This window comes from Lampetra planeri, chromosome 72 (assembly GCF_965212315.1).
Source record: "Lampetra planeri chromosome 72, kcLamPlan1.2.h2, whole genome shotgun sequence".
Taxonomy (NCBI): domain Eukaryota; kingdom Metazoa; phylum Chordata; class Hyperoartia; order Petromyzontiformes; family Petromyzontidae; genus Lampetra; species Lampetra planeri.
In genome coordinates, this window is record NC_136177.1 from 224,367 (window position 1) to 364,282 (window position 139,916).

The 139,916-nt window shown below is 51.2% G+C and overlaps 11 protein-coding genes across 18 annotated transcripts; 3 read left to right on the plus strand and 8 right to left on the minus strand.

The window, feature by feature from the left end:
* Positions 1–7,296: 7,296 nt before the first annotated feature.
* C72H15orf40 (chromosome 72 C15orf40 homolog) lies at positions 7,297–12,391 on the minus strand. The gene is made up of 4 exons (XM_078620412.1): positions 11,713–12,391; positions 10,275–10,401; positions 9,263–9,399; positions 7,297–8,220 (listed from the first exon to the last, which is right to left on the minus strand). Exons 1-4 carry the CDS (start codon positions 11,812–11,814, stop codon positions 8,122–8,124), a joined length of 465 nt encoding a protein of 154 aa, XP_078476538.1. The 5' UTR covers positions 11,815–12,391; the 3' UTR covers positions 7,297–8,121.
* A 4,312-nt stretch (positions 12,392–16,703) lies between these two features.
* On the minus strand, positions 16,704–18,989 carry LOC144737609 (beta-1,3-galactosyl-O-glycosyl-glycoprotein beta-1,6-N-acetylglucosaminyltransferase-like). Its single transcript, XM_078620373.1, has 2 exons — positions 18,888–18,989; positions 16,704–18,047 (listed from the first exon to the last, which is right to left on the minus strand). The coding sequence occupies exon 2, from the start codon at positions 18,042–18,044 to the stop codon at positions 16,713–16,715; it is 1,332 nt and encodes a 443-aa protein (XP_078476499.1). The 5' UTR covers positions 18,045–18,047; positions 18,888–18,989; the 3' UTR covers positions 16,704–16,712.
* A 27,804-nt stretch (positions 18,990–46,793) lies between these two features.
* Positions 46,794–48,479, minus strand: LOC144737610 (beta-1,3-galactosyl-O-glycosyl-glycoprotein beta-1,6-N-acetylglucosaminyltransferase-like). The gene has a single exon (XM_078620374.1). The coding sequence runs from the start codon at positions 48,148–48,150 to the stop codon at positions 46,837–46,839; it is 1,314 nt and encodes a 437-aa protein (XP_078476500.1). The 5' UTR covers positions 48,151–48,479; the 3' UTR covers positions 46,794–46,836.
* Positions 48,480–54,724: 6,245 nt separating this feature from the next.
* Positions 54,725–58,095, minus strand: LOC144737642 (beta-1,3-galactosyl-O-glycosyl-glycoprotein beta-1,6-N-acetylglucosaminyltransferase-like). Its single transcript, XM_078620405.1, has one exon. The coding sequence runs from the start codon at positions 57,552–57,554 to the stop codon at positions 56,175–56,177; it is 1,380 nt and encodes a 459-aa protein (XP_078476531.1). The 5' UTR covers positions 57,555–58,095; the 3' UTR covers positions 54,725–56,174.
* Positions 58,096–65,367: 7,272 nt separating this feature from the next.
* LOC144737662 (uncharacterized) lies at positions 65,368–72,223 on the minus strand. Of its 3 annotated transcripts, none has more exons than XM_078620469.1 (4): positions 72,060–72,223; positions 71,853–71,959; positions 69,710–69,899; positions 65,368–67,274 (listed from the first exon to the last, which is right to left on the minus strand). In XM_078620469.1, exons 3-4 carry the CDS (start codon positions 69,807–69,809, stop codon positions 65,992–65,994), a joined length of 1,383 nt encoding a protein of 460 aa, XP_078476595.1. In that variant the 5' UTR covers positions 69,810–69,899; positions 71,853–71,959; positions 72,060–72,223; the 3' UTR covers positions 65,368–65,991. The 3 variants fall into 3 exon arrangements, with proteins under 3 accessions (XP_078476595.1, XP_078476593.1, XP_078476594.1); XM_078620467.1 differs by having other exon boundaries at positions 69,710–69,902; XM_078620468.1 differs by having other exon boundaries at positions 71,853–72,223.
* Positions 71,623–84,951, plus strand: LOC144737629 (uncharacterized). Its single transcript, XM_078620397.1, has 6 exons — positions 71,623–72,577; positions 72,915–73,015; positions 75,159–76,532; positions 82,235–82,330; positions 82,529–82,654; positions 83,193–84,951. The coding sequence occupies exons 2-6, from the start codon at positions 72,979–72,981 to the stop codon at positions 84,323–84,325; spliced, it is 2,766 nt and encodes a 921-aa protein (XP_078476523.1). The 5' UTR covers positions 71,623–72,577; positions 72,915–72,978; the 3' UTR covers positions 84,326–84,951.
* A 1,694-nt stretch (positions 84,952–86,645) lies between these two features.
* On the plus strand, positions 86,646–93,432 carry LOC144737669 (uncharacterized). 2 transcript variants are annotated; one of them, XM_078620481.1, is made up of 7 exons: positions 86,646–86,713; positions 88,742–88,854; positions 89,155–89,541; positions 90,004–90,090; positions 90,772–90,973; positions 92,040–92,218; positions 92,976–93,432. In XM_078620481.1, the coding sequence occupies exons 2-7, from the start codon at positions 88,794–88,796 to the stop codon at positions 93,365–93,367; spliced, it is 1,308 nt and encodes a 435-aa protein (XP_078476607.1). In that variant the 5' UTR covers positions 86,646–86,713; positions 88,742–88,793; the 3' UTR covers positions 93,368–93,432. The 2 variants fall into 2 exon arrangements, with proteins under 2 accessions (XP_078476607.1, XP_078476606.1); XM_078620480.1 differs by lacking the exon at positions 86,646–86,713 and adding an exon at positions 87,134–87,660.
* Positions 93,433–95,219: 1,787 nt separating this feature from the next.
* On the minus strand, positions 95,220–99,418 carry LOC144737654 (uncharacterized). The gene is made up of 3 exons (XM_078620443.1): positions 99,011–99,418; positions 98,382–98,645; positions 95,220–98,073 (listed from the first exon to the last, which is right to left on the minus strand). The coding sequence occupies exons 2-3, from the start codon at positions 98,572–98,574 to the stop codon at positions 96,551–96,553; spliced, it is 1,716 nt and encodes a 571-aa protein (XP_078476569.1). The 5' UTR covers positions 98,575–98,645; positions 99,011–99,418; the 3' UTR covers positions 95,220–96,550.
* Positions 99,419–101,388: 1,970 nt separating this feature from the next.
* LOC144737653 (uncharacterized) lies at positions 101,389–107,517 on the minus strand. 4 transcript variants are annotated; one of them, XM_078620439.1, is made up of 4 exons: positions 107,427–107,517; positions 105,512–105,690; positions 104,412–104,525; positions 101,389–104,167 (listed from the first exon to the last, which is right to left on the minus strand). In XM_078620439.1, the coding sequence occupies exons 2-4, from the start codon at positions 105,636–105,638 to the stop codon at positions 102,933–102,935; spliced, it is 1,476 nt and encodes a 491-aa protein (XP_078476565.1). In that variant the 5' UTR covers positions 105,639–105,690; positions 107,427–107,517; the 3' UTR covers positions 101,389–102,932. The 4 variants fall into 4 exon arrangements, with proteins under 4 accessions (XP_078476565.1, XP_078476564.1, XP_078476566.1 ...); XM_078620438.1 differs by lacking the exon at positions 107,427–107,517 and adding an exon at positions 107,103–107,293; XM_078620440.1 differs by lacking the exon at positions 107,427–107,517 and adding an exon at positions 106,810–107,096.
* Positions 107,518–115,040: 7,523 nt separating this feature from the next.
* On the minus strand, positions 115,041–132,745 carry LOC144737630 (uncharacterized). The gene is made up of 9 exons (XM_078620398.1): positions 132,669–132,745; positions 128,326–128,498; positions 127,439–127,552; positions 125,559–127,209; positions 120,852–120,866; positions 120,520–120,723; positions 119,647–119,825; positions 118,741–118,854; positions 115,041–118,498 (listed from the first exon to the last, which is right to left on the minus strand). Exons 2-9 carry the CDS (start codon positions 128,450–128,452, stop codon positions 117,258–117,260), a joined length of 3,645 nt encoding a protein of 1,214 aa, XP_078476524.1. The 5' UTR covers positions 128,453–128,498; positions 132,669–132,745; the 3' UTR covers positions 115,041–117,257.
* A 1,193-nt stretch (positions 132,746–133,938) lies between these two features.
* LOC144737655 (uncharacterized) lies at positions 133,939–138,731 on the plus strand. Of its 2 annotated transcripts, XM_078620444.1 has the most exons (4): positions 133,939–134,124; positions 135,684–135,983; positions 136,174–136,314; positions 136,856–138,731. In XM_078620444.1, the coding sequence occupies exons 2-4, from the start codon at positions 135,926–135,928 to the stop codon at positions 138,325–138,327; spliced, it is 1,671 nt and encodes a 556-aa protein (XP_078476570.1). In that variant the 5' UTR covers positions 133,939–134,124; positions 135,684–135,925; the 3' UTR covers positions 138,328–138,731. The 2 variants fall into 2 exon arrangements, with proteins under 2 accessions (XP_078476570.1, XP_078476571.1); XM_078620445.1 differs by having other exon boundaries at positions 133,939–135,983.
* Positions 138,732–139,916: the final 1,185 nt, after the last annotated feature.

A 139,916-nucleotide genomic window follows, 5' to 3' on the forward strand; every position in this document is an offset into this window, starting at 1 on the left:
TCTCACTACCCAGTGTCTCACTACCCAGTGTCTCACCACCCAGTGTCTCACTACCCAGTGTCTCACTACCCAGTGTCTCACTAGCAGTGTCTCCCCACCCAGTGTCTCACTACCCAGTGTCTCACTAGCAGTGTCTCACTACCCAGTGTCTCACTACCCAGTGTTTCACTATCTAGTGTCTCACTACCCAAGGTCTCACTAGCAGTGTCTCACTACCCAGTGTCTCACTACCCAGTGTCTCACTAGCAGTATCTCACTACCCAGTGTCTCACTACCCAGTGTCTCACCACCCAGTGTCTCACTACCCAGTGTCTCACTACCCAGTGTCTCACTAGCAGTGTCTCACCACCCAGTGTCTCACTACCCAGTGTCTCACTACCCAGTGTCTCACTAGCAGTGTCTCACCACCCAGTGTCTCACTACCCAGTGTCTCACCACCCAGTGTCTCACTAGCAGTGTCTCACTACCCAGTGTCTCACTACCCAGTGTCTCACTAGCAGTGTCTCACTACCCAGTGTCTCACTACCCAGTGTCTCACTACCCAGTGTCTCACCACCCAGTGTCTCACTACCCAGTGTCTCACTACCCAGTGTCTCACTTGCAGTGTCTCACCACCCAGTGTCTCACTACCCAGTGTCTCACCACCCAGTGTCTCACTAGCAGTGTCTCACTACCCAGTGTCTCACTACCCAGTGTCTCACTAGCAGTGTCTCACTACCCAGTGTCTCACTACCCAGTGTCTCACTACCCAGTGTTTCACTATCTAGTGTCTCACTACCCAATGTCTCACTAGCAGTGTCTCACTACCCAGTGTCTCACTACCCAGTGTTTCACTACCCAGTGTCTCACTACCCAGTATCTCACTAGCAGTGTCTCACTACCCAGTGTCTCACTACCCAGTGTCTCACTAGCAGTGTCTCACTACCCAGTGTCTCACTACCCAGTGTCTCACTACCCAGTGTTTCACTATCTAGTGTCTCACTACCCAGTGTTTCACTACCCAGTGTCTCACTACCCAGTATCTCACTAGCAGTGTCTCACTACCCAGTGTCTCACTACCCAGTGTCTCACTAGCAGTGTCTCACTACCCAGTGTCTCACTACCCAGTGTCTCACTACCCAGTGTTTCACTACCCAGTGTTTCACTATCTAGTGTCTCACTACCCAAGGTCTCACTAGCAGTGTCTCACTACCCAGTGTCTCACTACCCAGTGTTTCACTACCCAGTGTCTCACTACCCAATATCTCACTAGCAGTGTCTCACTACCCAGTGTCTCACTACCCAGTGTCTCACTACCCAGTGTTTCACTATCTAGTGTCTCACTACCCAATGTCTCACTAGCAGTGTCTCACTACCCAGTGTCTCACTACCCAGTGTTTCACTACCCAGTGTCTCACTACCCAGTATCTCACTAGCAGTGTCTCACTACCCAGTGTCTCACTACCCAGTGTCTCACTAGCAGTGTCTCACTACCCAGTGTCTCACTACCCAGTGTCTCACTACCCAGTGTTTCACTATCTAGTGTCTCACTACCCAAGGTCTCACTAGCAGTGTCTCACTACCCAGTGTTTCACTACCCAGTGTCTCACTACCCAGTATCTCACTAGCAGTGTCTCACTACCCAGTGTCTCACTAGCAGTGTCTCACTAGCAGTGTCTCACTACCTATTGTCTCACTACCCAGTGTCTCACTAGCAGTATCTCTCTACGCAGTGTCTCACTACCCCAGTGTCTCACTACGCAGTGTCTCTCTACCCAGTGTCTCACTACCCATGGCACCTGCAGGGTCTGTTCCTTGACCTCCTCCTCATGTACCTAGCCTGGCACAGCAGCACAACCCATAGCACGTGCTGGGTCTGTCACGTGACCTTCTCCTCATGCACCTAGCCTGGCACAGCAGTACAACTCATGGCACCTGCTGGGTCTGTCCCGTAACCTCCTCATGCACCTAGCCTGGCACAGCAGCACAACCCATGGCACCTGCAGGGTCTGTCACGTGACCTCCTCTTCATGCACCTAGCCTGGCACAGCAGCACAACCCATGGCACCTGCAGGGTCTGTCACGTGACCATCTCCTCATGCACCGAACCTGGCACAGCAGCGAATGGCGGTTGTTGATGTTGTTGGTGTTGTTGTTGGTGTTGTTGGTGTTGTTGGTGTTGTTGTTATGGACGGACAGCAAATGTCGCTGTGCTGCCCTCTACCGACCACAGCGAGTAACGAGCACGAAGGTGGAGGTGGTGGCAGGGTGGGCACTGTATCCATGGCGACGCGAGCTACAGACCCCTTACCCACCTCGCCCAGCTCGCCCCCTCCCCCACCTCCCCACTGTGACGTCACCTCGCGTCAGCTGGGGGTGGGTGGTGCTGGATCAGCGTCGTCATCGATTGACTTACCCAAGGTTAATAACAACAATCATCTGTGGGGTTGATTATCAATTATCCAGCTGTTTCCAACATTGTGTAGTGCAGTGTATAGTGTAGTGTATACTAGTGTATAGTGTAGTGTATAGTGTAGTGTATAGTGAGTGTATAGTGTAGTGTATAGTGTAGTTTATAGTGTAGTGTATAGTAGTGTAAAGTATAGTATGTCTGTGCGTGTGGTGCGTTTGTTACGCACCACACGCACAGACACAACAACAACAACAACCGCCATTCCCCACTAAGTGGCGGTGACGTCACCACGGCGCTTGTGCCAGGCTATGTGCACCTTGAGGCCACGTTAAGTGTTGAACGCCCGCTCGCAGCAGGTCAGAGGACAGACCCAGCAGGTGCCATGGGTCGACTGACTGAGATGAGTGGCGATGCACCACCTGTGCCCCCTACTGTGCCAACTGGCTGTGCTTTAGCCACCCGGCGCTCGATGTTGTGAGCGTCGCTCTTACGCCCTCCGTTGTTGCTGGAGGGCGACTGCCTCCAACTGCCCAGTAGCGTCCTTCACGAGCCTCCTCCACAGAGGCCGATCTTGACACCGTTGGTACCAGTCATCGGCAAGTCCACTCAGCTCCACATCCTCCTGTACCACATCACTCCATCTCTTCTCTAGCCCATGCCGCGCCCGTTTAGCCCCCTCGATTCGGCCGAACAAAAGCTGTTTAGGCATGCGGTGGCTGGAAATGCGGGCTACATGGCCAAGCCAACGCAACCTTGCCTGCCGGAGGAGCTCACTGATGGGACTTTGTCCAGATCTTTCAACGATTTGTGAGCTCCTCACACAATCGAGCCTGCAGGTTAAACCCAGTTCGGATCGTAGGCAGGCCAGCCTAAATGTTTATAACCGGTGAAGATGTTCCATTAGAGGGGTCCACGTTTCGCAAACGCAGAGAAGGGAGGGCATAACCGTGGTCGAGAAGACCTAAAGCTTCGTGTGGAGCAACAGGCCAGGTAGCTTCCACACAGCGTTACGTAGCCGATGAAAAGATATTGCCGCTCGACTGATTCGGAGTGAGACCTCTGCTGTTAAACCGGAGCCGGTCATGAGCACACTGCCCAGGTATGGGAAATTCTCCACTCTCTCCACAACTGCCCCATCACCCCTACACACATACACACACAGACATAAGTGCACACACACACATCTACACACACACCTCCACATACACACCTACACACACACAATTACACAAACATATACACGCAGACACGTGTACACACACACCTACGCACACCTACACACACGCCTACACACACACACCTACACATACACACACCTACACGCACCTACACACATACCGACACACACACACCTACACACACAAACCTACACCTACACACCTACACACACCTACACACACCTACGTACATACACACACACACCTACACACACAGACACGTGTACACACACACCTACACACACCTACACACACACCTACACACACCTACACACACACACACACCTACACACACATACCGACACACACACCTATACACACACCTACAAACACACACATACACACACCTACACACAGACACCTACACACACACCTACACACAGACACGTGTACACACACACACACATACACACACCTACACACACACCTACACACACATGCCAGACACACACCTACACACACAGACACGTGTGCACACACACCTACACACACACCTACACACACACCTACACACACACACCTACACACACACACACCTACACACACCTAACCACAAACCTACACACACACACCTACACACACACCTACACTGGGGAGGCTTATTTATAACTTCACGTAGCCCCAAGAGCTGAGCCATTCGACTCAAATGTCAGGTTTCCGTGACTCAGCCAAACAGAGTTGAAGAATCTCCTGACCGAGCATATTTGTGCTGGTGGCAAATGTGTAGAAGTTTATTTAATTTGTTCTCTCTTCGTGCCGTCTTGGAATGCATCCCAGAGGAGCGATATGTAGTTGTTAGCGCTACGCTGCACTACGAACCCAGCGACCGGGTTCGATTCTCGCTCACAGCCACCACCAGTGACAATTATCTGAACCGGTCCTGGGCCTCCCCTGGGTCGACTCAGCCTCAAATGAGCACCTGGTGCGATGTGTAAACATCGCCACTGGGGAGACAAAGGCGGTCCGGCATGGCGCTGGCCACCCACCCGTCTCGTGTACCGTTCCGGCCTTCATAGGTGCTCGCTAACAGCACTTGACCCTACAGTCTGTCAAGGCTATATGGGGGATCTTTGTTTTTGTGTGTTTGTGTGTCTGGCACAGTAGGGGGCACAGGTGGTCCATCGGCCAGTCATCTCAGTCGGTCGACCCGTGCCACCTGCTGGGTCTGCCCCGTGACCTCCTGCACCTAGCCTGGCACAGTAGGGGGCACAGGTGGTGCATCGGCCAGTCATCTCAGTCAGTCGACCCGCAGCACCTGCTGGGTCTGCCCCGTGACCTCCTGCCAGCGGGCGTTCAACACTTCACGTGACCTCAAAGTGCACCTAGCCTGGTACAGGGGCCGTGGTGACGTCACCGCCACTTAGTGGCAAATAGCGGTTGTTGTTGTCTGTGTCTGTGATGTGTCAGTTGTGGAGACAGTGGAGAGTTTCCCTTACCTGGGCAGTGTGCTTATGACCGGCTCCCGTTTGACAGCAGAGGTCTCACTCCGAATCAGTCGAGCGGCAATATATTTTCATCAGTTGCGTAACGCTGTGTGGCAGCTACCTGGTCTATCGCTCCGCACGAAGCTTCAGGTCTTCTCGGCCACGGTCATTCCCTCCCTTCTCTACGCTTGCAAAACGTGGACCACCCTAATGGGGCATCTTCATCGGTTAGAAACATTTAGGCTGGCCTGCCTATGATCCATCCTGGGTTTAACCTGCAGGCTGGATTGTGTGAGGAGCTCACAAATCCTTGAAAGATCTGGACAAAGTCCCATCGGTGAGCTCCTCCGGATGGCAAGGCTGCGTTGGCTGGGCCATGTAGCCCGCATGCCCAGCCACCGCAAGCCTAAACAGCTTCTGTTTGGTCGGATAGAGGGGGCTGAATGGGCGCGGCACGGGCTAGAGAAGAGATGGAGTGATGGGTGGGTGAGTGGGTGGGTGGGTGGAAGAGCGGGCAGGTAGGTGAGTGGGTGGGTGGGTGAGTGGCATGGGCTAGAAAAGAGATGGAGTGATGTGTGAGTGGGTGGGTGGGTGGAAGAGTGGGTGGGTGGGTGGGTGAGTGGGTGGGTGGAAAGCGGGTGGGTGGGTGAGTGGGTCGGTGGGTGGGTGAGTGGGTGGGTGAGTGGGTGAGTGGGTGGGTGAGTGTGTGGGTGAGTGTGTGGGTGAGTGGGTCGGTGGGTGAGTGGGTGGGTGGTTTGGTGGGTGTGTGAGTGAGTGTAAGAGTGGATGAGTGTGTGAGTGGGTGTGTGAGTGTGTGAGTGGGTGAGTGAGTGGGTGTGTGAGTGAGTGGGTGTGTGAGTGGGTGAGTGGGTGTGTGAGTGTGTGAGTGGGTGAGTGAGTGGGTGTGTGAGTGTGTGTGTGGGTGAGTCGACCCGTGGCACCTGGGTCTGCCCCGTGACCTCCTGCCAGCGGGCGTTCGACACTTCACGTGGCCTCAGGGTGCACATGGCCTGGCACAAGCGTCGTGGTGACGTCACCGCCACTTAGTGGCGAATGGCGGTTGTTGTTGTGGGTGAGTGGGTGTGTGAGTGGGTGAATGGGTGTGTGAGTGGGTGAGTGGGTGAGTGTGAGTGAGTGGGTGAGTGTGTGAGTGTAAGAGTGGGTGAGTGTGTGAGTGGGTGTGTGTGTGAGTGGGTGGTTGGGTGGGTGAGTGGCATGGGCTAGAAAAGAGATGGAGTGATGTGTGAGTGGGTGGGTGGGTGGGTAGAAGAGTGGGTGGGTGGGTGGGTGAGTGGGTGGGTGGAAAGCGGGTGGGTGGGTGAGTGGGTCGGTGGGTGGGTGAGTGGGTGGGTGAGTGGGTGAGTGTGTGGGTGAGTGTGTGGGTGAGTGGGTCGGTGGGTGAGTGGGTGGGTGGTTTGGTGGGTGAGTGAGTGTAAGAGTGGATGAGTGTGTGAGTGGGTGTGTGAGTGTGTGAGTGGGTGAGTGAGTGGGTGTGTGAGTGAGTGGGTGTGTGAGTGGGTGAGTGGGTGTGTGAGTGTGTGAGTGGGTGAGTGAGTGGGTGTGTGTGTGTGTGGGTGAGTGGGTGTGTGAGTGGGTGAGTGGGTGTGTGAGTGGGTGAGTGGGTGAGTGTGAGTGAGTGGGTGAGTGTGTGAGTGTAAGAGTGGGTGAGTGTGTGAGTGGGTGTGTGTGTGAGTGGGTGGTTGGGTGGGTGAGTGTGTGAGTGGGTGAGTGTGTGTGTGTGCGAGTGAGTGGATGTGTGAGTGGGTGGGTGAGTGGTACAGTCTAGAGAAGAGACGGAGTGATGTGGTACAGGAGGACGTGGAGGCACCGAGAAGGAACGCGCTTCCCCACACCGCCCTCAGACGACGGATTTGGTGCGGCGGGAATCAGCGAGATGCAAACCCATGGGCGACCTCCACATCCCGGTGTTCGTGGCAGCGCTGTAGGCTGCGGCCTCCGCATGCCGAAACACGCGTTTTTGTTGGGGTTAGAGAGCGCAAGTGTCAACGTGTCGCTAAACCCGCCACCGCCCGACACGGCCCATTGGTAAGGTTTGTGTCACATAGACAAAGCGTGCCAATGTTCTGTTTACGTAACAAACCTCACGTGACAAACCCGACGTTACAAACCCTTACAAAACGGCTGTGTCGGGTGGTGGTGGGTTTCACGACACGTTCACATAGAGGGTGCTTCAAAAAAATGTCAACACTTATACGGGACGGTCGTTAGTAATGGAAAGAGTAATGCATAATCTCACACTGTGAACGTGATAACGGATGTAATGTTGATAGCTTCAAGAAGTCAAAGAGTCTCTCCCACTTGTTCGCCATCGTTGTCAACGCGCGTCTCGAATCTTCTGCAGGTGGTCTCTAGAGCCCGGAGGAGGCACATTTCTTGCAGTCGCAGCAGCCCCAGCATCCGCAGCAGCAGCAGCAACGCAAGTAGCCCCAGCCACAGCAGCAACAGCCACAGCAGCAGCAGTCAGCAGCAGCAGTCAGCAGCAGCGAAAATAGCCCCAGCAGCAGCCGCAGTAGCAGCAGCCACAGCCACAGCAGAAGCAGCAGCAGTGGAAGCATCCACAGCCACAGCCCCAGAAGAAGAAGCCGCAGCAGCAGCCCCAGCAACAGTCAGCAGCAGCAGCCGTGGTGTAGTACTCTAGTAATAGTGCAAATGCGGAATCACTGAACCGGAATTGATAGCTTGAAAGCATTTAGCGCGGGGCCCTTGAAAGCGCGGGGCCCGTAGCATTTGTAGATACTTTAGCTACTGGTATCATCCGGCACTGCCTGGGCCTACACACAGCGGCCGTGTCGGCGTCACGACACATCTGTACCGCTGACTGCTACACCACCACTCTCCTCTCTGGCCCCCTCTACTTGGGATTCCGTCTGTGACACGAAGAGCTTTCTGTGGTTGTCACACCTGATGAAGATTGCTTGTGTTGCAATCGAAACGTCGTGATTTTTTTCTTTTATTTAATTTCTACCTACGTGACTTTACCGAAACAACCAAAGAGTATGGATTCCTGCAGTCACGAAAGCTTCAAATCTAGCTATCCGGCTCTTCTCCTGCCCCAGACCTCACTCCGTCACGTTTTCCCGAGGGCGCTTTGCAGACGCTGGTGCACCGCCTCTGGCGCGAGACGCCCAGCGGCCAGGCGCACCACCTTCTCCCTGGAGTGGGCACCCTGCGGGGAGATACGCGGAGAGAGACACAGACAGACAGAGACAGACAGAGAGAGATAGACAGAGACAGAACGAGACACAGACAGAGGCAAGGCCAATTAGCAGAGGAATCATCAAGTTTCTGCATTAACCACACAGACACGCGCACACACACACAAAGACCCCCGTATAGCCTTCACAGACTGTAGGGGCAAGTGCTGTTTGTGAGCACCTATGAAGGCCGGAATGGTACACGAGGGGATTGGTGGCCAGCACCACGCCCGACCGCCTTTGTCTCCCCAGTGCTTGCGATGTTTACTACACTACGCCACTACACCAGGTACTCATTTGAGGCTGAGTCGACCTAGGGGAGGCCCAGGACCGGTTCAGATAATAGTCACCGGTGTTGGCTGTGAGCGGGAATGCAACCCGGGTGGCCGGGTTCATAGCGCAGCGTAGCGCTATGAACCACTACACCACTGCTCCCCACACACAACAACAACCGCTATTCGCCACTAAGTGGCGCTTGTGCCAGGCCATGTGCACCTTGAGGCCACGTGAAGTGTCGAACGCCCGCTGGCAGGTCACGGGGCAGACCCAGGTGCCACGGGTCGACTGCCTGAGATGACCGAGATGACTGGCTGATGCACCACCTGTGCCCCCTACTGTGCCAACTTGCTGTGCTTTAGCCACCCGGCGCTCCGCTCATTGTTGCGAGCGTCGCTCCTCCGCCCTCCATTGTTGTTGGAGGGCGACTGCATCCAACTGCCCTGTAGCGTCCTTCACGAGCCTCCTCCACTGAGGCCGATCTTGACACCGCTGGTACCAGTCATCGGCAAGTCCACTCAGACTTGATTTAGAGCTTTCGTGACTGCAGGAATTACTCTTTGGTTCTTTTGGTAAAGTCACGTAGAAAGATAAAATAATAAATTAAATAATAGCATACGACATTTCGATTGCAACACAACGTCGCCCCGACGTCGTCCCGACGTCGCATCCCCAACGTCGCGTCCCAACATCGCATCCCCAACGTCGCGTCCCCGACGTGGCCGCGACGTCGCCCACCTTGTCGAGGGCGAGGTCGCCCTTGCGCACGCCGAGGGCGGCGGCGAGGAAGCGGAGGAGCTCCACGTTGGCGGCGCCGTCCACGGGGGGCGCCGAGACAGAGACGGAGACGGAGCCCCCCGGCTCCTCCTCCACGCCTTCACGCGGCGGGCAACCACACACAGTGGGTGACACACAGTGGGTGACACACACACAGTGGGTGACACACACACACAGTGGGTGACACACACACAGTGGGCGACACACACACACAGTGGGCGACACACACACACACACACAGTGGGCGCCACACACACACAGTGGGCGACACACACACACAGTGGGTGATAGTGTAGCGGTTAGTGTGCTGCGCTATGAACCCGGCGACACGAGTTCGATTCCCGCTCATGGCCAACACCAGTGACGATTATCTGAACCGGTCCCGGGCCTCCCCTAGGTCGACTCAGCCTCAAATGAGTACCTGGTGAGGTGTGTAAACATTGTCACTAGGGAGACAAAGGCGGTCGGGCGTGGTGCTGGCCACCCACCCCCCTCGTGTACCGTTCTGGCCTTCATAGGTGCTCGCTAACAGCACTTGCCCCTACAGTCTGTTCAGACTATATGGGGGAATCTTTGTGTGACGTCACCGCCATTTAGTGGCGAATGGCGGTTGTTGTTGTGTGAGTGAGTGAATGTCTAGTTGGGTGGGTGGGTGAGTGTGTGAGTGAATGGGTAGTTGGGTGGGTGGATGAGTGTGTGTATGAGTGTGTGTGTGAGTGAGTGAATGGGTAGTTTGGTGGGTGAGTGTGTGTATGAGTGAGTGCATGAGTGTGTGTATGATTGAGTATGTGTGTGTGTGAGTGAGTGAATGGGTAGTTGGGTGGGTGGGTGAGTGTGTGTATGAGTGAGTGCATGAGTGTGTGTATGATTGAGTATGTGTGTGAGTGAGTGAATGGGTAGTTGGGTGGGTGGGTGAGTGTGTGTATGAGTGTGTGAGTGTGTGTGGATGAGTGTGTGTGGGAGTGAGCCTCACCCGTCACGGCGCTCTGCTTCGCCCCGGGCTTCGCGTGGACCCTGATGCTGACGCTGCCGTCCGCGTTCAGAGACACGGGGCCTGAGGGGCCCTGGGAGGCCGCAGCGGCCGCAGCCTCAGCCGGGGGCTGTGACACCGATCAACACCCAACAGCAATACCCACCCAGCTGTGAGTGGGTGGGTGAGTGGGTAGGTGGGTGAGTGGGTGGGTAGGTGGGTGGGTCGGTGAGTAGGTAGGTGGGTGAGTGGGTGGATAGGTGGGTGGGTGAGTGGGTGGGAGAGTGGGTTGATGGGTGAGTGGGTGGATGGGTGAGTGGGTGGGTGGGTGAGTGGGTTGATGGGTGAGTGGGTGGGTGAGTGGGTGGTTGGGTAGGTGGGTGAGTGGGTGATTGAGTGGGTGGGTGAGTGGGTAGGTGGGTGAGTGGGTGGGTGCGTGGGTGGGTGAGTGGGTGAATGAGTGGGTGGGTGGGTAGGTGGGTGTTTGGGTGGGTAGGTGGATGTTTGGGTGGGTAGGTGGGTGTTTGGGTGGGTAGGTGGGTGTTTGGGTAGGTAGGTGGGTGTTTGGGTGGGTAGGTGGGTGTTTGGGTGGGTAGGTGGGTGTTTGGGTGGGTAGGTGGGTGTTTGGGTGGGTAGGTGGGTATTTGGGTGGGTAGGTGGGTGTTTGGGTGAGTAGGTGGGTGGGTGGGTAGGTAGGTGGGTAGGTAGGTAGGTGGGTGGGTAGGTAGGTGGGTGGGTAAGTGGGTCGGTGGGTAAGTGGGTCGGTGGGTAAGTGGGTAAGTGGGTCGGTGGGTAAGTGGGTCGGTGGGTAAGTGAGTGGGTGGGTGGGTGAGTGAGTGGGTGGGTGAGTGGGTGGATGCGTGCGTGAGTGAGTGGGTGGATGCGTGAGTGGGTGGGTGAGTGAGTGCGTGGGTGAGTGGGTGGGTGAGTGAGTAGGTGGGTGAGGAAATTGACCATTATCCCTCCAGTTAAACTGAAACTATGTTTATGTTACACTACACTACTATAGACTACACTATACACTACTATAGACTACACTACATTACTCTACACTATACACTACTATACACTACACTATACACTACTATACACTACACTACTATAGACACTATACACTACAGAATACACTACTATACACTGCTATACAATACTAAACACTACACTATACACTACACTACTATAAAAACTACACTGCTACACTATACACTACTATACACTACACTATACACTATTATACACTCCACTATACACTACTACATACACTACACTGCTACACTATACACTACTATACACTACACTATACACTACTATACACTACACTATACACTAGACTATACACTACTACACACTACACTACTATACACTACACTATACACTACTATATACTAGACTATACACTACTACACACTACACTACTATACACTACACGAAGGGAGTTTACCATCGCTCCGTGGGGGTTCGTGCGCTTGGCTCTGGGCATCTCGAGCAGGAATGTCGAGGGCCTCGCCAGCGAGGAGGTCGTCAGCGAGCGCAGCAGCAGCATCACTCACCACATGGAAGGAGCGCTCAGCACCATCGCTCACCAGTTGGTGAGCGAGTGAGTGGTTGACTGGGTGAGCGAGTGAGTCGGTGAGTGAGCGGGTGAGTGGGTGATTGGGTGGGTGAGTGGGTGGGTGGGTGATTGGGTGGGTGAACCAGAACTCGACTCTCCCCTAGGTCTACTCGGCCTCAAATCGCCGCTTAGGGAGACAAAGGCGGCCGGGCGCTGCGTGTGCCACAGTGCCTGCCGCCTTAGTAGGCGCTGCTGCTCGCCACTAACACTGCACTTGCCCCTACAGCCCTGCTAGAGGCTACCTGGGGGAGCTTTGTCTGTGTGTGTTATAGGCGCTGCTGCTCGCTACTCACACTGCACTTGCCCCTCCAGCTTTCTAGAGGCTACCTGGGGGAGCTTTGTCTGTGTGTGTTATAGGCGATGCAGCTGCTCGCTACTCACACTACACTTGCCCCTACAGCCTCCCAGAGGCTACCTGGGGGAGCTTTTTGTCTGCGTCTCTGTGCGCGAGAGAGAGCGAGGGCTCGGAAGTGAAACGGAAGTGACGCTCGAGTGAAACGGAAGTGACGCTAGGGGTGAAACGAAAGTGACGCTGGGTGAAACGGAAGTGACGTTAGGGTGAAACGGAAGTGACGTTTGGGTCAAACGGAAGTGACGCTATTGAGTGAAACTAATTACTGCAGAGTGAAATAAAAATGGCGCTGAGTGAAACAGAAGTGTGAAATTCGCGTTTTGAAGGTCTGGTCGACTCGCCTCTCCGTCGCCCTCTTCGTGGCGAGCTCCATAGAAGCTGGCGAGGCTATAGGCGGCTCAACGAGAATCAACGCAGAATCGCGATCAGAACGTTTATTTAGACCGCAGCAGGAGGAAACCCGATGAGCCATGAAGCTCTTTTATTCGCAGATGTCCAGTTAGGAGCACGGGGGTCAGAACGGTGCAGCAACGTTTCGATTTAAAGCTTTCGTGACTGCAGGGATTCATCTTGTTGGTTCTTTCGGTAAAGTCACGAAGGGAAATAATAAAATAACAAAAATAAAACAATAAAATACAATTTTCACGACGTTTCGGCCACAACGCAAGCAGCCGTCCTCAGGTGAAGAACATTCATTCATTCAGACGCTGTTTTTCCGACAGACCTGTTCTTCACCTGAGGACGGCTGCTTGCGTTGTGGCCGAAACGTCGTGAGAATTATTTTATTGTTTTATATTTATTATTTCCCTTCTACGTGACTTTACCGAAAGAACCAAGAATGTGCAGCAACAGTTTTACGCAAACACCAACGCCTTGTTTTCTGCCCTTTCATTAACGTCCCCGTGCCCTTTCTCGAATGTTCCCTCGCTATTTTCTGACTTTAACATCCTGCTAATTCTCTCACATTAACACAGCTTATTCAATGCTAAATTATTCTGTTGATATGTAAACTCCTTTGTCAAGGCGCTCGTCTCCTCCCACCCAGCTTAAAATACGCTGCCAAGCTTAGCAATGTTAATTGGAGCGCTGTCTTTCCGACAGCTCTGTTTCTTCACCTGAGGACGGCTGCTTGCGTTGTGGCGGAAACATCGTGAGAATTTTATTTTATTGTTTTATTTTTATTATTTTATTACTTCCCTTCTACGTGACTTTACCGAAAGAACCAAGAAGATGAATCCCTGCAGTCACGAAAGCTTTAAATCGAAAAGTACTGGATATATTAAGTCAATTTTTGATGGAAAATCCTTCAAGCAAAATGTATTTTATGCTGGGGAAGAAACAAGACTGTCTTTAATCCTTTACGTTGACGACTTTGAGGTGTGTAACCCACTAGGAACTTCGAGAAAAAAACACAAAATAACAGCTGTTTATTGGGTTTTGGCAAATGTTCCAACAAAGTTGCAATCTGCATTAACGTCAATACACCTAGCTTTACTTTGCAAAGCTGTTGATGTCAAACAGTTTGAATACAGAGCAGTTTTGGAACCACTCTTGAAGGATCTTGTCATTCTAGAACAGGAAGGGATTTTCATTTCCAGTGTTGGAAAAAACATTAAAGGGACAGTACATTGTGTTGTAGCTGACAATCTCGGTGCACATTCTATCAGTGGACTAGTTGAAAGTTTCACGGGGCCGTACATCTGTAGATTTTGTCTTGGACATGCTTCAGAGTACCAGACACACGAAGTGTGGACCGGAGTGTTTCCACCTCGGACAAAGAAGGAACATAGTTTGCATGTGCAAACTGAGAGAAAATCCAAATGTTACTCATTGCTTTGGCGTAAAGCGGTCGTGTCAATTGACTGATAAATTAAATCACTTTCATTTTGAGTCTGGGTACTACATGACCTTTTGGAAGGCATAGTTTACTTGTTAGGAAGCCATGCTTGTAATTGTGCATGTTAAAAAAGATAGGTCCACCCGGATTGTGGATTATGGCTACTAGTATAAGTACAGGGAATGCAAGTCAATTCACGTGATGTTTAATCTCTTTTAGCTGTTTGAAAAACATATTGGCCCTTAGGATTTCAATTTGCGCATATAAAAAAGAAATAATATGAAAGTATTTTTACAGATTTTTTTTTAAAACATTGTCGTAATTTAAATGTGCTATCAAGACTAAACCTTGAATCACATCCAAAAAAGTAATCTGTGCCTGTAATGCCCACAAATTATAAATACCTCCAGTATTATATCCCTATTGTACACATACATGATTTCTGTCTTTGTTTTGTACTTGTAATATGTTGGATAAACATGTTGAGACAAAATTGCACGAATAAATGTTAACCTGCTGTTCCTTTTCATGGTTCTTATCTTTTTCATGGTGATCGGTTGACTTAACGTAAGTGAATTGTGGCACCACGAAGGCATGATATTGGGTGGATTAGAAATAGAAAAGTTATGGCAACAGACATTCAATATAAGTATTTTATTTAGTAAATCCAAATCATTTTGATCCAGACATTTAGTAAGCTTATATCAATTTCACCCAGACAATTAGTAAATGTAAATAAATTTCACCCAGATCATTAGTAAATATTAATCAGATTCCACCAGATATTTAGTAAATCTAAATTACCATTGCTCAGATCATAAGTAAATATAAATCACTTTTCCTTGTAAAATCTATTTGGATTTACACTATTTTTTTAGGCTATATAACTCATCATTTGGAATCCTATTACTAAATCCAACACATTTTAACTGTTGCTTTTATTACCATGTACTTATTTTTTATTATTATTTTTTAGTTAATTTATTCAATACTTTTTATTCAAAGTTGTAGTGCTTAAAATCTACTCAATTATATCACGTGTCACTTTGTTGCCATAATTTGTTTTAAGTAACAATGTGTCACATTTTTTACAGTGTATACACTACTACACTATACACTACACTACTATACACTTCAATATACACTACACTACACACTACACTATACACTACACTATATACTACACTATACACTACTACACTATACACTACACTATACACTACATTATACACTACACTATACACTATACTTTACACTACACTATACACTACACACATGCTCTGGTAGTACATGATTCATTGTCTTTGAAACTGATTGGTCCACACCAGAGGCAGCTTTCTTTAGAGCCTCGTCTCAAACAGCATTAGACCAGAGGACGACGCCAAATAGGGCGACCAGCACAAAAACAATGCCACTATCAGGACATTGAGACCTCGTGGTTAGCAGCTACAACATTGGACCTCCCTTGCCGTTATCAAAATAAAAGAATTGGTTTTACCCTCTCTTAAGATGTTAAAACACCAAACAGAAACCTGTTGCAAGGAATCATGTCACTGCATTAGCCACATATACTTGTGGTGAACATGCAAATAAAAAATATGCTCTCGTAATAACATTTGTTATCACGTTCACAGTGTATTATTATCATCCGTTCTTTTTCCATTAAAAACGATAGTCCCGTATAAGTGTTACGCATTGTTTTTTTAAGAACCCTGTATACATATTCTGTCAATGTATCCAGCGTTGTCGACTGTGGGAAGTCGCGTGCAATAGCATTCGCTTGAATAAATTAGGGCTCCGTCGCTCGACCCACGGTTAGAGGCAACGGTGCGAGGGTTGCGGTCGGAGCAATAAGTCGGCCAACCTAGGCCTCGGCAAGGTAACGTAATTTACCCTTTTTACCGGGTAAAAGGGTAAAGGGTAAAGGTGTCGACATGCCAAGGGGTAAGGTAAAGGTTAGGGTAAAGGTAGCGTGGAAGAATTACCCGGTAAACACCTTGTTTACCGCTCGCTAAAAGCTCCGTGGCGCAGTCCGTGGCCTCCATTTAAAATTGGAATCATCAAGAGTATTCTATACGAATAAAGTGCTCTACCTAGCATTTACCTGTTATAAACTTTGTTCATGTGTAGTAGTACCCCAGTAATAACCCTTTAATCGGGTAATTTGTATGGGGTAAGGGTAAACGGCAGGGTAAATGTAGGCTCGTTGCTTTTGACCTTTTACCTTGCCAAGGCCTAGGCCAACCCGCGAGTTGCGGGCACAGCTGGCGGTGGGCTTTGTAAATTTGCGGCCGCGGGCTGGCTAAAAGTAGGTCGGGGGCTTTGCGTCGGGAGATGCTGCCAGCTCACCACGTGTCCACCCCTGCCCCACGACCACAGGTATTGAAACGTGGTGGTACAGCGTGAACCCTTCCCCACTCACCTCCCTTCCTCAATCCTTACCACAAAATCCCCCCCCCCCAACCACGTGGTGGTACAGCCTGAACCCTTCCCCACTCACATCCCTTCCCCATCCCTTACCACACAACCCTCCCCCTACCACGTAGTGGTACAGACTGAACCCTTCCCCACTCACCTCCCGTCCCCACCCAATTCCTCTCTCGCACAAACCCCATCCCCCCTCCCCACCCCGCGGCACCATCAGAGCACTTCGCTTGCCTCCCCGAGCGCCCTGCGCCTCAGGTGTTCCTCGAGGCAACGGACGGCCACGGGGTCGACGGCCGAGTCGACCTTGTTGACGAATAGGTGACGCTGCTGCAACACCCAGGCCAGGTCGCCCGCGGTGTTGACGCAGACGGCGCGGACGTGGGGGCCCCTGCATTGCGGGTAGACGCCGCCCGCGAGGTTCTCGCCCTCGCGGTCGCCCCAACGCACGAGGCGCGCGATCGACACGACGGCGTCCACGTCGTGCTTGCGGTGAATGGGGCGCGAGCCGGGTACCCCGGGCATCCGCTGGAGCGTCGCCCACATGTGCTCGTCGGGGCTGTAGGTGTCCTTCTCCCACTCGGCGAGGGCCCGGGCCGTGGGGTCGCTCAGCACGTGCTCGACGAAGGCGCGCGTCACCAGGATGTACGTGTTGCCGGCGAACATCGGCGACGGGATGGGCGGCGGGGACTTCAAGACCTTCGTGATTTCCACGTTGCCGTTCACGACCTCGAAGTGGTTCTGCCAGCGCCACGTCTGGTACGCGATGGCCCTCGACTCCAAGCAGTTGCGGCCGTGCAGCCCATGCAGCGCCCGCACAATCTCCAGGTTGGTCTTGATGGGGAAGTCGAGGCCGCAGAGGTTGATGAAGTACCTCCAGGGGTACTCATCGGCCCGCTCCACCAGCTCGCGCATGCAGTTGAGGTCGGCCTGCACGCGCGACCACGAGGCGTAGACCACCGTCTCCAGCCGGCGGGCCACGAACACGTTTGGGAAGCAGGCGGCGAGGGCGCGCGCCGCCTCCAGGTAGGCCCGGGGGGACTTGGCGTCCACGTGGAGGCAGTAGAGGTTCTGCGGCGCGTAGATGGCACGCAGCAGCCTCTCCAGCATGTCCACGCGGTGGTGGACAACGATGGCATAGGCGATGGGGAAGGCCGCCTCCTCGCGGCTCAGCGGCGAGGTAAAGTAGCGCCGCTCGCGCTTGAAGGCGACACAGTCTTGCGTCGCGTTCAGCAGGCCACGCTCGTCCAGGGGCTTCTGCCGCGCCTTGTACGCCACAGTTATGTGCAGGAGCTCGGCGCGGTTCACCTCTTCCTCGTCGCCGCGCACCACTGCCTTGCAGTCGACGGGGAACAGGGGGTCGCCCTCGTGGAGCAGCAGGCGGCTCCGGTTGTCCCCCGCCGATCCCCGGACGCGCGTCGTCGGCAGGGAGCGCGGCCCCACGCCCTTCAGGACGCGCGGGGCGACCGTGATGAAGGAGACGGTGAGCCCGGTGCCGAGAAGGCACAGCAGCGCGCACCGCGCCAAGGTCCCCTTCCTCATCTTCATGGTCTGGGGGGGTGGGCACGGGGGGGGGGGCGGGTGAGGGAAGTGGGAAGTCGAGACGTGTGCGGTGAACGGGGTATGACGGCCGGTCACTAAACGCGCCGAGGTGTTCACTACCGAGCGGATGTTCTTCCATGCGGGGGAACACTTTTCGCACGACACAAAACGCGCGCCGTTATAAGGCGGTCCTCAATGTACAGATGCCCTCAATTACGAACACCCAGCAGACATCGTCAGGATCGGGATCGAACCCACGACCTCCTGCACACCAGGCGAAGTAGTCAACATCCCACCATGAGAAGAGAGAGACGCAGACTCCAAATATACAGCCGCGGGTATCGTCAAGATCGGGATCGAACCCACGACCTCCTATGTACTAGGCGAGGTAGTCAACATCTCACCACGGTGAGAGAGAGACGCAGACTACAATTGTACAGCAGCAGGCATCGTCAGGATCCTGGATCGAACCCACGATCTCCTGTGTACCAAGCGAGGTAGTTAACATCTCACCACGGGAAGAGATAGGGAGACGCAGACTCCAAATATACAGCAGCAGGCATCGTCAGGGTCTGAGATCGAACCCACGACCTCCTGTGTACCAGGCGAGGTAGTCAACATCTCACCACGGGGAGAGAGAGACGCAGACTTCAATTGTACAGCAGCAGGCATCGTCAGGGTCTATGGATCGAACCCACAGACTCTTGTGTACCAGGCGAGGTAGTCAACACCTCACTAGCTACAGTGGCTACAGGCATCGTCAGGGTCCGGATCGAACCCACGACCTCCTGTACACCAGGCGAGGGAGTCAACATCTTTCCAGCCACCGGCGTCTTGACTCGCTCCTACCTTGGGGCTCACCCGGCGCGTTCCCTCCGCTACTCTCCCGCGCCTCCCAGATGTTGAATGATGAGGAGGACCCCTCTCACGATGGGTGGTGGTGGTGGGTGGTGGGGGTGGTGGTGGCGGTAGTGGGAGTGGTGGTGGTGAGGGTGGTGGGGGTGGTGGTGGTGACAGGAGATGAGAGGTGGATGGAGGAGTGTGAGGGATGGAGGGAGGGGAGGGAGGGAGGCGGAGGAGGAGGAGGGAGAGGAGGAGGAGGGGGAGGAGGGGGAGAAGGAGGAGGAGGGGGAGACTTTTGACTTTTAAAGAACTTTTATTGCCGCCAGCAGCAAAAGCACTGGAGGCGATTTCGATATGAAATACACAAAGTCACCAGCAAACAAATGAAAATAACGCTATAAATCGACGCGCTGTGGCGCTAAAAGCACCGCACACAACACAAAATAAAAGTCACGTGGTTGTGGTGGTCATCGCGCACGCCACGGTGACGAGTGAGCGCTTCAGAAGTTGAACATGAGTGTGCCGTCCACGCTGGTACGGGAGGAGGAGGAGGATAGGTAGGAGGAGGGGGAGGAGGAGGCGGATGAGGAGGAGGGGGGGAGGGATGATTTTCTCAAAGTGACATTTTGCATGCCGAGTTTGACAACTCATGTTTCACAATAAGTAACGCCACATAATTCTACAAACCGCTTCCTACTTGGAATAGCTAGAAATGTTCAGAGAAATTTTTTTATATCTTTTGTCATTTTCATTTTTACGTGGTATTTTTTTTTTCAAATAGGCTAACATCTTGTTTTTTTACGTCTGTCAAGTGTATTTTAACATCATTAACTGAAAGAAAAATATTTCGACAAAGACTCTGTAGATTACCAACCAATTAATTAGTTATTTATCACATTCAAACAAACCAAAAAGTGCTGACCTCATCTACGAAGTCAAAATTGTGTTTTGCATAATATGCAAATGTGTGCATATTCAATGAGCTAACACATAATATGAACATTCATGAGGGGGTAAGGTCACATTACAATTTTTATTTTTGTGCATAGTCATCTGGTAATTTTTCATTCTCATAAAAGGACAGGAATTTGTTTTGCCTATTCACCTGTAGTACTCCCCTTAATGTAGGTAACATTAGTTCAGATACATTATACCCTTCATCAATGTTAGTTTTGATTTCAGCAGAGAGTTCTCTGCTGACGTCAATGCGTAACCATAGAACTGACTGATTCGTAGGTATTTACACTATGAGATCTCTTTTACCAGTGGCAAAATATAGTAATATAAAACTGACACCTTTATTCAAGGCATCATGTTTGCAATAACCACAACACAAGTAGTCACAAAAGCAAACAAAAAGAAGCAACTCTGATAATGATAATAATATGCATATTATTATCATTATCAGAGTTGCTTCTTTTTGTTTGCTTTTAAACTGGTACAAAACTGACACGTTTATTCAAGGCATCATGTTTGCAATAACCACAACACAAAAAAAAGAAGCAACTCTGATAATGATAATAATATGCATATTATTATCATTATCAGAGTTGCTTCTTTTTGTTTGCTTTTTTGACTACTTGTATTGTGGTTATTGCAAACATGATGCCTTGAATAAAGGTGTCAGTTTTGTACCAGTTTAAAAGGGTAAAAACCTACTACTATGATTCGTAGGTATAAAATATCGTTCTTTCAGTTAATTATGTTAAAATACACTTGACACGTGTTAAAAAAAAAGATTATCGCCTATTTTTTGGAATATAATACCACGTAAAATGAAAATAAAAAAAGTTATAAAAAATACTTATGTTATTTTATACCTACGTGACTTTACCGAAAGAACCAAAGAGTATGGATCCCTGCAGTCACGGAAACTTCAAATCTAGATTACTGACAGATTAATTCAGGTTTTGCATTAAAGTAATGGTGTTTCTGATTGTACTGTGTGGTTTAGGTGAAAACTGACTGCATATGGCCACCGTTGAACAAGCAAAAGTAACAACCCACTACCAAAGCTACCATGATTGGATTGCATCATCCACTGTTCTGATGATACGGATAAGCCAGTGTCACCACAGAGTGTTGACTCCTCGAGAACTTTGCTCAGGGCAGCTCAGATACGAAATCATGCACCAGTTTTGGAACTGGCGGATTCCATAAATCGACTACCACAGAAAGTGTCGCAGTATCTTCACGATGGAGAAAGTTCTTGATGTATGTGCATCCTTGCTAATTGAAAAGCAAAGTGCCAGTGGCTCTGCTGAAGAGAAAGAATCTAAGAGAACAACTCGACATGCCCCGAAGTACGTCGAGGACTTATGACGCAGAGTGAATATTGTGTCAGAAAACCAACAAACATGCCAAGAGAGAGAATACGAGAGAACTGCTGGTACAGTGTCGAGAACTGCGAGCTGACGCAAAGATCACGAGTGCAGCCACGAATCAAATGGACAGCAGAATCCTTGCCATCGTGAGTAGATAGGGGGCCGTCCATAAATGACGTCTCGCACCTAGGGGGGGGGGCGGTCAGACATTTGTGACGATGTGTGACGAGGGGGGTTTGACAAATGTGACATCACCTCAAAAAGCGCAGCTTTAAATAAATATAGACAACAACGTTCTACTTAATTGAATAGACTTTTCAATAAATGTTTTCTCCTACAACATCAGAGTGCAGCGCCACATTAAATACGCACTACAATGACAATAGTTTAAAGCGATTTGAAGCATTTTTATTTGGGGGGGGGGGCAGAGCTTTGTGACGTCATATTTGAGGGGGGGGTTTGACTTTTTGTGACGCCGTGTGACGAGGGGGGGGGGTCAAAAATCGTCAAAAATCGCGTGACATCATTCATGGATGGCCCCATACCCTGTAGCAGATGAAGGGCATTACCACAGGTCATGCTATAGACTGTACACCAAAGATGAGGTTTGCAAAGAAGAGGTTGCCAGCAATGAAGATTATCATGCTGCAGCCCAGTACGAAGCTGTTGTGAACAGTCGTACAATGAGCTGTTTCCTCTTCACCAGGATGGAGCTTTTTGGCAATCCTCATGAACAATGACTGATCTCACTTCTAGACTGGTTGTTTCAATGAACTCCATAGGCATTGTCCAAGTCAAGGAATCAACCAAGAAGCGCACAAGGCGAAAACTTGGAGAGTGCATTTGCTGGAGCCTTGCAAATCTTCCCTGATGGGAAAGGAAAACTCCTCCTCTATCCAGATAACCTTTCCGTGAGGGAACTTGCCAAAGAAAATCAGTCTCTCAAAAGGGAGCTGCAGACCCTGAAAAGTGTCGGTGCACAAGATGTTATAGCCAAACCCTTGTTAACACCATTTAAGTACACACAGAGCTTGATAACAATAATGTAACCTTCTTCACATATACCCATCACTAACGATATATATGGGATATTACATGTATGATGGACTAAGTGTAAGCGAATGTCAATGTTTATAATATTCAAGTAGTTCCTTACCTCGCCATGGTATTCCTTATCCTGTGTTTTCATTGTGTATTTAAACCAACAAAGACCAATTTGTGACCCAACTGGCTTTGGTCTCGGGAGTTTTTCAGTAACAATGCCCATTTCATCGTTCCGGACGCCTGTCACACGGTACGGGTATCAAAGTCATGGTAACCACAACTAAGCTGACACCTCAGGTGGTCCCAATAAGTGATGTTTTTGATCTGGGCCCATGGACTACGTGTGCCGTGCTGGCCTTCATAGGTGCTCGCTAACAGCACTTGCCCCTACAGTCTGTTAAGGCTATACGGGGGATCTTTGTTTTTTTGTATATGTGTGTTATGTGTGTGTATGTATGTGTATGTATGTGTGTATGTGTGTGTATGTATGTGTGTATGTGTCCGGCAAAACAACCCCCTACCTCCTCGCGGTCTCGGACGGGCAACTTTGTCGTGGACAGTGCTGTGGGGGGAGGGCCAATGCTGATTGGCCTCTTCCCTCATGGCGTCTGTGACCACCACAGTGGCTAAACGGGGGCTCTGGACAGGTGCGAGGGGCTGGTAACCCCTCCACCTTCAATTCATTACCACTAAACTACGATGTAAATATGTAACTAATAAGCTTGTGCCGGAGGCCCCGGGGGGACAGGCGTCTATGACGTCTCCTGGCGAAACCCCAATTAACGGAGCCAGGAGATTGAATCTTTACCCTCGGGGTTCCTCCAGAAACAACGACAAGCCACTTCGTGTGGCCACGAAGAATGTTCGAACCCTCACTGCGGAGGCGAGGAGTGGTGGTCGTGATTACTTATGCCCCCATCGAAGACGGACATCCGTGGAGGGATGCAGGCAAAGCCGGTGAGTCAGATGCCTTCTATGACCTCCTGTCACAGGTGCTGGCTAAAGTGGCCACTCGGGATAGAGTCATCTTGTTGGGTGACTTCAATGCCCGAGTTGGTCATGATGCTGGCACCTGGTCTGAAGTGATTGGAGGGCATGGGCCAGATCAGCTCAATAACAACGGTAGGAGGCTGCTAGATTTGTGTGCAGCCCATGGGCTTGTAATTACCAACACGTTCTTCCAGCATCGGTGCATCCACACAACATCATGGATGTGTAATAAATCCCCTCCGGACGAGATCGTGTCTTTTGTCTTTTCTTTATTCGTTCTTCATTACACAGCTCCCTCACACGCTGGGTTCCTTTTCCCCGTTACTCCCGTTCCTTGAGCGTGGCGTTTGCTCGCTTCCTCGCTCCTTCACACCGCTGGCTGACGGCGTGTGGGAGACAGCCTCCAGCCTGCCACGTGGCCGCTGGCGTGCCGGAGGCACAGACATGGTCTCTCTTCAACCCCTCTCCACACTGACCTCGAGCTGTCTTTCTCCACCCCTTATAACACCTGGCCCACGTGATACCACGCATCCAATCATCAGCCTCACCCCTGGAACCTTCCAGATGTTGCTATGCAGCCACAGGGCTACGCCCCTGGCTAGACGTCCCATTGGCTGCGGGCTGAGGCCGGCATTACATCACCCCCCCCCCCCCCCCGGTGTAAAAAGTCAGCCGTCTCGGCTGGGAAAAGGGCGATGCACCGTAACAACCCACCGAGATGTGTAAACCCACATATGAACATTTAGGGCGCCGAACAACGCGCGACTTAAGATAAAGAACACCATTGCAGCATCGGAAAGGAAGGCGCAACACAACAATCAACATTAACAGAACGGAAGTGATTTAAAGCACGTGCGCGACGCCGGTCCGTCTCCCCCGGCAGAACGTGGTCGTCTTGCTGACTGCCCAGCAGGAGGGGGCAGTGGTGCTGGGGCAGGACCAGAGTCTTTCGTGGAAAAAACAGGTCCGGCTGGAGGCCGCTCATCAGGGGGCGCGGTGTCCTTCAATGCCTGTGTGTCTGTGGGGAGCAGAACAGGTCCCCCCTGGGGATCAACTGGCAAGCCAGGTAGCACGTCGGACACATCAGACCCCGGCAGGTCAGCAAGTGGGGATAAAGTGCCAGTGCGTGGTGCGAAATAAGGTTTCAACTGCGACGAGTGTACATACCAGCGACGCAACCGCAACTGGATGCGAACACACTGGGGATTGCGAACTTCTATCAATTTAACGGGCCCTTGCCAAGGCCTGTGCAGTTTAGGGGATGTACCCACAGGCACCTGCGGACAATGGAGCCAAGCCGCGTCACCCACAGCCCATGGCATGTCGCGTCTCGACCGACGAGCATATCGCTCGTTCCGGGCCTGTGTCCGGGCCAAAGTGAGCCTGGCGGCCTCCCGTGCCTCCGTGACAGGGCGAAGCGACTCGCGGACGTGTTCAGGCAAGGACAGGGGAGGTTCCTTCACGGCCATAGCCAGGTGCACTTCAATGGGAGGCACGTTCTCCCGCCCGTACATAAGGAAAAATGGCGAGTATCCCGTAGAAGCGTGCGGGACCATGCGGTAGGCAGACAGAACGCCAGGTATGTGCAAGTCCCAGTCGGTCTGCTTTTCACTCACCATGTGACAAAGCATGGCCGACAGGGTATGGTTAAACCGTTCCACCATACCATTCATCTGCGGGTGGTAAGGGGAAGTGCGAATTTTCTTTGTGCCCAAAGCTGCGCACACATCCCGGAGCAATTTAGAGGAGAAGTTACGGCCCTGGTCCGTGAGTAACCTTTCCGGAGCACCTTTGTCCATCACGTAGTCATTCAGGAATGCTTCGGTGATGGACGAAGCCGATTGGTCGGGCAGGGGCCAGGCCATCGGCTAGCGAGAAAAATATTCAACTCCAACCAAGAGAAATTTGTTACCCCTAGCTGAAGGGGGGAACGGCCCAAGGATATCCAGAGCAACCAGCTCATTAATCTGCGACACTTCGATCAATTTCAAGGGCAGAATATATTTCCCACGCGGCGGTTTCCGCCTCGCAATTCCTGGCATACCTGGACAGCCTTGATGACATCCGCCGTCATACCGTGCCAAAAGAAATCCCTCTGCATCGTGAGCAAGGTTTTCTGCAAGGGTGGGTTAGCAGTCCTTCACTCACCCACCCACTTACCCACACTCACCCACCCACTCACCCACCCACTCACTCACCCACCCACTCACTCACCCACCCACTCACTCACCCACCCACCCACTCACTCACTCACCCACTCACTGACTCACCCGCTCACCCACTCACTCACCCACTCACTCACTCACCCACTCACTCACCACTCACCCACTCACTCATTCACCCACTCACCGACTCACTCACCCATTCACCCACTCACCAACTCACCTACCCACCCACTCACCCACTCACCTACCCACCCACTCACTTATTCACCCATTCCCTAACTCACCCACTCACTCAACAGCTGTGAAATCTCCCCTGTATAAGATTACGGGCTTAACACCGTATGGGTTGACAGCATCGATGATGTAAAGGAAACGAATTGCGCAATCGTGTGCTGCCGTTGCGCGAACAGCAGCATGTTGACGCAGATTCCCCACGCACGCCACGGTTTTCACAGACGATAAGGAGATGTGCACACGAATTAAATGCGAAACATTCTTTGAGGATTAGACACGGATCATGAGAGCGAGCTTTTGTTCCGAGGTTAAATTTATCGCCGTGAAGGGTTTGATCCCTGCCCCGCGTGCGTGCGTTTAGCCGGATAGACAGCGGCGGAGGGGAGGTTTGGGGCTGAACGAGCATGGAGAGAGCTAGAAAAGAGATGGGCTTATGGGTGGGTGAGTGAGTGGGTGAGTGAGTGGTTGGGTGAGAGAGTTTGTGAGAGGGTGGGTGAATGGGTGAGTGAGTGGTTGGGTGAGTAAGTTGGTGAGTGAGTGGGTGGGTGAGTGAGTTGGTGAGTGAGTTTCTGAGGTAGTGTGTGCGTGAGTGTGTAAGTGTGTGAGTGAGTGAGTGTGTGAGTGAGTGGGCGAGTGGGGGGGTGAGTGGGTGAGTGAGTGTGTGGGTGAGTAAGTGGTTGGGTGAGTGAGTGGGTGAGTGAGTGAGTGGGTGAGTGAGTGGGTGAGTGAGTGGGTAGGTGAGTGAGTGGGTAGGTGAGTGAGTGTGTGAGTGAGTGTGTGAGTGAGTGGATGAGTAAGTGGTTGGGTGAGTGAGTTGGTGAGTGAGTGGGTGAGTGAGTGAGTGGGTGTGTGAATATATTTGGCCAGGCGAGTTAGTTGACATCTAGCCACCGTGACCGGATTTTACCCAGTTTAACACGTCGTAGCAGTAAGCTTTCGCGACCAATATTACCCATTATAAAGGGGTTTTTTTGGGGCGGTTATAACGCGTAAATATAAATGCTGGGTCGTTAAACCCTCCACCACCCGACACGGCTACTTAGCGTAAGAGGGTTGTGTCACCTAAACAAAACGTGCCAATTCGTTACTCGTACAGGCACAGACACACACACTGACACACATACACAGACACGCAGACACACACACAGGCTGACAGACACACATACACGCTGACACACACTCTGATACAAAGATAAAGACAAAGATCCCCCATATAGCCTTAACAGACTGTAGGGGCAAGTGCTGTTAGCGAGCACCTACACACTCTGATACACACACTGACACACACACACTGACACACACACCCAGCATCAATGCTCTCGCTCCCTGCCCTATGACGCCTCCAACGATGCCAAGGCGTACGAGGGCATTGCAGTGGGGGGCACACGAACAGGGCTGGGGGGGGAGACCAGAGGGTCTGCAACAAACCCGTCGCCACGTGCGCAGCGGTCACTGTCAAAGAAAGTGAATGTATTACTTACGCGCACAGATTCCATGTACATCTGTCATACATTCGTTAAAGATTAGGAAAATTTGACTTGGAGTGTTCCAACTGTTCAGTATCCCCCTAAGTTTGACGCTCCGTTGGTTGAGCCCGGAACGTCACTTCCGGTCTGGCAGTGAACCGGACGCCACGAGGACAATAAAATGGAGCATGTGGACCGAGTCTTTTGACCACGCGTGATAACGCATAATGTAAAAACGAGATGCAACTTTGAAAACCGTTCGTTTTGTTCCTCTGCAAAATAAAGAAACGGGTGTTTTTTTACACGCTTTTATTTAACTCACTCTGTCTGTTATATCCTCAAATCTTGTAACTCAATTTTAACCCACTTTTCAATGGGGTATCGACTGCAAACTTGGTATACTTATGTCATACTGATAACAATACTATATTCTATCATAAAAAATTTAAAAAACATTTTAAAACATTATTTTTTTATGTTATTTTTCGGATTGGGTCTAATTGTCCACGGTAAACTGGCGTTGGCTGTAATTGACCACGGTCCCTCAGGTTATAGCAAGCTTCGGGGTCACTTCCTGGAGTAGTAGAGTTCTTCCATTACTAATAAGGTAATTTCATTAAAGCGTGTTTTAAAAAAAGTAATTTTTGGTTCAGGAATCGCTGCGTCTGCGGTCACCTGACCGAGTGGCGTCATCGTTTGTGGTGGCGGTGGCTTCGCTCGGAAATCGGACAGCTCAGTCGCCGCCAATCCGGCTCGCGGCGAAATTTCAAATACGTATCGATTATGCCGATGATCGATTCGGTGTGTGTGCATGCACGTGTGTCTGCCCCAGAGCCGTGCCGAATTACCCCAACCCCTCCCCTGCCTTTCCCCCTCGACAAATGACGAATTGTCAAATGCTGATAGAACGAGGGTTTTATAACTAGTAGTAGGTTTTTACCTTTTAAACTGGTACAAAACTGAGACCTTTATACAAGGCATCATGTTTGCAATAACCACAACACAAGCAGTCAAAATTCAAACAAAAAGAAACAACTCGGATAATGATATGCACTGTCCTTGAAGTTGATTGGTCCACACCCGAGACAGCTTTTCTTAGAGCCTAGTCTCCATTGGTGTTGGACCAGAAGACGCCAAAAGGCGTACAAATCAAAGACAGCGCACTATCAGAGTATTGAGAGCTCGGGTTAAGCATTTACACTATAAGACCTCCTTTACCAGTGGGGTAAAAACCTACTACTATATTTTGCCACTGGTAAAGGAGGTCTCATAGTGGATTTATAACTGTTAAATCTTTAGAGACACCAGAACCGTTGGCTACGGCTGTAAACCCGGCCCATTAGCGTGGTTTTATTCTCTTTTTGAGAGCGTTTCATCCACCCCACCCCACCCACCAAAGACAAAGACACAGACCCCCCTGTATAGCGTTAACAGACTGTAGGGGCAAGTGCTGTTAGCGAGCACCTATAAAGGCCGGCACAGCACACAAGGGGGTGCGTGGCCAACACCACGCCCGGACGCCTTTGTCTCCCTAGCGGCGATATTTACACATCGCACCAGGTACTCTTTTGAGGCTGAGTCGACCTAGGGGAGGCCCAGGACCGGTTCAGATAATCGTCACCGGTGTTGGCTGTGAGCAGGAATCGCGCCCGGGTCGCCAGGTTCGTAGCGCTAACCGCTACACCACCGCACCAGCACCACCAGCAACAACCCCGTGAGTCGCAAAGTCAAAGGTGTGGGGGGTGCACGCGGGTTCTATAGCCGGACACGGTGACGGGACACAGGATTAGAGAGAGGAGTGGATGGGTGGGATGGATGGGGGGGTGGTGGTTGGTGGTTGTGGTCTAAATTTAGAGTTGGTATTTGTTTTGCATCGGTCACAGGTCAAGAGTCTTGCGGGGGCCGGGAGGGTTCGGGAGGGAGGTAGGGAGGGGAAACAGAGGCTACAGCCGAGCTGTGAACCCCATGGCCCAGGCAGGTGAGTTCATCATCGTGGTGGTGGTGGTGGTGACGCTTATATTGAGAAACAGCGAGAGAGAGAGGAGCCACACGGAATAGAGAACACACGCAGGGAATAGACATCACCACCACCACCTCGATCTCCATCCATCTGTGGATAGACCATTGATGGTGACGATTACATTAGAGAACAAACGCACCGTAAAAAGAGCATCATCATGGTGGTGGTGATGGTTGTTTGAATGTTCAGTACACGTGGGTGGGATTAATGCGGTAACTTGATTCCTTGCCAAAGGTTTCTGTTTGGTGTTGTAACATCTTAACACCTCCTGTTTTATTGCCAGAAAGGGTAAACCCTATTCTCATAAATCCTACGTCCTAACTTCTGAGCCACCCTGTATAACAACAACAACCACCACCATTCACAAAAACAACAACCACCATTCAAAACAACAACCAACACCATTCACAACAACAACAACAACCATTCACAACAACAACAACCACCACCATCATCCAGGCCACGTTGTACAACAACAACCCATATGTGTCCTGACTTCTGGGCCACCCTGTATAATGAGGTCAGCGAGAGGAAGCTGATGAGGGTTCGAGACAGAACAGCTTTGAGGCGGCTATTAATTGTCAAGTTCTCAGGATGACAATCTCATTTGCCAGAGCGACCTGGGTGAGTGAATGGGCGAATAGGTGAGTGAGCGGGTAAGGGGCCATCCATAAATGACGTCACGCACCTAGGGGGGGGGGGGGGTCAGACATTTGTGACGATGGAGGGGGGGGATGAGAAATGTGACGTCACATCAAAATGCGCAACTTTAAATAAATATAGACAATACGTTCTACTTAATTAAATATACTTTTTAATAAATGTTTTCTCCTACAACATCAGAGTGCAGCGCCACATTAAATACGCACTACAATGACAATAGTTTAAAGCGATTTGAAGCATGTTTTATATTTGGGGGGGGGGGCAGAGCTTTGTGACGTCATATTTGAGGGGGGGTCTGACTTTTTGTGACGCCATGTGACGAAGGGGGGGGGGGGGGTCCAAAATCGTCCAAAATCGCGTGACGTCATTTATGGACAGCCCCTAAGTGAGCAAGTGAGTTGGTGGGTTGGTGAGTGAGCGGGTGGGTGAGTGGCTGAGGGGGTGAGTGAGTGGGTGAGTGAGTGAGTGGATAAGTTAATGAGTGGGTGAGTGAATGTGTGGGTGAGTGAGTGAGAGGGTGAGTGTGTGCGCAGGTGAGTAGGTGCGTGAGTGGGTGGGTGAGTGAGTGGGTAGATGAGTGAGTGGGTGGGTGAGTAAGTGAGTCAGTGGGTGAGTGAGTGAGTGGGTAAGTGAATGAGTGGGTGAGTGAGTGTGTTGGTGAGTGAATGGGTGGGTGAGTGAGTAAGTGAGTGGGTGAGTGGGTGGCTCGGTAAGTGGGTGATTGAGCGGGTGAGTAGGTGAGTGAGTGGCTGAGTGAATGGGTGAGTGAGTGAGTAGGTGAGTGAGTGGGATGAACGAGTGAGTGGGCGAGTGAGTGAGTGGGTGAGTGAGTGAGTTAGTGGGTGGGTGAGTGAGTGAGTTAGTGGGTGGGTGAGTGAGTGGGTGGGTGAGTGAGTGGGTGAGTAAGTGAGTTATTGGGTGGGTGGTTGAGTTAATCTTTGAAGTTCATTTCCTAATTTTGGAGCTTTCGTGACTGCAGGAATTATTCTTTGGTTCTTTCGGTAAAGTCACGTATAAAGATAAAATAATAAATTAAATAATAGCATACGACGTTTCGATCGCAACACAAGCAATCATCATCAGGTATAATGAAATAGCGACATAAAATCTAACCAGAAAACTATAGACAGACATATAAGCAGACAGATATCACCAAGATACATAGAGCGAGCAACACAGGTACAGAGAGGGGTGATCGTCTCTGTGGGGTGGCCTTAAATAGACAGAGGGGGGCGGAGGCAGCGAGAGGGAGGGGTTAGATACAAAATTTACATGTCAATGAGTACGAGGAGACGCGTAGAGAAGTACGCAGGCTTAGAGGGAGAAAGAAACACACTAAAATTAAATAACCTAGCAATACATAATACATAATATTTCGATACATAATATTTCGATACTTTGCTAGGTTATTTAATTTTAGTGTGTTTCTTTCTCCCTCTAAGCCTGCGTACTTCTCTACGCGTCTGCTCGTACTCATTGACATGTAAATTTTGTCTCTAACCCCTCCCTCTCGCTGCCTCCGCCCCCCTCTGTCTATTTAAGGCCACCCCACAGAGACGATCACCCCTCTCTGTACCTGTGTTGCTCGCTCTATGTATCTTGGTGATATCTGTCTGCTTATATGTCTGTCTATAGTTTTCTGGTTAGATTTTATGTCGCTATTTCATTATACCTGATGATGATTGCTTGTGTTGCGATCGAAACGTCGTATGCTATTATTTAATTTATTATTTTATCTTTATACGTGACTTTACCGAAAGAACCAAAGAATAAGTTCATTTCCTTTAACCGGCTGCCATAACTCAAGCGAGCCGAGGATAAGAATCTCATTTACAAGAATGACCTGGACGAACACGCGTGTGTGTGCGCGTGTGTGCACGCGCGTGTGCGTATGTGTGCACGCGCGTGTGTGTGTGCGCGTGTGTGTGTGTGTGCGTGCAAGCCTGTGTGTGTAGGCGCGCGTGTGTCTGTGCACGCGTGTGTGTGTGTGTGTGCATGTGTGTGTGCGCTTGTGTGTGCGCGCGTGTGTGTGTGCGTGTGTGCGCGTGTGTGTGTACACGCGCGTGTGTGTGTGCGCGCGTATGTGTGCGCGCATGTGTGTGCGCGCGTGTGTGTGTGTTCGCGTGTGTGTGTGCACGCGTGTGTGTGTGCGCGTGTGTGTGTGCGCGTGTGTGTGTGTGCACGCGCGTGTGTGTGTGTGCGCGCACGCGTGTGTGTGTGCGCGTGTGTGTGCGTGCGCGCGTGTGTGTGCGCGCGTGTGTGTGTGCGCACGTGTGTGTGTGTGGGTATTTTGTACCATCGGGCACTCCGCCCCCACAACTCCCAATCGGTGATGGGGCAGTTGTGGAGAGAGTAGAGAGTTTCCCATACCTGGGCAGTGTGCTCATGACCGGCTCCAGTTTATCAGCAGAGGTCTCACTCCGAATCAGTCGAGCGGCAATATCTTTTCATCGGTTGCGTAACGCTGTGTGGAAGCTACCTGGTCTGTCGCTCCGCACGAAGCTTCAGGTCTTCTCGGCCACGGTCATTCCCTCCCTTCTCTACGCTTGCGAAACGTGGACCCCCCTAGTGGAGCATCTTCGCCGGTTGGAAACATTTAGGCTGGCCTGCCTACGATCCATCCTGGGTTTAACCAGGCTGGATTGTGTGAGGAGCTCACAAGTCCTTGAAAGATCTGGGCAAAGTCCCATCAGTGAGCTCCTCCGGCAGGCAAGGCTGCGTTGGCTGGGTCATGTAGCCCGCATGCCCAGCCACCGCATGCCTAAACAGCTTTTGTTCGGCCGGATCGAGGGGGCTAAACGGGCGCGGCACGGGCTAGAGAAGAGATGGAGTGATGTGGTACAGGAGGACGTGGAGCTGAGTGGACTTGCCGATGACTGGTACCAGCGGTGTCAAGATCGGCCTCAGTGGAGGAGGCTCGTGAAGGACGCTACTGGGCAGTTGGAGGCAGTCGCCCTCCAACAACAACGGAGGGCGGAGGAGCGACGCTCACAACAACGAGCGGAGCGCCGGGTGGCTAAAGCACAGCAAGTTGGCACAGTAGGGGGCACAGGTGGTGCATCAGCCAGTCATCTCGGTCATCTCGGTCAGTCGACCCGTGGCACCTGGGTTTGCCCCGTGACCTCCTGCCAGCGGGCGTTCGACACTTCACGTGGCCTCAGGGTGCACATGGCCTGGCACAAGCGTCGTGGTGACGTCACCGCCACTTAGTGGCGAATGGCGGTTGTTGTTGTTGTGTGTGTTCGCGTGTGTGTGCGCGCACGCGTTTGTGTGTACGCGTGTGTGTGCTTGCGCGTGTGTGTGTGTGTGCGCGTGTGTGTGCGCGCGTGTGTGTGTGTGTGCTTGCGCGTGTGTGTGTGCGCGCGTGTGTGTGTGTGTGCGCGCGTGTGTGTGTGCACGCGCGCGCGTGTGCGCGTGTGTGCACGCGCGCGTGTGTGTGTGCGCGCGTGTGTGTGTGCACGCGCGCGCGTGTGTGCACGCGCGCGTGTGTGTGTGTGCGCGTGTGTGGGCGCGTGTGTGTGTGTATGCGCGCGCGTGTGTGTGTGCCTACCTACGATCCATCCTGGGTTTAACCAGGCTGGATTGTGTGAGGAGCTCAAAAATCCTTGAAAGGTCTGGGCAAAGTCCCATCGGTGAGCTCCTCCGGCAGGCAAGGCTGTGTTGGCTGGGTCATGTAGCCCGCATGCCCAGCCACCACATGCCTAAACAGCTTTTGTTCGGCTGGATCGAGGGGGCTAAACGGGCGCGGCACGGACTAGAGAAGAGATGGAGTGATGTGGTACAGGAGGACGTGGAGCTGAGTGGACTTGCCAATGACTGGTACCAGCGGTGTCGAGATCGGCCTCTGTGGAGGAGGCTCGTGAAGGACGCTACTGGGCAGTTGGAGGCAGTCGCCCTCCAACAACAACGAAGGGCGGAGGAGCGATGCTCACAGCAACGAGCAGAGCGCCGGGTAGCTAAAGCACAGCAAGTTGGCACAGTAGGGGGCACAGGTGGTGCATCAGCCAGTCATCTCAGTAATCTCAGTCAGTCGACCTGTGGCACCTGGGTTTGCCCCGTGACCTCCTGCCAGCGGGCGTTCGACACTTCACGTGACCTCAAGGTGCACATGGCCTGGCACAAGCGTCGTGGTGACGTCACCGCCACTTAGTGGCGAATGGCGGTTGTTGTTGTGTGTGTGCGCGCGTGAGATTATCTGAACAGATTCCCGGGCCACCCCTAGGTCGATTCAGCCTCCAATGAGTACCTGGTGCGGTCGTGTGTAGTAAACATCGCCACTGGGGAGAGACAAAGGCGGCCGGGCATGATGGTGCCACCCACATACCCCCTCGTGTGCCACAGTGCCGGTAGCCTTCATATGCGCTACTGCTCGCTAACAGAATTTGCCCCGACAGCCTGTTACAGGCTACACGGGGGATCTTTGTCTTTGTGTCTGTATGTAAGCTGCTCACTAACAGAACTTGCCCCTACAGCTTGTCGCAGGCTACATGGGGGATCTTTGTCTGTGTGTGTGTATGTAAGCTGCTCGCTAACAGCACTTGCACCGACAGCCTGTTACAGGCTACACGGGGGAAATTTGTCTCTGTGTGTGTATGTAAAGTGCTGGCTACTAACAGCACTTGCCCATACAGCCTGTCGCAGGCTACACGGGGAAAATTTGTCTCTGTGTGTGTATGTAAGCTGATCGCTAACAGCACTTTCCCCGACTGCCTGTTGCAGGCTACACGGGGGATCTTTGTCTTTGCTGCTCGCTAACAGCACTTGCCCCAACATCCTGTTACAGGCTCCACGGGCGATCTTTGTCTTTGTGTGTGTGTGTAAGCTGATCGCTAACAGCACTTGCCCCTACAGCCTGTTGCAGGCTACACGGGGGATCTTTGTCTTTGCTACTCGCTAACAGCACTTGCCCCTACAGCTTGTCGCAGGCTACACGGGGGATCTTTGTTTTTGCTACTCGCTAACAGCACTTGCCCCTACATCTTGTCGCAGGCTACACGGGGGGTCTTTGTCTTTGCTACTCGCTAACAGCACTTGCCCCTACATCTTGTCGCAGGCTACACGGGGGATCTTTGTCTATGCTACTCGCTAACAGCACTTGCCCCTACAGCCTGTTGCAGGCGGGGGGGGGGGGTTCGGGGGAGTTCGTGGGCGTGGTGACGTCACGAGCTGAGTGGACTTTTCAGATGACCGCTACTAGCGGTGCCAAGATCGCCCCCTATCGAGGAGTCTCGCGAAGGACGCTGCCGCTACTGGGCAGTGCCAAGCCCGGAGCACCTTGGGGGCCGTCCATAAATGACGTCACGCGATTTTGGACGGTTTTTGACCTCCCCCCCTCGTTACACGGCGTCACAAAAAGTCTGACCCCCCCCCCCCCCTCAAATACGATGTCACGAAGCTCTGCCCCCCCCCTAAAACCATAAAACACGCTTCAAATCGCTTTAAACTATTATCATTGTAGTGCGTTTTTAATGTGGCGCTGCACTCTGATGTCGTAGGAGAAAAAATTTATTAAAAAGTCTACTTAATTAAGTAGAACGTGTTGTCTATATTTATTAAAAGTTGCGCATTTTGATGCGACGTCACATTTCTCACCCCCCCCCCACCCTCGTCACACATCGTCACAAATGTCTGACCCCCCCCCCTAGGTGCGTGACGTCATTTATGGACGGCCCCTTGAGGCTATTTGTGCAGTTGGAGGCAGTCGCCCTCCAGCGTCAACGGAGGGCATGGGGAGCGACGCTCACAACAACGAGCCGAGCGCCGGGTAGCTAAAATACAGCGAGTTGACAGTAGGGGGTACAGCTGGTGGTGCATCTACGGGTCATCTCAGTCAGCCAACCCATGGCACCTGCTGGGTTTGTCCCGTCACCTTCCTGCACCTAGCCTGGCACAGTAGAGGGTACAGCTGGTGGTGCATCTACCGGTCATCTCAGTCAGCCAACCCATGGCACCTGCTGGGTTTGTCCTGAGACCTTCCTGCACCTAGCCTGGCACAGTAGGGGGTACAGCTGGTGGTGCATCTACCGGCCATCTCAGTCAGCCAACCCATGGCACCTGCTGGGTTTGTCCTGAGACCTTCCTGTACCTAGCCTGGCACAGTAGGGGGTACAGCTGGTGGTGCATCTACCGGTCATCTCAGTCAGCCAACCCATGGCACTTGCTGGGTCTGATGCCGTGACCTTCCTGCACCTAGCCTGGCACAGTAGGGGGGTACAGTTGGTGGTGCACCTACCGGTTATCTCAGTCAGCACAACCCATGGCACCTGCTGGGTTTTGTCCCGGGACCCCCGTCAGCAGCAAACCTTCCCATGACTGCCTCTAAGTGCACCTGGCCTGGCACGGGCGCCGTGGTGACTTCATTGGTATTGGGTATTGGGTCACGTCAGGGCACGAGTGTGCGACTCGAGCCCGTGGCCGCCACACATCCCCCCAGCCCATGGCCTCCGAGTAATTCAAAATACAAATAATCACCGAGCGGATCTTTCCATCCCCCTTTAAGTCAAATATTTAAGTTCAATGAGTGCACGGCAAGCCACTCCCTTGCCGTCTGCTGGTTCACAACGGGGCGTTAACATATTTTGCGAGGAGAGTTCTTTGTGAAAACGCGGTAGTGGTGGTGGGGAGTGGTAGTGTAGCGGTTAGCGCTACGAACCCGGCGACCCGGGTTCGATCCCCGCTCACGGCCATCACCGGTGACGATTATATGAACTGGTCCTGGGCCTCCCCTAGGTCGACTCAGCCTCAAATGAGTACCTGGTGCGGTGTGTAAACATCGCCACTGGGGAGACAAAGGCGGCCGAGCGTGGTGTTGGCCACCCACCCTCTCGTGTGCCATGCCGGCCTTTATAGGTGCTCGCTAACAGCACTTGCCCCAACAGTCTGTTAAGTCTATACGGGGGATCTTTGTCTTATTTTTTGGTAGTGGTGGTGATAGTCGTGGTAGTAGTAGTAGTGGTGGTCGTGGTAGTAGTAGTAGCAGTAGTAGTAGTGGCAGTAGTAGTGGTAGGGGTAGTGGTAGCAGCAGTGGTAGTCGTAGTGGTAGCAGTAGTGGTAGCTTTAGTGGTGGTAGTAGTGGTAGTGGCAGTGGTGGAAATAGTAGTAGTGGTATTAGTATTGGTAGTCGTAGTAGTAGTAGTAAGAGTAGTCGTAGTGGTAACAGTAGTGGTAGCAGTAGTGGTAGCGGTAGGGGTAGCGGTAGTGGTGGCCGTAGTGGTGGTAGTAGTAGTGGTGGTAATAGTAGCAGCAGTAGTGGTAGTAAAAGTAGTGGTAGCAGCAGTGGTAGTAGTAGTGGTAGCAGTAGTGGTAGTGGTAGCTTTAGCGGTGGTAGTAATAGTGGTAGTGGCAGTGGTGGCAATAGTAGTAGTGTAGTAGTAGTCGTGGTCGTAGTAGTAACAGTAGCAGTAGCGGTAGCAGTAGTGGTAGCGGTAGTTGTGGCCGTAGTAGTGGTAGTAGTGGTGGTAGTAGTAGCAGCAGTAGTGGTAGTGGTAGCAATAGTGGTATCAGTAGTGGCAGCAGGTTCGATGCATTCCTGAAAAGTCATGCGTTAAATGAAAAACGCATGACGACGAAAACGATGCCCCCGTTGATAATGTAACATAACGGTGATGTCATTCATAGAGTTTTTTTATGGTTATATCGTGTAAAATATATAAATGTGTCGTTAAACCCGCCACCACCCGACACAGCCAATTAGCAAGGTTTGTCACGCAACCAAAACATGCCAACTCGTTACTAGTACAGCACTAGTGTATAGTGTAGTGTATACTAGTGAATCGTGTCGTGTATAGTGGAGTGTATAATGTATAGCAGTATAGTGTCGTGTATAGTGTAGTGTAGTGCATAGTAGTGTAGTGTATAGTGTAGTGTATAGTGTAGTGTACAGTTTAGTATACTAGTACAGCACATCGGTGTATTGGAGAGCAAATCCACAAAATTTACAATCTCAGTTACCGTAAAGCTTCGCCAGTAATTACAATCAGCATCATCAGGCGGACAGCCAGAATTTGTGGAGAAATCCTCCTCCGGTTTTCTACCTTTAAGTAGAGCGGGTAGATGTAGTGACGTCACCTGTGAGCCCTTCTTGAGCGAAGTAGGCGGCGGGGGTGCGGTGGATTAATGAATGCGTTTCAAGATCTGGTACAAGAGACGGTCGACTCTGCGGCAGGATATCGCGGCTCCAGCCAGTGGGCGACAGCCCGCACACGGAGCTGGCAAATACCACAGCAGCGACTGCCATGGCTTCCGGCCCTCGCGAACGTCGCTCCTCTGCCCGCGATGCTGCCGCCGCCACCACCGCCGCCGTGTGCGTGCGTTCGTGCGATGGAGCGCCCCGCAAGGCCATCAGAAATTCGAGCCCTCCGATAGACAAGGACATCTCCATGCCTTTCCGGCAGGTATACGAAGAACCTCCATGACGACGACAAGAAGACCACATATCTTGAACAACCGGCCAATAGTATGGTAGTGTATAGTCGTGTAGTGTATAGTGTAGTGTAAAGTAGCGTAGTGTATAGTGTAGTGTAAAGTAGCATAGTTTATCGTTGAGTGTAAAGTAGCGTAGTGTATAGTGTAGTGCATAGTAGTGTATAGTGTAGTGTAAAGTAGTGTAGTATATAGTGTAGTGTATAATGTCGTATGAAAAATAAGAATCGGTTTTACCATTTCTGGTAGTAATAAAGCAGGAGTTGTGTTAAAATGTGCAAACACCAATTATATTGTAGCTTTTGCAAAGAATCATCAAGTACCGCATTAACCACACACAGTAGGACCTGTATCTGACCTACCGAGGAAAAGCTTGGTCCTCCTTAAATCAGATCCGGACGATGCTTGGAAGATGTGGACACTTTTCTGCATGAGTGAAAAATTTACGAGATTCCCAGTTTGTGGCTGTGGTGGTGGCGCCACATCTCAGACCCGTGCAAAACGTATCGTGAACGACCTCCCAATCGGATCATGCGAATGGATATCAAATCTCAACATCAATTTGTAATCTGTTGCAATCCCCAACAATGCCATGCGAAAGAAGAAGAAGACCATATCACTCCGTGTGCCCTATCACTGCCCCGTGCTCAGCTGCGCGGCTCGAGAAAGTAGTTCGTCGTCGACGCACCGTTATCAAAACGCGTTTCCGCGTTATAGTAACGGTGCGTGTTCTGAGTTGTGCTAAAAGTGTCGCCTCATGGTAGAACCACGGAGTTGTAGCGTAGCATCACGCCCCGCCCCCCCCTGTTCTAGATAACAGAGCTCATCATGTCAACTGTGTGTAGTGATGGTAGCATCACTATGTATACATGCACACGTGTGACGTCACTATGCCGGGAGCGTCACTACCACGTGGGTCTACACACACACATGACGTCATCCCGACTGGAGGCAGGAATAACGTCAGGGGCGGTTCTGGACTCGGGAGGCCACGGGGGTGGTGAGAGGTCGTGGCACTCTCTGTGATCCCGGCTGGACACGTGACCGGATCCCAGTGGGGGCCGGGGGACCCAGGGGGCACCTCGGGGGGGCGCGTGGACAGCAAGGAGGCTTTCAGAGGGTTCTCGAAGGGAGGCGTGGCCGGGGTGGGGCCCGGGCATGCCGAGGCCCATATAAGCAGCCTCCTCACGAGGTTCGGGGCTGCCCGTGCCAAGGATGAAGATGCATCTTGAAGACGCCAAGAAGAGTCAAGCCTCCAGTCAGCGAACCTGCCAGTAGCCCACCTGACTGGGTCACGCTAGAGTAGCTGAGAGTTAGAGAAGTGTGTGTTAGCTAGAGTAGGTCGGTGGTCACCACCCTATGTGTAATGTAAAGTGTTATAATACTTACTGTTCTAATAAAAATGAGTGTTGCCTCCCAAGAAGTTGTGTGCACCTAAATTGAACCCACTACATGTGTATAGCCAAAACAGCACCCGCTGTGTTCTGGAAAACAGAGCTCATCAGGTGACCCGTGTATAGCCAAAACAGCACCCCCATGTTCAAGATAACAGACCTCATTAGGTAAACCGTGTATAGTCAAAGCATCACCCCCCTGTGTTCTGGAAAACAGAGCTCATCAGGTAAACGTCGCAGAGCTGGAACACGCAATCGACAAAGCCGCGATGGTAATAGGTTTTTACCCTTTTAACTGGTACAAAATCTGACACCTTTATACAAGGCATCATGTTTGCAATAACCTCAACACAAGAAGTCAAAATGCAAAAAAAAACAACTCTGATAATGATAATGATATGCATTTTGACTTCTTGTGTTGAGGTTATTGCAAACATGATGCCTTGTTATAAAGGTGTCAGATTTTGTACCAGTTAAAAGGGTAAAAACCTATTACTATATTTTGCCACTGGTAAAGGAGATTTCATAGTGTAAATGCTTACCCCGAGCTCTCAATACTCTGATAGTGCACTGTCTTTGAGTTGTACGCCTTTTGGCGTCATCTGGTCCAACACCAATGGAGACTAGGCTCTAAAGAAAACTGTCTCGGGTGTGGACCAATCAACTTCAAGGACAGTGCATATCATTATCAGAGTTGTTTCTTTTTGTTTGCATTTTCACTTCTTGTGTTGAGGTTATTGCAAACATGATGCCTTGTATAAAGGTGTCAGATTTTGTACCAGTTAAAAGGGTAAAAACCTATTACTATATTTTGCCACTGGTAAAGGAGATCTCATAACGCCGCGATGGGCGAGGTTTTCCTGTAATCGTAACCTTTATTTATTGAGCACCTTCCATGCCACAAGCTCCAATGCCACTTGCACAATGGGTTAAAGGTGAAGCGAAACATTCACAAGGGTTGGACAAGTGTTGTACAAAAAAAATAAACCACGCACCAAAAACAATCGCCAACCACATACAGAGCAGGCAAACGTTAATAGAACGGTGAAATAATCACGAGATCCCGCGGGAAATCCAGGAGGCTATAAATTGCATAAAGGGGCCGTCCATGAATGACGTCACACGATTTTGGACAATTTTTAACCCCCCCCCCCCGTCACACGGCGTCACAAAAAGTCAGACCCCCCCCCCCTCAAATATGACGTCACAAAGCTCTGCCCCCCCCCCAAATGTGTTTAAACATGCTTCAAATCGCTTGAAACTATTGTCATGGTAGTGCGTATTTAATGTGAATCTGCACTCTGATGTTGTAGGAGAAAACATTTATTAAAAAGTCTATTTAACAAAGTAGAACGTGTTGTCTATATTTATTTAAAGTTGCGCATTTTTACGTGACGTCACATTTCTCACCCCCCCCCCCCCCGTTACACATCGTCACAAATGTCTGACCCCCCCCCGCCTCCTAGGTTCGTGACGTCATTTATGGACGGCCCCTTACCATTTGTGCATCATTATAAATCAAACCCCAGGGGATCTTCTGCGTTGGGCCCTTTCACAACAACGCTGTGTTTGCGAGGTTATTTTGAACTCCAAATCTGTTCTCCAAGCTTCATGGCTATTACGAACCGTGAACCAGAACCCCCCCCCCCCCCCCCGTTTTCTTATTGTCGCTTAAGAGTTTGCCATCTCCGGCAAGACCTTCAAAGGGCGCCGCCAAACCAATCCGTCAGCTTGCAGCCAAACCCTGTTGAATGGCTGAACGAACGCGGCCGTCGATTAACAACTTTCTTTGCCGATCTAAAAAGTATAAAGACCCTTGTCGCCACAAAATCCCAAACGAAGGGCGAAGAAGATTGCTTTTTTTTACCTCGTGAACAATTTGTTAACGAACAAAAATAAGTCAATGGAATACCCCGGGACCAGTCTGGGACATGCTGGAGGGACGATGTCTTTCGGCTGGCCTGGGAACGCCTGGGAATTTCCCAGGAAGTGCTGGAGTCTGTATAGTAGTGTATAGTGTAGTGTATAGTAGTGTATACTATAGTAGTGTATAGTATAGTGATGTAGAGTAGTGTATAGTATAGTGATGTAGTGTAGTAGTGTATAGTAGTGTAGTCGTGTATAATGTAGTAGGCATAGTCCTGTATAGTGTAGTGAATAGTAATGTCAAGTATAGTAATGTATAGTGTATAGTGTAGTGTATAGTGTAGTGTATAGTAGTGTAGTGTGTAGTAGTGTATAGTGGAGTGTATAGTAGTGTAGTGTATAGTAGTGTAGTGTGTAGTAGTGTAGTGTATAGTAGTGTAGTGTATAATGTAGTAGTGTATAGTGTTGTGTGTAGTAGTGTAGTGTGTAGTAGTGTAGTGTATAGTAGTGTAGTGTGTAATAGTGTAGTGTATAGTAGTGTGTAGTAGTGTAGTGTATAGTAGTGTAGTGTATAGTAGTGTAGTGTGTAGTAGTGTAGTGTATAGTAGTGTAGTGTGTAGTAGTGTAGTGTGTAGTAGTGTAGTGTATAGTAGTGTAGTGTGTAGTAGTGTAGTGTATAGTAGTGTAGTATGTAATAGTGTAGTGTATAGTAGTGTAGTATATAGTGTAGTGTATAGTAGTGTATAGTAATGTATAGTGTAGTAGTGTATAGTGTAGTAGTGTATAGTGTAGTGTATAGTAGTGTAGTGTGTAATAGTGTAGTGTATATTGCAGTGATGCAAGAGTTTATCGCTGGGACAATCGGATTGAGAAATGAACGATTGTGACACCAATTACAACCCAAAACCGGACTGAACAATGCGATAACGCAGTAGTATCCCGAAATCTTAAACGTAAGTGCAGGACTAGACCGGGTTGTCCCGCACATTCACGACGCAGTGTCACGGGTGCGACAAATCTGCGTCGCTTTGCATAGGGGGCCGTCCATAAATGACGTCACGCACCTAGGGGGGGGGAGGGGGTCAGACATATGTGACGATGGGGGGGGGTTGAGAAATATGACGTTGCATCATAATGTACACCTTTAAATAAATATATAATTGTTACAGCAACAATAATTGTTATAACAACACTCCTACAACATCAGAGTACAGCGCCACATTAAATACGCACTACAATGACAATAATTTAAAGCGATTTGAAGCATGTTTTATATTCAAAATGGAAATATAGGTTTGGGGGGGGGCAGAGCTTTGTGACGTCATATTCGAGGGGGGGTCTGACTTTTTGTGACGCCGTGTGACGAGGAGGGGGGGGGTAAAAAATCGTCCAAAATCGCGTGACGTCATTTATGGACGGCCCCGAGCCACATTCATTGACCTTCGTGTGCGTAAATTATCTCCCTCCCCCATCACGTCGATTCGTAGGTATCCCCGCCAAAGTTTAATTATTTTGTTTAAAAGGTTTTTTTTAAAACCTTTATTACTTCGTAAAGGTTTGATTTTAAAACTTGTATTACTTCGTGACGGGTTCTTTTTTTTACCTTAACAAGGTCATAACACTTTGAAGGCAGCATAAAAACGCAACCGAATTCGTTTCTTTGTTCATTTGTCAAGCCAACTGGCAGTGAGGAATGCGGAAACCCTTGCCCACAATTCACCAGGATGCAAAGGAGAGAACAGCGTTGCACACTGCAACCGCCCCCCCACCCCCCTTGTGGATCTTTGGCTGTCCCCTTGTGACTCTTTGGCTGCCCCCCCCCCCCCCACGTGACTCTTTGGCTGCCCCGCCTCGTGACTCTTTGGCTGCCCCCCCTCGTGACTCTTTGGCTGCCCCCCCCCCCCACGTGACTCTTTCGCTGCCCCCCCCCCCCCACGTGACTCTTTCGCTGCCCCCCCCCCACGTGACTCTTTGGCTGCCCCCCCCTCGTGACTCTTTGTCTGCCCCTCCCCCGTGACTCTTTGCCTGCCCCCCCCCCTCGTGACTTTTGGCTGTCCCCGCTTGTGGGCAGCCGGTTTTTTTTTGTTACATAATTAAATCTTAAACTAATTTAACACAAATATAATTATCTTTTTTACATATATACGACAGGTCGCTTTGGAACCATATGATGATGACAAAAGTGTGCAGTATTGTTGAAGAATAACCGTGGAGGACAATTTTTTTTAAATACACGGAAGTTTATTTCATCGCCCACTTTGTTGATTTAAGTCAGAATGTGCGCGTGTTTGTCATCTCGATGCATGCTCGCTCAATCAAAGTAATCAAACTTTGAAGGTAACAACAACACACAACCGCAGCGATCGCATTCCTTTATTTGTTGATTTGTCACGCAAGCTGACAGGGCAAAATGCGGAAAACCATGCCCACTATTCACCTGGACACAATGAGAGAGCAGCAGAGACTGAACTAAGAAGTATTCTTCTTTGGTTCTTTCGATAAAGTCACGTATAAAGATAAAATAATAAATGTAATAATAGCATACGACGTTTCGATTGCAACACGAGCAATCATCGTCAGGTATAATGAAATAGCAACATAAAATCTAACCAGAAAACTATAGACAGACATATAAGCATTTTATGTTGCTATTTCATTATACCTGATGATGATTGCTTGTGTTGCAATCGAAACGTCGTATGCTATTATTAAATTTATTATTTTATCTTTATACGTGACTTTACCGAAAGAACCAAAGAATAATTCCTGCAGTCACGAAAGCTCCAAAATTAAGATTAAGTGGTATTCATCATTAGACCTCCTTTGCCAGTACCAAAATATAATAATAAGGCTTTTCCCCTTTTCTTTTCTGGCAACAAAACTGAAACATTTTTACGAGGATTCACGTGTGCATCAACCACAATACTTGTGGTCAAAATGCAAACAAAAACACACACTCTGATCATATAGGCATTGTCCTTGAAACTGATTGGTCCACACCAGAGATGGATTTTTTTTAGCCTCGTCTCAATCGGTGCTTGACCAAAGGACGCCAAAAGGCGCACATAGCTCAAAGACAATGGACTATCAAAGTAGTGATGGCTCGGGGTAAGCATCTACATCATTAGACCTCCTTTACTCGCCTGACAATTAAATCTCAGAGAAACATATGCTTAATAAACACAATGAAGAGACGAAGCAAAGTTGCACAGTGCAAACCAACCCCCCCCCCCCCTTGTGAATCTTTGGCTATCCCGCTAGTGGGCAGCCGGGTGGTTTTTGTTATATAATTTTATCTTAAACGTAATTTAAAGCAAATATAATTATCTTTTATATATATACGACAGTGAATGGGTCACTATAGAACGCTATGATGACGACAAAAATGTTCAGTATTGTTGAAGAATAACCGTGGAGGACAACATTAGTTTTTAAATAGACAGAAGTTCATTCCATCGCCCACTTTGTTAATTTAAATCAGAGTGTGCGTGTTTGTTATCTCGCTGCATGCTCGCTGCGTTTGTGTTCCTGTACAGGTATGTGATGCGGATCTCTTTTTAGTCAATCAGATGTCTCCATTTTGAAACATTTGCCAAGCCACTGCCCAACATCAACCCAAACATTCAACAGGAAGGGCGTATCAACGTAAAACACGATCCTTACTTTTCTAGTGTTAACTATAACGTGTACGGGAGATGCAGAGAATTAAAGGAAGATTCAGCCCAGAGGTCGCAAACGGGTTTTGATTCCTTACCCGTACCCGGCCGCACCAGGGTCGCAAATGGGTACCCGTTCCCTACCCGTACCCTACCCTACCCGAAATGAGTGACAAACGGTGACTCACCAGTGACTCACGGCCTACCCATACCCGGCCGCACCAGGGTCGCAAACGGCTACCCGTACCGGGTATCGGGTAGGGTACGGGTATCGGGTACCCGGTTGCGACCTCTGATTCAGCCGCAACGCGATTTTCCAGGAAAGCAAATCGCGGTGAGGCTGAACCTCATGGCCTCCTCGTTGGAGGCTGGGAACACCGCATGACCTGGGAGCCCCGATCGGGAGACGAGACAGAGACGAGGCGGAGACAAGACGGAGGGAGACAAGGCGGAGGGAGACAAGGTGGAGACAAGATGGAGGGAGACAAGGTGGAGACAAGATGGAGGGAGACAAGGTGGAGACAAGATGGAGGGAGACAAGGTGGAGACAAGATGGAGGGAGACAAGGTGGAGACAAGATGGAAGGAGACAAGGTGGAGACAAGATGGAGGAAAACGAGGCGGAGACATGACAGAGGGAGACAAGTTGGAGACATGACAGAGGTAGACAAGACAGAGGGAGACAAGGTGGAGACAAGATGTAGGAAGACAATGTGGAGACATGACAGAGGGAGACAAGGCAGAGACAAGATGGAAGGAGACAAGGCAGAGACAAGATGGAGGAAGACAATGTGGAGACAAGATGGAGGAAGACAATGTGGAGACAAGATGGAGGAAGACAATGTGGAGACATGACAGAGGGAGACAAGGCAGAGACAAGATGGAAGGAGACAAGGCAGAGACAAGATGGAGAGAGACAATGTGGAGATAAGATGGAGGAAGACAATGTGGAGACAAGATGGAGGAAGACAAGGCGGAGACAAGATGGAGGAAGACAATGTGGAGACAAGATGGAGGGAGACAAGGTGGAGACAAGATGGAGGGAGACAAGGTGGAGACAAGATGGAGGAAGACAAGGCAGAGACAAGATGGAGGGAGACAAGGTGGAGACAAGATGGAGGGAGACAAGGTGGAGACAAGATGGAGGGAGACAAGGTGGAGACAAGATGGAGGGAGACAAGATGGAGGGAGACAAGGTGGAGACAAGACAGAGGGAGACAAGACGGAGGGAGACAAGGCGGACACAAGACGACGCTGCATGGGTTCTTCCACAGCAGTGTCATCTCGAGTAGTGCAGTTGCGACACTGCACAGCTGGAATTTCGCAGTCAACCACGAATGGTCGAGCCAGTGTGGCGCCATCGGTGATATAAATTCTCCGTGAAACCACAAAACCGCGAGAGGGATTGGTTTGCTGCATTAGTATAACATACCAATTAAAAACAGATTACACTTTTTATACTCTTTGGTTCTTTCAGTAAAATAAAATAAATCACAACGTTTCAGGGGCAACACAAGCGTGACTTTACCGAAAGAACCAAAGAGTATGGATTCCTGCAGTCACGAAAGCTTCAAATCAAGAATTTCTTTTTTTTACTTAAAATCTCATTGATGGTCCTCAAACTATCCCGGAATGGCATTGTACCGATGTCCTCAACCTAGGCTGCGTAAAAAAAAAACACCACGGACACAATTCCGTCAAGCGAGGAACCACTCAATCCCAAGACAAACATTCAATTTGCATCCTGTCCGCCCACGTCACTGCCCTGTTGCGGAGGTACCACTCCAGGCAGTGCACAGCCACAGGGTCGACCGCTGTGTCTACTTTGTTGGCGAAGAGCTGGCGCTGCCGCACGAGCCACGGCAGGTCGCCCGCCCCGTAGACGCAGATCTCCCTCACGTAGGCGCCGCGGCAGGGCTGGTAGGCCGCCCCCGTGGCCACGTCTCCCTGGAACGCGGACCACTTGACGGCGCGCACAATCGCCGACACGTCCGTCGCGTCGTACGCGTCGTGCCAGGGCGTGGAGCCGGGGACGCCGGGCATCCGCTGCAGCGTCGCCCACAGGTGCTCGTCGGGGCTGTAGGTGTCCCTCGACCACTCAGCGAAGGCCTGGGCCGTGGGGTCGCTCAGCACGTGCTCGACGAAGGCACGCGTCACCACCATGTAGGCGCTGCCCGCGAACATCGGCGACGGGATGGGCGGGGGGGACTTCTTGACGTCCGTGATTTTCACTAGGTCGCCCACGACCTCGTAGTGATACTCCCAACGACGCCTCTTGTAGCCCGGGGTCTTCGTCGACTCCAAGCTGTTGGAGCCGTGCAGCCCGCGCAGCGCCCGCACCATCTCCAGGTTGGTCTTGATGGGGAAGTCGAGGCCGCAGAGGTTGATGAAGTACCTCCAGGGGTGCTCGCCGGCGCGCTCCACCAGCTCGCGCATGCAGTTGAGGTCAGCCTCCACGCGCGACCACGAGGCGTAGACCACCGCCTCCAGCCGTCGGGCCACGAACACGTTGGGGAAGCAGGCGGCGAGGGCGCGCGCCGCCTCCAGGTAGGCGCGGGGGGACTTGGCGTCCACGTGGAGGCAGTAGAGGTTCTGTGGCGCGTAGATGGCACGCAGCAGCCTCTCCAGCATGTCCACGCGGTGGTGGGCGACGATGGCGTAGGCGATGGGGAAGGTCGCCTCCTCGCGGCTCAGCGGCGAGGTCAAGTAGCGCCGCTCGCGCTTGAAGGCCACGCAGTCGCGCGTCGCGTTTAGCAGGCCGCCCTCGTCGAGATTCGCCCCCTTCCGGAATTCCACCATCAGTGCCAGCAGCGCCGCGTTCGAGGTCGCGTCGTTGTTGGCGTCGTCGCCCCGCACGACGACGGCCTCGCAATCGATGAGGAATCGGGATCCCCCGATGTCGGGCATCTGGAGGTGCCGCATCGCCTGCGGTCCCGTGGACACCTTCACGTGAATGAAGCTGATGCTGACCGTCAAGCCGACCAAGAAGCACACACCCGCCGCAGCTATTTTCTTGAACCAGGCCATCTCATCGAACGCTCGGCAGCAGCTGTAATCGGCTCCCCGGGTCGGGCTCAGCAGACACAACTGGCTGCTTCTGCTGCCACTACCACCGCCGCCGCGGTCGATAAGCTGGGGCAGCAGGATCCTCGAAGAGTCCCCGACTGAAGGCGCCTTGCGGCTGCCGCTTCGTATTTATCGACGTGGACACCCCCGCACACCCCCCACCGAGGTGCTCGAGTGAGCAAGTGAGCAAATTTGGTTTCCTTGCTGCCTCGTTTGTTACAGAATATGAGGAGAGGTGCAAGCGTTTGAGAGTATTTGGCTGCCCGCTACAAACTTCCACGTGAATATTATATTGGCCACTTTGCTGAGCTACTATCCTTTGTGATGGCCAGGTTGCTTCTGACAAAAGAAGCTACGCAGGTCAGTGTGGTTTTACACCTGGAAATATTTTTTTAAAATGGCTCGGTTTGGTTTTAGAAATTATGCGATGAGTAAATATCTCAAAATAGTTTCCACTTTCGTCCCAACCCCCCATCTACCACCCCCCACTCCACCCCCCACTTTTTCTGTCGCCCACATCTGCTCCAGACTGCATTGACACGCACGGTCAAACATTGCCAAATAGCCCGCATGAGCAGCGTCTTGTGGAGTGGCTTTCATTGAGCAGTGAATATGACAGCATTCTTCAGATCTTTCATGGCTCTACAGAATGCCCACGGCCGTCTTTGTGGGTTTTATTACTGGTGGGAGTGCGACTTCTCCATTTCGGGAGATTTATGAGAGAAACAAATGTGTTGTTTGGTTGATGCAACTAACCGGGGCGCGGATGATTTGGGGTCGAGGCATTATAGGGTTTTTATTTTATTTTGGGGTGATTCGAGGTGAGTTGTTTGGTTTCAAGGTGACTGAATGTGTATCCACTAGGCACTGCTCTCATGTGACCCCGTCCCCTACCCCTCCCTACCCCCTACTCACCCCTCTACCGTGACGCCCGACCCCTCCCCTATCCCCTACTCACCCCTCTATTACCCCCATAGGCCGAGTTTGACTTCTATATTTGGAGTGGGGTGGTGGAGGGGGCAGGGCTTTGCTTTGTCCCTCACACTAAGAATCGAGGGGGGCATATCATTCATTTATTTGCAATTTTTATTGTAAACTACTGAAAATAAATGTAATGAAGGTATGCACCGCTCTATCTTGACCGCCGGTTTAACTAATTCTCCATGGTCCCCGCTCTTGTTATTGTACCAAATGATGCTGGGTTGCTCTCCACTTAGCACGCGCGTGTGTGCGTCGATATATTCCATATATTTCCTAATTTGCCGCCTTACTATCTTATACCGTGTCAACCTATACGGTTTACCCAATGTTCTTGTACAGGGAAATTGAGTTTTCAAGTCCACACGGTGGACAGCCGGTTCAAAACTGGCAAAACAATATTTTATGTCTATTTGTTTGTGTTTCTCCCTTGTGATGGGTCTTTGTAGGATGAACGTTGAAACTTATAAGGGGCATGGGGTGACCACTTGGGTCTGAATTGGTCTGCGATAAGGTAGGGCACTGATAAGGGTTGACAGGTATATAGGAGTGTAGTGGTATAGTAGTGTATAGTAATGTAGAAAGTGTAGTGTATAGTAGCGTCGTGTATAGTAGCATACTTGTCACAACCCATACGGTTTACCCCGTAATCATATACAGGGGAAATTGAATTTTTAGGTCCATATAGCGTAGATCCGTTTAAATACGGGCAAAGAGTATACATATTTTTTATCTATTTGTGTTTCTCCTTGTGATGGGACTTTGTAGGATAAACGTTGAGATTGATAAGGGGCACGGGGTAAGGGGCCATCCATTTCGTACGTACACATGGAGGGGGGAGGGGGGTTAACCCAAATTATTACGCTTACATATGGGGGGTCTACTAACAATGTACGCATAGGAAACGGGGGGGGGGGGGTTGAAGCCTCGATAATAATTTGTCTACATTGGCCTTCAAATGAGTTAGATAGTCCGGCGGTGGACTATCTGTTTGCTTAAACACGTTAATATTATTCATCCTTGATCGTCTCTGCGTGGATTAAAAATCGGGCATTCTATAGGATTCGGGGGGGGGGGGGGTGCGTCAAACGTGTATACCCCCCTCCCTGTACGCGTGCGTACAGGGAGGCCCGAGGGGTCAAGTTTTGACAGATTTTTGCGTACGTACCAAATGAATGGCCCCTTACCAATAAGGTCTGAATTGGTCTGTGATAAAGTAGGGCACTGATAAGGGGTTGACGGGGATGATTACACTGGTCTACTGCCAAAATTCTTCCGAAATAAATGTCGTCCAACTTTACTAATTATGGATCACCGAGAATGAAAATTGTTATGCTTAAAATTGTTGATTGGCTCTAGTTTTCAAGATATGTGACTGGGTCAGTATATACGACCATTGTCGTGGGAATGGCGGAGGATAAGTGAGTTATAAAGGGAAGGGATCTCAATTTACACCAGAAATGACTAACATACATCTTTGACTGGATCTATGAATAAATCTATGACTGGATTTGGACAGTATTTGTTTTTTTAGCAAAACAATGAATGATGAAATCTGAACCTGGTATTGCGTCATACATGATTTTAATGGCATCATGTTATTCCTGAAAGTCATGGATAATGCAATCATAACTAAGCTTACATCCCTCTGCTGAACAACATATTTCCCTATATCAGCTCTAGAAATGATACCACCCTTACACATCAAGCTGGGTCTGATGAAGAACGTTGTCAAAGCCATGGACAAAACACAAGCAGCTTTAAAGTACCTCGGTGGAATATTTCCAAGGTTAAGTGAAGCTAAGATAAAGGAATGTGTCTTTGTTGTCCTCAGATTCGTGAACTTCTTTGAGGTGATGCATTTGACAGTGCACTGCATGGCAAGGAAAAGACGGCATGGAAAGCCTTTCACGGTTAGTGGCAACACATTTTCTCGAAAACCACAAGGCAGACAACTACAGGGAGTTAGTGCAAAACTTCCTCAAGGCATACAAAAGCCTTGGTTGCAACACGTTACTAAAGATACATTTTTGCACTCTCATCGAGATTTTTTACCACCGAACTGCAGAGCAGTGAGCGACGAGCATGGCGAGCGATGTCACCAGGACATTGCAACAATGGAGAAACGCGATCAGGGAAAATGGAGCCCATCAATGCTTGCAGACTATTGCTGGACAGTATCAAGGGATGCTCCATTTAATTAATACAAGAGACAAGCCAAGAAGCGCCAAGTAGACACTGAATAAGGACTAAACGATGTACTTATATATACTTCGTAGTTTTTTTGGCTTTTGCTTCAAAATACATTTGATTTATTTAACCCTTCTGCTGATATTTTTTTAAGTGTTACATGAACAGAACAGGTGACATGTTATCATGTAAAGCGACCATAAACACAATGAAAGAACTAGGTTTACAATTTATGATCTAAAACTACACAATATAGATGTAAAATGTAAATACTTAAATATCTTGGGAACAGTAGCCAATCATTTCTTTTCATTGTCATATTTGAATTCAGCCCATCAAAATCCATAATAAACAGCACATTTCATCTCTGAAGCAGACGGCGTCTAAAAAATTATAGACCAGTGTTATAGTCAAAGATCACCATACTCTGGATGGTTTCCTAACAATAAAACTCGTTATTGATAACAACAGCGACAAAGGGCGGGCGGCCACGAAGCCCCCACGGTATCGCTCCAACTCACGACGTGGCTCACTGTCCCAAAACGGCAGGAAGAGAATGGCTCCGCCCCTTCTTAACATGACGACAAAAGTGTCGGTTCCATAACAAAGGTGTTTTTTTTGGTGAGATCGCGTAAATATTTTTTTACGCGTCTAACCCAAAACACCTGGGTAATATCGGTCGTGAAAGCCTACGGGTTAAAATGTACCTTGTCTCCACACGGCCTCTTTTTGACGCTTAAATCGCCCCCCCCTGCTTTGCAATTAAAACTGGGACATTGATATTAACAACAAAAACAAACTTCGATACTATGTACCAACAACATAAACCATGTTATGGTGCATAAGCACTTCTACTTTTAGGCGCACGCCAAGTCCTCAAGTCTTGCCGGTGGGTGGCGTTGACGTTTGCGGACGTGTCCAATGGTGCGGAGGCTGATGTCTCCTAAGTAATGTCGGTAGGCATCTCCGTTTCACCGGCACCGCTGGTGTCAGTCTGATGCTGTTGCGATGGTGTCTCAGGTGACACCTCCTCCTCCTCCTCACTAGAGCTGTCGTCTGCTTGTCGCTGGTGCCGCAACTTAAATCGAGACACGTGGAATCTTGTGACGTGTCGTCGGTTGTGATACTAACAGATACCGCAAATGCAACGTTTAACATGGTAATGGGCAGCCAGCAGGGATGTTGCCCAAGTTGGTTGCCATTATATCATCGGCACCACTCTAATGTATTGTTGCTGGTGGACCCCCGTTGTTGCTGTAGCGTGTCGTGTTTCCGGTGACGGATGGTGTTGCTTGCCCCTTCATTTGGGTCTCATTTTTTCATCCTTGGGACCGTGTCTGTTCTTGATTCCAGTTTCCCAGTTCACGTTTGAAGATACGATCGGCAAGCCCTCTGCAGGCCTCTTCGACCTCTTGGAGATCATCGTGCAGGTAATTATCGGCGTTGCAGTGGGCGCGCACAATCCGGTGCAAGCTCAGCTCACAGGACCGCAGACCAATCACCAGTAGCTTTTTTTTTATCTGAGAACTCCAAATGAAGTTCCTGGCATAGTCTGACCTATTTCATAGAAGTAGGCCATCGTGCTTTCCTGCCTTCCCAACACTCGGGCCTTCATCCGCTCCAAATCCTCGGGAAGGATCCACGGCCAATGAAAGTTCATTTGAAGCACTGCACGAAAATCCGACCGTGACTCAACAGCTGTACGCACGCGCCAAATGCCAATCCAGTGTTTGTTTCCTTTGGGTGCAATCGAGCCGACTGCAACATGATTTACGGCCTTCGGTGAAGGTTCGCCGTTGTTTCGACAGGTGCGCAGCAACTCACGTACGATCGCTCTGATCCCTTCACCCGTGAAGTCTGGGATGACTTGACTCAAGTCTAGCATCACTGGGTAGTTTGTTCGCCCTGACATGACACGAAAATGGGCTTTACCCTTTCTGGCCATAATGAAACAGGAGATGTTAAAACAACAAACTGAAACCTTCAGCGAGGAATCAAGTTACTGCATTAACCACACACACAGGGCACTTGTGGCGAACATGCAAACAAAAAAGATGCTCTGGCAGTGGATGATGAAGGCATTGTCTTTGAAACTGATTGGTCCACACCATAGACAGCTTTCTTTAGAGCCCAGTCTCAAACAGTGTTAGGCAGTGTTGCCTTTTGGTGTCCTCTGGTCTAACACTGTTTGAGACTAGGCTCTAAAGAAAGCTGACAGCGACACGTGGATTAGAGAGTGCACGCGTGGGTAGAGACATCATCATTATGATCACCACCACCGCATTTATCTCCGTCCAGCAGTGAATAGACCATGGTGGTGATGATTACATTAGAGAACACATACAGAGTGGAGACATCATCATCTAGTATTAGAAAGATCCTGGTGACGATTGCACTCCATCCAGCAGTGGATAGACCCCTTCCCCTCTGCACCCATCAGGGACCCAACAATAAACAGGGGTCGGTTTAACGGAGCGCATGGGGGTGACCCCAATAGCCCCCCCCCTACCCCCCTCATCGTTATATGTGGGGCCCACGGGGCGCAGAATGTCGTCAACCCCACTATCTCGGCGATCTCATTGAACGCTGCGGTCATAAACAAACAGCCGCGTGCGATCCTTTGATTCGAGGGCAGTGAAATATGTGAAAAGTCGTGGGGGGAGGTGGGGGGGGGTCATTCACAGATACGATATCTTAGTTGGGGCCATGAATTGGCCAGGGTAATGGCTGGGCTAATGCCGCCCATCGGGGAGCGGTAGTGCAGCGGTTAGTGAGTGGGCAGGTGAGTGGGTGAGTGGGTGGGTGAGTGGTGGGTGAGTGGATGAGTGGGTGGGTGAGTGAGTGGGAAAGTGAGTGGGTGAGTGAGTGGGTGAGTGAGTGGGTGAGTGGGTGAGTGAGTGAGTGGGTGGTAGGTGAGTGAGTGAGTGAGTGGGTGAGTGGGTGGGTTAGTTGGTGAGTGAGTGGGTGAGTGAGTGGGTGAGTGAGTGGGTGAGTGGGTGAGTGAGTGAGTGAGTGAGTGGGTGAGTGAGTGGGTGAGTGAGTGGGTGAGTGAGTGAGTGGGTGGTAGGTGAGTGAGTGAGTGAGTGGGTGAGTGGGTGGGTTAGTTGGTGAGTGAGTGGGTGAGTGAGTGGGTGAGTGAGTGGGTGAGTGGGTGAGTGAGTGAGTGAGTGAGTGGGTCAGTGAGTGGGTGAGTGAGTGGGTGAGTGAGTGAGTGGGTGAGTGAGCGAGTCGGTGAGTGAGTGGGTGAACGGACAGGTGGGTGAGCGAGTGGGTGAGTGGGTGGGTCAGGGAGTGTAGTGGGTGGGTGGGTGAGTGGGGGGTGGGTGAGTGGGTGGTGGGTGAGTGGGTGAGTGGGTGGTGGGTGAGTGGGTGAGTGGGTGAGTGAGTGAGTGAGTGGGTCAGTGAGTGGGTGAATGCGTGGGTGAGTGAGCGAGTCGGTGAGTGAGTGGGTGAGCGGGTGGGTCGGTGAGCGAGTGGGTGAGTGAGTGGGTCAGGGAGTGGATGAGTGAGTGGGTGAGTGAGCAAAAGAATGATTGGGTGAGTGGGTAGGTTGGTGAGTGAGTGGGTGAGTGCGCGAGTCGGGCAATGAGTGAGTGAGCAGGTGGGTGGGTGAGCGAGTGGGTGAGTGGATGGGTCAGTAAGTGGATGAGTGAGTGCGTTCGTGAGCAAATGGGTGAGTGGGTAGGTGGTTAATTGAGGGTGTGAGTGTGTGGGTATTTGAGTGAGTGAACGAGCGGGTGAGTAGGTGAGAGGATCGGTGAGTAAAATAACGAACCGCTGCACTACCGCTCCCCATTAACCCAGGACTCTCCATGGATTTGTGGGGAGCAGTCGTGCCAAGTTTCGACCTTGACGAAAATGGACACGGGATCTTGGTGGTGGATTAATCTTGGCAGCAGAATAACCCACAGGGACAGTTGCCCACTCAGTCGCTCACCCACTCACTCGATTGTTCACTCACCCACTCACCCACCCACTCACAGCAGACTGATGCACAGGGACATTTGCCACTGGGGGGTGCCGCTAGGCTACACCACACAGCAATCATCGCCCCAACTTCTGGCAGCAGACTAAGACACAAAGACAGCTGCTCACTCACTCGCTCACCCACTCAATCACCAACTCACTCACCCTCTCACCCACCCACTCAACCACTCAATCACTCACCCAATCAATCACACTCCCACACACCCACTCACATACTCACTCACCGACCCACCCAGAGCAGACTAATGCACAGGGACAGCTGCTCACTCACTCTCTCACCCACTCAATCAGCTACTCAACCACTCACTCACCCACTCGCTCACGAAACCACTCGCTCACCCACCCACCCATCACCCACTCACCCTCTCACCCACTCAATCACCTACTCACCCACTTGCTCACTCACCCACTCACTGACCCATTCATTTACTCACCCACTCACTAACCTACTCACTCACCCACTCACTCACGTATTCACCCATTCCCTCACCCACTCACCGACCCACCCACTTAACCACCTACTCACTTACCTACTCACACGGTCCCTCACTTACCCACTCACTGACCCTTTAATTCATTCACCCACCCACCCACTCACACACCCACCCACCCACTCACTGACCTATTCACTCACTCACCCAACCACTCACCCACCCACCCACTCACTGACCTATTCATTCACTCACCCAACCACTCACCCACTCACTCACCCACCCACTCACCGCAAATAAATGCACACGGACTGCTGCCCCTGGTCGACCACCACCTCCGGCCCACCCACCAGTTTAGTTCCGGGGGTGGGGAGAGGGGGCGGATGTGCGGCCTGGGCATCAGCCACCTCTGCGTCTCAGGTGTCGCTCCAGGCAGTGGACGGCCACGGGGTCGACGGCCGAGTCAACCTTGTTGACGAACAGGTGACGCTGCCGCAGCACCCAGGCCAGGTCGCCCACGGTGTTGACGCAAACGGCGCGGACGTGGGGGCCCCTGCAGCGAGGGTAAGCCGCCTCCTCCCCCCCGCCACCGCCGCCGTCCCCCTCCAAGTAGGACCACCTGACCAGGCGCGCCAGGGCCTGCACGTCCTCCACGTGGTACTTGGTGTGCGCGGGCGTGGAGCCGGGCACCCCGGGCATCCGCTGGAGCGTCGCCCACAGGTGCTCATCAGGGCTGTAGGTGTCCCTCGACCACTCGGCGAAGGCCCGGGCCGCCGGGTCGCTCAGCACGTGCTCCACGAAGGCACGCGTCACCACCATGTAGGCGCTGCCCACGAACATTGGCGAGGGGATGGGCGGGGGGGACTTCTTGACGTCCGTGATTTTCACTAGGCCGTCCACGACCTCGTAGTGATACTCCCAACGACGCCTCTTGTAGCCCGAGGTCTTCATCGACTCCAAGCTGTTGGCGCCGTGCAGCCCGCGCAGCGCCCGCACGATCTCCAGGTTGGTCTTGATGGGGAAGTCGAGGCCGCAGAGGTTGATGAAGTACCTCCAGGGGTACTCGCCGGCACGCTCCACCAGCTCGCGCATGCAGTTGAGGTCGGCCTGCACGCGTGACCACGAGGCGTAGACCACTTTCTCCAGCCGGCGGGCCACGAACACGTTGGGGAAGCAGGCGGCGAGGGCGCGCGCCGCCTCCAGGTAGGCGCTGAGGGACTTGGCGTCCACGTGGAGGCAGTAGAGGTTCTGCGGCGCGTAGATGGCACGCAGCAGCCTCTCCAGCATGTCCACGCGGTGGTGGGCGGCGATGGCGTAGGCGACGGGGAAGGCCGCCTCCTCGCAGCTCAGAGGGGCGGCCGCGTAGCGCCGCGTGCGCCTGAAGGCAGCACAGTTGCGCGTCGCGTTCAGCAGGCTGCCCTCGTCGAGGGGCCTCAGCCGTCTCTTGAACTCCACCGTCCGAACGAGGAGGGCGGCGCTTTCCACCGCCGAGGCGTCGCCTGCGACGATCGCAGGGCAATCGACGCGAAATCGCCCGCGGCCGGCTCGGCCTCCCTCGGGTCGACCTTCCTCCTCCCCCGTCCCCAGGAGGCCATCTTCCTCCTCCCCGAGGGCCTCCAGACGTTCCGTCTCCGCGCCCTCCGGCAGCGACGGACACCCGGGGCGAGTGGCGAGGCGCGCGATCAGCGTCACGGAGACGACGACCGCCGCCGCACACGCAAGCTGCGTGGACCAGCGCCGCCACCACCGTCGCTGTCGCCGCTGTGTCCTGGGGGCCATCGTCGAGGCCGTCCGGGTCTCGGGGACCTCCTTCGCGTTCGCCGCGTTGGGGGTGGGGGTCGTCTTCGGATTTCGGGTCAACGTCTGCCTCCGACACTCGACGGTGAAAATCGCAGTGGTCACGCTGAGCAGTGGCGGTGGTGGTAGTGGTGATAGTGGTGGCGGTGGTGGTGGCAGTGGTAGTGGAGGTGGTGGCGGTGGTAGTGGTGGCGGTGGTGGCAGTGAGCGGGAGTCGAACTTGGATCTCTAGCCTCACCAACTGCTCCCCACACGTAACAAAGATAAAGATCTCCCGTATAGCCACGACAGGCTGTTGGGGGCAAGTGCCGTTAGCGGCTAACAGCGCCTATGAAGGCCGACACGGCACATGTATGCGCGTATACATGTACACACACACACACCTGTATATATTTCGGTGTGCATAGGGATTGAGAATTATAAATTCGCCGTTCGTTCCGTTGAACGATCGGTGAGGAACTACGCGGTGGGCAGGGGGGGGGGGTCGCTCGCACACGTTGCTGGCCACTCTCGAGTCCGTTGAGTTTGTGCTGAGTCCGTTATTAGCTGGAGCTATAATCTCTGGACTAGGTTGTGGAGGGAAGGAGGGGGTGGGAGGGAGGTCGGGGAGGGGAGGGAGGAGAGTGGAGGGAGGGGGAGGGAGGTAGGGTCTGGAGGGAAGGGAGGCGTGGGGAGGGGAGGGAGGAGAGTGGAGGGAGGGGAAGGGATGGGAGGGAGGGAGGGAGGGGAGTGGAGGGAGGGAGGGGAGTGGAGCGAGGGAGGGTCCACCTTTGCATTTCAGCAATTCACTTATTTTACGCTGGTGGCCACTTTTGTTTTAATAAATCATGAAGGTTTATTTCACGAATTTTAAACAAATGTTCGTACGTACAAATGTGCGTTGCACTTCCTTCGCACCGTACTTTTGGGCCACCCTGTGTAATAACAACCCTACGTGTCCTGACTTTTGGCACCACCCTGTAGACACTGGGTAGAGTAGAGGGCTTCATTGCGTTGCGGAGAAAAACAAATAATTTAGAAATGCGTGCCGTGTTCCGCAGTGGGTTTCCTCCGCCCACAGTGGAACTGGCATTAACCCATAAACCACATGCCTCACCACCCCCCCCTCCCCCTCGCGTAGCACTCGCAAGCGAGAAAGGGGACCTGGGTTCAATTCTCATCTCCCTGTGCGGAATTTGGCACGATCTTCTTCATCCGTACAGATGCAGAGACAACAACTATAACAACTACATACTCTCTGGTTCTTTCGGTAAAGTCACGTAGATAGAAAAAATAATCAACGAAAACACGACGTTTCGGTCGCAACATAAGCAGCCGTCTTCAGGTGGATGGCAGTCGTGTTTTCTTTTATTGTTTTTTCTATCGACGTGACTTTACCGAAAGAACCAAAGAGTATGGATTCCTGCAGTCACGAAAGCTTCAAATCAAGATTGAACAACAACTACGTCACGGTTTAGCACGCAGGGCTTTCGCGACCAATATTATCCACGATAGGGTTTTTTTTGGGGGGTTAGATCGCACTTCGCGGATTGCGCATTGCGGGATCCAGGCGTGGAAAATGGCGCATTGGATATTTGAATGATTATTATCGAAACGTCATGATCTATTATTTCTATGTAGGTGACTTGACCAAAAGACCCTAAGAGTATGATTACTATTATCACCATCGATGTGTCAAGACCGAAGACAACCGACCCACTCGCCTGACGTGATACGCGTGCAGACGACGGGCACTCGGGGAGTGCGTTAGGGGGCGCCTGTGATTGGTGCAGAGATGATTGGTGACGGCAAGGGCATTAAACCTATTGGTGAAGAAATTCAAACGTAAAATGGCGGGAAAACGAGGGTGGACTATCAGGAGGGGGTCGTGGGTATGGGTGGGGGGGGGGTAAAGGCTGATGACAGCTCGACAAGAAGGACGGGGGGATTGGCCGAGGGACAATGCGGGTGAGTGAACCTTCGAGGGAGGGGGGCTCGAGGGATATAAAAGGGGGGTACCACGAGGGGAAGGGGCAAACGGCTTGGGGAGGCCTACAGAATAGCGTTTGTTTCCGAAATGAAGGCAAGAACGTGCGTCGATGTTACTACCACACCGCGTCAACCCACACGGTTTTCCCCGTATTCTTTGTGCAGAGAAATTGAGTTCTCGGTCCATGCAGCGTACAGCCGTTTCAATACGAGCAAAATAATAATGATCTCGTTGTGTCTATTTGTTTGTGTTTATTCCTTGCGATGGGACTTTGTAGGATGAGCGTTGAGATTGATAAGGGCACGGGGTGTGACAAATCAGGTCTGAACTGATCTCTAATAAGGTAGCGCACTGATAAGGGGTTGACAGGTATGGTAGTGTAGTGACATAGAATGGATCACTACTGCGTGTAGCGCGAGGTACAGTAGAATGAGGGAATGTGAGTGTAGCAGCCAGCACACCATGTAATGCCACGAAGTGGGTCACTAGGGGGCGTGGTGCTGGCTGCTGGTGGAGCGGGGCACGTGGGGACATGGCACCCTGGCCGGCTGGCGAAGCACGTGATGGGCCGGGGTGAGGGAGGTAGGGCAAAGGTGACCGAGTGGACACGGGGAGCATGGCCCAGGACCTTCTGGAGGGTTTTAGAAGGGGGCGTGGTTAAGGGCAGAGCCGGGCAGGTGGCACGTGGAAGGTGGCCCAAAACGTCCTGGAAGGTTCCAGAAGGGGGCGTGGCCGAGGGCGGAGCCAGTCCACGCTAAGGGACATAAAAGGGAAGCCCCGAGGCTGAATCGGGGCTGTCTACAGGTGGAATGGAACCCGAGGTGCTATGTCTTCATCTCTGGCGTCATGGGTCAGACAGCATGTTGGCTGCTCTGACCCTTAAATAGTTATCACGTGTGTGAACAGTGTGCAAGATATAGTGTAGAATAAACGTTGTTGCCTCCTAAAATAGCGTCTCAGAAATTACTCACTACAGTAGTGTAGTGGTATAGTAGGTTAGTGGTATAGTAGTATAGTGTGGTATAGTAGTGTAGTAGTATAGTAGTGTATTAGTATAGTAGTATACTATAGTATAGTAGTATACTACAGTAGTGTGATGGGACTCTGTAGGATGAACGTTGAGATTTATGAGGGGCACGGGGTGACCTATACGGTCTGAATTGGTCTGTGATCAAGTTTACAGCTATGCGCTACATTTGTAATGACATCCGACACACGTGGTTTCTTCTCCGTTACTAAGAGACTTAGTTAAAAATAAAATAAAACAAATCACGACGTTTCGATCGCAACACAAGCGGTCGTCCTCAGGCAGGGGGATTCTTATGTTTTCCCGCCTGAGGACGACCTCTTGTGTTGCGATCGAAACGTCGTGATTTGTTTTATTTTATTTCTAACTACGTGACTTTACCGAAAGAACCAAAGAGTATGGATTCCTGCAGTCACGAAAGCTTCAAATCAAGATTAATTACTAAGAGCCCTGCACTTCGCTGCTTGACACACGAACTTCTCTCCAAGCGTCACCTTCCCCTCATGCTATCCCCACTCATAACATACCTCGAGTCCCCTACCCGCCCCTTTTCTGGAAGGTTCCGCTCACCCCCATTTCCCTCCGCCAAATCCTCGTCCTCCTTCTCCAATGCCCCCCCCCCCCCCCCATGACACTCAATCCTCATTTTTACATTTCAATTTCCCCTCCGCCAATCATTTCCATTCCCTGTCCTTAGCCAGCACACCGTGTCAGGTAAGTAGTCTCTGTTTTTTCGGTCTGTACATTCTATGTAGATACAGACCTTAATCTGTCTGTATGTCTCAACAAACCTCTGGGGTACTTCCTGACAAGGTAGAAAGCTGAAATGTGGTGCACAGGTAGCTTTTAATAAGACTCGTCTTCAATAATAATAATACTCTTCTATCTATATAAATAAAGACCTTATTCTGTATGTCTCAAACCCCTCTAGGGGAAACTTCCCAAAAAGGTAAAAAGCTGACATTTTGAACCAAGGTAGCTTTAAGGACGCACAAACAACAGGGAGATAAATATATATTCTATATAAATAAATACCTTAATCTGTATGTCTCAAAACCCTCTAGGGGTAACTTCCCAACAAGGTATAAAGCTGACATTTGAACCCAGGTAGCTTTAAGGACGAAAACAACAGGGAGATAAATATATATTCTATATAAATACAGACCTTGATCTGTATGTCTCAAAACCCTCTAGAGGTAACTTCCTGGCAAGATAGAAAGCTGACATTTGGCAAATAGGTAGCTGTTAGGATGCAAACAGGAGAATCATAAAATCTAAGATTTTTCATGTTAAGGCCCCCAAATCTCGATGTTAAGCGCCCCATAAACACGTTTGTGTGCGTGGTGTTATTCAGCAGAAAACATTCACAAAATAAGACTGCGGGTTTTTTTCATGAAGTCAAGCTGAGTGACTTCATGAGTCAGGCTCAGTGAGTAACGCTGACCGAGTTAGACGGCAAATAAAATTCAAGCGAGAACCATTGGTTGTGTTCTACCTTTCATATTTTTTTTAGATATTTCAGATTCGAGCGGTTTCGAACGAAACAATACAAGCATTATATGACGTCCACATCTGAATAATTCGAAAACGGTAAAAGATAGAGCTTCCCCTCATAGAGACGAAGTTCATTCCATTTTTTTCTTAATAAGAACAAAAAAACGGAAACTTTAAATGGAGCGATTTCTGATGAGTACGTTTCTAAATAGAAGTTGAATTGCGTCGTCAGCAATTTTTGCGGGGTTTTTTATTGGCGGAAAAATACCAAATGTTCGGAGTACAGGTAGTCCCCGAGTTACGGTGGTCTGACTTACGATATTTCGATCTTATGATGGCGATAGCGATATGACAAAATTGCCATCAACAACCTAACATCGTTCAAGTATGCAGACGACGGACAGAATCTTGGCGAGTACAGTACAATATGATACATTACTATACGTTCAATGCATGTATGATACGTAGCTTCAGCGATTTCATTTTAGGGTTACCACGATACGATGATATGCATGTTAAAAATTTTTATAGCAGATAGGATTGTTTCCTGAAAAAACTTTCTATTAAATTGCAGTTCATATCGGTAGGCTAAGAATTTACCTTGGTTTTTTTACTTTACATTTTACTATGCAATGCAGTATTGTAATTAATAAATACATACAGTTTATAGTTTATACAGTACGGTACTGTAAATTGCTCTGTTTTGCTAAATTATCACCATTCTTTAAGACTCCTGGGTAGGCTAGGCCATCTTCGACTTACGATGGGGTCGTAATGCATCTCCATCGTAAGTAGAGGACTACCTGTAGTTGTTATGGTGTTTGTGTCACTGTTTGTTGCTCTAACGTTCTGACCCCGTGCCTCTAACTGGACATCTATGAATAAAATAGCTTAATAGCTCATCGGATTCCTCTTGCAGCCTCAATAAACGTTCTGATTCCCATTCAGCATTAAGTCTCGTTGAGCCTTCTATAGCCTCACCAGCTACTATGGAGCTGGCCACGAGAGGGCGACGTAGAGGCGAATACAAAATGTTTGGCATAGTTGTTCGTGATATGATCGTAGATACAAATCGCAAAGACAAAAAAATCACATCAGGTTCAGTATTATGTTTATTGAAAACGTTTGCCTGGCGAATGCAGGCTTCATGAACTGGTTTGTAGATATATATAATTTAAAGGGATTTGATTGCATGTCCCAAACTCTGCACTCCTATCGTGTTTTGGTATTAACACGCAGTAGGGCTTTCGCGACCAATATTATCCACGATCGGGGTTCTTTTTTTTAGTTAGATCGCGTACCTGTGTGTCGTTAAACACCGCCACCCAACACGGCCAATCAGTAAGGAGCATGTGTCACGTAAAACGGTCCGCCAATTCGTAATTACCGGCGAAACGTTACAACTACTCGAATTGTAAATGTTATAGTGGGTTTGCTCTCAACACACAACCGGTTAGTGCTGTACGAGTAACGAATTGGTTCACTCTCCAACACACAACCGGTTTAGTGCTGTACTAGTAACGAATTGTTTCACTACCCCAACACACAACCAGTTAGTGCTGTACTAGTAACGAATCGGTCACTACCCCAACACACAACCGGTTAGTGCTGTACTAGTAACGAATTGGTCACTACTCCAACACACAACCGGTTAGTGCTGTACTAGTAACGAATTTATTCCCTCTCCAAAACACAACCGATTTAGTGCTGTACTAGTAACGAATTGGTTCACTACTCCAACAACCGATTTAGTGCTGTGCTAGTAACGAATTGGCACGTTTTGTTAAAGCGACACAAACCTTACTAATTGGCTGTGTCGAGTGGTGGTGGCGGCGGGTTTAATGACAAATTTATAATTACGCGATCTAACCACCCCAAAAAAAACCCGTTTCGGACACTATTAGTCGCGAAAACCTACACCTGCGTGTTAAACGACGTATTACTCTACGGTTAACGCCATCTCCTCTGTATCCACGAGGGTAGCATTCTTGTAATGCAAATTCGCGAATGCAGAAAACCTCATTCCAATGTGGAGAGGGTGGGAAAATGTCATTACGTTCTTGGTACGAGGCGAACATACAGCGGGGGGGGATTGTCAATGTGTAATAACAATGACCACAATACATTATAAGGAACAATGTATTATTGAGTCTTTCGGTGAAGCCACGTAGATAGATCAAATAATAAAAAGTAATTAAAAAAAATACAATATCACGATGTTTCGATCGTAACACAAGCAATCATCAGCAGGTGAGACATATCGCAGGAGAGCTGCTGAGAATATCAGCAGCTTTGATCTATCTACGTGGCTTTACCGAAAGACCCAAGAATATGAATTCCTGCAGTCACGAAAGCTCTAAGTCAAGAACAATGTGTTCCATTTGTATTACCTTTGATGATGATTGGACGACAATGGGAGGTGGTGGTGGTGAGGATTTCGGGAGGGTGGATGACTCCACATTGGAAGATGCGGGAGTTCGATGATTAAAACGACCGCACAGTTTTAGTTTTTTTCATTTTGAGCAGATAAAAAATGTATATTGGTCGCATACACAGCTACGTTTCATGTTGTAGCGGGTGCAGTGAAATGCTCGAGGTATCAGCTCCGCAGCATTGCAATAGAACGTCTCACGAATAAATGATTATAATTAATCGACGAAAAATTCGAAAAGCGAATCAAGAAAAATCACAAAATATCCGAACGAACCCAAATGACAAACCAAATAACACTCTAACAATCATCCAATTAACAATGTGTGCGTGTACACGGGATGAATGAACACTATGAATGATATCTACAACAACAGATACATTAGGGTGAGCTTTTGTCGAGTATACGGTATGTAGATACACAATGTGTCTAAGCAATATATAAATTGGAAGTGTCCACTCTGGGGAGGTAGCGATCTCCCCCGAAACACTCTCCCCGAATGCGTTCGCTCCCTTCCCGATGGACCTCGCGGTCGACCCGTTGATAATACTATTTGGTTCTTTCGGTAAAGTCACGTAGTTAGAAATAAAATTTAAAAAATCACGACGTTTCGATCGCAACACAAGCGGTCGTCATCAGGCAAAACTTTTGCCAAAACTTTTGCCTGATGACTAACTACGTGACTTTACCGAAAGAACCAAAGAACATGGATTCCTGCAGTCACGAAAGCTTCAACCCGTTGATAACAACCAAGAGCGTATAAAGGAGTAAGCATGAAGTGAGCAAATGCACAGCGGCGAGTCCGGAGAGGGATCACTGCGAGATGGAGGCCTGAGCGGGTGGCCGAGTGGGGTTCTACGTGCATCTTCCCGCCCCCCCCCCCACCACTCATCACCGTTGTCGTTGGTCTGTAGGCGCTGCGTGACGCTCGCGAGCACAGGGGTATTACAGCTGAGACGTTTGGTCTTCTTCTCTTTCGCGTGGACTCAACAGCAGCGGATTGAAGATGCAGTTTTAGACTGCTGTCATTCACTCAGTCGTCCGTTCGGAAGGCAAGAGCGGATCTCGTTCCAGCCCTCCTTTTAAAAGGGTGAAGACATTCTATTCGGTGGCTCGCGAATGCGCGAGGCTCGCGAATCCAGAGCATGTGCATTTACAACATCCATGGGATCACTCTCCAACACACGCCAGGGTGCTGAAGTGGTAAACCGACCGGCACGTTTTGTTCACGTGACAAAACCCTGAACCAATTGGCCGTGGCGGGCGGTGTGGCGGGCCTAATGACGCGTTTACGTCGACGCGATCTAACCCCCAAAAGTAAACCAAAACTTTGCTATGAATCTACGTTCAAACGGATTGTACTTGAATTGTCTCAGTGATGGAGACACTTCATTAGGAAGTTAAGGTTCGAGCGATATGCAAAGTGTGAATTGTCTTGGTCATTGAGACACTTCACATTAAAGTTGAGATTCTAGGGATCTGGACAGTTTGAAGTGTCTCAGTGATTGAGACACTTCATGTGGAAGTTGAGATTTGAGAGATCCGCAAAGTTCCTCCCGCAGACGAAGCACTTATACGGCTTCTCCACGCTGTGCGACTTCATGTGCCGGCTGCAGGCCGACGACTTTATGAAATCCTTGTCGCATATCGGGCACCGGTGTGGCCTCTCGCCCGTGTGGATCATCGCGTGGACCTTCAGGGCCGACAGGTGCGCGAAGCCCTTCCCGCAGACGTCGCAGCAATGCGGCCTCTCTCCTGAGTGGCCCATCGCGTGGACCCTGAGGGCCGCCAGCTGGGTGAAGGCCTTCCCGCAAACGTCGCACTTGTGCGGCTTCTCGCCCCCGTGCGTCGACTCGTGGTTCCTGAGGAAGGACGGCTTCGTGAAGCCCTTGCCGCACGCGGCGCACTTGTGCGGCTTCTCGCCCGTGTGGGTCATCAGGTGGTTCTTGAGGTCCGACGACTCGACGAAGCCCTTGTCGCACACGGGGCAGCGGTGCGCCCGCTCGCCCGTGTGGATCTTCGTGTGGCTCCTGAGGTTGGAGAGGTGCGCGAAGGCCTTGCCGCACGTCGGGCACTCGTGCGGCCTCTCGCCCGTGTGGATCCTGGCGTGGCTCCGGAGCGTCGACGAGTCGGTGAAGGCCTTGCCGCACGTCGGACACGCGTGCGGCCTCTCGTCCGTGTGCTTCATCACGTGCCTCTTGAGGGCGAACGACTGGACGAAGCCCCTGGGGCACAGCGGGCACTTGAAGGGCTTCTCGCCCGTGTGGATCATCGCGTGGCTCTTGAGCGCCGACGACTTCCTAAAGCCGTTCCCGCACACCGCGCAGCGGTAGGGCCTCTCTCCCGTGTGCGTCATCGCGTGCCTCTTCAGGGCCGACGAGCATGTGAAGGCCCGGCCGCACAAGGGGCACTCGTGCGGTCTCCTGTCGTCGCCGTCCGTCCGGTTCCTCCGGCCCCTGCTGCTCTCCAGGACCACCTCGATCTCCGCCACGTCCGACGGAGTCTCCTGGTCTCCCCGCGACTTCCCGGGTCTCCCGGTAGAACCGCCAGGCCGAGGGTCCTCATTCCCCAAAGGCCCTTCTTTGACGTCAAGACCCTCTTCGTCCGAATCAAGGTCCCCATCGTCACTCCCAAGCTCATCTTTCTCATTCTCCAAAGGTTCCTCTTTAACACGAATATCCTCATCATCGGACTGAAGGACCCTGCCATCTGACTGAAACTCTTCTTCACCGAGGTCCTCCACTACGCCGAGCTCATCCTCTTGAGAATCAGGGTCCTGACCTAGGAGGCGAAAGGTTCACCATTGAGCTCCATGAAAATTTCAAGTAAAACTTAAGTCTGCTACCGGACGAAGGTCTCTCCCCCCCCCCCCCCCCAACAACATATAAAACAACAACAACACGAATAAATACCACATTTTGCACACGTTCTCAGATCCATTGACAATGCATGCCCGTATCAAAATCGGCATCAATTAATCAATTAAATTCGCTACTTTAAAGCAATTTACATTTTGTATGGACGCCTTATTATTTATATATATTTTTGTGTCGGTCAAAAACGCCATGGTCCCTGAACTGTGGAATCGGCTCGCACACAAAGCAGGCGCCGCGTGTTTCAGGCGCCATTGACGTACTTCTCAACGACCGTGAGTTAAACGAAGTTGTGAATAAAACCGTTGTTTTTTAAAAAAACTTTTTTAAAGGAATTTTTGCTGCCCGAAAGCGTAAAAACACCCCTCCTTAGTTTTCATACTTTGATGCCGGCAACAGGTCCCCATGATAATAATCATCATTATTATAATTTAACACGTAGGCTTTCGCGACCAATATCATCCATAATAGAGGTTTTTCGGTTAGATCACGTAAATATATAAAAGTGTCGTTCAAACCCGCCACCACCCAACACAGCCAACTAGTAAGGTTGTCACGTAAACAGAACGTGCCAATTCGTCACTAATACAGCACACCGGTGTGTTGGAGAGCCAAGCCACAACATTTACAAACTGAGTACGACGTTTTGCCAGTAATTACAACTAGCAGGCGACAGCCAGATCTGTGAAGTGGAAGCTGACAGAACTCTACCATTTCTGGATATTCTGCTCGGATGGGGTAGAAATGGTAATATAGCACACAGCGTTTACCGAAAGAAAACGCACACTGACGCCTATCTGAATGCAGAGTCACACCATCACCCCGTAAAGAAATCTGCTCTTTGCAAGACGCTCATTCATCGAGCTAAGAAAGTGTCAGATGGTGACAGTCTGAGAAGTGAAATTCAACATGTTTAAGAAGCGGTGCAAATGAACGGTTACAATAATGCACAAATCAACAGGGCATTGAATACTAAAACCAAATCAAACAACAAGAGCACTGAAACTGCCCAAGTCATTAAAACGATCAAAATACCGTACATTGCGGGAGTAACAAAAAAACTAGCCAGATGTTTGGAAAAACAAAACATCAGAGTCAGATTTGGCACAGTACATAAAATACAGAATCTAATATCTGGTACAAAAGATGTATTACCGAAGCTATCAACAGAAGGTGTGTACAGGATTAACTGCACGTGTAGTAAATGCTGTGTTGGGCAAACAGCACACGACTAAAAGAACATCAGAGAAATATTAAATACTCCCAAATAAAACTGTCAGCAGTAGCAGAACATGTGTGCCAACAAGGACACTCAATTGATTTTGTTGAAGTTTTGTGCAAAACTAGCTACTACTGGCCAATACTAATTAGAGAATCTATCGAAATTGAAAGAAATCAAAATAACTGTAACCATTCGTCTTAGTTCTGCGTGGAAGCGAATCATCAAATAAGTCATTATTTAAATGCATGCCTACAAAGGGTTCACATAATGCACATGCAGAATGTACGTCGCTTCAGTAATTCCCCCCCACATTTTGCAAGAGCGCAGCAGGGTGGTCAACACATCTACGCCTCTATATAAGGAAAGAAGCAGTAAGACTTCTCCACAAATCTGGCTGTCGCCTGGTGAAGCTGGTTGTAATTACTGGCGAAATGTCGTACTCAGTTTGTAAATGTTGTGGCTTGGCTCTCAAACACACCGGTGTGTTGTACTAGTACACTACACTATACACTACGCTACTATACACTACACTACACACTACTATACACTACACTATACACGACTATACACTACACTATACACGACTATACACTACACTATACACGACTATACACTACACTATACACGACTATACACTACACTATACACTACTATACACTACACTACTATACACTACACACTACACTACATACTAGTGCTGTACTAGTGACGAATTGGTACGTTCTGTTTACGTGACAACCCTCACTAGTTGGCTGTGCCGAGTGGTGGCGGGTTTTAACGACACATTTATATATTTACGCGATCTCACCCACAAATCTCTATTATGGATTATTATAATCATTCTTATTATCAGAGCACGTTTGCTTGCATTGCTGTTGTGCTGTTCACCGTTTGACGTTCGTCCTCCGGTCCAAACATCGGTGCACACTGAAACGGAACTACGTTTACGTTACCAGCTGTAAGTCCCCACTGAACCGCTGTGAAAGCCGCGGCCCTGACCATCACAAACGATGTTGTTAATGGGCGTCGTGTTTAACTCGCCGCGGAGAACCGTGATCACCACTCACCACCACCGCTCGCCACCACCACCACGTCTCACCACCACCATCACGATCACTCACCAGCATCACCACCTCCATCAGCGTCTTCTCTCTCCACCTTCACGGGTGGCCACGTCTCACCGCCCGGCTCCTCCACCTCTCGCTTCACAAACACCTCCATGGGTAGAGAAAGAGCCACCTCCTCCACCTCCTCTGCCTCCTCCTCCACCTCGTCCACCTCGTCCACCTCCTCCTTCACCTCCTCCAACGTCTCCTGTCCCAAGAGGAACCCAGCGTGGTGAGAGACTCAAGACGACGCCGCTGCCGCTACCGTCGCGGCCACTCTCCATGAGGTTGCAGCGGGGGGGGGGGGGGAAGCAAACGCAGAGACAACGCCCCAACAAAACCGTGGGACCGTCACCGCCCACCACCACGGCCGCTCGTGCCAGGCTAGGTGCACCTCGAGGACTACTCACCAGCGACGGCAGCAGCAGCAGTCCGACAACAACCGCCGTTTCCTACCGAGGTTTCACCAATTCAACTAAAACTTTGTTGATGTTACCAGCTGTAAGGCCCCACTGAGCTGCTACTGTGTAGTAGATATCTTGTCAGAAGCGACGTCGCCATCACAGATGATAGCAGCTCAACCACGTGGGCTGATATCGTCATCATCGCCGAGTATTTGTAGCAGCAGCCAAATGCTCTAAGCGTGTGTTTCTACAGACTCACAGAGACGCATAGAAACCCATAGATCCACATTTACCAAAAGTGACTCATACTCACAGAGACTCATAGAGACCCATCGATCCACAGAGGTCCATAGAGGTCCATAATCATCGAGATTCATACTAGAAACTAAACTATGTTTATTTTACCATCTGTAAGGTCCCACTGAGCTGCAATGTAGCTTTTTGAGAAGGGACCTGACCATCACAAATGATAGCTCAACCACGTGGGCCTGATGTCATCATCATCACGTGGACATTCATAGCAGTAGACAAATTACTCTAAACGCGTGGTAACGTTGATTCTAAATTAGGAGGAAAAAACTAGAGGAGGACCCGAAGACAAATCCACGTAGCGACCACGGGGAGAGAGACGCAGACTCCACATAGACAGCAGGCGTCGTCAGGGTCGGGATCGAATCCACGACCCTCCTGCACACCAGGCGAGGTAGTCAACATCTCACTATGGGGAGAGAGACGCAGACTCCAAATATACAGCAGCAGGCGTCGTCAGGGTCAGGATCGAACCCACAACCTTCTGTACACCAGGCGAGGTAGTTAACATATCACCACATAGAGAGAGACAGGGGGGATGAGGGGGGGGGATGAGGAAGGGGGATGAGGAGATGCAGGATGCCCAACTGGTGCTCAGACACGTGAGGCCGCACGATACGTCGAAGAGTCGCACGGCCAAGGCGGATATAAAGATTCAAGATTCAAAGTTCCCGAGGGGGCTTTCTGTCCCGCCCGGCCTCCGGTGATGACGTTCCAACAGACGGCGCCGCTGTCCCCGTGGCCACGGCCATCACTGTCACTCCGCTCGTTTCGCGCCCGGTAACCTCGTGCAGCCGCTGGACAAGATGTCGCATAGGCCAGGGGTCCCCAACCCTCGGGCCGCGGGCCACGGGCCGGTCCGTGGCCTGTTAGGAACCGGGCCCCATAGCAGGAGGTGAGAGCGGTGAGTCCGCGTGTGGCCCGCTCCCATTATTTTATTGACCACTTCCGTCCGCGCCTCTTTGCCGCACCACGAACTCGTCTCAGCGGTCGCGGTTTTGGTCAGCCCACAAGCTCACCCCTGGCCAACATGAGTAAAAAAACAAACGTCGCCGGAGAGCTTCTTTGAAAGGGGGGAAAAACCCAATAATGAAACCCCCCCGTCCCCTCCGGTCCGTGAAAAAATTGTCTTCCACGAAACCGGTTCCTGGTAACAAAAAGGTTGGGGACCGCTGGCGAAGACAACACTCAATCACTCACTCCACCACTCACTCACTCAATCACTCACTCACTCAACCATTCACTCAACCACTCACTCACTCAACCACTCACTCATCACTCACTCAATCACTCACTCACTCAACCACTCACTCATCACTCACTCAACCACTCACTCACGCACCCACTCACTCAGCCACTCACTCAACCACTCACTCACCCACTCACTCAACCATTCAACCACTTACTCAACCAATCACTCACCCACTCACCCACCACACACTCACCAGGTCAACAGTTGCTGCTGGTACTGAACCAATGGGTGAATGGAGACCGACTGATGAGACCACTCAACGTTGGAACCAGATCCAGGGAGAGAGCGACAGTCCAGCTTCTGCTGAACCACGGGCACACACAGTGCGTTCACGTGTGATGAGACGGTGAACACCACACACACACAGTGTGTTCATGTGTGATGAGTCGGTGAACCTCACACAGCGGGGTCCGTACTGCCCGCAGGATTCCAGGGAGCCAATGCCACAGTCTTGTCCCGCATCTCGTCTCTCCTGGCTATGCAGATTCCGGGGCCAACCTCCCGCTCTCCCCTCCCATTGGCTATGCACGTTCAGAGGCTCCCTTAACCACGCCCCCCTTCTGGCTATGCAGATTCCGGGGCCTCCCCCCGCTCTCCCCTCCCATTGGCTATGCACGTTCTGAGGCTCCCTTAACCACGCCCCTCGTGGCAATGCAGATTCTGGGGCCCAGTGGCAGCTGCTATTCACGTTCCGGGGTCTCTCCTACCCCCAGCCCCCCCACTCATTCACCGCTCCACGCTCCCTCGCTCCGTCTCCTCCACGGAGGTTCCACGCGCTCCGAATCCACCACCGCCACCTCCAGCACCACCACCTCCACCACCTCCACCTCCAGCACCGCTACCTCCACCACCTCCACCACCACCTCCACCACCTCCACCACCACCTCCTCCTGCTGCTGTTCAGGCTCTCTAGCCCAGGTAAACTGAACTCACAGAACAGCTGTAAAGGTTTGGAGAGTTACGAAAGTGGTGCATTGTGTAGTGTGTAGTGTTCAAGTTACACTAAGTGGTGCAGTGTGTATTAGTGTATATACTCAATTATACACTCCACTATACACTACTTTACACTACACTATACACTACTACGCACTGCACTACTATACACTACATTATACACTACACTATACACTACACGACTATACACTACACTATACACTACACGATACACTACCATACACTACACTATACACTACACTATACACTACACTATACACTACACTATACACTGCATAAACCTGACGTGCCGTGCCCACAGGTGAGGTGAGGCCGCTTCGAAGACTCCGCGGGAGGTGGCAGGAGGAGATCCTCCCGGCCGTGAGATGTCGCGGGGACACCCTGGCGCTGCTGCCGCTACCGGTGAGTAGTCCTCTGGGTGCACCTAGCCTGGCACTAGCGGCCGTGGCGGTGGTGGTGGTGGTGACGTCACTTGGTGTAGCCGGTTCCGCCCTGTCCCCTCTCCTCCCGTCTTGAATCCTTGCAAGGTGGGGGGGGTCAGCAACAGCGGTAGCAACGATACCAAAAAACAATTCATTGCGCGCGTCGATTACCCCATGAATAAGCCAACCGGTAATGGGCATCCATTGCGACGTTTATGACGTCATTAACCCACCCGCCTCTGGTCTCCGCATCTGATTGGCTAACAAGTGTCGCCTGGTGATGCTGGTATTTGTTGTAATTCCCAGCGGCGCCACGTCGCGGCTACTCGAATAGCGAACGTGGTCGCGGGTTTGCTCTCCAAAAACACGGCAAACCGGTGAGTGTCGTACCGGTAACTAATTGGCACCACGTTGTGTTTACGTGACAAACCCCTCGACTTAGTTTTGCGGTGGTGGTGGTGGTGGCGGTGGCGGGTTTCACTACGTTTAGGCCACGTCCGAGGAAAATATCCACGAATTGGGATGGGTCCATTAGCCACCTCCACTTCCATCTCTCCCGCTCCTCACCGTCCCCGCCTCTCCTTGTGCACGATCCACCGTTTCCGCTCCGTTTTCCTGCTCGCCCCCTTGCACTGGAACAAACGTCCCCCTCCACATGTAGCCAGAAGCACCACTCCCTGTCTAATTTCTACTCCTCGCTCAAGACTCCCACCTCTTATTCCTGGCCACGTCCTTCCCTCCATTTCTAGGTAACCCCGTAATTCCCGTTCCCACTAAGCACACCCTCCCAATACCCCATCCCTATTCACCATATCACTTTTAGTCACCCAATTGTACCACTCGTAACCCTTGTAAGGCGCCTTCGATAAAAGCGCTATGCGAATATAAGATAAGATCGTGAACTGGGTGGCCGGGTTTAGCGAGTCGAGATGATTTAGAAACTCACAAAGTGCATCTTTACCGTGCGGCCAGACCACCAATGTGACATCATTTCAATTTGCACGATTGAAACACTGCACGTCAAATTTCCTAGTGATGGTAGTGTGCAAGGCTGGGAGTAAAAGAGATGCAAACACGTTCTTAATAATACATGGATTGTCCTTTAAACTTCTTGGCCTACACTGGAGATACAGTCCCTTTTATAGCCTCGTCTCACCACCAGTGTTTGACCAGAGAACATCAACAGTGCAAGGACAATGCAAGTAATGAAGCATTGATAGCCTGGGTTGAGCAGTTATATATTACTCTTTGGTTCTTTCGGTAAAGTCACGTATAAATAGAAAATAATAAATTAAATACTAGCATACGACGTTTCGATTGCAACACAAGCAATCATCATCAGGTATAAATGAAATAGAAACACAAATCTAGTATACTTAGAAATGTAACGTAATACAACAGAGAGTCGAATTAACGTTGTATGCTAGTATTTAATTTATTATTTTCTCTTTATACGTGACTTTATCGAAAGAACCAAAGAGTAATTCCTGCAGTCACGAAAGCTCCAAATTCAGTTATATATTCCATTTACCTCCCTTTATTACTGCTAATCCTACATAATACACGAGCATAATATGACTTTGAGACCCCCCCCCCACCGCCTACACATTCCACAAGGAGTGACTAACCCAATATCTTCATTTGTCATCAATATGCTAAATTCCTCTGTTCATATGTAAACTCCTTTGTCAAGGCGCTCTCCTCCTCCCACCCAGCTTAAAATACGCTGCCAAGCTTAGCAGTGTTCATTAGGATGCTGTCTTTCCGACAGCTCTGTTCTTCACCTGAAGACGGCTGCTTGCGTTGTGGCCGAAACATCGTGAGAATTTTATTTTATTACGTTTTATTTGTATTCTTTTATTATTTCCCTTCTACGTGACTTTACCGAAAGAACCAAGAATATGAATCCCTGCAGTCACGAAAGCTTTTAATCGAAAAATATCGAGGTTTTTGTTTTTTTATCGAATTCGAAAACGATGGCACTTATTGTTATTTTGGTTGCCGAAGCCCGCCCACGACCGAAAGGTGTGAAATGGACAGACAACTCATCCGGTAGTAGACGCGTTTTTCTTTTTCCTTCTTAAAATTTGCACGGAGCTCAAAGATGACGTTTCGCCTTCCAGGTCAGGAGCCTCGTTTTCAAGAGGACCTCCGGTCTGAAGCTGATGAGCTCGGAGAAGCGGAGGACCTCGGTGAAGAAGAGGAGCTTCAGTCCGATGACGGGGAACTTCAGTCAGATGACGGGAAGCTACAGTCAGACGAAGAGGATATTCGTGTTAAAGAAGAACCTTTGGAGAATGAGAAAGAGGACCTTGAGTCCGACGACGGGAAGCTTCAGTCCGATGAAGAGGATATTCGGAGTGACGATGGGGACCTTGATTCTGATGAAGAGGGTCTTGACGTCAAAGAAGGGCCTTTGGAGAATGAAGACTCTCGGCCTGGCGCTTCAACGGAGAGACCCGGGAAGTCGCGGGGAGATCCGGGGATTCCCTCGGACGTGGCGGAGATCGAGGTGGTCCTGGAGAACAGCAGAGGTCGGAGGACTCGGACGAACGACCAGAAATCCGGCGACGACAAGAAGCCGCTCAGTTGCCCTCTGTGCGGCAGGGCGATGGCGTGCTTATCGGCCCTGAAGAGGCACACGATGACGCACACGGGCGAGAGGCCCTTCAAGTGCTCCGTGTGCGGGAACGGCTTCAGGCTCGCGTCGACCCTCAAGAGTCACATGATGATCCACACGGGGGAGAAGCCGTACAAGTGTTCCCTGTGCGCCAGGGACTTCATCCATTCATCGGCCCTCAAGAGGCACATGATGAACCACACCAACGAGAAGCCGCACAAGTGCCCGACGTGTGGCAAGGCCTTCACGGACTCGTCGACGCTCAAGAGCCACCTCAAGAGCCACACGGGCGAGAGGCCGCACGAGTGCCCGACGTGCGGCAAGACCTTCGCGCACCTCTCCAACTTCAGGATCCACGTGAAGATCCACACGGGCGAGCGGGCGCACCGCTGCCCCCTGTGCTCCAAGGGCTTCCTGGAGGCGAAGTCTCTCAAGAACCACCTGATGACCCACACGGGCGAGAAGCCGCACAAGTGCGGCGCGTGCGGCAAGGGCTTCACGAAGCCGTCCTTCCTCAGGAACCACGAGTTGACGCACGCGGACGAGAAGCCGCACAAGTGCGACGCGTGCGGGAAGGCCTTCACCCAGCTGGCGGCCCTCAGGGTCCACGCGATGGGCCACTCGGGAGAGAGGCCGCACAAGTGCGACGTCTGCGGGAAGGACTTCGCGTACCTGTCGGCCCTGAAGATCCACGCGATGATCCACACGGGCGAAAAGCCGCACCGGTGCCCGATATGCGACAAGGACTTCAGGAAGTCGTCGGCCTGCAGCCGGCACATGAAGTCGCACAGCGTGGAGAAGCCGTACAAGTGCTTCGTCTGCGGGAGGAACTTTGCGGATCTCTCAAATCTCAACTTCCACATGAAGTGTCTCAATCACTGAGCCCGTGTGAAGCCCTCAAGCACGGTCCATTCCGTTTGAACGTAGATATCGCTGCTTTCAACCCCCATCTTGACATCCACTGGGGTAAGATTACGACGATCATCGCCAGCAGTCTTCCCCCGGGCATCGGTTGCTGCATCGTTTCCAGTTATCATTCCCCGTTTCCGTTATGCTGTAATGCGCACTCATGCCTACTTTAAAGAGGGCGATATTGGCACGTAAAAATAAAAATTGATTGTGGCTAGGAGATGTTAACTACCTCGCCTGGTATGCGGGGGGGGTCGTAGGTTCAATCCTGACCCTGATTCTGGGCAATTTGTTTTCAGAGTTAATTTCCCCCCACATCCCCAACGTTTGGCATTGCTGCTGCATTGGCATTGTTGCTTCATTGGCAACCCCCCACCTCTCTCTCTCCCACTAGCTCTCCCGTCGCCTCCGCAGATCTAACTGCCCCCCCCCCCATCTCTAGCCCCGCCCATGTACCCTACCTATATACAGTAGAACCTCTGGTCACGAACGTTTCTGACCACGACCAAATCGGGTTCCGACCAAAAAATTCACAACATTTTTTAATCTGGTCACGAACACAAACTCGGGTGGCGATCAAACATGGCCGCGGCCGATTTCCCCTTCCACGCCATTTTTTTGTAAGCGCCAAAGTTATATGCATAACTGTTACACAAAGCGTAACAGTTATGTATATAACTTTTGTTATATAAAATTCCTAGAAAGATATTATTTTGTGAGTGTAGTCATACCCCTCCCCCCTCATTCAAGCCGTAATTTAGAGAGCGAAAGCGCTGAGTACGTAAATCGCTAACATAAGAATCCGTTAATCTCTTCTCGCATCATTCACACGATGATGCGGTGAAGTAAACGTTCATATGATATTACCCTGAATGCTTCCAAAAACAATACTGTACCCAAATATTACTGTTAACTTACTTTAAATAGAAACATGAATTGCTCGTATGAATATTCTCTCTCTCTCAGAATCGACCGACTGATGTAGCAGACGAAACAATCATCTTGTTGAACGATTCTAAACATTGACGTGGCAATGTTAGTTTTCTCTGTTCAGGTTTTCTCAGTGTTATTCAATGTTTTTACATTTAGCTTACTATTACACTGTGACTTCTATGGCATAATTAACTATTTTTGTGCTTAAAAATCTTTTAAAAAAACAATATTTATATACAGTTCATAGGAGTCTGGAACGGATTAATCGTATTTACATACAATCCAATGGGGAAATTAAGTTTGAGTCACGACCAAATCGGGTTGCGACCAAAGTTATGGAACGAATTATGGTCGTGACCAGAGGTTCTACTGTAGTCTATATAACCTCTTGACACGACAGCCCTCTCACCTTCTTCAGCAGTTGTTTCTTGCTGTAGTTGTCCCACCTGATGACGATTGCTTGTGTTGCGATCACAACGTCGTGATTTATTTTATTTTATTTCTACCTACGTGACTTTACCGAAAGAACCAAAGAGTATGGATTCCTGCAGTCACAAAAGCTTCAAATCAAGATGGTGTAACAATATGTTTTTGTTCCTGGGTAGTGTTATTTCCTAATTGCTTATGCCTCAAAAGTACAGAAAATGGCTATTATTCACCACAAACTTTGCTTTTGTGACCAGGACAGTGATATTTTTACATTTAGCTATTTCCCAGAACATTCCAGATAGATTCAGTGCTGAGTACACTTGGAGTAGCTTCTAGAACATTCTAGAACTTTCCAGTAATATAAATAGTAGTATAAATACAGGGGCCATTTTGAACAGAGGAAGTCCTCCCGGCCAAATAGGATGCGATCCATTTTAGGACTGAACCTCCGATTCCAAAGTCGGACTCGAGAAGACTGGCAAAGCCGAAGGTGACTGACAGTCTCAAAAAGGCAATGTGATGTCACAGGCCGACGAGAACCGTGATTGCTCCGGAGTCGACGATTGAAAGAACGTCGCCGAAGACTTCGGCGATCGCAGTCCCCGTGGAGTAAGTCTTGACGGTAGGGCAGATGAAAGGTTTTTTGGGTTAGATCGCGTAAATATAAATATACAAACCCACTGAGACCCACACTCATCGAGACCCATACTTACACATTCCTGCGGAGGAAGCTGGTAGGAACGTTGGGTTGCTCGGTCAATGGCCAGGGTCAACGGCGGCGTGGTGTATTCCGCAAATATGGCCGACTGTGAGGGCGGGCACAAGCCGGCGTTAGTAGGTTAAACGTTGAGTTTTATAAGGGCACGACGGGGTGGCCAGTCCCTCCCCACCCAGCCCCACCCCTCCCACCCCCCACCCAGCCCCACCCTCCCCACCCCTCCCCACCCAGCCTCTCCCCACCCTCCCCTCTCCACCCAGCCCCACCCCTCCCATTTTTGGATGCACGACGGACGGACACAATAATCCCCTGTGGGCTGGTGTAACCAGGAGTCTCCTACCAGTAAAACTAACCTCTGTTTATGTTACCAGGTGTGAGGTCCCACTGAGCTCTATCGTAGCTCTTTTTCAAATAAGCGACCCTTGGCCATCACAGACGATGGCAGCTCAACCAAGTGGCTTATCGTGGTGGAAATGTTTCGAGCAGCAAAATACAGTACTCTGAACGTGTGACATTGATGTCTAAATGTCGAGGGAGAAACCGGAAGACCCGGAGAAAATTTCACGAGGCCACGGGGAGAGACGCAGACTCCAAATATTCAGCAGCAGGCATCGCCTGATGAAGACCGCTTGTGTTGCGATCGAAACGTCGTGAATTTTAGGTTTTTATTAAAACATTTAAAAAGTGTATTTTTTTCTATCCACGTGACTTTCATCGAAACAACCAAAAGAATGTGATTTCCTGCAGTCACGAAAGTTTTAAATCACAACACTATACACTACTATACACTTTACACTACACTATACACTACTATTCACTTTACACTACACTATAAACTACTGGACACTTTACACGACACTATACACTGCTATACACTTTACACAACACTATACACTACTAGACACTTTACACGACACTATACACTGTTATATTCTACACGCTACACTATATACTACACTACACACTACTATACACTTTACACTACTATACACTTTACACGGCACTCTACACTGCTATACACTTTACACTACACTACACACTACTTTACACTACACTATAAACTACTAGACACTTTACACTACACTATACACTACTAGACACTTTACACGACACTCGACACTACTATACACTTTACACTACACTATATACTACTCTACACTGCTATACGTTACACTATATACTACACTACGCACGAGTGCTGTGCTAGTAACGAATTGGCACCGCGTTCTGTTTGCGTGACACTAAAACCCGTGTCGGTGCTGGCGGGTCGAACGACGCCGCGGCTACGCAGGGAGGAGAGTCGAGGACGCGGTGCGAGGAGAGAAACATTGAAAGGAAATGGGAGAGATAGAGAAGGAATGAGAGGCAGAGGATGGAAAGGGAACGGGGAAACGGGCGGGCAAGGGGTCATCACTCGGAATCCGGTCACACTACACTATATACTACACTACATTACTATATACTACACTACCATACACTACACTATTATACACTACACTATTATGCACTACACTACTATACACTACGCTATACACTACACTATACACGACACTACTATACACTACACTATTATACACTATTATACACTACTATACACTACACTACTATACCTACACTATACACTACGCTAAACACTACATTACTATACACTACACTATTATACAATACACTACTATACACTACGCTATACACTACTATATACTACACTACTATACACGATACATTAATAGTTTATTGATTGGCGAATGCGGTTGAGATTTGTAGCCGATGCCAAGGCTTGGCCCGCGTCTCGACGCCCCCCACCACCACCAATTACGATTCAGGTTTCCGGGCCCCCACCGTTATGCAGGTTCCGGGGCCACCACCACCAAAAGGCTATACAGGCTCCGCCCCCCCAATAAGCTTTGCAGGCTCCGCCCCCTCTAGGCTATGCAGGTTCCGGGCCCCCTTCACTATTCGAGCCCCCTCCCCCCGCGCTATTCATGTTCCGGGACCCCCATCGTCTCGCCCCGGGTTCGCCCTCCTCTAGGTGGACTCAGCCTCAAATGAGTACCTGGCGTAGCCGTGCGTGTGGTGTGGGGTGTTAACCGTCGGCGCTGGGGAGACAAAGGCGGCCGGGTGTGGGTGCTGGTCACCCACCCCTCTGTGAGTGCCACAGTGCCGGTATCCTTTCGTAGATGCTGCTAACAGCACTTGCCCCTACAGGCCTGCTGGAGGCTACCTGGGGGAGCTTTGTCTATGTGTGCATCATAGATGCTGCTACTCGCTACTAGCAGCACTTGCCCCAACAGCCCTGCTAGAGGCTACCTAGGGGAGCTTTGTCTGTGTGCACATCATAGGTGCTGCTACTCGCTACTATCAGCACTTGCCCCTACAGCCCTGCTAGAGGCTACCTGGGGGAGCTTTGTATGTGTGTACATCATAGGTGCTGCTACTCGCTACTAACAGCACTTGCCCCTACAACCCTGCTAGAGGCTACCTGGGGGAGCTTTGTCTGTGTGTGTGCATCATAGGTGGTGCTACTCGCTACTAACAGCACTTGCCCCTACAGCCCTGCTAGAGGCTACCTAGGGGAACTTTGTCTGTGTGTCAGGTGCTGTTGTAAATGTCCACGTGATGATGATGATGATATCAGCCATTGGGTTGAGCTGCTATCATCAGTGATAGCCAAAGGTCTCTGTGGGTCTCTATGAGTATGGGTCTCTGTGGGTCTCTATGACTATGGGTCTCTGTGGGTCTCTGTGAGTATGAGTCTCTGTGGGTCTGTGTGGGTCTGTGTGGGTATGGGTCTCTGTGGGTCTCTGTATGTGGGTCTGTGTGGGTCTCTATGAGTATGGATCTCTGTGGGTCTCTGTGGGTCTGTATGGGTCTCTGTGGGTCTGTGTGGGTATGGTTCTCTGTGGGTCTATATGGGTATGGGTCTCTGTGGATCTGTATGGGTCTGTATGGGTCTCTGTGGGTCTGTGTGGGTATGGTTCTCTGTGGGTCTATATGGGTATGGGTCTCTGTGGGTCTGTATGGGTCTCTGTGAGTATGGGTCTCTGTGGGTCTGCATGGGTCTCTATGAGTATGGGCATAGTGTAGTTTGTAGTGTAGCGTACAGTAGTGTATAGTGTAGTTTGCAGAGGTGGGACAAAGTCATTGTTATGCAAGTCCAAGTCGAGTCGCAAGTCATCAAATTCATGACTCGAGTCTGACTCGAGTCCAAGTCACATGACTCGAGTCCACATCTCATAGGTGGGACAAAGTCATTGTTATGCAAGTCCAAGTCGAGTCGCAAGTCATCAAATTCATGACTCGAGTCTGACTCGAGTCCAAGTCACATGACTCGAGTCCACACCTCTGGTAGTTTGTAGTGTAGTGTATAGTGTAGTGTATAGTAAATCTTGATTTTAAGCTTCTATACAATACACTATACACTACTATACACTACACTATACACTACTATACACTACTATACACTATACACTACACTATACACTACTATCCACTACACTATACACTACACTACACTATATACTACACTATACACTACACTATACACTACACTATACACTACACAAACCTGACGTGCCGTGCCCACAGGTGAGGTGAGGCCGCTTCGAAGACTCCGCGGGAGGCGGCAGGAGGAGATCCTCCCGGCCGTGAGATGTCGCGGGGACACCCTGGCGCTGGTGCCGCTACCGGTGAGTAGTCTTCTGGGTGCACCTAGCCTGGCACTAGTGGCCGTGGTGGTGGTGGCGGCGGTGGTGAGTAGTCCTCTGGGTGCACCTAGCCTGGCACTAGCGGCCGTGGTGGTGGTGGCGGCAGTGAGGGTCCCTGGTTGCTGGAGAGCGGCGGCGCCGTCTTGAGATTCTCACTGTGCTGGGTTCCTCTTGGGACAGGAGACGTGGAGGAGGTGGAGGAGGAGGAGGTCCCTTCACTACCCGTGGAGCCGCTCGTGAAGCGAGAGGAGCCGGGCGGTGAGACGTGGCCGCCCGTGAAGGTGGAGAGAGATGACGCTGACGACGGTGAGTGGTGGTGAGGGGTACGGAGTGGTGGTGGTGAGTGGTGGTGAGTGGTGGTGAGTGGTGGTGGGTGGTGGTGGGTGGTGAGTGGTGGTGGTGAGTGGTGGTGAGTGGTGGTGGGTGGTGGTGAGTGGTGGTGAGTGGTGGTGGTGAGTGGTGGTGAGTGGTGGTGTGTGGTGGTGAGTGGTGGTGGTGGGTGGTGGTGAGTGGTGGTCGTTAACAGGGCTGCTCTACCATAACAGAGCCCGCCCAGGGGGCGGAGCTGGCGACGGCGTGACGCGTGACGTGACGCGTCATGACGCGGGCAACATCGATGGCGAGCGGCCAATCTGAACCCCGGTGTTGCACTGCACCCACCCCCCACCCCCCACCCTCTCGCCCCCCACTCCCCCTTCCTCCCCTCATCACTCAACCTGCACTGCTGCCCAGCATGGCGAAAATTGTAGTCACATGACCCCTCCCCCTCCACCCCCATAGCTGGATAAGTTTTCCTTTTCATGGAAATTCGCGCAGAGCTCAACGATGACCTTTCGCCTCCTAGGTCAGGAATCTGATTTTCGCGAAGTCCTCCGATCTGAAGCGGTGGGGGACCTCGGCGAAGAAGAGGACCTTGACTCCGACGACGGGAACCTTCGGTCCGACGAAGAGGATATTCGTGTGAAAGAGGAACCTTTGGAGGATGAGAAAGAGGGCCTTGAGTCCGACAATGGGAAGCTTCGCTCTGACCAAGAGGATGTTTATGGCAAAGAAGGGCCTCGGGAGGTTGAGGACCTTCCTGCTGGCGCTTCAACGGAAAGACCCGGGAAGTCGCGGGGAGATCCGGGGACTCCGTCGGACGTGGCGGAGATCGAGGTGGTCCTGGAGAACAGCAGGGGCCGGAGGAACCGGACGGACGGCCGGAAATCCGGCGACGACAAGAAGCCGCTCAGCTGCCCTCTGTGCGGCAGGGCGATGGCGTGCTTATCGGCCCTGAAGAGGCACACGATGACGCACACGGGGGAGAGGCCCTTCAAGTGCTCCGTGTGCGGGAACGGCTTCAGGCTCGCGTCAACCCTCAAGAGTCACATGATGATCCACACGGGGGAGAAGCCATACAAGTGTTCCCTGTGCGCCAGGGACTTCATCCACTCTTTGGCCCTCAAGAGGCACATGATGAACCACACCAACGAGAAGCCGCACAAGTGTCCGACGTGCGGCAAGGCCTTCACGGACTCGTCGACGCTCAAGAGCCACGCGAGGATCCACACGGGCGAGAGGCCGCACGAGTGCCCGACGTGCGGCAAGACCTTCGGGCACCTCTCCAACTTCAGGAGCCACGTGAAGATCCACACGGGCGAGCGGGCGCACCGCTGCCCCGTGTGCTCCAAGGGCTTCCTGGAGGCGAAGTCTCTCAAGAACCACCTGATGACCCACACGGGCGAGAAGCCGCACAAGTGCGAACTCTGCGAGAAGGAGTTTGTACAGCCGTCGGCCCTGAAGGTCCACGCGATGATCCACACGGGCGAGAAGCCGCACCGGTGCCCGATATGCGAGAAGGACTTCAGAAATTCGTCGGCCTGCAACAGGCACATCAAGTCGCACAGCGTCGAGAAGCCGTACAAGTGCTTTGTCTGCGGGAGGAACTTTGCGGATCTCTCAAATCTCAATTTCCACATGAAGTGTCTCAATCACTGAGTCCGTGTTAGCCAAGGTACCGGCACGTGTGCACGTACGTTGAACTTATTTCGCACCGTACGCAGCCGACCGCGGCTTATCGGAGGCGCTGGGGGAAAGACAACAAACTAAACACAACGACAACATTGACAAGCGGTTCTAAAGATGTTAGTTTTGTCAATGTGGATGATTTAAAAGTGCAGCGTAGCTCCCAGCGGCTCCCTGATATCGGTAAGGAAGAGCGTTCCAGACTGCCGCGGCGGCAGCAGTAGCAGCCGCATCTCAAAGCTCCGCGCGATGATGCGGTGGCCGCCATCTTTGTTCGATGGGCAACCAGAGCCTGCTGCCGCTGCGAGGATGACTGTTATGCAGCGCGTTGTACCCTCGCGCAAACAGATGCACCGGTCAACACACCCACAACATCGCTTGTAACGCGGCCCCCGTAGGTTCGTTGACCTTGTTAATGTTTGTCCTTCAAGCCACTACTTTTGCTCGTACCTCTGACCTATTCTGTTCTGCTGTTGCTGCTGTTGCTGCTGCCCGTTCGTGACGCGTTGTCAGCGACAGGACCCGCTTGCTGCCTCCAAACGCGCGACCTCTGTTGCGACAGCGTTCAGCATAAACCGCTCTTGCAGCCATCCCAGTAACCGGTGTCTCGAGTGACTTGTTTGATCCATGGATTACAGGGCGGTGGGGGGGGCGACCATGGGGATAGTGGCGGTGCCAATAATTTGTGCGTACGTATGTTGAACTTATGGAATGTTCGTTAGTGCGGAATGTTCGTAAGTAAGGAACGTTTTTGAGTGAGGAATGATCGTAAGTGTGGAACGTTCGTAAGTGAGGAACGTTCGTAAGTGTGGAATGATTGTAAGTAAGGAACGTCCAAGAAGAATCGGCCAAAACCCTCGGCAGTGGGACGCAGCTACACGTTGACACGGAGAGGTCGTTCAGATAATAATGCGTCGTCGGTTGTACGTTCGTGTGTGTGTGTTGAACTTGATCCCTCGATTTAAGAACGAAACAGGAGGAGGATTTCTACACAAATCTGGCTGTCGCCTGATGATGCCGGTTGTAATTACTGGCGAAACGTCACGGGACTCAGATTGTAAATGTTGTGGGTTTACTCTCCAACACACCGGTTTAGTGCTGTACTGGTACACTACACTATACACTACACTATACGATACACTACACACTACACTAGTTCTGTACTGGTATACTACACTATACACTATACGATACACTACACTATACACGACACTAGTGCTATACTAGTAACGAATTGGCACGCTCTGTTTACGTAAAACAACCCTCTTACTCGTTGGCTGTGTCAGACGGTGGCGGGTTTAACGACACGTTTGTATTTACGCGATGTAACCCAACGAAAACCTCTATTATGGATAATGTTGATCGCGAAAGCGTACGCGTTGAAGTGGTGTTGAACTTCTCATACCGTGTCAACCCATACGGACTTACCCCGTATTCTTGCACAGGAAAATTAGGTTCTCAGGCCCATTCGGCGTTCAGATAATCGTCATGCTGAGACACAAAGACCAAGATCCCCCATATAGCCTTAACACACTGTTGGGGCAAGTGTTGTTAGCGAGCAGCACCTATGAAGGCAGGAACGGTACACGAGGTGGTGGGTGGCCAGCACCACGCCCGGCCGCCTTTGTCTTCCCTAGTGGCAATATTTACGGACTGCACCGGGTACCAATTTGAGGCGGAGTCGACCTAGGGGAGGCCCAGGACCGGTTCAGATAATCGTCACGCGAAGACTGTTGCGGCAAGTGCTGTTAGCGAGCAGCACCTATGAAGGCTACCGGCATTGTGGCACACACAGAGGGGTCGATGGGTGGCCAGCACCACCACGCCCGGCCGCCTTTGTCTCCCTCAGTGATGATGCCTACTACACTACACCAGGTAACTCATTTGAGGCTGAGTCTACCTCGGGAGCCGCACGAGTTTGTAGGGCAGCGTAGCGGTCTAAGGGGCCGTCAATAAATGACGTCACGCGATTTTGGATGATTTTTGACCCCGCCCCCCCTCGTCACACGGCGTCACAAAACGTCAGACCCCCCCCCCTCAAATATGACGTCACAAAGCTCTGCCCCCCCCAAAAAAATAAAACATACTTCGCTTTAAACTATTGTCATTGTAGTGCGTATTTAATGTGGCGCCGCACTCTGATGTTGTAGGAGAAAACATTTATTAAAAAGTCTATTTAATTAAGTAGAACGTATTGTCTATATTTATTTAAAGTTGCGCATTTTGATGTGACGTCACATTTCTCAAACCCCACCCACCCTCGTCACACATCGTCACAAATGTCTGACCCCTCCCCCCATTTATGGACGGCCCCTAATCAGTTCCACACGGAGTCGGGCTTTATATCACCCCCTAATGCAGGTGGTGATTTGTTTTTTTGTTGGGTTAGATGGCAACTGGCTGCCGCCTGATGGTGCCGGTCGTAATTGGTGGCGAAACGTCGTACTCGGATTGTAAATGTTGTGGATTTTCTCTCCAACACAACCGGTGTAGTGCTGTACTAGTATACTACACTATACACTAGTGCTGTACTAGTATACTACACTATACAATACACTATACACTAGTGCTGTACTAGTATACTACACTATACACTACACTGTACACTAGTGCTGTACTAGTATACTACACTATACACTAGTGCTGTACTAGTATACTACACTATACACTAGTGCTGTACTAGTATACTACACTATACACTACACTATACACTAGTGCTGTACTAGTATACTACACTATACACTACACTATACACTAGTGCTGTACTAATATACTACACTATACACTACACTATACACGACACTATACACTATTGCTGTACTAGTATACTACACACTACACTATACACTAGTGCTGTACTAATATACTACACTATACACTACACTATACACTACACTATACACTACACTATACACTAGTTCTGTACTAGTATACTACACTATACACTAGTGCTGTACTAATATACTACACTATACACTACACGATACACTAATACTGTACTAGTACACTACACTATACACGAGTGCTGTACTAGTATACTACACTAGACACTACACTATACACTAGTGCTGTACTAGTATACTACACTATACACTCGTGCAGGAGGGGGTAGGCTGGGTAGAGGCCATGTGCCCAGTCTTGTACCGCATCTTGCCATTGCTGTGCAGATTCCGGGGCTCCCCCCCCCCTCGGATATGCAGATTCTAGGGCCACAGGGGCCGCTGCTATTCACGTTCCAGGGTCTCTCCCACCCCCAGCCCCCACTCATCCACCGCTCCACGCTCCCTCGCTCCGTCTCCTCCACGGAGGTCCCACGCGTTCCGAGTCCACCACCACCTCCTCCACCACCACCACCTCCTCCACCACCACCACCACCTCAACCACCACCACCTCCACCACTACCTCCACCACCACCTCCTGCTCCACCCCCACCACCTCCACCACCTCCACCACCAGCACCTACCACCACCACCTCAACCACCACCTCCACCACCACCTCCAGCACCTACCACCACCAACACCTCCACCAGCACCTCCACCACCACCTCCTCTACCCCCACCACCTCTTCCACCACTTCCACCTCCACCACCACCTCCTCCACCACCTCCACCCCCTCCCCCACCACCTCCACCCCCTCCACCGTCACCACCTCCACCACCTCCACCCCCACCTCCACCACCAGCACCTACCACCACCACCTCCACTACCTCCACCACCAACACCACCTCCACAAACACTTCCACCACCACCTCCACCACCACCTCAACCACCACCTCCACCATCTCCACCACTACCTCCACCAACACCTCCACCACCACCTCCACCCCCACCTCCACCACCTCCACTCCCACCACTCTCACCACCTCCACCTCCTCCACTACTTGTGTCAGTCTCTGGTTCTCTTTCGTGAGTCTGTGGGTCTCCGTGCGAGTTTATGTGTCTCAGTGTGTCTGTGGGTCTTCGTGTGAGTCTGTGAGTCTCCGTATGAGTCTGTGGGTCTCTGTCTGAGTCTTTGGATCTCCGTGTGAGTCTACGTGTCTCCGTGTGAGTCTTTGGATCTCTTGCGTGAGACTTTGGGTCTCCGTGTGAGTCTCCAGTTATCTTGCGTGAGTCTGTGAGTCTTCGTGTCAATCTCCGGATCTCTGGCGTGAATCTGTGGGTCTCTGTGTGAGTCTCTAGTTCTCTTGCATGAGTCTTTGGGTCTCCGTGTGAGTCTCCGGATCTCTTGCGTGAATCTGGCGGTCTCTGTGTGAGTCTCTAGTTCTCTTGCGTGAGTCTGTGGGTCTCCGCGTCAGTCTTTGGATCTCCGTGTGAGTCTGTGGGTCTCCGTGTCGGAGGTCGGGCGATTGCCTCGCCGTTTGGTGCCATCTCGAGTGTCATGCCCGCAGGTGACGTGACGGAGCAACGGAGGCCGCAGGAGGAGATCCTCCTGGCCGTGAGATGTCGCGTCGTAGAGGGATTGATGAGCCACGGAGACACCCTGGCGCTGCCGCCGCTACCGGTGAGTAAACCTCTAGGTGGACCCAGCCTGGCACTAGCGGCCGTGGTGGTGGCGGTGACGTCCCAGGCCACCCTAACGATGCCTGCTGCTGCATATTTGGTGTCCGCGTCTCTTTCTCTCACTCTTCGCTTGGTGAAATGTTAACTGCATCGCCTGCTATGCAGGATGTCGTGGGTTCGATCCCAACCGCGACGCTATTACGATAGATAGGGGATTGTCAGGGTCGGGATCGAAGTCACGACCTCCTGCACACCGGGCGAGGTAGTTAACATCTCACCACCGTGGGTCGCTTGGGGACAGGAGACGTGGAGGAGGAGGAGGTGGAGTCCCCTTCTCTACCCGTGGAGCTGCTCGTGAAGCGAGAGGAAGAGGAGGCGGAGGAGGGCGACGAGGGGAAGCCGTCAGCACCCCCCGAGCACGACGCGGCGGCCAGCGCCGGGCGCCCACTGCTCGTCAAAGAGGAGGAGAGCGGCTGGACACGGCGGTGCGGGGGGGCGAGGGCGGTGGTCGTGGGCACGGCCTCGGCGTGGGGCGGCAGCTGTGGGCACGGCGGCGGTGGTGGTGGTGGCGCTCCGGCGACGATGGACGGAGACCGCCGCAGCGACGGTTCGCCCCCGCCGGGCCGGCGTGGGCGACGCCCGGCGGCGGAGGTGGCGGAGATCGAGGTGGTCCTGGAGGAGGAGGACGGTAATGGTGGTGGGGGGAGGTGGGAGGGGTGCGGTCTCAGTGGGGGCCCCGTGCTGGCTAGGCGATGTTGACTACCTTGCCTGATACGCAGGAGGTCGTGGGTTCGATCCCGACCCTGACGACACCTGCTGCTGGCTATTTGGAGTCTGCGTCTCTCTTTCTCTCTCTTCCCGTAGTCGTGTGGAGTTTTTCCCTCCACATTTAGAATCATGTAGTGTATAGTAGTGCATAGTGGCGTATAGTAATGTATAGTATAGTGTATAATAGTGTAGTGTATAGTGTAGTGTATAAAGCATCTGAAACTGGTGGGCGACGATGCGGTGACCAGAGTTTTTGGTCGACAGCCGGCCAAAAGCCGCCCCGCCGCTGCTGCTGACCACCAGAGTTCGTGTGACGTTGTTGTTGTCGTCGGTGATTGTTGTTGTTGTGGTGGTGGTGGTGGTTGTTGGTTTTGCCGTTTAGGAACACGCCGAGCGACGGTTCCCGGTGCGGCCTCGGAGGCGTCGCCACCAGACGCGGCGACGGTCGGCATCCCCAACGCCCCCAACGGTCAGTTCCACCGTTGGACATCACAGCGAGGTCCACAGCACCACCTCCACACCACCGCCATCACCGCCACCACCGCCACCACCGCCACCACCGCCACCACCGCCATCACACCACCACCACACCACCACCACACCACCACCGCCACCACCACAACTACCGCCACCAAATCACCGCCACCACCACCACCCCCGCCCACCAACACCGTTACGGCAGCAACCTTCACACAGCTCACTCTTACTGCTGACTCCTCCCCCTACTCCCCCCCTACCCCCTTCCTCCTCCTCCCCCCTCCCTCCTCCCTACCTCCTCTTCCTTTCCCCTCCCTCTCCTCCCTCTCCTCCCTCCATCTCCTCCTTCTCCTCCCTCCATCTCCCTCCCTCCCCTCCCTCTCCTTAACCCCCCTTCCACCTCCATCCTCTCCCCTCCATCCTCCTCACCCCTCCTGTCTAAATAGAGATTTAAATCTTGACTTAAAGCTTTCGTGACGGCACGAATTCACATTCTTTGGGCCTTTTGGTAAAGTCACGTAGATAGGTTCAAAGAAAATAACTAAAAAATACGAACAATCTACTTTTATACATTTTTTGTTCATTTATTTTTAAACCTATCTACATGACTTTACCGATAGACCCAGATAATTTAAATAGAGATTCTAATGATTTCCTCTCTCTCTCTCTGCAGGATCGCACCAATCGGGCATCCAGTGGGCTCGCGAGGCGATCCTGCTCCTCATCGACACGTACCGCCGCCACCGGGGGGACTTCGAGTCGCCCCTGGTGAAGAAAGTGGACGTCTGGAGACGGATCTCCAGCGTCATGGCCGCAAGCGGCTACACCTACAACCCGGACCAGTGCGATAAGAAGATGCGGGCGCTAAAGTTCAGGCACGGTTATTACGGCGCCGGGCAGTGCTCGTCACTGCCCATATACTCAACACTGCACCATAGACTCAGCACTGCACCATAGACTCAGCACTGCCCATATACTCAACACTGCACCATAGACTCAGCACTGCCCATATACTCAACACTGCCCCATAGACTCAACACTGCCCCATAGACTCAGCACTGCCCATATACTCAACACTGCCCATACACTCAGCACTGCACCATAGACTCAACACTGCCCTATAGACTTAGCACTGCCCATACACTCAGCACTGCCCATAGACTCAACACTGCCCATAGACTCAGCACTGCCCATATACTCAGCACTGCCCATAGACTCAACACTGCCCATAGACTCAACACTGCCCTATAGACTTAGCACTGCCCATACACTCAGCACTGCCCATAGACTCAACACTGCCCATAGACTCAGCACTGCCCATAGACTCAACACTGCCCATAGACTTAGCACTGCCCATACACTCAGCACTGCCCATAGACTCAACACTGCCCATAGACTCAACACTGCCCATAGACTCAACACTGCATCATAGACTCAACACTGCCCATATACTGAACACTGCCCATAGACTCAGCACTGCCCATATACTCAACACTGCACCATAGACTCAGCACTGCCCATATACTCAACACTGCCCATAGACTCAGCACTGCACCATAGACTCACCACTGCCCATAGACTCAACACTGCACCATAGACTCAGCACTGCCCATATACTCAACACTGCCCATAGACTCAGCACTGCACCATAGACTCACCACTGCCCATAGACTCAACACTGCACCATAGACTCACCACTGCACCATCGACTCAACACTGCACCATAAACTCAACAATGTCCATAGACTCAACACTGCAGTATATATTCAACACTGCACCTTAGACTCAACACTGCACCATCCTCTCTCTTCTTTCTCCACGATCGCGAGCACAGCGTCGCGTCACGCGGTTGACGTTTGCCACTCTGAACCAGCACCGTCACCGTCAGTGAGGCACCGCGCGGACAACATTCCCCCCGCCCCGACCCACCCCACGGTCCAGGTACAAGACGATCCGGGACAATGTGGGCAAGGCGACGGCACGCGGCCGCTCTTCCTGGGAGTTCTTCGACCTCGTGCGGGACCTCGTGGGTTCAGCGCCTCACCGCGGTGGTGGGGTGGCAGCGGCGGCAGCGGCAGCGGTGGCGGTGACCTCGGCGCCACCGCCCAAAGCACGCAAAGGTCGGTGACTTAGTTTATTTATTTGTTGTTATTATAATTTTATTATCATCGTTCGATTTATTCTTTTGCCTCTTTTTTTCTCTCTCTTTTTCTTTCTTTTTGTTCTCCCCGCCACAGATTGTCTTTTGACTCTGGGGCGCCCGAATGACATGGGGGGTGGGGGGGAGCGGGTGGGGGGGGGGTCGGGGGGGGGGGGTTTACATGACATCTGAACCACCCCTGTACAGGGACTCCTTCACTTACGAACGAGTTAGGTTCCTGAGATTTGTTCGTAAATCGATTCGTTCGGAGGTCCAACTTGACTCTTTTTTATTCCAAACGTGTTGTACCATACATCATATACTGCGACACTACATTACATACTACAACACTACATTATATACTACTACACTATAGTATATACTACTATATACAATATAATATACTCCACTACATTATATACTATATACTATTATATACTGCTACACTACATTATAGGAACCCCTCTACTTACGAACGTGGAAGGTTCCAGAGATCTGTTCGTAAGTCGTGAGAATTATTTTATTGTTTTATTTTTATTATTTTATTATTTCCCTTCTACGTGACTTTACCGAAAGAACCAAGAAGATTATTATACTCTTTGGTTCTTTCGGTAAAGTGATTTCTTTTACTTTATACCTACGTGACTTTACCGAGAGAACCAATGCTGTATGGATTCCTGCAGTCACGTAAGCCTCAAATCATTATTATTATTTACTCATCGCCTCCCGTTCTTTAGTTCGCTCAGACGACGACGACGCCGCCGTGCCTCCCGGGAGCTCTGCGCCCAACGTCGCTGGGACGTCGCCTCTTCTTCCTCCTCCGCCTCCTCCTCCGCCTCCTCCTCCTCCGCCTCCTCTTCCTCCACGTCCCGGCAACAACGTAGCGGCGGCGTCGCCATCATCATTCGACCGTCGGAGGAAACGGAAGAGAGGAGGTGGAGGAGGAGGAGCTGGGGAGCCGGTAGATGATGGACCCCCGCCGAGGTGGTTCCGGGAGTTTGCGAGGTCGCAGGACGAGGCGATGAGGGAGTTGATGAGCATCCAGCGGGAGGCGCTGAGGGTCGCCCGCGACAGGAACGACCTCCTCCGCTCGTTCACCGACCTGCTGAAGGAATCTCTGAAGAAGTAAACGAATAAATGTAATGTCTGTTGCCGCGGTTCTAACTTAACGATTAAACTCACCCATTTATGTTACCGGCTTGTAAGGCCCTCACTCTATGGGTCTGTGTGGCGAGTCTGTGGGTCTCTGTGTGCTGAGTCTATGGGTCTCTGTGTGTTGAGTCTATGGGTCTCTGTGTGCTGAGTCTATGGGCCTCTGTGTGTTGAGTCTATGGGTCTCTATGTAAATGAGTCTATGGGTCTGCATAATGAGTCTATGGGTCTCTGTGTGATGAGGCTATAGGTCTCTGTGTGTTGAGTCTATGGGTCTCTGTGTGCTGAGTCTATGGGCCTCTGTGTGTTGAGTCTATGGGTCTCTATGTAAATGAGTCTATGGGTCTGCATAATGAGTCTATGGGTCTCTGTGTGATGAGGCTATAGGTCTCTGTGTACTGAGTCTATGGGTCTCTGTGTGGTGAGTCTATGGGTCTCTGTGTGGTGAGTCTATGGGTCTCTGTGTGATGAGTCTATGGGTATCTGTGTGATGAGTCTATGGGTCTCTGTATAAATGAGTCTATGGGTATCTGTGTAATGACTCTATGGGTCTCTGTGATTAGGCTATAGCCTAAAACTAAATAATGTTTATGTTACCAAGTGTGAAGTCCCAGCATCCCACGTCAGAAAATGAGGTTTACCGCAGCCTTCGCTCGGAGGTTCGGAGAGCCGTGAGGCGCTGCAAGGATGGGTGGTGGTCGCGGGTTACTGAGGAGATGGAATCTGCCTCAATGGCCCGCGATCACAAATCACTCTTTAATTTCTTCAAAAAAGTTGCGCCACCCCTATCACCATCATTAGGGGAAAGACCAGTGATCCAATCTCCAACCCCCAGGAACAGGTTTGCAGATTTGCTGAGCATTTCTGTGAAGTCCTGGGGGAGGGAAAATTGCTCAGTCTGGAATAGATCATGGGGCAAAGTCTGGAAGACCCTGCTGAGGCTGCAGTGCCTCAAATATTGGAAGAGGAAGTCACCCCCTGTGAGTGGCTGGCTGAGGTGCCATCTGTTGAGGAAGTACTGAAGGCGATCCAGAGTCTGAGACCAGGAAAGGCACCGGGCAGAGATGATATCTCAAGCGAAATGCTGATGGAGGGTGGCGTTTGTACAAAGACTGCTTTATATGACATCATTATAAGTCTGGACCACTGGACAGGTTTCGCAGGATTGGAAGGATGCCCTGGACCGCACATACTGTAACAACTACAGGGGCATCTCACTCCTCAGTGTGCCGGGAAAGGTCCTGGCAAAGAATTATTCCACGCGATTTGGACGACTTTTCACCCCCCCCCCCCCCCGTCACACGGCGTCACAAAAAGTCAGACCCCCCCTCAAATATGACATCACAAAGCTCTGCCCCCCCCCCCCCCAAACCATATTTCCATTTTGAAAATAAAACATGCTTCAAATCGCTTTAAACTATTGTCATTGTAGTGTGTATTTAATGTGGCGCTGCACTCTGATGTAGGAGAAAACATTTATTAAAAAGTCTATTTAATTAAGTAAAACGTATTGTCTATATTTATTTAAAGTTGCGCATTTTGATGTGACGTCACATGTCTCAACCCCCCCCCTCTCGTCACACATAGTCACAAATGTCTGACCCCCACTCCCCTAGGTGCGTGACGTCATTTATGGACGGCCCCTAACCCTAAAAAACCTGTATTGTGGATATTGGTCGTGAAAGCCTCCGACGTGTTAAAATGTCGCCTTGCGAGTCTTTCTCGAAACACTTTCATGCACTTGGACAATGTGGTGGACCGTAGGTTGGTGCAACGTCTCAGATAACCGTGCCGATTCCATTCAGAAGATACTTCACGAGGAATCCCGATGAGCTATAAAGCTCTTTAATTTCAGATGTCCAGTAGAGGCCACACGGGGCCGTCAGAACGTTACAGGAACAACAACCCACAGAACTCACAAACACGATATGAGTGCAAAGTACAAGACAGGTAAACACACAATCACCTAGACAGACAGACAACAACCGCCATTCGTCACTAAGTGGTGGTGACGTCACCACGACGCTTGTGCCAGACCATGTGCACCTTGAGGCCACGTGAAGTGTCGAACGCCCGCTGGCAGGTCACGGGGCAGACCCAGCAGGTGCCACGGGTCTACTGACTGAGATGACTGGCTGATTGCACCACCTGTGCCCCCTACTGTGCCAACTTGCTGTGCTTTAGCCACCCAGCGCTCCGCTCGTTGTTGTGAGCGTCGCTCCTCCGCCCTCCGTTGTTGTTGGAGGGCAGGTAAACACACAATCACACAGACAAAGACACACAATCACCTAGACACACAGATATAACAATAAACCATACCCCATCCATATCAAGCAAAGCCCTACTGAGGGTGTGAACTGTTTGTTCAGAAGCGATGTGGCCATCACAAATGATCATCATCATCATCACGTGGACATTTATAGCAGCAGGGGCCGGCCATAAATGACGTCACGCGATTTTGGACGATTTTTGATCACCCCCCGCCTCGTCACACGGCGTCACAAAAAGTCAAACCCCCCCCCCCCTCAAATATGACGACACAAAGCTCTGCCCCCCCCCCCCCCCCAAAAAAAAACCATGCTTCAAATCGCTTTAAACTATTGTCATTGTAGTGCGTATTTAATGTGGCGCTGCACGCTGATGTTGTAGGAGTGTTATAACAATTCTATATTTATTTAAAGTTGCGCATTTTTACGTGACGTCACATTTCTCAAACCCCCCCCCCCCTCGTCACACATCGTCACAAATGTCTGACCCCACCCCCCTAGGTGCGTGACGTCATTTATGGACGGCCCCTGAAAACGATAGTCCCGTAAAAGTGTTGACATTTTTTTGAAGCACCCTGTATTATAGGAGCCATGTTTGTTTGCAAGTTTTGCCACAAGTGCCGAGTGTGGTTAACGCAAACCTGATGCCTTGCAAGGGGTGTCCATTTTGAGTTTGACCATCTGAACACAACTCCTGTTTTATTGCCAGAAAGGGGGTAATGAAGCCTATTCCCATTGTCTCATCGCTAGTGGAAAGTCAAGGTTCAGGACGTCTCAAATAAACTCAAAGCCCTCGCGCGGCGTCGGGAGCTCTTCTTTCCGAATCTTCGTCGTTGTCGTCTGCGCCCAGACATCCCCTTCCTTGTCCCTCCGCCCCTCGGATCTCCGGAGCCTCAATCTACCTCGGGGCTCTCGGTTTTTGGTTCGAGCGAAGCCCCGGGTTTTAAACGGCCCACGCTCTGGGCCCAAGGCCCGTAGTGGTTCAGACACTTGACGTGAAAGTCGAGGTTCGAAAGCTCCGCAAAGCTCCTCCCGCACACGAAGCACTTGTGCGGCTTCTCCGCGCTGTGCGTCCTCGCGTGCTTGTCGCGAGCCGATGGGTTGACGAAATCCTTGGCGCACGTCGGGCACTTATACGGACTCCTGCCCGCGTGCGTCATCTTGTGAATCTTGAGCGCCGACAGATGGGCGAAGTCCTTCCCGCACGCGTCGCACCTGTGCGAATCTCCCGCGTGGGTCCTCGTGTGAGCGTTGAACGCCGACAACTGCGCAAAGTCCTTGCCGCACGCGGCGCACGTGAACGGCTTGCACCCCGTGTGGCTCATCATGTGGTACCGGAGGGACTTGGCGACGACGAATCCCCTCCCGCACACGGGGCAACGGAGGGGCTTCTCGTCCGCGTGGACCTTGGCGTGGACCCTGAGGTCCGAGAGCTGCGCGAAGGCCTCGCCGCACAGCGAGCACCGGTGCGTCCTCTCGCCAGCGTGGACCCTGACATGGGCCCTCAGCGACGACGGGTCGGCGAAGGTCCGGCCGCACGGTGGGCAGGCGCGAGCCCCGCCGCCGCCGCCGTCGCCGTGGCTCGCCATGTGCCTCTTGAGGGAGAAGGAAAGGACGAAGCCCCTCGCGCACTGCGGGCACCTGAACGGCTTCTCGCCGCCGTGCACCACCGCGTGGCTGGCGAGGGTCGACGCCTTCCGGAAGGTCTTGCCGCACGCGGGGCATACGACGGGCCCCTGCCCGGCGTGCGTCGCCTTCGCGTGGGCCTTGAGGGACGACGGGTGCAGGAAGGCCCTACCGCACACGTCGCACCGGTGAGTCTTCTCGCCCGCGTGAGCCCTTGCGTGGGCGTTGAAGGCGGAGCGCTGCGCGAAGGCCTTGCCGCACACGGGGCACCGGTGCGGCTTCTCCCCGGTGTGGCCCATCATGTGGTACCGGAGAGACTTCGCCACCACGAACCCCTTTCCGCAAACGGCGCAGCGCAGCGGCTTGTCGTCCGCGTGGACTTTCGCGTGCCCCCTGAGGTCCGACAATTCGGCGAAAGTCTCTCCGCACAGGGAGCACCTGTGTGACTTCTTATTATTCCCCTCCTTGCCGTGGGTTTTCCGGCGATTCCTCAGCTTGCCGTGACCCCTTTCACCCTCCAGGACCACCTCGATCTCCGCCACTTGCCGTGAAGTCGGAGGGCCTCTGCACGAGATCGCTTTCTCTCCCGGCCTGTCGCTGGAAGCGGCATCCTGTAGGTCCTCCTCCTCCCCCTCCTCCCTCTCCTCCTGCGATGGCTCCTCCTTGATGCGAATATCCTCTCCGTCGGAATGAAGATCGACCTCCTCATCAAATAGCTCATCCCCTGCCTTGTTAAGCTCATCTCCCGCAGTCCGCAGGGCTTCTTGAACTCGCTCGTCGCATCCATGACCTTAGCGGTAAAACGACAGCACAGCGGGTCCTCGGTTTAACGCACTCGTAGTAGTAGTGGCGGTAGTAGTGGTGGTAGTAGTAGTGGCAGTAGTAGCAGTAGGAGTAGTGGTAGTGGCAGTAGTAGTAGTGGTATTGGTGGTAGTAGTGGCGGTAGTACTAGTGGTCATAGTAGTGGTGATAGCAGTGGTAGTAGTGGTATTAGTAGTGGTGATGGTAGTATTGGTAGTAGTGGTGTGGATGGGGATCTTTCAATGCGGACAATTTTTACGGTCGCAAACCTTCGCCAGGTCAGAGTAGATCACTCACCACCACCGTCACCACCACTGTCACCACCACCACTATCATCACCACCGCCATCAGAGTCAGCTCTCTCCACCTTGACGGGTGGCCACGTCTCAGCGCCCATCTCCTCCTCCTTCACCTCCACCTCCTCCTTCACCTCCAACTCCTCCTTCACCTCCTGCTCCATCTCCTTCACCTCCTCCTCCTCTCGCTTCATGAGTGGCTCCACGCGCAGAGAAGGGGACTCCACAACCTCCTCCTCCTGCTACACCTCCACCTCCACGTCTCCTGTCCCAAGAGGAACCCAGCGCGGTGAGAGACTCAAGACGCTGACGCTGCTGCCGCTCTCCATGGGTGTGTGAGTAGCTAAGTGAGTGTGCAGCTGAGTGGGTGGGTGAGTGAGTCGGTGGGTGAGTGGGTGTCTAAGTGTGTGAGTGGGTGGGTGTGTGAGTAGCTGAGTGAGTGGGTGGATGAGTGGCTGAGTGGCTAGGTGGGTGAGTGGGTGGGTGGGTGAGTGAGTGGGTGTCTAAGTGTGTGAGTAGCTAAGTGGGTGGGTGAGTGGCTGAGTGGGTGGCTGAATGTGTGAGTGGCTGAGTGGGTGGGTAGGTGGGTGAGTGATTGAGTGGCTGAGTGTAGTGGTCAGCGCTACGAACCTGGCGCCCCAGTTCGATTCCCGCTCACGGCCAACACCGATGACGATAATTTGAACCGGTCCTGTCGCCTCCCCTAGGTCGACTCAGCCGTAAATGAGTACCTGGTGCGGTGCGTAAACATCGCCACTGGAGAGACAAAGGCGGCCGGGCGTGTGGGTGGGTCCACAATGGCCAACTGGGACGGTGAGGAGCAGCGCGAATCTCGAGATGGGAGTCAAAGTGAGACAGACAGAGACAGTGAGTCAGACGTAGCCACTCAGCCATAGCCCCCGCGTATGGCGGATGGGGTGGAGTCGAGGGCGTGAGAGGCGGTAGATGCACGGCCAAGACGAAGCACTCCAAGTAGACTCCAGATGGCACGCAGCGAATGCCCCTACTTACAAACAAGTTTGGTTTGCAGGAGGTCTGTCTGTAAGTCGATGTGTTCGTAAGTCCCAACTTCACTCCTGTCGATTATACTATACTACATTATATACTACACTACATTATATACTACACCACATCATATACTACTACACTACATTATACACTACTATACTACATTATATACAAACGAGTTGGGTTTGCAGGAGGCTCTGTCTGTTCGTAAGTCCCAACTTTATTCCTGTCAACTGCAAATGTATTGAACGGCATGTACGGTACTACTATACATGAAACACTACTATACTAAATTATACACTACTACATTACTATATACTACACTGTATTATAAAACTACACTACATTATATAGTACTTGCTACTGGTTCTTCACGTTCTGTAGATGTAGATACCACTGGTTCTTCACGTTATGCAGATGTAGATGCCACTGGTTCTTCACGTTCTGCAGATGTAGATGCCACTGCTTCTTCACGTTCTGCAGATGTAGATGCCACTGGTTCTTCACGTTATGCAGATGTAGATGCCACTGGTTCTTCACGTTGTGTAGATAAAAATGCCACTGGTTCTTCACGTTCTGTAGATGTAGATGCCACTGGTTCTTCACCTTCTGCAGATGCCACTGGTTCTTCACGTTCTGTAGATGTAGATGCCACCACCGCCATCTATTGCGAGGCGGATGAACTTACGACTCTCAATCCCAACAGGCTGCAGCTGGACAAACGGGACCTGGTTTGTTCATATGTCAGAGAGTCCGTAAGTCGAATGTAGAGGAGTCCCCTATATATACTTTTTCTAAGTAGCTACAATTCAAAGATTACCCCAGGGCATCTTAGGGGACTTGAGAGAAAAGGAGGTTGAGGAGGGTGGACTGCTTCATATACGGAGGCAGTTTTTAATCTATGGTGCAGTGCTGAGCCTATGGTGCAGTGCTGAGCCTATGGGCAGTGTTGAGTCTATGGGCAGTGTTGAGTCTATAGTGCAGTGTTGAGTCTATGAGGCAGTGTTGAGTCTATGGTGCAGTGCTGAGCCTATGGTGCAGTGCCGAGTCTATGGTGCAGTGCTGAATCTATGGGCAGTGCTGAGTCTGTGGTGCAGTTGTAATGGGTTCCGGAGACACTTTGTAAATGCAACTTCTTTATTACAATACACCTTTCCAACAGTCCTTATACACTGTTACAGCCTAGGGACACAGCCTACTTCTAGCGTGCCTAACACTGGCTACGCTCTCGGGTCCTCCGACTACAATTACCCTAGGGGAGGCTACCTGACCCGACCCAGCCAAGGTGCGGGTCTAGACTCTGGCTTCCTCGGACCTCGCCCTTACAAGGGTCCCAGAGTCCCACCACTGGCCCGCACAGCGTCCCGGCCTTTACAAGTACAAGCGGGGCGAGGGGGTCCAGGGTCCTAAGCTGGCTGGTCTTGGGTCTTCAGTGGCGACTGGTCCCGATCGGCTGGGGAGCGGCCCTTTTATCCCCATTGCCCATCGAGGGATGGGGTTGCGTGGGATCGCAGATCCCCTGCAGCCCCCCGTTGGTGGCGCCAAGGGGCTCAGCTGTCTGGGAACCTGAGGCCCTGGCGCCGATGGCTTAGCTGCCTAGGATCCTGAGCCCCCAGCAGCCCCCCCCCCCTCTTGGACTGGCACAGTGGCCCCTCCCCTGGGGGTCCGAGGTACCTGCAGATGGGCCCTGTCCACCACTGCCGGTAAGTGTGGCCCATCTACGGCACTACACAGTGTCTATGGTGCAGTGCTGAGTCTATGGGGCAGTGTTGAGTCTATGGTGCAGTGTTGAGTCTATGGTGCAGTATTGAGTCTATGGGGCAGTGTTGAGTCTATGGTGCAGTGTTGAGTCTATGCTGCAGTGTTGAGTCTATGGTGCAGTGTTGAGTCTATGGTGCAGTGCTGCGCATTCGAAACGCGTCGCTCTGACAATTCATCTCGTGGGTCAGCAACGCTTGCACGCACATCCAGACAAGAAGGGAGCATTCGCCAACCCGCCATTCGGAGCAATGCGCATTTATTTGATCGGCGAGCAACAAAAAAACCATCACGCAAACTCCGGTCATGCTCGCAGGAGCAGAATTGGCAGCGGCTTTTGGGCGGCCATCGAACGAAGACGGCAGTCGACGCATCGCGTGGCGCTTTCAGATGCGCTGCTTCTGCGGCCGTCTGGAACGCTCTTCCTTCCAATGTTAGGAAGCCACTGGAGCTAAGCTACGCACTTTTGAATCATCTAGATTGACGAACTAATTTGTTTAGAACTGCTTGTTGTTGTGTTTAGGTTGTTGTCCCCCCCCCCTTACCTCTGCTTAGCGTGGTTGGCTACGCACGAAGCGAAAGAAGTTCAACATACATACAAAGCAACTAAACTAATTTAAAATTGTTTTCATCGCTTGGTGAGCACTGCATGAATAGTTTAGTGCTGCAGTAAATGCCGCATGCCGGTCCTGAACCACCAGTACTTACTTCTTTAATTCTCTACATTTAACAAACAATTTTGAATTTTTGTTACTTAACAAAATACTTCCCGTTTGGTGTGTTGGGTCGACGCAGGGTAGCAACATAACAACAAAGGTGGGTCCGTGGGTGTCCGTACTACGCTGAACGCCGAACCAAACCGCAGTGTATCCCCCCCCCAATGTAACGGCCTTCCAAGTTTTCGGATGATCGTGGATTTGCCGATCGCGGTTCAGATTTTCAATAAAACGTAGCACCCCCGCCGTGGTGGGCGAGGGTTCGCTGTACCGCTTCCCTTTCACCCGCACTCGGTTCAAGCAGAAAATACCCCCACCGCCGCACCTCCGGTTCGCTACATACGGTGGTGTGCGAAAGAAGTTCAACGTACACACACACAAGCGTACGTAACAATTCAACCGCAATGCAGTTGCCGGTTCCTACTTCCTTGCTGATCTAAAAGTTCCTGACTCTTTGCCATTCGTGCTGCGCATTGTCCGTGGTGCGTTCTGGGTTGGGCTACCGTGTGCCCGCCCGCTCCACACCACCGCGATTTCGTTTTGGCGCGCCATGTTGGAAAAAAAAATTGGAAAGCATCTACCGCTGTTAAGTGAGGGAGCAGACCTGCGTGGTGGAATTCGGCCTCTTGAAAGTGGAACTGGGGTTCCATTTAACACGTAGCAGCAGGAGGCTTTCGCGATCAATGTTATCCATGATCGAGGTTTTTGGGTTTAGATCGCGTAAATGTGTCGTTAAACCCACCAGGGGGGGGGGGGTTAACCCCTTTACCTAATTGGCTGTGGCGGGTGGTGGCGGGTTTAATGACACATTTATATTTACACGCTCCAACCCAAAAACCTATATGATGGGATTCCATTGATGCGAGCAGGTTTCCCAGATGACTCAAAGGTATACTTGATAAATAAACACCGTAGTGGGATGAATAGGTGGTAAGAATGTGCATGGGAACACGATTAAATCTGCAGCTTCCCAATGTCAGCAACGGGCGATAGCAGCCAAGCCTCCAGTGGCCGTCAAGCCAAGGAGTTTAAAGCGACGCCTCTGAACCTTAAACGGCACGCGCTCGGCTTCAAGACTCGTAGTGATTAAGACACTTGATGTGAAAGTTCAGGTTCGAAAGGTCCGCAAAGTTCCTCCCGCACACAAAGCACTTGTACGGCTTCTGCACGTTGTGCGTCTTCGTGTGCTTGTCGCGGGCCGACGGGCTCACGAAGCCCTTCTCGCAGATCGGGCACTGGTGCGGCTTCTCGCCCGTGTGGGTCATCATGTGGATCTTCAGCGCCGAAAGGTGTACGAACTCCTTCTCGCACAGGGCGCACCTGTGTGACTTCCTGTCCGAGTGGGTCATCAGGTGACTCTTGAGGGTCGAAAAATGCGTGAAGGTCTTCGCGCACAGGTCGCACTTGTGCGGCTTCTCGCCCGTGTGGGTCTTCATGTGGACGTTGAGCGTGGATATCTGCTTGAAGTCCTTCCCGCACACGGAGCACTTGTGCGGCTTCTCTCCCGTGTGGCTCATCATATGATTCTTAAGTGACTTCGACTCGATGAAGCCCTTGCCGCACGCGGGGCACCGGTGGGGCTTCTCACCCGTGTGGATCTTAGTGTGGCTCCTGAGGTTGGAGAGGTGCGCGAATGTCTTCCCGCACGTCGCGCACTCGTGCGGCTTCTCGCCCGTGTGGATCAGAAGATGGCTCTTGAGGGTCGACGAGTCCGTGAAGGTCTTCCCGCACACCGAGCACATGTACGGCTTCTCGTCCGTGTGCTTCATCATGTGCCTCTTGAGGGCAAACGACTGGATGAATCCCTTTTCGCACAGCGAGCACCGATACGGCTTCTCCCCCGTGTGGATCATCGCGTGGCTCTTGAGGGCCGACGACTTTCGGAAACCCTTCCCGCACACGGAGCACTCAAGGGGCCGCTCTCCGGTGTGCGTCATCGTGTGGCTCTTGAGGCGCGACAGGCAGGAGAATCCCTTGCCGCACAGGGTGCACCGGTGGGACTTCTTCTCATCGTGGGCCTTCTGGTCGATCGTCGAACACTTCCGACTCCGGCTGTCCTCCAGGACCACCTCAATCTCGGCCACGTCCGACGAAATCACCCCGTCTCTCCGTGAGCTCCGTGGCCCTCTCCGAAGCCTCCCTTTGGAACTGCTGGCCTCAAAGGCTTCCTCCTCATCGTGGTCGTCATCATCCCCCTCGTCGGAATGAAGGTCTCGCTCATCGGATTGAAGATCCTCATCCTCACTGCTAAGGTCCTCTCCTTCGGAGTCTTCTTCTTTCAAACGAATGTCGGATTCTTCTTGACCTAGGAGGCGAAACGTTAAGAGTTGAGCCTCAGTGCGAAGTCATACACGGGACAACGTCAGCTCGTGATGCATATGCAGCAAAGCGGGAATGCTAAAAAATGGACAAGCAAGCTAATGTTCAGATGATTTTTTAATTAGTAGTATTTAGAGTATTACAACCGACAAAGGATTTAAAATCATGAAGTAGATGGGGGACAGTCGAGTCTCATCACCATAATCTTACCAGGAGACAAAGCCACTTACTATCATCAGTGTCTTCACTCTTAACTTTCACCCGTGGCCACGTCTCATTCCTCGGCTTTTCTTGACCCGCTTTCCCGTCACGTGGCTCCACCGGCAAAGAGGCTGCCATCTCATCTGCCCAAAGTGAGAGCACAGCAGAACTACTGGACATCTGTGAACACTACTGGATACTAATCTTGATTTGAAGCTTTCGTGACTGCAGGAATCCATACTCTATAGTTCTTTCGGTAAAATCACGTAGGTAGAAAAATAATAGATCACGACGTTTCGATCGCAACACAAGCAATCCTCATCAGGTGGGACAACCACAGCAAGAAAAAACTGCTGAAGTAGGCGAGAGATCTGCCGTAGCACAAGGATATCTGTGACACTGCTGAACATCCGTGAACACTATTGGACATCCGTGAACACGACTGGACATCCGTGAACACTACTGGACATCCATGAACACTACTGGACATCCGTGAACACTACTGGACACCACTTTTACTCCCCCTCTAAGGCCGGAAGACTTCTTCACAATTGATGGCTAATCGACTGATGGAAGCTGCTGGCTGTTGTTGTAATCAGCAACGAAACGTCACCAGCTACTCGAATGCGTAAATGTTGCCGCGGGTTTAACTCTCCAAACAGGTAACAACACACCTGGTTTAGTGCTGAACTCAATAACTAATCGGCCACGTGTTGTTTCGGTGACACAACCCCCCCCCCCCTCACTGATTGGCCATGTCGGGTGGTGGTGGTGATGTTGGCAGTGGTGGCGGGTTTAAGGACATAACGGTAGGTTTTTACCCTTTTAACTGGTACAAAACTGACACCTTTATTCAAGGCATTTGTACCAGTTAAAAGGGTAAAAACCTACCATTATATTTTGCCACTGGTAAAAGAGATCTCATAGTGTTAAGGACATAACGTTTATATCCACGCGATCTAACCTAAACAACAAAACGCCCAAACCATTATTATGGATATTGGTCGCAAAAGCCCACAACTACCACTACGACTACTACTACGCGTTAAACTCACTCAATGCTAATGCCGCCTGCTCGCCCCGCAACTTTGCAGCCTGAAGGGAAAAGTGCGGGGAAGAAATCGCTCACCGGCGGCGGCATGAACATCCCCGCGCTGAGCATTTCCTCCAAGGGACGGCGTCTCACGGCCAGGGTCCCCTCCAACGTCTCGCCCGACGGGCGACTGCCCCTCCTCGGACGACGGAGCCTCGGACATGCCCTCGTCACTGACCGTGATGCAGAACGTGAAGAACCAGTGGCATCTACATCTGCAGAACACGAAGAAGCAGTGGCATATACATCTGCAGAACGTGAAGAACCAGTGGGATCTACATCTGCAGAACGTGAAGAAGCAGTGGGATCTACATCTGCAGAACGTGAAGAACCAGTGGGATCTACATCTGCAGAACGTGAAGAACCAATGGTAAATACATCTACAGAACGTGAAGAACCAGTGGCATCTACATCTGTAGAACGTGAAGAACCAGTGGCATCTACATCTGCAGAACATGAAGAACCAGTGGTATCTACATCTACAGAACATGAAGAACTAGTGGCATCTACATCTACAGAACACGAAGAACCAGTGGCATCTACAGAACATGAAGAACCAGTGGCATCTACATCTGTAGAACGTGAAGAACCAGTGGCATCTACATATGCAGGACATGAAGAACCAGTGGTATCTACATCTACAGAACATGAAGAACCAGTGGCATCTACATCTACAGAACATGAAGAACCAGTGGCATCTACAGAACATGAAGAACCAGTGGCATCTACATCTGTAGAGCGTGAAGAACCAGTGGCATCTACATCTGCAGGACATGAAGAACCAGTGATATCTACATCTACAGAACATGAAGAACCAGTGGCATCTACATCTACAGAACCTGAAGAACCAGTAGTATCTACATCTGCAGAATGTGAAGAACCAGTGGCATCTACGTCTGCAGAATGTGAAGAACCAGTGGCATCTACATTTGCAGAACATGAAGAACCAGTGACATCTACACCTGCAGAACACGAATAAGCAGTGGCATCTACATCTACAAAACGTGAAGAACCAGTGGCATCTACATCTACAGAACATTAAGAACCAGTGGCATCTACATCTACAGAACATGGAGAACCAGTGGCATCTATATATATAAAACGTGAAGAACCAGTGGCATCTACATCTACAGAACGTGAAGAACCAGTGGCATCTACATCTACAGAACGTGAAGAACCAGTGGCATCTACATCTACAGAACGTGAAGAACCAGTGGCATCTACATCTACAGAACATGAAGAACCAGTGGCATCTACATCTGCAGAACATTTCCCAACTTTTAGAGCCATTTCCCGTGTTTAGTGCACGCGCAGTACAACCCGTTTGTACTTACGACCAGACAGACCACAGACAACACAACTCGTTTGTAAGTCGAGGCAGTTCCTACAAGGTCATTGCACACACAGAGAGAGAGAGAGTCATTTGGCTGCAGGAATAGGAGGGAGGCATGGGAGCAGATGAATAGGAGATGCAGGAATAGAAGGGACAGGATTATGAATAGCAGGGGGGACAGGAAGAATAGGAGCAACAGGAATAGGTGGGAGAAGAGGATGAAGAGGAATAGGAGGAGCAGGAGGCTAACGATGAGAAGCAGGAATAGGAGGAAGAGGAGAACGCGGCTCGCACCCGAGGAGGAGGTGGAGGAGGCTCCTCGTTCTGCCCCCACACCGAGCGGTTGTGGTGGGGGGGGCGGTGGTGGTGGGGGGATGAGTGTGGGGGGTGAGTGTGGGGTGGGTGAGTGTGGGAGGGATGACTGTGGGGGGGTGAGTGTGGGCGGTGAGTGTGGGGGGGGTGAGTGTGGGTGGGTGAGTGAGTGTGGGGGGGGGGTGAGTGTGGGAGGGGTGAGTGTGGGGGGGTGAGTGTGGGGGGGGGGTGTGGGCGGTGAGTGTGTGGGGGGGGTGAGTGGGGGGTGAGTGTGTGGGGGGGAGCAGCAGCAGAGAGGCGAGATACCGCAGGAGACGCTTCACTTGCTGAGCGGCAGTGGCCGTGGTGGTGCAGCTCTCACCGCTCCAAGCCGGTTGGAGGAAGAGGGGGCGGAGTCACGGGTGGGGAGGGGCGGTACCACAAAATTGAGGGCGGGGCTAGAGATAAATGGCCTCCTTATCTAAGGATGTGAGTGGTCGAGGGCCTTGGAGTGGGCGGTGCCACTTATAGAAGGGGCGGGGCATCTGATAGGAGGGGCGTGGTTACAGAAATGGGGGAGGGGGTTCAGGAGGTGAGGGGTCTGAGCCGGCCATGACGAAGGGTCGTTGCCCGAAACGTCTCCCGCTCCCCCCCCCACGTCAAAGTGGAGTCGTGGTGGTGGTGGTGGCGGCGTTTGGAGTGCTCCGTCTTGGCTGTGCATTCACTTGCCAGTTGTAGACCCCCACCCACCCACTCAGCAACGCTCCGCGTTCGACGTTTCGCGCTCCGCCTCTCTCCCGCGGTGTGATCCGGGAGATGTTCACTGCCTCACGTGATGTACAGGAGGTCGTGTGTAAGGTGTGTGTGTAGGTGTGTGTAGGTGTGTGTGTGTGTAGGTGTGTAGTCCGGCAAAACAACCTCCTACCTCCTCGCGGTGCCGGACGGGCAACACTGTCGTGGGCAGTGCTGTGGGGGGAGGGCCAATGCCCATTGGCCTCTCCCCTCATGGCGTCTGTGACCACCACAGTGGCTAAACGGGGGCTCTGGACGGGTGCGAGGGGCTGGTAACCCCTCCACCTTCAATTAACCACCACTAAACTACGATTTAAACATAAACCTGTAATTAATAAGCTTGTGCCGGAGGCCCCGGGGGGTCAGGCTTTTATGACGTCTCCTGGCCAAACCCCATTTGGCGGAGCCAGGAGATTGAATTTTAACCCTCGGGGCTCCTCCAGTAACAACGAAAAACCATTGCGGATGGCCACGTGGAATGTTCGAACGCTCACTGCGGAGGAGAGGCTGCCACTCCTCTGTCGGGAGCTGGACCGGTACCGCCTGGATCTCTGTGGCATTCAGGAGGTCCGGTGGACCGGTTCTGGCTCCTGCCACCATGAGGGGTGGACAGTCCTCTACTCGGGGCAGGAGACTGCCAAACAACAGGGTGTGGCTCTTCTTCTGAACAAAAGAATGAAGGGGGCGTGGGAGCGTGGCGGTGAGGTGTGGGAAGCTGTAAGCCCCAGGATACTTTGGGCTCGCCTTCCCATCAACCAGAGGCGAGGAGTGGTGGTCGTGGTTACTTACGCCCCCACCGAAGACGAACATCCGTGGAGGGATGCAGGCAAAGCCGATGAGTCAGACGCTTTCTATGACCTACTGTCACAGGTGCTGGCTAAAGTGGCCACTCGGGACAGAGTCATCTTGTTGGGTGACTTCAATGCCCGAGTTGGTCATGATGCTGGCACCTGGTCTGGAGTGATTGGAAGGCATGGGCCAGATCAGCTCAATAACAACGGTAGGAGGCTGCTAGATTTCTGTGCAGCCCATGGGCTTGTAATTACCAACACGCTCTTCCGGCATCGGCGCATCCACACAACATCATGGATGCATGCCGGGTCCAAGCAAGAACATCTGCTGGACTACGTAGTGACGGACCAGCGGATGCGAGCCCATGTCCTTGACACCAGGACCTACCGTGGAGCTGATCTGCCCTCTGACCATCGACTAGTCATCTGTAAGATGCGCCTGCCATTCTTCCACTCCGGTGGTGGGTGTACACCCAGGATCCCATTCCAACCAAAAGTGGCCTGGTCTAAGTTAGCTGATGAAAGTTGCAAGCGAGAATTTCATCATCGCTTGCAGCTGGGGTTGGCATCGTCCCCCACTCCACCTGATGTCGAGGGTAAATGGGCGAGGTTTAAGACTGTGACTCATGCAGCTGCAATGGCTGCTTTGGGTACGCGGTCCAGACCTCCCCGGGAACCCTGGCTGACGGAGGAGGTGTTCAGGTTAATTGAGAAAAAGCGACAGGCCCACTCTCATCGCCTACAGCATCCCACGTCAGAGAATGAGGAGGTTTACCGCAGCCTTCGCTCGGAGGTTCGGAGAGCCGTAAGGCGCTGTAAGGATGGGTGGTGGTCGCGGGTTGCTGAGGAGATGGAGTCTGCCTCAGTGGCCCGCGATCACAAATCACTATTTAACTCCATCAAAAAAGTAACCTGCAGCGCCACACCTATTACCATCATTAGAGGAAAAAACGGTGATCCAATCTCCGACCCCCAGGAACAGGTTTGCAGATTTGCTGAGCATTTCTGTGAGGTCCTGGGGGAGGGAAAATCTCTCAGCCAGGAAAACATCATGGCACAAAGTGGGGATAACCCTGCTGAGGCTGCGGTGCCTCAAATATTGGAAGAGGTCACCCCCTGTGAGTGGCTGGCTGAGGTACCGGCTGTTGAGGAAGTACTGAGGGCGATCCGGAGTCTGAGACCAGGGAAGGCACCGGGCAGAGATGATCTCCCAGGCGAAATGCTGAGGGAGGGTGGCGTTTGTGCACAGACTGCCCTATATGACATCATAACAACAGTCTGGACCACTGGACGGGTTCCGCAGGACTGGAAGGATGCCCTGGTGGTCCCCCTCTTTAAGAAGGGGGACCGCACAGACTGTAACAACTACAGGGGCATCTCACTCCTCAGTGTGCCGGGTAAGGTCCTGGCAAGGATTATTCAACATCGCCTTGCTAGGCATGCTGAGGAGAGGCTTGCGGAGCCCCAATGTGGTTTCAGGAAAGGGCGGTCCTGCACAGATGCCATATTTTCTGTCCGTCTGCTACAGCAGAGGTGTAGGGAATTCCAAAAAGACCTACATCTCTGCTTTATTGACCTGGTCAAGGCCTATGATACCATCAGTAGGACTGGGCTCTGGGTTGTTCTTCGTGCTTTCGGAGTCCCTGACCCTCTGCTCACGATCATTAAGGACCTTCATGATGGTGAGCGGGCCCGGGTAAAACTACGTGGCCGGGAGTCGGAGCCTTTCCCTGTACACCTTGGGGTGCGACAGGGATGTCCTCTGGCTCCCACATTATTTAACATCTATTTCGACTGCGTAGTTCGTGAAGCCTTCAATAGCTGTACCGGGGGAATTACCATTTGGTACAGATATAATGGGAGGCTGATCGACGCCCGGGTGCGATCAAGGGATGGCTCCCTATTGGTCAACCACGTTATGTATGCCGATGATTTGGTAATAGCTGCTCATTCAGAAGAGGAGTTGGAGACGCTGCTGCTGAGGCTGGAGTGTGCCACTAAGAGGTGGGGCCTTACCATCAGCCCCACCAAAACTAAGCACCTGCCTGGGTATTTTGTACCATCGGGCACTCCGCCCCCACAACTCCCAATCGGTGATGGGGCAGTTGTGGAGAGAGTAGAGAGTTTCCCATACCTGGGCAGTGTGCTCATGACCAGCTCCAGTTTATCAGCAGAGGTCTCACTCCGAATCAGTCGAGCGGCAATATCTTTTCATCGGTTGCGTAACGCTGTGTGGAAGCTACCTGGTCTGTCGCTCCGCACGAAGCTTCAGGTCTTCTCGGCCACGGTCATTCCCTCCCTTCTCTACGCTTGCGAAACGTGGACCCCCCTAGTGGAGCATCTTCGCCGGTTGGAAACATTTAGGCTGGCCTGCCTACGATCCATCCTGGGTTTGACCAGGCTGGATTGTGTGAGGAGCTCACAAGTCCTTGAAAGATCTGGGCAAAGTCCCATCAGTGAGCTCCTCCGGCAGGCAAGGCTGCGTTGGCTGGGTCATGTAGCCCGCATGCCCAGCCACCGCATGCCTAAACAGCTTTTGTTCGGCCGGATCGAGGGGGCTAAACGGGCGCGGCACGGGCTAGAGAAGAGATGGAGTGATGTGGTACAGGAGGACGTGGAGCTGAGTGGACTTGCCGATGACTGGTACCAGCGGTGTCAAGATCGGCCTCAGTGGAGGAGGCTCGTGAAGGACGCTACTGGGCAGTTGGAGGCAGTCGCCCTCCAACAACAACGGAGGGCGGAGGAGCGACGCTCACAACAACGAGCGGAGCGCCGGGTGGCTAAAGCACAGCAAGTTGGCACAGTAGGGGGCACAGGTGGTGCATCAGCCAGTCATCTCGGTCATCTCGGTCAGTCGACCCGTGGCACCTGGGTCTGCCCCGTGACCTCCTGCCAGCGGGCGTTTGACACTTCACGTGGCCTCAAGGTGCACATGGCCTGGCACAAGCGTCGTGGTGACGTCACCGCCACTTAGTGGCGAATGGCGGTTGTTGTTGAGACCAGGAAAGGCACCGGGCAGAGATGATCTCCCAAGCGAAATGCTGAGGGAGGGTGGCGTTTGTGCACAGACTGCCCTATATGACATCATAACAACAGTCCGGACCACTGGACGGGTTCCGCAGGATTGTAAGGATGCCCTGGTGGTCCCCCTCTTTACGAAGGGGGACCGCACAGATTGTAACAACTACAGGGGCATCTCGTCATTGTGCCGGGAAAGGTCCTGGCAAGGATTATTCAACATCGCCTTGCTAGGCACGCTGAGGAGAGGCTTGTGGAGCCCCAATGCGGTTTCAGGAAAGGGCGGTCCTGCACAGATGCCATATTTTCTGTCCGTCTGCTACAGCAGAGGTGTAGGGAATTCCAACACGGCCTACATCTCTGCTTTATTGACCTGGTCAATGCCTATAATACCATCAGTAGGCCTGGGCTCTGGGTTGTTGTTTGTGCTTTCGGAGTCCCTGACCCTCTGCTCACGATCATTAAGGACCTTCATGATGGTGAGCGGGCCCAGGTAAAACTACGTGGCCGGGAATCCGAGCCATTCCCTGTACACCTTGGGGTGCGACAAGGATGTCCTCTGGCTCCCACATTATTTAACATCTATTTTGACCACGTAGTTAGTGAAGCCTTCAATAGCTGTACCGAGGGAATTTCCATTTGTTACAGATATAATGGGAGGCTGATCGATGCCCGGGTGCGATCAAGGGATGGCTCTCTATTGGTCAACCACGTTATGTATGCCGATGATTTGGTAATAGCTGGTCATTCAGAGGAGGAGTTGGAGACGCTGCTGCTGAGACTGGAGCGTACCACTAAGAGGTGGGGCCTTACCATCAGCCCCACCAAAACTAAGCACCTGCCTGGGTATTTTGTACCATCGGACACTCCACCCCCACAACTCCCAATCGGTGATGGGGCAGTAGTGGAGAGTTTCCCATACCTGGGCAGTGTGCTCATGACCGGCTCCGGTTTAACAGCAGAGGTCTCACTCCGAATCAGTCGAGCGGCAATATCTTTCCATCGGTTGCGTAACGCTGTGTGGAAGCTACCTGGTCTGTCGCTCCCCACGAAGCTTCAGGTCTTCTCGGCCACAGTCATTCCCTCCCTTCTCTACGCTTGCGAAACGTGGACCCCCCTAATGGAGCATCTTCGCCGGTTAGAAATATTTAGGCTGGCCTGCCTACGATCCATCCTGGGTTTAACCAGGCTGGATTGTGTGAGGAGCTCACAAATCCATAAACAATCTGGAGCTGAGTGGACTTGCTGATGACTGATACCAGCAGTGTCAAGATCCGCCTCTGTGGAGGAGACTCGTGAAGGACGCTACTGTGCAGTTGGAGGCAGTCGCCGTCCAACAACAACGGAGGGCAGAGGAGCGACGCTCACAACGATCTGTGTTTTAGCCGGGCAGCTAAACACAGCAAGTTGGCACAGTAGAGGGCACATGTGGTGCATCGGCCACTCATTTCAGTCAGTAGACCCATGGCACCTGCTGGGTCTGCCCCGTGACCTCCTGCCAGCAGGCGTTCGACACTTCACGTGGCCTCAATGTACTCGTTCACTGGCACAAGCGCCATGGTGACATCACCGCCACTTAGTGGGTGAGTGGGTGGGTGGGCGAGTGGGTGAGTGTGAGCAGGTGAGTGGGTGGGTGAGTGTAACGAATTGGCATGATCTGTTTACGTGACAAACCTGACTAATTGTCTGTGTCGGGTGGTGGCAGGTTTAACGACGCAGCATTTATATTTCCGCGATCTAAGAGCCATCCAAATCGCTTTAAACTATTGTCATTGTAGTGAGTATTTAATGTGACGCTGCACTCTGATGTTGTTGTAGAAAACATTTATTAAAAATTCTATTTAATTAAAACGTGTTGTTTATATTTATTTAAAGTTGCGCATTTTGATGTGACGTCACATTTCTCAAACCCCCCCCCCCCAATCGTCACACATCACAAATGTCTGACTCCCCCCCCCCCCTCCTAGGTGCGTGACGTCATTTATGGACGGCCCCTAACCCTAAAAAACCTGTATTGTCGATATTGGTCGTAAAAGCCTCCGACGTGTTAAAATGTCGCCTCACGAGTCTTTCTCGAAACACTTTCATGCACTTGGACAATGTGGTGGACCGTAGGTTGGTGCAACGTCTCAGATAACCGTGCCTATTCCATTCAGAAGATACTTCACGAGAAATCCCGATGAGCTATGAAGCTCTTTAATCACATGTCCAGTAGTGGCGCCCCCGAACAACCACAGCCTGCGGCGGCCCACCCAGCTCCATCGGCCCACCCGGCCCCATCGGCTCACCCAGCCCCCTCGGCTCCATCGGCTCCCTCCGTCGGCTCCCCCGGCACCCGCACAAACGGCCCCACCAGCCCCGGGAGCGCGAGCCTCAGGCGGCCATCAGTGGAGAGCACGGAGCTCCCTCAGGGCAGCAGTGGACGGAGCACGGCTCTCCCTCGGGGCAGCAGTGGAGAGAGCGCGGCTCTCCCTCAGGGCAGCAGTGGAGAGAGCGCGGCTCTCCCTTAAGCCAGCAGTGGAGAGCACGTTAAATTATATACTATTATACTATATTATACACTACACTATACACTACATTATACACTACTATTCTACATTCTACACTACTATACTATATAATACACTACTGCACTATATTATACACTACTGCACTATATTATACACTACATTACATTATACGACACTACGTTATACACTACTACACTACATTGTACACCACTACACTATACACTACTAGACTACATTATATAGTACTATACTACAATATACACTACTATACTACATTTTATACTGTTACACTACTGTACAGGGACTGCCCCGACTTACAAACGAGTTGGGTTTGCAGGAGGCTCTGTCTGTTTGCAAGTCCCAACTTTACTCCTGTCGACTGCAAAGGTATTCTACGGCATGTACGGTACTACTATACATGATACACTACTATACAAAAATATACACTACATTACTATATACTACACTGTATTATAAACTACACTACATTATATACATGCCACTGGTTCTTCACGTTCTGTAGATGCCACCGATTCTTCACGTTCTGTAGATGAAGATGCCACTGGTTCTTCACGTTCTGTAGATATAGATGTCATCTACAGAATGGGCAGTGTTGAGTCTATGAGGCAGTGTTGAGTCTATGGTGCAGTGCTGAGCCTATGGTGCAGTGTTGAGTCGATGGTGCAGTGTTGAGTCGATGGTGCAGTGTTGAGTTGATGGTGCAGTATTGAGTTAATGGTGCAGTACGCGTCACTCTGACGATTTATCTCGTGGGTCAGCAATGCTTTCACGCACATTAGGACGAGAAGGGAGTGTTCGCCAAGCCGCGATTCGGGGCAATGCGCGTTTATTTGATCGGTGAGCAAAAAAACCATCACGCAAACTCCAGTCATGCTCGCATGAGCAGAATCGGCAGCGGCTTTTGAGCGGCCATCGAACAAAGACGGCGGTCGACGCATCGCGTGGCGCTTTCAGATGCGCTGCTTATGCGGCCGTCTGGAACGCTCTTCCTTCCGATATTAGGAAGCCACTGGAGCCAAACTACGCACTTTTGAATCATCTAGATTGACAAACTAATTTGTTTAGAACTGCTTGTTGTTGTGTTTAGGTTGTTGCCCAACCCCCCCTTACCTCTGATTATCGTGGTTGGCTACGCACGGTGCAAAAGAAGTTCAACATACATACAAAGCAACTAAACTAATTTAACATTGTTTTAATGGCTTGGTGAGCACTGCATGAATAGTTTAGTGCTGAACCACCAAATTCCCACTCTCGTCCATCGCATGACCGGCATTGTTCACGTATCCGTGTCTTACGTCGCAACTGTTCCTAGCCAGTAAATGCTGCTATCCAGACTACCATCCTCAACACGGCACGAAGCGCCTCGAAACTCACCGAACACCAAACTCTCACGCTCTCGTGGGTTCAGACACGGTGCTCCCTTCCCGCTCGTGGCGCGGCTCGACAAATCTCGCGGTTTCGACCGCGAGATTCCTGCTGGACAGCGTCGTGACTGCACTGCTCGCGGTGACGACGCTGCTGCGGAACAAACATGGCGCCGTCTCTTCTCGCCCCATCTCGTCTCCCCCCGTCTCGTCTCCAGTGGTGTGTACTGTGTGCGGATACCACGAGTACACTACTGTGTGCGGATACCACGTGTACAGTATTTATTTCTTTAATTCTCTACATTTAACGAACAATTTAGATTTTTGTACTTAACAAAATACTTTTTGGTGTGTGTTGGGTCGACGCAGGGTAACAACGTAACAACAAAGGTAGGTCCGTGGGTGTCCGTACTACGCTGAGCGCCAAACCAAACCGCAGTATTCCCCCCCCCCCCCCATGTAACGTCGGTCCGAGTTTGCAGATGATCGCGGATTTGTCGATCGCAGTTCTAATTTTCAATAAAACGTAGCACCCCCGCCGTGGTGGGCGAGGGTTTCCTGTACCGCTTTCCTTTCACCCGCACTCGGTTCAAGCAGAAAAGACCTCCACCGCCGCACCTCCGGTTAGCTACGTACGGTGGTGTGCGAAAGAAGTTCAACGTACACACACAAGCATACGTAACAATTCAACCGCAATGCAGTTGACGGTTCCTCCTTCCATGCTGATTTAAAAGTTCCTGACTCTTTGCCATTCGTGCTGCGCATTGTCCGCGGTGCATTGTGGGTTGGGCTACCGTGTGCCCGCCCGCTCCACACCACCGCGATTTTGCTTTCGCGCGCCGTGTTGGAATTTTTTTTTTGGTGGGAAAGCATCTACCGCTGTCAAGTGAAGGAGCAGTCCTGCGTGGTGGAATTCGGCCTCTTGAAAGTGTAACTGGGATTCCATTTAACACGTAGCAGCAGGAGGCTTTCGCAATCAATGTTATCCATTATGGAGGTTTTTGGGTTTAGATCGCGTAAATGTGTCGTTAAACCCGCCACCACCCGACAGCCAATTAGGTAAGGGGTTAACCCCTTCCCCCCCTACACCACCTCTAGCCTTTGCACCTGATTGGCTAACAAGTGAAAACATCACATGTATCCCTCTATTTAAGAGCGAAGCAGGAGGAGGATTTTATCCGCAACTCTGTTGCAATCGCCCGATGATGCCGGTTGTTGTTGTAATTACTGGAGAAACATCACGGCTACTCGAATTGTAAATGTTGCAGTGGGTTTACTCTCCAACACACAGCAACCGGTTAGTGCTGAACTAGTAACTAATTGGCGCCACGTTTTGTTTACGTTACAAACCCCTTAACTTAATTGGCTGTGTGGGGGGTGGCGGGTTTAACGACACATTTATACTTACGCGCTATGCCCCAAAAACCTCTGTAATGGGATTCCATTGATGCAAGCAGGTTTCCCAGATGACTCAAAGGTATATTTGATAAATAAACACCAGAGTGTGATGAATATGTGGTAAGAATGTGCATGGGAACACGATTACATCTGATTATGGATGAATTCAACCAAAAACGGGCGATAGCAGCCAAGCGTCCAGTGGCCGTCAAGCCAAGGAGTTTAAAGCAACGCCTCTGAACGTTAAACGGCCCACGCTCAGCTTCAAGACTCGTAGTGATTAAGACACTTGATGTGAAAGTTGAGGTTCGAAGGGTCCGCAAAGTTCCTCCCGCACACGAAGCACTTGTACGGCTTCTGCACGTTGTGCGTCTTCGTGTGCTTGTCGCGGGCCGACAGGCTCACGAAGCTCTTCTCGCAGATCGGGCACTGGTGCGGCTTCTCGCCCGTGTGGGTCATCATGTGGATCTTCAGCGCCGACAGGTGTACGAACTCCTTCTCGCACAGGGCGCACCTGTGCGACTTCCTGTCCGAGTGGGTCCTCATGTGACTCTTGAGGGTCGAAAAATGCGTGAAGGTCTTCGCGCACAGGTCGCACTTGTGTGGCTTCTCGCCCGTGTGGGTCTTCATGTGGATGTTGAGTGTGGATATCTGCTTGAAGTCCTTCCCGCATACGGAGCACTTGTGCGGCTTCTCTCCCGTGTGGCCCATCATGTGATTCTTAAGTGACTTCGACTCGATGAAGTCCTTGCCGCACGTGGGGCACCGGTGGGGCTTCACGCCCATGTGGATCTTAGTGTGGCTCCTGAGGTTGGAGATACGCGCGAAGGTCTTCCCGCACGTTGCGCACTCGTGCGGCTTTTCGCCCGTATGGATCAGAAGATGGCTCTTGAGCGTCGACGAGTCCGTGAAGGTCTTGCCGCACACCGAGCACATGTACGGCTTCTCGTCCGTGTGCTTCATCATGTGCCTCTTGAGGGCGAACGACTCAATGAATCCCTTTTCGCACAGCGAGCACCGATACGGCTTCTCCCCCGTGTGGATCATCGCGTGGCTCTTGAGGGCCGATGACTTTCGGAAACCCTTCCCACACACGGAGCACTCGAGGGGCCGCTCACCGGTGTGCGTCATCGTGTGGCTCTTGAGGCGCGACAAGCAGGAGAATCCCTTGCCGCACAGGGAGCACCGGTGGGACATCTTCTCGTCGCGGGCCTTCTGGTCGATCGGTGAATTCTTACGACTGCTGTCGTCCTCCAGGACCACCTCAATCTCGGCCACTTCCGACGAAATCACCCCATCTCTCTGTGAGCTCCGTGGCCCTCTCCGAAGCCTCCCTTTGGAACCGCCGGCCTCGAAGGTTTCCTCCTCATCGTGGTCGTCATCATCCCCCTCGTCGGAATGAAGGTCTCGCTCATCGGATTTAAGATCCTCATCCTCACTACTAAGGTCCTCTCCTTCGGACTCAGAGTCTTCTTCTTTCAAACGAATGTCGGATTCTTCCTGACCTAGAAGGCGAAACGTTGAGAGTTGAGCCTCAGTGCGAAGTCACACACGGGACAACGTCGGCTCGTGATGCGTACGCAGCAGAGGGAATGCTAAGAGATGGACAAGCAAGCTAATGTTCAGATGATTTTTAAATTATTAGTATTTAGAGTATTACAACCGACAAAGGATTTAAAATCATGAAGTAGATGGGGGACAGTCGAGTCTCATCACCGTAATCTTAGCAGGAGACAAAGACACTTACTATCATCGGTGTCTTCACTCTTAACTTTCACCCGTGGGCACGTCTCATTTCTCGGCTTTTCTTGACCCGCTTTCCCGTCGCGTGGCTCGACCGGCAAAGAGGCTGCCATCTCATCTGCCCAAAATAAGAGCACAGCAGAACTACTGGACATCTGTGAACACTACTGGACATCCGTGAACACTACTGGACATCCGTGAACACTAATGGACATCCGTGAACACGACTGGACATCCGTGAACACTATTGGACATCCGTGAACACTATTGGACATCTGTGAACACGACGGACATCCGTGAACACTACTGGACATCTGTGAAAACTACTGGACATCCGTGAACAATATTGGACATCCGTGAAAAAGAGCTTTATAGCAAGGAGAGACTTGTAATTTATATGACTACATTACCCCACCCCCCTTCTTCTCTGGTCTTCGCACCTGATAGGCTCACCACAGTGATGATGACACCACTTTTACTCCCCCTCCAAGGCCGGAAGACTTCTTCACAATTGATGGCTAATCACCAACGAAACGTCACCAGCTACTCGAATGCGTAAATGTTGCTGCGGGTTTAACTCTCCAAACACACAACACAACCAGTTTAGTGCTGAACTAAGTAACTAATCAGCCACGTGTTGTTTCGGTGACACCCCCCCCCCCCTCACTGATTGGTCATGTCGGGTGGTGGTGGTGGTGATGGTGGGTTTAACGACACAACGTTTATATCCACACGATCTAACTGAAACAACAAAACGCCCAAACGTTTATTATGGATATTGGTCGCAAAAGCCCACGACTACCACTACGACTACTACTACTACGCGTTAAACTGACTCAATGCTAATGCCGCCTGCTCGCCCCGCGACTTTGCAGCCTGAAGGGAAAAGTGCGGGGAAGAAATCGCTCACCGGCGGCGGCATGAACATCCTCGCGCTGAGCATCTCCTCCAAGGGACAGCGTCTCACGGCCGGGGTCCCCTCCAGCGTCTCGCCCGACGGGCGACTGCCCCTCCTCGGACGACGGAGCCTCGGACATACCCTCGTCGCTGACCGTGATGCAGAACGTGAAGAACCAGTGGCATCTACATCTGGAAAACATGAAGAACCAGTAGCATCTACATCTGCAGAACGTGAAGAACCAGTGGCATCTACATTTGCAGAACATGAAGAACCAGTGGCATCTACAACTGCAGAACACGAAGAAGCAGTGGCATCTACATCTACAGAACGTGAAGAACCAGTGGCATCTACGTCTGCAGAATGTGAAGAACCAGTGGCATCTACATCTACAGAACATTAAGAACCAGTGGCATCTACATCTACAGAACATGAAGAACCAGTGGCATCTACATCTTAAAAACGTGAAGAAGCAGTGGAATCTACGTCTACAGAACATGAAGAAGCAGTGGCATCTACATCTGCAGAATATTTTACAACTTTTAAAGCCATTTCCCGTGTTTAGTGCATGCGCAGCACAACACGTTTGTACTTACGACCAGACAGACCACCTGCAACACAACTCGTTTGTAAGTAGAGGCAGTTCCTACAAGGTCATTGCACACGCGCACACAGAGAAAGACCCATATACGTTGAGAGTCATTTGGCTGCAGGAATAGAAGGGAGGCATGGGAGCAGATGAATAGGAGATGCAGCAGGAATCGAAGGATAGAGGAGCAGGAATAGGAGGAAGATGACGATGAGAAGCAGCAGGAAGAGGAGGACAAAGAGGAGGAGGATGAGGGAGGAATAGGGAGAAGAGGAAGAAGAAGAGGCTTTTCGCACCCGCAGAGGAGGTGGAGGAGGCTCCTCGCTCTGCCCCCACGCCGAGCGGTGGTGGGGTGAGTGTGGGGGAGGGTGAGTGTGTGGGGGGGTGGCAGCAGCAGAGAGGCGAGATACCGCAGGAGACGCTTCACTTCCTGAGCGGCAGTGGCCGTGGTGGTGCAGCTCTCTCCGCTCCAAGCCGGTTGGAGGAACAGGGGGCGGAGTCACGGGTGGGGGAGGAGCGGTACCACAAAATTGAGGGCGGGGCTAGAGATAAATGGCCTCCTTTATCAAAGGATGTGAGTGGTCGAGGGCCACGAATGAGGGGCGACGAATGAGAGGGGCGGACCCACGGAATGGGGGTGGGGCTACGAATAAAGTGGGCGGTGCCACTTATAGAAGGGGCGGGGCATCTGGTGAGAGGGGCGTGGCTACGGAAATGAGGGAGGGGATTCAGGAGGTGAGGGGTCTGAGCCGGCCATGACGAAGGGTCGTTGCCCGAAACGTCTCCCCCCCCCCCGTCAAAGTGGAGTAGTGGTGGTGGTGGTGGTGGCGGCGTTTGGAGTGCTCCGTCTTGGCTGTGCATTCACTTGCCAGTTGTAGACCCCCACCCACTCAGCCACGCTCCGCGTTCGACGTTTCGCGCTCCGCCTCTCTCCCGCGGTGTGATCCGGGAGATGTTCACTGCCTCGCGTGGTGTACAGGAGGTCGTGTGTAAGGTGTGTGTGTGTAGGTGTGTTTGAGACCAGGAAAGGCACCGGGCAGAGATGATCTCCCAAGCGAAATGCTGAGGGAGGGTGGCGTTTGTGCACAGAATGCCCTATATGACATCATAACAACAGTCCGGACCACTGGACGGGTTCCGCAGGATTTGAAGGATGCCCTGGTGGTCCCCCTCTTTAAGAAGGGGGACCGCACAGACTGTAACAACTACAGGGGCATCTCCTCAGTGTACCGGGAAAGGTCCTGGCAAGGATTATTCAACATCGCCTTGCTCGGCACGCTGAGGAGAGGCTTGCGGAGCCCCAATGCGGTTTCAGGAAAGGGCGGTCCTGTACAGATGCCATATTTTCTGTCCGTCTGCTACAGCAGAGGTGTAGGGAATTCCAACACGACCTACATCTCTGCTTTATTGACCTGGTCAAGGCCTATGATACCATCAGTAGGCCTGGGCTCTGGGTTGTTCTTCGTGCTTTCGGAGTCCCTGACCCTCTGTTCGCGATCATTAAGGGCCTTCATGATGGTGAGCGGGCCCGGGTAAAACTACGTGGCCGGGAATCCGAGCCATTCTCTGTACACCTTGGGGTGCGACAGGAATGTCCTCTGGCTCCCACATTATTTAACATCTATTTTGACCACGTAGTTCGTGAAGCCTTCAATAGCTGTACCGAGGGAATTTCCATTTGTTACAGATATAATGGGAGGCTGATCGATGCCCGGGTGTGATCAAGGGATGGCTCTCTATTGGTCAACCACGTTATGTATGCCGGTGATTTGGTAATAGCTGCTCATTCAGAGGAGGAGTTGGAGACGCTGCTGCTGAGACTGGAATGTGCCACTAAGAGGTGGGGCCTTACCATCAGCCCCACCAAAACTAAGCACCTGCCTGGGTATTTTGTACCATCGGACACTCCACCCCCACAACTACCCAATCAGTGATGGGGCAGTAGTGGAGAGAGTGGAGAGTTTCCCATACCTGGGCAGTGTGCTCATGACCGGCTCCAGTTTAACAGCAGAGGTCTCAGTCCGAATCAGTCGAGCGGCAATATCTTTCCATCGGTTGCGTAACGCTGTGTGGAAGCTACCTGGTCTGTCGCTCCGCACGAAGCTTCAGGTCTTCTCGGCCACAGTCATTCCCTCCCTTCTCTACGCTTGCGAAACGTGGACCCTCCTAATGGAGCATCTTCGCCGGTTAGAAATATTTAGGCTGTTTAACACGTAGGCTTTCGCGACCAATATTATTCATAATCAACGTTTTTAGGTTTAGATCGCGTTATTTATAAATGTGTTGTAACCCTCCACCACCCGACACGGCCAATCAGTAAAAAAGTGTCACGTTGACAAAAGACAAATTAGTTCACTGCTTTAGCCCACCGGTGTGTTGAAGCGCGAAACCACAACATTTACAATTTGAGTACGACGTTTCGCTGGTAATTGCATCCAGCATCATCGGCCAATTCGCCAGAATGGCGAGGCTCTGCTGTGTCTGAGTTAATGATGACGTCACCCTGCTGCTGCTCTATATAAGAACGGGAGACACAGCAGAGCCTCGCCATTCTGGCGAATTGGCCGATGATGCTGGATGCAATTACCAGCGAAACGTCGTACTCAAATTGTAAATGTTGTGGTTTCGCGCTTCAACACACCGGTGGGCTAAAGCAGTGAACTAATTTGTCTTTTGTCAACGTGACACTTTTTTACTGATTGGCCATGTCGGGTGGTGGAGGGTTACGACACATTTATAAATAACGCGATCTAAACCCAAAAACGTTGATTATGAATAATATTTAGGCTGGCCTGCCTACGATCCATCCTGGGTTTAACCAGGCTGGATTGTGTGAGGAGCTCACAAATCCTTAAAAGATCTGGAGCTGAGTGGACTTGCTGATGACTGACACCAGCAGTGTCAAGATCGGCCTCTGTGGAGGAGACTCGTGAAGGACGCTACTGTGCAGTTGGAGGCAGTCGCCGCCCAACAACAACGGAGGGCAGAGGAGCGACGCTCACAACGAGCTGTGTTTTAGCCGGGCAGCTAAAAAACAGCAAGTTGGCACAGTAGGGGCCACAGGTGGTGCATCGGCCACTCATCTCAGTCAGTCGACCCATGGCACCTGCTGGGTCTGCCCCGTGACCTCCTGCCAGCAGGCATTCGACACTTCACGTGGCCGCAATGTACTCGTTCACTGGCACAAGCGCCATGGTGACGTCACCGCCACTTAGTGGGTGAGTGGGTGGGTGGGTGTGTGAGTGGGTGTGTGAGTGGATAAGTGGACGAGTATGTGAGTGCATGAATGAGTGGATAAGTGGGTGGGCGAGTGTGAGCAGGTGAGTGGGTGGGTGAGTGTAACGAATTGGCATTATCTGTTTATATGACAAACCTGACTAATTGTCCGTGTCGGGTGGTGGCAGGTTTAATGATGCAGCATTTATATTTCAGCGATCTAAGAGGCCGTCCGTAAATGACGTCACGCGATTTTGGACAATTTTTGACCCCCCCCCCCTCGTCACACAGCGTCACAAAAAGTCAGACCCCCCCTCAAATATGACGTCACATAGCTCTGCCCCCCCCCCCCCCCCGACAACCATATTTCCATTTTGAAAATAAAACATGCTTCAAATCGCTTTAAACTATTGTCATTGTAGTATTTAATGTGGCGCTGCACTCTGATGTTGTTGTAGAAAACATTCATTAAAAAGGCTATATAATTAAGTAAAACGTGTTGTCTATATTTATTTAAAGTTGCGCATTTTGATGTGACGTCACATTTCTCAAACCCCCCCCCCCCCAATCGTCACACATCACGAATGTCTAACCCCAGTGTTGAGTCTAGGGTGCAGTGCTTCGTCTATGGTGCAGTGATGAGTCTATGGTGCAGTGCTGAGCCCATGGTGCAGTGCTGAGCCCATGGTGCAGTGTTGAGTCGATGGTGCAGTGTTGAGTTGATGGTGCAGTATTGAGTTGATGGTGCAGTACGCGTCACTCAGACGATTCATCTCGTGGGTCAGCAACGCTTTCACGCACATCCAGACGAGAAGGTGTTCGCCAACCCGCGATTCGGGGCAATGCGCGTTTATTTGATTGGTGAGTAAAAAAAACCATCACGCAAACTCCAGTCATGCTCGCAGGAGCAGAATCGGCGGTGGCTTTTGGGCGGCCATCGAACGAAGACGGCGGTCGACGCATCGCGTGGCACTTTCAGATGCGCTGCTTATGCGGCCGTCTGGAACGCTCTTCCTTCCGATGTTAGGAAGCCACTGGAGCCAAACTACGCACTTTTGAATCATCTAGATTGACAAACTAATTTGTTTAGAACTGCTTGTTGTTGTTGTGTTTAGGTTGTTGCCCCCCCCCCCCCTTACCTCTGATTATCGCGGTTGGCTACCGCACGGTGCGAAAGAAGTTCAACATACATACAAAGCAACTAAACTACACCATTGGAACCTCATTTGCCAGAAGAAAAAATATGATAATTGTTTTTTTACCCTTTTATCTGGCAACAAAACTGACACTTTTTTTTACAAGAAGTCATGTTTGCATAGAGCACAATACCTGCAGTCATAATGCAAACAAAAAACATAACTCTGATAATGTATGCACTGTCCTTGGAAGTTGATTGGTCCACACCCGAGACAGCTTTCCTTAGAGCCTAGTCTCACATGGTGTTGGACAAGGCGTCACCCCACCTCTAGCCTTTGCACCTGATTGGCTAACAAGTGATAACATCACATGTATCCCTCTATTTAAGAGCGCAGCAGGAGGAGGATTTTATCCGCAACTCTGTTGCTGTCGCCCGATGATGACGGTTGTTGTAATTACTGGAGAAACATCACGGCTACTCGAATTGTAAATGTTGCAGTGGGTTTACTCTCCAACACACAGCAACCGGTTAGTGCTGAATTAGTAACTAATTGGCACCACGTTTTGTTTACGTGACAAACCCCTTCACTTAATTGGCTGTCGGGGGGTGGCGGGTTTAACGACACATTTATATTTACACGCTCTGCCCCAAAAACCTCTATGATGAGATTCCATTGATGCAAGCAAGTTTCCCAGATGACTCAAAGGTATACTTGATAAATAAACACCGGAGTGGGATGAATAGGTGGTAAGAATGTGCATGGGAACACGATTAAATCTGCAGCTTCCCAATGTCAGCAACGGGCGATAGCAGCCAAGCCTCCAGTGGCCGTCAAGCCAAGGAGTTTAAAGCGACGCCTCTGAACGTTAAACGGCCCACGCTCGGCTTCAAGACTCGTAGTGATTAAGACACTTGATGTGAAAGTTGAGGTTCGAAGGGTCCGCAAAGTTCCTCCCGCACACGAAGCACTTGTACGGCTACTACACGTTGTGCGTCTTCGTGTGCTTGTCGCGGGCCGACAGGCTCACGAAGCTCTTCTCGCAGATCGGGCACTGGTGCGGCTTCTCGCCCGTGTGGGTCATCATGTGGATCTTCAGCGCTGACAGGTGTACGAACTCCTTCTCGCACAGGGCGCACCTGTGCGACTTCCTGTCCGAGTGGGTCCTCATGTGACTCTTGAGGGTCGAAAAAAGCGTGAAGGTCTTCGCGCACAGGTCGCACTTGTGTGGCTTCTCAAACGTGTGGGTCTTCATGTGGATGTTGAGTGTGGATATCTGCTTGAAGTCCTTCCCGCATACGGAGCACTTGTGTGGCTTCTCTCCCGTGTGGCCCATCATGTGATGCTTAAGTGACTTCGACTCGATGAAGTCCTTGCCGCACGTGGGGCACTGGTGGGGCTTCACGCCCGTGTGGATCTTAGTGTGGCTCCTGAGGTTGGAGATACGCGCGAAGGTCTTCCCGCACGTCGCGCACTCGTGCGGCTTCTCGCCCGTGTGGATCAGAAAGTGGCTCTTGAGCGTCGACAACTCCGTGAAGGTCTTCCCGCACACCGAGCACAAGTGCGGCTTTTCTCCCGTGTGGCCCATCATGTGATTCTTAAGTGACTTTGACTCGATGAAGTCCTTGCCGCACGTGGGGCACTGGTGGGGCTTCACGCCCGTGTGGATCTTAGTGTGGCTCCTGAGGTTGGAGATACGCGCGAAGGTCTTCCCGCACGTCGCGCACTCGTGCGGCTTCTCGCCCGTGTGGATCAGAAAGTGGCTCTTGAGCGTCGACGAGTCCGTGAAGGTCTTCCCGCACACAGAGCACATGTGCGGCTTTTCTCCCGTGTGGCCCATCATGTGATTCTTAAGTGACTTTGACTCGATGAAGTCCTTGCCGCACGTGGGGCACTGGTGGGGCTTCACGCCCGTGTGGATCTTAGCGTGGCTCCTGAGGTTGGAGATACGCGCGAAGGTCTTCCCGCACGTCGCGCACTCGTGCGGCTTCTCGCCCGTGTGGATCAGAAGGTGGCTCTTGAGCGTCGACAAGTCCGTGAAGGTCTTCCCACACACCGAGCACCAGTGCGGCCTCTCGTCTGTGTGCTTCATCATGTGCCTCTTGAGGGCAAACGACTGGATGAATCCCTTTTCGCACAGCGAGCACCGGTACGGCTTCTCCCCCGTGTGGATCATCGCGTGGCTCTTGAGGGCCGACGACTTTCGGAAACCCTTCCCGCACACGGAGCACTCGAGGGGCCGCTCTCCGGTGTGCGTTATCGTGTGGCTCTTGAGGCGCGACAGACAGGAGAATCCCTTGCCGCACAGGGAGCACCGGTGGGACATCTTCTCGTCGCGGGCCTTCTGGTCGATCGGTGAATTCTTACGACTCCTGTCGTCCTCCAGGACCACCTCAATCTCGGCCACGTCCGACGAAATCACCCCGTCTCTCCGTGAGCTCCGTGGCCCTCTCCGAAGCCTCCCTTTGGAACCGTCGGCCTCGAAGGCTTCCTCCTCATCGTGGTCGTCATCATCCCCCTCGTCGGAATGATGGTCTCGCTCATCGGATTGAAGATCCTCATCCTCACTACTAAGGTCCTCTCCTTCGGACTCAGAGTCTTCTTCTTTCAAACGAATGTCGGATTCTTCCTGACCTAGGAGGCGAAACGTTGAGAGTTGAGCCTCAGTGCGAAGTCACACATGGGACAACGTTGGCTCGTGATGCGTACGACTAAGAGATGGACAAGCAAGCTAATGTTCAGATGATTTTTAAATTATTAGTATTTAGAGTATTACAACCGACAAAGGATTTAAAATCATGAAGTAGATGGGGGACAGTCGAGTCTCATCACCGTAATCTTAGCAGGAGACAAAGACACTTACTATCATCGGTGTCTTCACTCTTAACTTTCACCCGTGGGCACGTCTCATTTCTCGGCTTTTCTTGACCCGCTTTCCCGTCGCGTGGCTCGACCGGCAAAGAGGCTGCCATCTCATCTGCCCAAAATGAGAGCACAGCAGAACTACTGGACATCTGTGAACACTACTGGACATCCGTGAACACTACTGGACATCCGTGAACACTATTGGACATCCGTGAAGACTACTGGACATCTGTGAACACGACGGACATCCGTAAACACTACTGGACATCTGTGAAAACTACTGGACATCCGTGAACAATTTTGGACATCCGTGAAAAAGAGCTTTATAGCAAGGAGAGACTTGTAATTTATATGACCCCCTTCTTCTCTGGTCTTCGCACCTGATAGGCTCACCACAGTGATGATGACACCACTTTTACTCACCCTCTAAGGCCGGAAGACTTCTTCACAATTGTTGGCTAATCGCCTGATGGAGGCTGCTGGCAGCTGCTGGCTGTTGTTGTAATCACCAACGAAACATCACCAGCTACTCGAATGCATCAATGTTGCTGCAGGTTTAACTCTCCCAACACACAACAACACAACCGGTTTAGTGCTGAACTAAGTAACTAATCGGCCACTTGTTGTTTCGGTGACACAAACCCCCCCCTTCACTGATTGGCCATGTCTGGTGGTGGTGGGTTTAACAACACAATGTTTATATCCACGCGATCTAACCGAAACAACAAAACTCCCAAACCTTTATTATGGATATTGGTCGCGTAGGCCCACGACTACCACTACGACTACTACTACTACGCGTTAAACTGACTCAATGCTAATGCTGCCTGCTCGCCCCGCAACTTTGCAGCCTGAAGGGAAAAGTGCGGGGAAGAAATCGCTCACCAGCGGCGGCATGAACATCCTCGCGCTGCACATCTCCTCCAAGGGACGGCGTCTCACGGCCGGGGTCCCCTCCAGCGTCTCGCCCAACGGGCGACTGCCCCTCCTCGGACGACGGAGCCTCGGACATGCCCTCGTCACTGACCGTGATGCAAAATGTGAAGAACCAGTGGCATCTGCAGAACATAAAGAAGCAGTGGCATCTACATCTGCAGAACATGAAGAACCAGTGGCATCTACATCTGCAGAACGTGAAGAACCAGTAGCATCTAGATCTGCAGAACATGAAGAACCAGTGGCCTCTATATCTACAAAACATGGAGAACCAGTGGCATCTACATATGCAGAACGTGAAGAACCAGTAGCATCTACATCTGCAGAACATGGAGAACCAGTGGCATCTACATCTGCAGAACGTGAAGAACCAGTGGCATCTATATCTGCAGAACACGAATAAGCAGTGGCATCAACATCTGCAGAACGTGATGAACCAGTAGCATCTACATCTACAGAACGTGAAGAACCAGTGGCATCTACATCTGCAGAACGTGAAGCAGTGGCATCTACATCTGCAGAACGTGAAGAACCAGTGGCATCTACATCTGCTGAACGTGAAGAACCAGTCACATTGACATCTGCAGAACGTGAGGAACCAGTGGAATCTACATCTACAGAACGTGAAAAACCAGTGGCATCTACATCTGCAGAACATGAAGAACCAGTGACATCTACATCTGCAGAACGTGAAGAACCAGTGGCATCTACATCTGCAGAACACGAAGAACCAGTGGCACTTACATCTACAGAACGTGAAAAACCAGTGGAATCTACATCTGCAGAACGTGAAGAACAAGTGGCATCTACATCTTCAGAACGTGAAGAACCAGTGATATCTACATATTCAGAACGTGAAGAAGCAGTGGCATCTACATCTACAGAACGTGAAGAACCAGTGGAATCTACATCTGCAGAACACGAGGAACCAGTGGCATCTACATCTACAGAACATGAGGAACCAGTGGCATCTACATCTACAGAACGTGAAGAACCAGTGGCATCTACATCTGCAGAACGTGAAGAACCAGTGGCATCTAGATCTGCAGAACACGAATAAGCAGTGGCATCAACATCTGCAGAACGTGATGAACCAGTAGCATCTACATCTACAGAACGTGAAGAACTAGTTACATCGACATCTGCAGAACGTGAGGAGCCAGTGGAATCTACATCTACAGAATGTGAAAAACCAGTGGCATCTACATCTGCAGAACGTGAAGAACCAGTGACATCTACATCTGCAGAACGTGAAGAACCAGTGGTATCTACATCTGCAGAACATGAAGAACCAGTGACATCTACATCTGCAGAACGTGAAGAACCAGTGGCATCTACATCTGCAGAACACGAAGAACCAGTGGCACTTACATCTACAGAACGTGAAAAACCAGTGGAATCTACATCTGCAGAACGCGAAGAACTAGTGGCATCTACATCATCAGAACGTGAAGAACCAGTGGTATCTACATATGCAGAACGTGAAGAAGCAGTGGCATCAACATCTGCAGAACGTGATGAACCAGTAGCATCTACATCTACAGAACGTGAAGAACCAGTGGCATCTACATCTGCAGAACGTGAAGCAGTGGCATCTACATCTGCAGAACGTGAAGAACCAGTGGCATCTACATCTGCTGAACGTGAAGAACCAGTCACATCGACATCTGCAGAACGTGAGGAACCAGTGGAATCTACATCTACAGAACGTGAAAAACCAGTGGCATCTACATCTGCAGAACGTGAAGAACCAGTGACATCTACATCTGCAGAACGTGAAGAACCAGTGGTATCTACATCTGCAGAACATGAAGAACCAGTGACATCTACATCTGCAGAACGTGAAGAACCAGTGGCATCTACATCTGCAGAACATGAAGAACCAGTGGCACTTACATCTACAGAACGTGAAAAACCAGTGGAATCTACATCTGCAGAATGTGAAGAACAAGTGGCATCTACATCTTCAGAACGTGAAGAACCAGTGATATCTACATATGCAGAACGTGAAGAAGCAGTGGCATCTACATCTACAGAACGTGAAGAACCAGTGGAATCTACATCTGCAGAACACGAGGAACCAGTGGCATCTACATCTACAGAACATGAGGAACCAGTGGCATCTACATCTACAGAACGTGAAGAACCAGTGGCATGTACATCTACAGAACGTGAACAACCAGTGGCATCTACATCTTCAAAACATGAATAACCAGTGGCATCTACATCTTAAAAACGTTAAGAAGCAGTGGCATCTACATCTGCAGAACATGAAGAACCAGTGGCATCTACATCTACAAAACGTGAAGAACCAGTGGCATCTACATCTACAAAACATGGAGAACCAGTGGCATCTACATCTACAGAACATGAACAACCAGTGGCATCTACATCTTCAAAACATGAATAACCAGTGGCATCTACATCTTAAAAACGTTAAGAAGCAGTGGCATCTACATCTGCAGAACATGAAGAACCAGTGGCATCTACATCTACAAAACATGGAGAACCAGTGGCATCTACATCTACAGAACGTGAACAACCAGTGGCATTTACATCTACAGAACGTGAACAACCAGTGGCATCTACATCTTCAAAACATGAATAACCAGTGGCATCTACATCTTAAAAACGTTAAGAAGCAGTGGCATCTACATCTGCAGAACATGAAGAACCAGTGGCATCGACATCTACAAAACATGGAGAACCAGTGGCATCTACATCTACAGAACGTGAACAACCAGTGGCATCTACATCTACAGAACGTGAAGAACTAGTTACATCGACATCTGCAGAACGTGAGGAACCAGTGGCATCTACATCTGCAGAACGTGAAGAACCAGTGGCATCTACATCTACAGAACACGAAGAACCAGTGGCATCTACATCTACAGAACGTGAAAAACCAGTGGCATCTACATCTGCAGAACGTGAAGAACCAGTGACATCTACATCTGCAGAACGTGAAGAACCAGTGGCATCTACATCTGCAGAACACGAAGAACCAGTGGCATTTACATCTACAGAACGTGAAAAACCAGTGGCATCTACATCTGCAGAACGTGAAGAACCAGTGACATCTACATCTGCAGAACGTGAAGAACCAGTGGCATCTACATCTGCAGAACACGAAGAACCGGTGGCATTTACATCTACAGAACGTGAAAAACCAGTGGAATCTACATCTGCAGAACGTGAAGAACTAGTGGCATCTACATCATCAGAACGTGAAGAACCAGTGGTATCTACATATGCAGAACGTGCAGAAGCAGTGGCATCTACATCTACAGAACGTGAAGAACCAGTGGAATCTACATCTGTAGAACACGAGGAACCAGTGGCATCTACATCTACAGAACATGAGGAACCAGTGGCATCTACATCTACAGAACGTGAAGAACCAGTGGCATGTACATCTACAGAACGTGAACAACCAGTGGCATCTACATCTTCAAAACATGAATAACCAGTGGCATCTACATCTTAAAAACGTTAAGAAGCAGTGGCATCTACATCTGCAGAACATGAAGAACCAGTGGCATCTACATCTACAAAACGTGAAGAACCAGTGGCATCTACATCTACAAAACATGGAGAACCAGTGGCATCTACATCTACAGAACATGAACAACCAGTGGCATCTACATCTTCAAAACATGAATAACCAGTGGCATCTACATCTTAAAAACGTTAAGAAGCAGTGGCATCTACATCTGCAGAACATGAAGAACCAGTGGCATCTACATCTACAAAACATGGAGAACCAGTGGCATCTACATCTACAGAACGTGAACAACCAGTGGCATTTACATCTACAGAACGTGAACAACCAGTGGCATCTACATCTTCAAAACATGAATAACCAGTGGCATCTACATCTTAAAAACGTTAAGAAGCAGTGGCATCTACATCTGCAGAATATTTTACAACTTTTAAAGCCATTTCCCGTGTTTAGTGCATGCGCAGCACAACACGTTTGTACTTACGACGAGACAGACCACCTACAACACAACTCGTTTGTAAGTAGAGGCAGTTCCTACAAGGTCATTGCACACACACACATAGAGAAAGACCCATATACGTTGAGAGTCATTTGGCTGCGGGAATAGAACAGAAGGGGGGCATGGGAGCAGATGAAGAGGAAGTGTAGCAGGAATAGAAGGATAGAGGAGCAGGAATAGGAGGAAGATGACGATGAGAAGCAGCAGGAAGAGGAGGAGGACGAAGAGGAGGAAGATGAGGATGAGGGAGGAATAGGGAGAAGAGGAAGAAGAGAAGGAGGCTTTTCGCACCCGCAGAGGATGTAGAGGAGGCTCCTCGCTCTGCCCCACGCCGAGCGGTGGTGGATGTGAGTGTGGGGGAGGGTGAGTGTGTGGGGGGGGGGCAGCAGCAGCAGAGAGGCGAGATACCGCAGGAGACGCTTCACTTGCCGAGCGGCAGTGGAGGCGGTTGGTGCAGCTCTCTCCGCTCCAAGCCGATTGGAGGATTATTTGTTTCTTTCGGTTAAGTCACGTCTAAAGATAAAATAATAAATTAAATTAAATAATAGAATACGACGTTTCGATTGCAACACAAGCAATCATCATCAGGTATAATGAAATAGCGACATAAAATCTAACCAGAAAACTATAGACAGACATATTAGCAGACAGATATCACCAAGATACATAGAGAGAGCAACACAGGTAACAGAGAGAGGTGGTCGTCTCTGTGGGGTGGCCTTAAATAGACAGAGGAGGGCGGACGCAGAGAGAGGGAGGGGGGTTAGAGAAAAAATTAGCATATCAATGAGTGGACAACAAAACGTGGTGCTGCAAGTGCGATGACACGGCAAGCAAGCCTGAAAATCAGAAGGACACACTAAAATTAAATAACCTAGTAAAATATCGAAATGTAATGTAATACAACACAGAGGGTCGATCAACACACAATTAACGCATAGCCTGGTTGATTACGTATTTCAAAGATTGCTAAGTTAGAATTTAAGTGTGAACATTCCAAAGAAAGGACACAGGCAGAGAGAACAAGTAGTCAGAGAGAGAGAAAAAAAAGAAGATAAGTTTAAAACTTCCCCGTAGAAGTGGTTCAATCTTAATTTTAGAACTTTCGTGACTGCAGGAATTATTATTTGTTTCTTTCGGTTAAGTCACGTCTAAAGATAAAATAATAAATTACCTGTGTTGCTCTCTCTATGTATCTTGGTGATATCTGTCTGCTAATATGTCTGTCTATAGTTTTCTGGTTAGATTTTATGTCGCTATTTCATTATACCTGATGATGATTGCTTGTGTTGCAATCGAAACGTCGTATTCTATTATTTAATTTAATTTATTATTTTATCTTTAGACGTGACTTAACCGAAAGAAACAAATAATAATTCCTGCAGTCACGAAAGTTCTAAAATTAAGACCGATTGGAGGAGTGGGCGGTGCCACTTATAAAAAGGGAGGGGCGGGGCTACGAAATGGGGGAGGGAATTCAGGAGGTGACGAGTCTCTGAGCCGGCCATGACGAAGGGTCGTTGCCCGAAAAGTCTCCCCCCCCCCCCGTCAAAGTGGAGTAGTGGTGGTGGTGATGGCGGCGTTTCGAGTGCTCCGTCTTGGCTGTGCATTCACTTGCCAGTTGTAGACCCCCACCCACCCACTCAGCCACGCTCCGCGTTCGACGTTTCGCGCTCCGCCTCTCTCCCGCGGTGTGATCCGGGAGATGTTCACTGCCTCGCCTGGTGTACAGGAGGTCGTGTGTAAGGTGTGTGTGTGTAGTGTGTGTGTGTGTAGGTGTGTGTAAGTGTGTGTGTGTAGGTGTGTGTTTAAGGTGTGTGTAAGTGTGTGTGTGTAAGTGTGTGTGTGTAGGTGTGTGTTTAAGGTGTGTGTGTGTAGGTGTGTGTGTGTAGGTTTGTGTGTGGCCTCAAGGTGCACATGGCCTGGCACAAGCGTCGTGGTGACGTCACCGCCACTTACTGGCGAATGGCGGTTGTGTGTAGGTGTGTGTGCCGGTGTGTGTAGGTGAGTGTATGTAGGTGTGTGCAGGTGTGTGGTGTGTGTGTGTAGGTGTGTGTGTGTGTGTACGTGCTGCTCATTCAGAGGAGGAGTTGGAGGCGCAGCTGCTGAAACTGGAGCGTGCCAATAAGAGGTGGGGCCTTACCATCAGCCCCACCAAAACTAAGCACCTGCCTGGGTATTTTGTACCATCGGACACTCCACCCCCACAACTCCCAATCGGTGATGGGGCAGTTGTGGAGAAAGTGGAGAGTTTCCCATACCTTGGCAGTGTGCTTATAACCGGGCTCCGGTTCAACAACAGAGGTCTCACTCCGAATCAGTAAGGCAGAAATATATTTTCATCGGTTGTGTAACGCTGTGTGAAAGCTACCTGGTCTGTCGCTCCGCACGAAGCTTCGGGTCTTCTCGGCCATGGTCATTCCCTCGCTTCTCTACGCTTGCGAAACGTGGACCCCCCTAATGGAACATCTTCGCCGGTTAGAAACATTTAGGCTGGCCTGCCTACGATCCATCCTGGATTTAACCAGGCTGGATTGTGTGAGGAGCTCACAAATCCTTGAAAGATCTGGACAAAGTCCCATCGGTGAGCTCCTCTGGCAGGCAAGGCTGCGTTGGCTGGGTCATGTAGCCCGCATGCCCAGCCACCGCATTCCTAAACAGCTCTTGTTTGGCCGGATAGAGAGGGCTAAACGGGCTCGGCACTGGCTAGAGAAGAGATGGAGCTGATGTGGTCCAGGAGGATGTGGAGCTGAGTGGACTTGCCGATGACTGGTACCAGCGATGTCAAGATCGGCCTCTGTGGAGGAGGCTCGTGAAGGACACTGCTACTGGGCAAGTTGGAGGCAGTCGCCTTGCAGCAACAGCGGAGGAGCGACGCTCACAACAACGAGCGGAGCGCCGGGTGGCTAAAGCACAGCAAGTTGGTACAGTAGGGGGCACAGGTGGTGTATCAGCCAGTCGTCTCAGTCGACCAGTGGTACCTGGGTCTGCCCCGTGATCTCCTCCCAACCGGCGTTCGACACTTCACGTGGCCTCAACGTGCACATAGTCTGGCGCAAGCGTCGTGGTGACATCACCGCCACTTAGTGGTGAATTGGCGGTTGTTGTGTGTGTGTCGGTGTGTGTATCAGTGTGTGTAGGTGTACATGTTCCGCGTTATAACGAGGGCTTACCAGAGGTGGTAATAAGGGGGATAAGTTATGAGATTCTTGGGATTAATAGGACAAGATAGCAATGATCTTAGCATTTGTGTCAGCGACCAGATCAGTGCATCACTCTTGACCACGAGTCTCGTGTCATTCTCAGACCGCACCTCCGATTAGCACCGTTGGCTACGTACGGTGCAAAATAAGTTCAGCATACATACTACATACTACACTTCTATACACTATACACTACACTATACACTACTATACACTACACTATACACTACACTATACACTACTATACACTGCTATACACTACACTATACAAACGTATCATACACACCGAAGACTCCGGGCTGACCGAGCAAGGGATCTGCAGGAGGAGATCCTCTCGGCTGTGAGATGTCGCGTAGAGGGGACGACGGATCACGAGGACAGGCTCCTGCTGCTGCTGCTGCTGGTGAGTAGTCCTCTAGCTGCACCTAGCCTGGCGCTAGCGGCCGTGGTGGTGGTAGTGACGGTCCCCGCTAGCGAGCGGCGCTTGTTGCTGGGCGCTGTCTCTGCGTTTGCTTCCTTCCCGCTGCAACCTCACGGAGAGAAGCAGCGGCGGTGCTTGAGTCTCTCACTGCACTGGGTTCCTCTTGGGACAGGAGATGTGGAGGAGGTGGAGGAGGTGGAGGTGTTCCCTTCTCTACCCGTGGAGCCGCTCGTGAAGCGAGAGGAGGAGGAGGAGGAGCCGGGCGGTGGGATGTGGCCACCCGTAAAGGTGGAAAGAGACGACGCTGATGACGGTGAGTGACCTCCCCTGTTCACATCCTTCTGGGGGCTGAACTTTGAGCAACTATTTCATCATCTGAAAGCTTTTCGGCTCTGGCAACGGAAAATAACGTTGCCCTGTTCATTTCCTCACAATCCATCATGCTGCGTGCGCATTGAAAACTTTTCTAAACGTAAAAGCTCATTTCTTTAGAACATTCTTTTTGTGTTTAGTTTGTTGTCCTTCCCCCTCACCTCCGACGAGCATGGTCGGCTCCGTACGGCGGTGCGAAAGTAGTTCAACGCGCACGCACGTAGACGCGCATGGAGAGAAACCATAGACTCGCACGGGGACCCACAGACTTACACGTGCACTTTGAAATAATCGAGATTGAAAACGAATTTACTTCGAACTGCTTGTTGTTGTGTTCAGTTTATTGCTTTAGAGCACGGTCGGCTATGTACCGTGTGAAAAATGTGTGAAAGAAGTTCAACACACACGCACATACATCGTGAACAATGTTGTCTCGTGCGTACATTTGTACAGAGCTCAACTCTTAATGTTTCGTCTCCTAGGTCAAGACCCTGACATTCATTTGAAAGAAGAAGAAGACTCTCAGTCTGAAGGAGAGGACCCAAGCAGCGGAGAAGAAGACCTTCAATCTGATGAACGAGACCTTCATTCTGATGAAGACGATGGTCACGTTGAACAGACCGGTGGCTCCAGAGGGAGGCTTTGGCGAGAATCATGGATCCCGCGAAGAGATGGGGCGACTTCGTCGGACGTGGCGGAGATTGAGGTGGTCCTGGAGGACGACAGGAGCCGTAAGAATTCACCGATCGACCAGAAGGCCCGCGACGAAAAGATGTCCCACCGGTGCTCCCTGTGCGGCAAGGGATTCTCCTGCCCGTCGCGCCTCAAGAGCCACACGATGACACACACCGGAGAGCGGCCTCTCGAGTGCTCCGTGTGCGGGAAGGGTTTCCGAAAGTCGTCGGCCCTCAAGAGCCACGCAATGATCCACACGGGGGAGAAGCCGCACAAGTGTCCGTTGTGCGAGCACAGCTTCATCCAGTCTTCCGCCCTCAAGAGGCACATGATGAAGCACACGGACGAGAGGCCGCACTGGTGCTCGGAGTGCGGCAAGGCCTTCACCGACTCGTCGACGCTCAAGAGCCACCTCCTGATCCACACGGGCGAGAAGCCGCACGAGTGCCCGACGTGCGGCAAGGCCTTCGCGCACCTCTCCAACCTCAGGAGCCACGTCAAGATCCACACGGATGAGAAGCCGCACCGCTGCCCCGTGTGCGAAAAAGGCTTCGCGGAGGCGAAGTCGCTTAAGAATCACATGATGAGCCACACGGGAGAGAAGCCGTACAGGTGTCTGTTGTGCCAGATGGGCTTCGTGCAGCCGTCTGCTCTCAAGAGGCACATGATGAAGCACACGGACGAGAAGCCGCACAAGTGCTCCGTGTGCGGCAAGGCCTTCACGGACTCGTCGACGCTCAAGAGCCACCTCCTGATCCACACGGGTGAGAGGCCGCACGAGTGCGCGACGTGCGGGAAGACCTTCGCGCACCTCTCCAACCTCAGGAGCCACACGAAGATCCACACGGGCGAGAAGCCCCACCGGTGCCCCGTGTGCGACAAGTGTTTCATTGAGGCGAAGTCGCTTAAGAATCACGCGAAGACCCACACGGGCGAGAAGCACAAGTGTGATTCGTGTGAGAAGACTTTCACGCATTTGTCGACGCTGAAGAGTCACAAGATGTCCCACTCGGATGAGAAGCCGCACAAGTGCGCGTTGTGCGAGAAGGAGTTCGTACACTTGTCAGCGCTGAGGAACCACACGATGACTCACACGGGCGAGAAGCCGCACCAGTGCCCAATATGCGAGAAGTTCTTTGTGACCACTTCGGCTCGTGATCGCCACATGAAGACCCACAACCTGCAGAAGCCGTACAAGTGCTTCGTGTGCGGGAGAAACTTTGTAGATCCGGCGAACCTTAACTTTCACATCAAGTGTCTTAATCACTACGAGTCTTGAATCCAAGTACGAACCGTTTAACGTTCAATAGCTCCGCTTTAAATCCTTGATTTCTTGAGGTGTGACAGATGTAGAGAAGGGTAACGGACGTTGGGGGGAAGTAAAACTACTGGAGGCAATAGAGGCTCGGATAGTCTTCTTCTTTCTGATAGCATTTTTGGGAATTGCAACAGATTACAAATTGATGTCGAGATCTCCCTCGGCAGGTCAGATCCCTCGTTGGAGGATTGTGAGGATCGCTGACGATGGATTTCTGCAACAGGGTTGGTTGTTTTGCCCCAAGGCTTCCCTCCATCGTGCTTCGGTGGACTTCTTATCGTCGTGGAGGTTCTTCGCATACCTGCCAAAACGGTTTTTCTGTATTCGAGCCGCCGGTGGTGGTGGTGGCTGCTTATATAGGTAAGAAAGGGGGGAGGGGCAAGGGTGGAGAGAGAGAGGGGGGGGGGAGGAGAGCGCTGCGTGAGCGCTCGGGGGGGAGAGGGCGACCTCTCCCACCTGATGATGATTGCTTATGTTGCAATCGAAACGTCGTGATTTGTTGTATTTTATTTCTAACTACGTGACTTTACCAAAAGAACCAAATAGTATGGATTCCTGCAGTCACGAAAGCTTCAAATCAAGATTGAGAATAATGAATTCTAAATATATGGCTCTCACTCATTAACACCATTCATTCAATCCATTCATCATCATTTACTTTGAGAATAATTAATTATTCTCATTATATGGCTCCCACTCATTAACACCATTCATTCAATCCATTCATCATTTCCTGTCATCCATTTGGCTTTCACCAAATTCAGACATCGCAGATTTTTTTTCCCCCCCATTGCTTCTTGCCTTCTATTTGATTAACCTCGTCTCCACCGTTACATTTGTTAATTATCTGTAACGTGCCTTGGTCAAGGCGCTATATGAATTCCGTCAAGATAAGGTCAGATGGCAGCAGCCAAACAATCTAAACGCGTGATGTTGTTCCTAAATATGGAGGGGGGAAAAGCGGAGAGACCCGGAGAACAATCCACTCGACCACCCCGGGCAGAGATAGAGAACACGACGACTATACAGCAGCAGGTGTCATCAGGGTCCGGGATCGAACCCACGACTTCCTGCGTAGCGGACGAGCGAGATAACGTCTCGCGTGAAGGAGAGCTTTTGTGTTTTTTTAAGTAAGTCGAATTCGTTGGCTGTCTGATTGTCTGCAAGGTGATCTTTCTAAACTATTGAAAATTTCACTTTTTTGTTTTACTAGCTGCTTTGTAACTATTTTTCAGAAGCGACCTGGCTGGGGGCCGTCCATAAATGACGTCACGCGATTTTGGACGATTTCTGACCCCCCCCCCCTCGTCACACGGCGTCACAAAAAGTCAGACCCCACCCCCCTCACAGGACAGCAGGTTGCCCACCCCTGGTCTAGAGACACTTGGACCAGGCAACGTATGCTGCGAAAGAAGTTAAACATACATACACTATACACTACACTATACACTACACTATACACTGCACTGCACTATACACTATACACGACAGCGCACTTCCGACTAGCACGGTTGGTTATTTACGGTGCGAAAGCAGCTCAACGTAGATGT

What these genes read in the sequence shown, in the direction of transcription:
- C72H15orf40 (XM_078620412.1), bottom strand. Translation starts at nt 11,814, where the DNA reads ATGCTGCTGCTGCGCTCGCTGACGACCTCCTCGCTGGCGAGGCCCTCG. An exon ending in CGAACCCCCACGGAGCGATG is followed by an intron (nt 10,402 to 11,712) that starts GTAAACTCCCTT and finishes TCGGTGTCACAG; the next exon opens with CCCCCGGCTGAGGCTGCGGC. An exon ending in GCGACCTCGCCCTCGACAAG is followed by an intron (nt 8,221 to 9,262) that starts GTGGGCGACGTC and finishes ATCTCCCCGCAG; the next exon opens with GGTGCCCACTCCAGGGAGAA.
- LOC144737609 (XM_078620373.1), bottom strand. Translation starts at nt 18,044, where the DNA reads ATGAAGATGAGGAAGGGGACCTTGGCGCGGTGCGCGCTGCTGTGCCTT.
- LOC144737610 (XM_078620374.1), bottom strand. Translation starts at nt 48,150, where the DNA reads ATGGCCTGGTTCAAGAAAATAGCTGCGGCGGGTGTGTGCTTCTTGGTC.
- LOC144737642 (XM_078620405.1), bottom strand. Translation starts at nt 57,554, where the DNA reads ATGGCCCCCAGGACACAGCGGCGACAGCGACGGTGGTGGCGGCGCTGG.
- LOC144737662 (XM_078620469.1), bottom strand. Translation starts at nt 69,809, where the DNA reads ATGGAGGTGTTTGTGAAGCGAGAGGTGGAGGAGCCGGGCGGTGAGACG. An exon ending in TGATGGAGGTGGTGATGCTG is followed by an intron (nt 67,275 to 69,709) that starts GTGAGTGATCGT and finishes TTCGCCTCCTAG; the next exon opens with GTCAGGACCCTGATTCTCAA.
- LOC144737629 (XM_078620397.1), top strand. Translation starts at nt 72,979, where the DNA reads ATGTCGCGGGGACACCCTGGCGCTGCTGCCGCTACCG. An exon ending in TGGCGCTGCTGCCGCTACCG is followed by an intron (nt 73,016 to 75,158) that starts GTGAGTAGTCCT and finishes TTCGCCTTCCAG; the next exon opens with GTCAGGAGCCTCGTTTTCAA. An exon ending in TGGCGCTGGTGCCGCTACCG is followed by an intron (nt 82,331 to 82,528) that starts GTGAGTAGTCTT and finishes CTCTTGGGACAG; the next exon opens with GAGACGTGGAGGAGGTGGAG.
- LOC144737669 (XM_078620481.1), top strand. Translation starts at nt 88,794, where the DNA reads ATGTCGCGTCGTAGAGGGATTGATGAGCCACGGAGACACCCTGGCGCT. An exon ending in TGGCGCTGCCGCCGCTACCG is followed by an intron (nt 88,855 to 89,154) that starts GTGAGTAAACCT and finishes GCTTGGGGACAG; the next exon opens with GAGACGTGGAGGAGGAGGAG. An exon ending in ACCGCCCAAAGCACGCAAAG is followed by an intron (nt 92,219 to 92,975) that starts GTCGGTGACTTA and finishes CCCGTTCTTTAG; the next exon opens with TTCGCTCAGACGACGACGAC.
- LOC144737654 (XM_078620443.1), bottom strand. Translation starts at nt 98,574, where the DNA reads ATGAAGCGAGAGGAGGAGGAGGTGAAGGAGATGGAGCAGGAGGTGAAG. An exon ending in CAGTGGTGGTGACGGTGGTG is followed by an intron (nt 98,074 to 98,381) that starts GTGAGTGATCTA and finishes TTTACCGCTAAG; the next exon opens with GTCATGGATGCGACGAGCGA.
- LOC144737653 (XM_078620437.1), bottom strand. Translation starts at nt 105,965, where the DNA reads ATGTTCTGTAGATGTAGATACCACTGGTTCTTCATGTTCTGCAGATGT. An exon ending in GGATGTTCATGCCGCCGCCG is followed by an intron (nt 104,526 to 105,511) that starts GTGAGCGATTTC and finishes CACTTTGGGCAG; the next exon opens with ATGAGATGGCAGCCTCTTTG. An exon ending in GAGTGAAGACACTGATGATA is followed by an intron (nt 104,168 to 104,411) that starts GTAAGTGGCTTT and finishes TTCGCCTCCTAG; the next exon opens with GTCAAGAAGAATCCGACATT.
- LOC144737630 (XM_078620398.1), bottom strand. Translation starts at nt 128,452, where the DNA reads ATGTCCGAGGCTCCGTCGTCCGAGGAGGGGCAGTCGCCCGTTGGGCGA. An exon ending in GGATGTTCATGCCGCCGCTG is followed by an intron (nt 127,553 to 128,325) that starts GTGAGCGATTTC and finishes CATTTTGGGCAG; the next exon opens with ATGAGATGGCAGCCTCTTTG. An exon ending in GAGTGAAGACACCGATGATA is followed by an intron (nt 118,499 to 118,740) that starts GTAAGTGTCTTT and finishes TTCGCCTTCTAG; the next exon opens with GTCAGGAAGAATCCGACATT.
- LOC144737655 (XM_078620445.1), top strand. Translation starts at nt 135,926, where the DNA reads ATGTCGCGTAGAGGGGACGACGGATCACGAGGACAGGCTCCTGCTGCT. An exon ending in TCCTGCTGCTGCTGCTGCTG is followed by an intron (nt 135,984 to 136,173) that starts GTGAGTAGTCCT and finishes CTCTTGGGACAG; the next exon opens with GAGATGTGGAGGAGGTGGAG. An exon ending in AAGAGACGACGCTGATGACG is followed by an intron (nt 136,315 to 136,855) that starts GTGAGTGACCTC and finishes TTCGTCTCCTAG; the next exon opens with GTCAAGACCCTGACATTCAT.